We start from the raw sequence: 117,243 nt of genomic DNA, 5'->3' as shown, positions 1-117,243 counted from the left end.
AGAAAAAATTCAAAAGATATGTCCCTGGCAATATCTTGGCTGGTGAATTATGGAAAGAACAATTGTGCCGCAAAAGTTAAAAATCCCTCAAACAGTGTTTACCTTAAATGATTTGCAGAAATTGCTGGGAGCTACCAACTGGGTACGCCTGGCTCTAGGCCTCTCTACTGAATTCCTTTCTCCACTATTTCGTATACTTAAAGGAGACTCAGATTTAACCTCTCCTAGGAGACTAACTCCAGAAGCACAAACGGCATTACAAATAGTTTTGCTACAGATCTCCATTGATTGGCCCAAACAACCAATGCTGCAATTTCTAGGAGAATTAATGTTGCGTCCAGCAACTCGTCTAAGTTACACTCCCATAGAAAATGCCTTAACAATATTTACAGATGGATCAGGAAAAACACACAAATCTCTAATTGTTTGGAAACAAAACGATGAGTGGCATCATGACGTACAATTGGTAGAAGGTTCAACCCAAACTGTAGAACTTGTGGTGGTGGTATGAGCTTTGTATCAGTGGAAAGATGAATCCCTCAATATTGTCTCTGATTCTGCCTATGTGGTCAATGTAATACAACGTGGTGAACGGGCAGTGTTAAAAGAAATTAATAATCCTTTGTTATATGATCAGTTTCAACAGCTATTATTGATATTGCATGCGCAGGATCATCCTCACTTTATTGTACATCTGAGAGCTCACACCTCGCTTCCAGGACCTGTCACAGAAGGTAACACAAGAGCAGATGGTCTCACTAATGCGGCCTTCGTTCCAAACGCACTCATGCAGGCCAAGCTGTCCCATGAATTTTATCACCAAAACTCTACAGCCCTTCAATGACAATTTAAGCTGACACGGGAACAAGCTCAGGCAACTGTGCGTTCCTGTAGCAGTTGCCAGAACACAATTATGCCACCTTTATATGGGGTTAATCCGCGCGGTTTGTGCTTTCAAGAATTACGGCAATCTGATACAACTCACGTCCCGTCATTTGGCTGACACAAATATGTACATGTAACTATTGATACCCATTGCCTCTTACAATGTGGGGAAAGGATATGCTTATGTCTCTACAGGAGCAGTGAGAAGGTGGATCCCTGCACAATGGGTACGACCAGCACTCCAAGCTGCCTTGCATCCGTCGGAGTGCTAACAAACTGTGTGGCAGGGATACCCTCCCATATAAAAGGGGGCCCCTGCACCATAGGAACCCTAGGAGTGTTTATACCAAATCATACGATTATTTTACAGCATAAAAGACCTAAACAAAGTACACATAGCTTTGAATCTGACTGCCAAGACAATATAGAGTTTTGGAACCCAAATGAAATTATTGCCACTTCAATCTTTGCACTTGCTGTGGCAAGTGCCCAGGTGTTAGCTACGCTAAATAAATTGGGCTGTTGGCTTGCTAAGCAAACAAATGCAACTGCATCAGCACTATCAACGCTGCTAACTGATGTAGATTCTATACGCTACGCTACTTTACAAAAGAGAACCGCTGTTAGCCTGCAGAGTACATATTTGACAGGTCTGGTTGCCTGCATTGGCCACGCGTGCAGCAACATCTAGTCAGTACTCTCCCACTGAATCTGCTGAGGGTGTAGACAGAGGCCGCTTGGAGCGGAGGAGAAAGAAAGGACCCAGAGCACCCTCTACAAATAACAGGGGATGCCCTGAAGGTGCTGTGCCTGCCTGCCTCCCTTCTCCTGCTCGGTGGTGTCTCCGGTGTAGTCGGGTTGGTAACAGAACAGAGCAGCAATAGATTATTGGGGAAGGGATACAATCATGCTCATTGGAAGAAAGCCATGGAGTGAGAAGGGAAACTTTAAGATATAAGGCATTGTTAGCAGAATTTATGGCTTGTTTCAACAGAGGCTTGCAAAAAACTAGTCACTGGCTTTGTAGATAAGGAATTTGCTGGAGTTGTTATATCTATAATGGTAGAAGAATGCTGTAGTAGAAAATTACTAGAAAGTAGTGAAACTTAGTTTTGCTTAGCAATCATAAATATGTATAGCGTGATCAGTAATTTTATTGGCTAAGCTTGTGTGTGGCATAACTGTTGATCGGACAAGAATGAAATAAGGATGGATTATGTTACTCTTGAAAGAAGCCATTATTATAGTTATAGTATTGTTGACCATGGCAAGTGTTCTCCCTTGTATTTTATGATGTCTACATTCCCACACATAACTTGACATGAGTTGCTGCGAGCAGCCTGCTTGAGACGCAGTTGTTTTTCCCAGGAACAGAACAGAACTGTTGTGGGCAAGGCTGACTCTCACCCAACACCAAATGTACCACAGCCTTGAGAGGGTGGACAGAGTGTTTTCTTTATGGTACTTGCCTCCTTGCAGGGAATCTCTTTTCTTCCATTGCCATTTTTTGTACATTTCCATTTAGCTCTACTTCTCCCTTTGCAATTGTTTTGCTCCCTGTCTTCCTGGCGTCCTACTCCTTTTATAAATACAACTTCTCTCAGTAGGACCAACTGCCTAGTGAGTATTGAACCTTCAGCATAGCCTTCACTTTCTGAAAAAAAATAATAAATAGATCCATAGAGCCTGAGAGAGTCTCAGGTAGCTACAGGAGATAGAAACCTAGAGGTCCTTACCCAACAGTAATAAGAATACTTTTTTTTTTGCTCTTAACCTCCTTTTTAGACTCTATTTGCCTTCATCTTCCTCATTCTCCTCTATTTGCTTGTTATGCTTTGTAGACTTTGCTTGTGTTCGTTTTAGCTGTAATACCATGACTTTTTTTTTTTCTTGCATTTCTGTGTTTCAAGAAACATTCTTCTACTGCATGTGGTACTCCTGGTACTCTACAGAATCTTTTTAGTATCAAAAACTTAGAGCCAAGTACTTACTACAGCTACAAGAAAGCAAGCTAATAGACAGGCAAGGAAGGAATTTGGAAGGGAGAGACCATGAGATTTGAACTTATGCTCTCATACACCCAGAGACAGCAGAATAACCACTGAGCTAGAGGGGAGCACAGAAACAGTAGAGAAAGGGAAAGGTCTGTGTGGAAGGAGACTGGAAGAGATGCATTTAAGTAGTTCCAGGCTTTTAAAAGTGCAAACATTCAGCCCAAATGTAAATTCTTCATAGTCACTCTAAAACTGAGGTGCATCAATCCAAAAGTTAATTAAAAAAAAAAAACAAAAAAACCCTTTTGTTCATAGAGGACTTAAACCACCAATTCTTTGTTTGCCTTACATCTTAAACATCCAGAACTGCTCAGTATAACAAGCCCTCTGCAAGAAGGCTCTGATTCGGTAGGGAGGCTGTGATCACATTTGACATACGCATTCAGAGCTGGGGTCCCCTAGGAAATACAGAAGGAGCAATAACATTTTTACAGTATTATTATTACTTAATCATACAGTATATAAAGCAGTATTAATACCACCCAGTTAAACCACTGGGCATGTTAACTGACATATCCAATAAACCATAGCACTGTGATCAGTTCTGTCCTCTGTAGCTCTTTCTGCATCTTCTGCTCAAAATAAATTAAGAGTAAACATCAAGCAGGAATAAGAAAAAGCCTTGGAGAAGGCATTGTTAAACACCTTATAAAATAAAATATATAATATATATTTAATGAAGTGAAAGATCACTAAGACTAGTTAATAGCAAAATAAAAATATGCTCAGTAATAATTGAATCTCAACTGTTTGTTCATCATGCCTGCAGATAAAAAAACTTAGTGTTAAACTCATAGCCCTATAGACCACAGCTGTTGCTTTTCATACTTGGCTGTGGTTTTTGTTCTTGGTGAGACATTAGAAAGGACAGGCTCTTCACACTAGGGAAGCACTGCTTGGCCCCAAGTCTATAATCAGCTGTGTAATTACATCCAAATCTGGTATTTTATAGCTAGAGTTCAGTGGCAACCGGATAAAAGCAGGACAGTGATGATTCAAGCACCTTCAGAACAAACATTGCAAACCAGATGTGTTGGTTAAAATCAAATTATTAAAGAATCCAAATGTCTTTCTCTAAACATTCAAGCAAAACTACTGCATCACCAACTCTACCACTGATGTAAACGTACAGTAAATGCCAAATGTTGGCATAATTTGAATAACATAATTTAACCTTCTAGATGAGATTTTAGTTGCCACAGAACCATTGCATTACTGGTTTTGAGAAACCAAGAGAGAAGGTGTCAGCTACTGGGAGTCCTCATTTCTCACTCAGGACAGGCCAGTTACAGAAAACAAGAGCAATAACCAACTCTTATAACTCTAATTTAAATGCAGTCTCTGATATTATATTATTCTAACCACTTTAAAGTTCCTTTTCTACAATTTCTGAGGCCATTTGCAACAAAGTCAGAACTGCGCTAAATGTCATAAATAGCTGATATTTACTTAAGGCTACTTTAAATTAATCAAACTTTTGAAAATTATCAGTTCATTCAGAATGCTTAAATAGGGAAAGAAATGCAATATACACGTATGCTACAAACAGAGTCAGTCAAGAGAAGAAAAACACATGTCCAACCACTTGCATTACAAAGATTCCTCTGTTTGCTTCAGTAAATCTCCAGCGATGTTTTTACAAAATATTACCTTAGAGTGCTTCCTAGTTAAAGCTCAAGGTGCCCGGTTAAGGAAATGCTGCATGCTTCATATGGCAATAGAGAAGCAAAGAGACTTGAAAAGAAAAGAAAAAATCATCCTTTATAATGAAATACTCATCACTTCAACAGCTTCACAAAACATTTATACTAATAATGGATTATAATAATCTGTTGATGAAAATCAGAGATAAAAAACAAACAAACAAACAAAAAAACCCAAAAAAAAACCCCTTTCAAACATACATCTATACTCCAACTGTTCTTTATTTTGTGCATCTGGCTAAGTGTCCTGGAGAGACATCTACCTTTGCATGAATGTGCTGGAGCGAGCCATTACACCTCAGATTATTCAGTTAACATGATCTGAAACTTCTCAAGGATCCAATATGATAAGCTAAATCCCAAGTCATTTCACTCTCATAAAAAAGAAATAACGGAGCTCCTGCTTGGGTAATAAAAGCAAACAGAAAACATCAGTGTGAACTGGCTAACCTTCCTGTTCCCAGTCTCTGCTTACCCTGTACGAACATGCACATGGACAACCGGAAAGCTCCAAAGCTCCTATCCTTCCAGGAGGAGGAAAGCAATGTAAAGTCTTGCTACAATGCAACTTCATAGCTTGTCCAGAAACAGTCTCCTGTGACCAACAGCTTACATCGGCAGTGGGAATTGGTTAAGTCAGAATTCATTCACTCTCAAAAATTATTTTTTTCTACGGGTCTCAGACAACACTAGTAGACAGCTTTACTAGGACAGCTGGCAATTACTTCATACAAATGGACAACCAACTTGTTAAAACTGGCACAAAGAGGACATTAGTCAACATCTTTATATTCCTACGTGTACAACACTTCAGGAGAATGCACTGCACCAAATATCAACAGAACAAAAGTTAAATACTTCTACTTTTAATTTAATTTCCTGGAAATGACTGATATGGAACACACTGGAAGGAATTCTACAAAAAGGAAACCACTTACATAGCAAGAAGCATGTATTTAATTAAATGCTTTGCAAAGATACATGAATAAAGCTATGTGCATGACTTTCTTTAGGGATGGCCCCAGCTGTTTATTTTTTTTTTTAAAGGAACAAACAAAAAACTTGGAGAGCACAGATGCAATAAAGAAACAAAAAAAAAAACTAAGTATGTTTGTACCCACATACTTTACAAAATAAAGCATGTTAATGGTACGAAACATTCTATATACTGTATGACCAACAAATAAATGCACTGTAACATTGTTCTCTCAAACACCATACGCCTAACAGCTAAGCTCTGAAAATGACATTGACAGTAGGCATCTTTATTTCATCAGCCTTCTACAGAGTCATTTAGCACCATCACTTTTTTTTTTGTTGTTTTTGCCCTGCCTATCTCCTTTCTTGAAATAACAACAGAAGCATAGCACCTTTTAAATCTAAAATAAAAACAGGAATATTAAATGCATCCCAACTTCCAGAGATGAGGTAGCTCATGCTAAGAAATGATGGAACTTTCTTGCCTTGACAACTCAAGGCCAATAAGTCAAATTACTGGTGATGCATGTCTGGATGTCAGCTAAAACTAATGAATTTCTAAACTTTTATTTCTCTTTATTAGCAATTGGTCTGGTATACATGTGAATGATTTGCAACATACATAAATTGGCACTGTATATAAGACATCTGTATAATTTGATATGTAATGGCTTCTTAGATGGGTAAGTATTGGAAAATCAACAAGTATTTGGTTTAAGATGTGCTTTGAAGGTTAAGGGTAATTTAATAGAATTACACAGATACATTTGTGAAAAGTGAAGTCTGGCCTTAAAATTTAAGATATGGGACACCCCTACCCAAAACTCATATTTACCCCAGTAGTATTTTTAACTCATAAATTAATCATGGCTATGAAATACTCTTCTGAGCAGACTATTACATAGGAAAGTGCAGGAAAGACAATGCCAAATTAAGATTATCTTGTCTGAAGATATTTTCTTCTACAAAAGACATGGATTTCTCTTAATGACTATCATACTGGCAACCACAGGAAGACAAACTGGGCTTGAGGGAGTAGCTATGATTGAAATATAGCCAACAGTTTACAAAAGCGCTCTACTTTTCTGTTATTCAGTATGCATCCAAGCAAAAGAGATAATCCTTAGAGCTTTACATAGTCCCAAATTACAAGTATCTATTTTGGATATCTGTAAATTTCAAAATAATTTGAAACAAAAGCAAGGAAAAAGATTCATATTACTTTTAAAAGGTGGTCATCAATCCTCTTAAAATCATACTGTTGTACTAAAAAGTTGGTTTCAATCATTTAAAACAAAAGGTTTGTAAGTAAAATAAATATTCAAAAGGAGGCCGGGCATTTAAAAAGAACCATATATACAATGCTGATCCAATATCAGCCATTACTTCAAGAGTCTCAGGATTAACTTCAATCAGTCTAAGTCCATGTGTTTAATTGCTGCTGTTGCTGGGTAGTGTGTTAATTTCCCCCCTTCCTCTTACACAAAGCAAACCGGCCCAATTTCAATTCCAAATTCCTGGTCGGTACTGCCAATGTCCACCGGTGCAATATCTATGATAGGTAAGCGTGCCACATTCTGTGTTCTGTACTCAAAGACAGTCTTGCCAATGTTCCCATTACGTTTCTGGAGGGAAAAAAAAAAAAAAAAGGAAAAGAAAAGAAAAACTTAGGCCAGAGCTCATGTCAGAAACAGCCTGAATTCCAGCTGGTGAGTCAGTTTTCTGATAGTTCAGAAGGATCTCATTGTATCTTCACTGAGCAACAGACCCCTGCCTGTACTGCACCTTGGTTGTTTTAAAACGTATATACCTTGCTTTCACACTGATGAACAGACCCATCAGATTGACACAGAAGGATTTGCCCCTTGAACTGGACTGAGTTGCCTTTATGTTACGAAATTCTTCTCTATGTGTAAATACATGCCTGGGCTCACACTCATATTCTTGGGCTATATGAGAGTACTCTAATTATGTCAAGTGCAATACTAATTTTAGAAATATTTTGCCAGTATCTTGGACTTGGCTTAGAATGCCAATGAACATGAAAAAAAATGACTACTTGCTGGTTTTTACGGCCACTAAGAATTTTTGGGGGGAACATTTTCCTTTCCAACCCAGTCAGTCACAGCACCAATGAGTTTTCACCAGTGTATTGCTGTAATAATCTTACCCATCTGGCAGATAAATGCTTGAGGTTACCTGACTTCTTTGTGTGATTCCACACAGAGGTACACTGATACTGGAAAACGCAAAATGGCAAGATACCTATCTCAGTATGCTCACTACTAACTAGGAATTTGTAAATATCCTCTAAATAGTGTAGACTTCTACTATATGAAGCTAGAACTGTAGTAAAATAACTATTTGATCAGTTACTTCTAAAATTCATGGTCAAATTCTGCAGCATTTTAATTTCCCCATTCTATGGATTTTTTTCTAAATCAAGGAAGAACTGAATCTGTTAGAAGACACAAGTCCTTCTTCTCCATAAAAGATGACAAAAAACCCAAACTTACAGAACAGCTGTCATGCAGAACGGTGTATCTGAATCGGCTGTTTCCCTCTGCTTTGATCTCCAGGTCATTGGCCCCTTTCAGAATTACAGCTTTTTTCAGGTTCTTAGTCTGGTCATCCATGTACCCAACGCTGTTTTTACAAAGGTATGTGATATTCTGGGAAGCTTCTTTTGATAGGAGGCGCAGGAATGTCATCTGAGTGACAGCTGTATCCCCGTACACAAACTGTGAAGATATACAAACCAATCAACATGTATTATATGAAAATTCATTAGGAGTTAATGAATCTTAGAAACATTGTCACTACCATAACTCTTTCCAGACATGACTAGCAGAACGCCTAATTACACAAAATCTAAGAATGTTTTTTTTTTGTAATTTGCTGCCAGTTGAGGTTAAAAAGGTAGACATCTTGTAACAGGGATCATTTTAGAGAATTTCGACCGTAAAGCTCTGCAGTTGAAGAACTGAAAGGCTCCACAGATACACCAAGTTTTGGAATGCATTCTGCCTTCTTCATAAAGGGATTCAGTAGGAGCTAAACTTATTTACGAAATAATGCGTTAGAGCAACCACAAGCTAGATAAGAAATGTTAAGCACAGAAAACCCTGTTATAGAGTGCCTGCTATATTGCAGCTTTAGCAGCTTGTTTTCTACTGGCTCTGTACTGTATTTAGAAGCATCACAAGCAGTCAGAAAATTTGACTGTATAAAAATATAGATAGATTTGCATATGGACTTTATCAAATAATTAACTTAGACAGCACTTTGAAAAATATTTCACATGTGCCACTGTTTTTATAAAAAAATAGAGGCAATTTTTCTATCAATAACAAAAAAAGTAAAATCCCTGAGATATTTTCCCTATCTGTGTAGGTTTCATTTTGTTGGTGAATCACCGGGGGAGGGGGGAGGGGGGAGGGAAAAAAAAAAAAAAAAAAAGTATTCACTACTTTCTATCTCTCTATACTGGTGAATGACTAAAAACATATAGATTTCTTTGAAACTGGTGAAGAATAAAGAAAATACTATGCACTCACATTGTCATTTTTTACAAAATTTATTATCTCTGTTTAGCAATCTTGGAAATATTTATTATTTAAAATCTGCAAGGAGTGCATATGACTCTTACACAGATCATATTGTTAGTTATCAAATCTGAGAGTGTTTTCCAAAAATGAAATATTCTTCTATAGTATTCCCGAAGATAATTTCTTCTTCCAAAGGGCATCTGACTTACAAAAACCCTAGGTGTAGCTCTGTAGGCAGCTAAATGTCAACTGGGACATCTTGGGTAATAGCAAATTCTCCTGAATTTAGTAATAAGTGAAAGCATCTCAATAAAAGCAATCAATATTACATCTGTTCTCAATTGTTGAACTTCTGAACTGTCATCAGGAATCCAACTGATAACAGCACTATTATTTTTACAAAACAACACTTATTTTCAAGATATTTACTTCCTATGAAACAACTGAAAATATTTTATGTGCTTTTGGATTTAATGAACTAGGAATAAAAATGGCTTTTTTTTCTTAATTAATTACATACTTTGCATAGCATAAGTAGCATTTAATTGTTAATGGCATTTAAAATTGCATGCAATTGTTAAATAATTATATACTCTGCATAGGATAAACTTCTGTTATTTGTCAGGATCATTAAGCCTACTTTTAGATGTTACCACAGAGGGAAAACCCGACAGAAAGCTATGAGTGGAATTTTTGTCTGTACGGAACCTTCTGACAGATAGGATAACAATCATACTCTTTTAAAAAAATTGATTACCTGAGAGGTTTTATAAAGTAAGGTTTGTATTTTTTAGCAGTAAAGAGCTTTCTAAAGAAAACGGTATAATACGATTAAAACAGTAGCGATTTAAATCATATATTAGGGTAAAAGTACACTTTTTAAGGACAAGGATAGTGAGTTACTCAAGTTGACTGCTAGAGAAGTTGAAGTTTTGGGGATGAAGAGGAAAAAAAAAAAAATCTCTTCTACCAATATGCTACACTTATAGCCAATCCTGCTTTAGATGCACTTGCATTGTTTCTCCCAGCTCCTTCCTATAATTACTATACGACAACGACCAATTGAACATCATAAGCCAGTCAATCAATAGTTATAATGTTCCAACTGTAGCAGAATCTGCTCAGAACAGCAGATGAAGTTCTAAAACAGAAGGAAACAAATTTCATAGACGCTGATCCTTGGCATTAAATATATTTAGTTACCTGTGATCCTCTGTTCATATCAAGGCCATACCAAACAGGCTTTACATCAGATGACCTGCTGGCCCACCACGTTTTACGTGGTATAGTAGACGGGTTTGCAGAAATACAGGTCTCTCCGGTTTCCATGTTGCAATATACTTTTATAGCATCTTCAACACATCCCTGGTTAGGATCAATCCAATATTCACCTGCAAAGAACATAAAACGTCATTCTGTTACATTATTAAGATTCTTGATATAGCCAGGGAGATATAAGCAAAAGTATGTCACGACAGAACAAAACACAAGGAAAATAGGCATGTGTTTCACATAATCCTACGCATGTTTTGATGTGAGCATCAGGTATACACACTATAAAGTCACTGCAAGATACAAGCTGATCAGTATTTCAAATTTTTCAAACTAGGGAATGCAGACTTGAAGGTTGTTTAAGGTTAAGGTTGCTTAAATCCACTGCAAAGCTTCTGGACACTCCAAGAAGATAAAGCACACGCAATAGCTAGAAGATAGCTTTCCCTACAGATGAGAAACCAATGGCAGCCTCTCCTAATGTTGATGTTGGAGGCAAAGTTTCAGAAAACAGGGGAAAAAAGTTGGTAAAGGCCTGCTGCAAATTATCTCTACCTTACAGTCTGTTCTGATGTATCACTGGTAATCCATATAAATTAGGGAAAGTCCTACATGACACATTAATGCATTACTGCCTACAAATTGCCACTATGGAGCAGCAGCAGATAATTCTGGATGCACAGTACTCACATGTAATGCTTTGAGCTAATAGCAATCAAGCAACTATTCACAACTGATGTACCAACCTAGCTGTCATCATGTAAGTGGTACTCCACGGCTAAAACTCTTTCAGAAGTAGTGTTCCATGGAGGTATAAAATAGCTCAGATTTTAAAAGACATTTGAATAAATACTGAATAAATGAATACAGGATATATTAGAATAGATACGTAATTGGCAAGAAGACGTTTTCAAGCTCCTAGTGTGAATGTCAATTTTTATATCAATATCAATTTCTATATCTATATTACACATTTTTTCCAATGACCAAGTATCCACTGTAAATAAGACAGAATCACACAACATATATAGGAGATAGAGCGTGTTTATACACACCACTCTTTTTAGATGGGTGGCACAGCTTCAGGTCATCACAAGTCCGTGCTGGGTGTTTCTTTGAACCATCCGGGCTGCGCATAGTTTCAATCTGGCTGCTCAGTGACTTCAGTGTGGCATGGACTCCTGGGTCTGTTTTATTATGGTCATCTGGGGCTGCTTCGTCTTCAGTAAACTCCGGTAGCGGATCTGCCATAGCATCATCATAGTGTCCCATAATGTCACCAATGGCAGCAGTGAGATGGCCTGGAGGTCCTGGAGGGCCAGGAGGGCCAGGATCACCTGGTGGACCCTAAGGTTAAAAAAAAATTAAAATAAAATAAAATTTTTAAAAAGGCAATAAGAGGCACAGCAGAGTAAATACTATGCAAAATGATAGCAAAGTCAGCCATTAAAAAAACAATTTCACGGTCAGTCACCCTAATACATAGGGAAAATATAAAAAATTCACATCTTCAGGAATGGGGTAAGAGATTAGAATTACATGCGAGGTATTCTCTCTGCTTAATGCCCTCTCTGCCTCTCTTTTCCTACTCCTAATTTCAGACTTAACAGCTGGAAAAAGGCATCAAGGAATGGCTGCCTCATTCTATTTTTTAATGCCATATGTCCCTCTGTTCAAATCCCTGCCTAATAACTTTATTACTTAAATTTTCCAACAGCTGTAAGTGATTTTTAGAGCTATCTAAAATTTCTGCTTCCCCTGAGCCACCTGAGGCACTTTTTCAATTAGTAAAGCCTGGATGGAAAATTTGGCGCTAGAAATATCTTTACATTTACCCTGCACAGTGCTGAGCTTTCTGGCCACAGGTATGCGAGACAGAAATCTACATCATCCTCACTTGGCAGAGCAGGTGTTTCCCTAAGTCTGTTTTCCTAAATCATGGGTTGTGAGGTCCTTCTGCCAACCTGAATTGTGACACCTGGGAGGTAACTGAGTCTTGAGACAGGATGTATCCGTTAATAACCACATCTCCACCTCCAGACTCTGCCAGCTCTTCTTTGGCAGCAGAAAGTCTGTAACATAACTTCATTGTAACTTTGGTTCATCAGATGGTACATCAGAATGTGGTATTTCCTTTGAGAGTACTTACTTCAGAATTCACAATTACTGCTCCAAATATTGACTACAGAGCACAAACTCAAACTAATACATGCTGCATCTGACAAATGAAATCTTAACTTTTATTTCTTGCTTTGTGGTTCCTATTTATAGTTGCAGCAAGCCACCATGGAAAGTAAAACTGAAGTTACTGGCATGCAACATTTCTTGTACTGTTTCATGACACAGATGAAGTATCTGGATATACATTATATTCTTATGCCCTACCACAGACTATTCATTCAAGTTTTGGTGCCTTTGCAGAAACTGCCTTCAGTGTCTTGCTCTTTTATTCCACCTTTTCCACTTCCCCAAAGTATGCAATACCAGTCTTTTAATTCTTCACGTGATCATCTGGATCACCCTTTTCTCAAATTCCACTAATTTTCTAACTTCTCTTACTTGGGATAGCATGACTCATGCTTGGGGCATTTAGCAAAGGTTCAGGACCTTTTCCAAAATGATCAAACTATTTTTCATTAGTTGCAAATCAGCTCATGGTTGATGTCTGCAAACCTGACATCAAGCTGAAGGTCAGCTGAGCTGAATGTTAGAGTTTGGCCGATTCGTTTGGACAGAAGGATTTTCTTAACACAAGGCATGACAGAGAATACTGCTGGCAGTCAGTCACATGGCTGTTCTAATTCAGTGCCACCTTTGTCATCTACTGACTTTGAACTACTGCTGGTTCCAGATACACCAACTGACCAATACTTAGGCCTGAGGTTTTAGGACTCAACTTGCCAAATAACCACGCTGAACTGCAGATCCAGAAGGATCCAGTGAGCTAACTGCAGAAGTAACCCCTGGTTGGCCTATGGTGAGCATAGGTGGATGAGACTGGGATCGTCACAAGTCCAGAAGATGAAAATTAGTAAGAAATGAGCCCTTTCAATACACAGTTACCCTTACCATTTGTCTTGAGCTCATGAATGTTTGAGAAAGTGATGTAACGGACCGCAAAAAATCTCATTATTTGAATCCTTTTCCTTCATCAACTTACCTCAGGTCCAGCTTCTCCGACACTTCCTCTAACACCAGGAGGCCCAATTGGCCCAAGTGGACCAGGACTTCCATCTTTGCCAGAAGGACCAACTGGACCTGGAGGACCCTAGAAAATACAAGAGAAAGAAGGAATGCATTTTAGCATCTAACAATAGTTACACAAAACAGCCCTTTACAAGTAATATTTTTTTCAGGAAGCAATCCATTTATTTGTGTCTATTACCACACTTTTAAACATAACCCTTTTTCCTTCTTCTCTAGAAGAAATAATGCAGTTTCAATCCTGCTGTTCTGAAGTCAGTCACCTCAACCAATATACTTTGAATCAGCTGTATATTTTTTTCCTAAACCATTTAAGCAGGTTCAGCTCCAGGTGCTACGCAGGCTGGAGCAGCTACTGTATGCCTACACGTATAGGGTCTTGGGAACATCCAAGGGAGTCATACTTCTCCGTTACTTTTGGGTGAATGACATTCACGGGGGTATGAAAAGCAGAGCAGCAATTAGCAGAGCCACCACATATATGGCTTATAGCTGCAGTTGTTCTGAACGGACCTTTTTATCTAGCTATAAACTACACTTATGTCAAAGCTTTACTATATTAAACAAGGTAACGCCTCTCAGCAAAAAGTAGTAGGGTAATCAGAGTGAAGCAGAAATAAAAATCTGATTATGAAAAAAAAAAAAAAAAAGCAAGAAAAACCTAAAACCTGAAACATTATACTCACCCGAGGACCAAACGGGCCTGGAATGCCAGGACTTCCCTGTTCACCAATAGGACCCTAAACAGAAGAAATTATCATGTCACTGTGCCATTTAAAGCATATTCTTTTACTTTTAAAGAACTGGTGTGTGATATATACAATTCTGTATGAATAGGATTATAATATACATAAACAACGGGTAGTACCTTTCCCTCTTATGATTAATTTTCATTCTGTTGCTCTCTTTTTCTCACAAATAGAGTAACAACTGTAATCACAGTTTAGATTAATAGAATTTACTGGTCCTTAGATATATATATATAAAGTTGTTTCTGCAGAAAAGCCTTGCTTTCATGACATTTAGAATCAGATTGACTTACAAAAGAGTAACTGCCAGCGCTGTTATAAAGTGCAAAAATGCTTTGGATGTTGGGCTTTTTTTGCTGACACTTCCTGCATGTTGAAACTTCCAGCTCTTGCACAGGATCAGTGAACAAATGTAAAGAAATTAAGTTTTCCATGGCATTTCCATTTAATTGCCACTGAACTCACAAAGTTTTTGCAAATATTAGCAAGAGATGCTATCACAGTCCTCACAGGATTTTGCATTTGATTGCTCAACTGTAAAGAGCTCAAACACTGGCAAAAAGCAGTTTACACGCTAATGTGCTTATCTGAAACTATCAACTTTTGTTATCATCTTGTGCTGACAGATCATAGACTGTCAGTGATCGGTCACTGCAGGACTGGCACAGATGGAACAAGAGTAGGAGAAACACATATCTTGCAAAGCACAGGCTTATCTCATCATGCAACAGCAACGTAAAATTGCTTTACAAATATTAGCAAGTATAGATGGCCAGGCTGCTCAAAAACACCATGTGGGAAAAAAAAAATACTCATATTTGCTTTTTTTTCCATTTTAAACAACTATGTTCCCAATACATTATTGAACTATGAAGGAAATAAAATCATAGTAAAACCAGAACAACTTACAGGAGGACCAGGCAGACCTTGAAGCCCAGTGAAACCTCTGTGTCCTTTCTGGCCCCTATCCCCTCGATCTCCATTGTCACCTTTGTCACCACGAGGTCCTTGGGGGCCCTGTAAATATCAATGACAAATGTAAAATTCTAAACTGGAAAAAAAAAAAAAAAAAAAACCAACAACCTCAAAAGCCCCTCATCTGCTTTTAGACACTGCATTCAGACCTTCTTCACTGGCTAGAAAAATGGTGATGCTGGGGCAGCTCCAAGAATCTTAATTTTTTTTACCAAAGAATAAGTAAATAATTACAGAGAAATGTGTTGTGCTTAATTATACTTGTGGTAAATTTAGTCTATTTAGCTTCATAATACAGTCAAAGAAATCTTGTAATAATGATACTAAATAACTCACATACAATTTTTTAAGGTTGAGAAATTTGCCTTACTGGATATGGCAAATGATTTTCAGAGATGAGATTGAAATATTGTGGATCTCTCAGACTCATAATGGTAAAACATATTTTCAGTATGAAATCCTCCATGTTGCATCTTTACTTCTCACAGCTCCTTTCACCTTCACTACGATTAAAGTACAACCGGAGTTACATTCCCTAACTACAGACAACAACATTCTGGCTCCCCAGTACAAATAGCTTGATTCTATTACTGTCACAATTTAAGTCAGGGTACTTTTGATAGTTTCTAACTTTTCATACTAATTCAACAATCACTGGAAAAAAATGGCTTCTGCTTTCAATTCTATATTTCTCAGCCCAAATTGCACGCTAAATTTCTCATAGCCAGGTTCCAAATAGTTTATCAATGGCATCATTATCACTAACTACTCAATAAACTTTTCCTGTCTCTCATATGACATCTGCTTAGGGACATGACAACATTCTTTTCAATTTCCCAAGTTTGCTATTAATTTTTTTTCCAAGCTTGGACTGTAAAAGAGTTATGTAACACAAAAATATGGGGTTTGTTTGTTTTTCCATTTGGACTGAAGTCAGAATCTCGTGAGTTGAATTAAGGCAATTTCTTGGGAACAGGTAATTTTGTTATATTTCTGCCGTTTTTATTTATAAATGTGCCTTTTTGTTTAGTATTCATTTCTTTTCCCCTTGTTTGAATTGTCAAACACATACTCCAGCCATTTGCTAACTCAAGTCCTACCACCATCCGGACAGCAACACACTCCAAATAAAGAGGCTTCCAAGGTATTTGTTATTTCTCTGCAAAGTATTTTTAAAGAAAGTGTAGAAATACTAGTGTATCCAATAGATTTATACAGCTTTGCAGATCAGAAGACTAACTGCATCCGCTTGCAGTCAGAACACTAAAAGTTGAAGAGCCCTGTTTAGCATTCTATTTTGGGCTCTGGTTCTCCTACACTTTCCTGTAAAAATATCTCAGATAAAACTACAGTGACCATGGAGAACTTACAGGCAAACCTCTTTTTCCTGCACGACCTGGGGGACCCATTGGACCTCGAGAACCCTACAAAGATTGCATACAGAAGATAAGTGAAGCAATGCACAAAAGTATGCACAACAGTTTTTTGATAAACAAAGTATTAAAAAAAAAAAAAAAAAAAAAAAAAGTGTGTCACTTACAGTTTCTCCTCTTTGACCTGCATCTCCTGGAGGGCCAACAGGACCTGGAGTTCCTGGACCCCCTGGGGAACCTGGTAAGCCTGCAGGGCCAGGTTCACCACGATCACCCTGCAAAACGTAATTTCAACATTATTTATCTAAAGAGGACTGGACTAGACCAAAGCAACAGGACAGGACTCTAGCATTTCTAATCTATTTTCTAGCAATTACAAAGATATTCCTTCTTTGGGAACTCAAGCCTGAGTTTGCAGAGGCAGGTGTTCTTAGGACACTTTCAGAACAAGTTCTCCATTCAAGTTAACTGAACGAAGAGAAGATCTACAATAATTCAATAATAAAATTGAGATTTCCAGAAGTGACTTAAGAAAACAATATATTCTTACACGTTCCCCAACAGCTCCATCTCGTCCAGGAGTACCATCATTACCAGCAGGTCCCTAGAATTACGGAACAAAAACAGAGCTATTGATTAGCTCTTAATCTTGCATTTTTATAATAAGAGCTAGAAAGTTGTTCTCTACCTCTAATTTCAAATCAAGGAGAACAACCACTAGATTGCCTTTTCTTGCATGTTATGAGGCTCTAATACTTACTTCAGGACCCGCTTCACCTACAGGTCCAGTGGCACCTGACTGACCAATAGGTCCTGGAGGACCTTTATCACCAGGTGGCCCCGTAGGGCCTTGTTTTCCTGGTGTACCCTAAAAAAGACAAGAAATATATTAAAATTTTAACCACAAAACAAAGCAGCACCAAATCTGCTCCCTGCAAAACACTACTTCTTAATCCAGTCTCGAGTACCATCAACATTTGTTACTTCAAAAAGCTAACAATTAAAGACAATGTTCTTACAGATTTTGAATATATATTTAATATACTGCATATTTTAAGCAGTTTAATTGTGTTAGTTGCTTTTGAATAGACTTTTATTGACTAAAAGCTGCACTTGAGGTTAGACTACCTAGTAGCACTGCCTTAAGCATGCACTCCCTTGACAGCCAATATATCTGATGGTATTATCTGCAATAGGTAAGGTCTTTTTGATTCTGGAAAAATGTACTGCACTGAAATCAGTAACACAACTTCCACACCCCCCCCCCCCCCCATCTCAACATCAACAAGTCTTGTTAGTCTGGAATAATTTCTGGACAACTTTAACTATAAATTGACTTTATGGATCCAGTGGTAACAGTAGATCCTCCATATCATCCCTTTTACTAATAGTCTATTCAATGAATTGATCTCCCCGATCATATTAGGCTTGCCAATAAATATCTATAAATCCCATATGAAAGCAAAGAGAGCATAACTGGCAATTTTGAAGGCTGTAGTTCACAATTTATCAAATAGCAGTTACAGAGTATTTACTCCACATTCAGGTGACCTCTGGCACCTAAATGAAGAGTCAAGTTCTTTTTCTCAAGGATCTAGTTTTAAGTTTAAATAGGAACATTTTAGCCAGAACTCTTAATGCTGTTACTCACTTATGCTTAATTCAGGTTCAGACCTTCCATTATAGCAGAAACTAAATCTCCTACCGTCTGCATTTGCATGAGATTTAGTTATTTACTGTTCTCTCCATATTCACTTCTGCAATTGGAGTTTTTCAACTTTCTCCTCATGCTATGGGGCACTATGCTCAGAATCCCACAAAGATAATGAGAACGTCCAAGCTGGCGGGTATTAACTCGGTTGTTACTTACCGCAGGACCTGGCAGCCCTGGCATACCTCTTTCCCCTCGCTGTCCTGGCATACCAACAATACCTCTTTGGCCAGTAGTTCCGGCTGGGCCAGGGGGGCCATCCGGGCCCTGAAATCCACAAAGGATAAAACAACATTACTTTCATTTCAGTGGCAATAAGTGTAAGTAACAACGAGACCAAGCTTAGAGTTGGTCTAGGGAGAATTAATAACATCAACCAAGGACGTACTGGCTGCCCATCTTCCCCTGCATCACCCTTGTCTCCAGGACCGCCAGGAGGCCCAGCTGGCCCTCGATCTCCCACACGGCCATGAGAACCAGGATCACCACGAAGACCTGGGGGACCTTCTTTTCCTGGCTCACCAATAGGACCAGCAGGCCCTGGAGCTCCCTGAGAAGATTAAAACACCTTGTTAAATTGGACCCTTTTCTGATCAGGACAATTAAATTCTAAGGACTGTGTTTTGATTAACTATAAATCTGCATACTCTAAGGAATGCCCAAAGTGTAAATGAGCTAAGAGCTATTATTCATTTGATCACAAATGAGATGACACAAACATCTAATCAAATTATGTCCAAGCTTCACTCCCTCTCCCCATACAATTTGCAATTCTAAAGTCCTTCCTTTAAATTACACACTTTTTTTTGTTTCTCTTTTTTTTCCCCTTTTTTTTTTTTTAAACCTCAGGTGTACAAACACTGCTAGTAAACTTGCTTTTCCTTATTCTTTCCAATATCACCAAGCTAAACTCCATATTTAAACTTTTCTTTTATATGGTACAAATTAGTGTTTTATTGCACCTTTGCTTATTTCTCAAATACTCATTAGACTTCACATTTATATAATGTTTTCCATTATATTCATCTTTTGCTAAACTCACAACGACTGCAAGTTATTTTTCTCATCAAAACATTAAAAGGCATATGAAGAGTGTCAGTTCTCTGCACGGAGTTGAATTTTCACTTGTTGATCCACAGCTAATTTTTCTTTTTTTTAGTGTTTCTGAAAATGTTTAGACATGAAAGATTCTGTAGTTTCGTTTTGTTTTATTAATTTATTTTTAATGGATCTTATGAGTAACTCCACCGATGACATAACCTGGCAGAGGACTCTTCCTTTTCCAGAAACTCTCCTAATTTCAGTCACTACTGAAGAGATAAAAAAAAGTAAAAAGTACAGGAAGAGATAGGTTGTTATTTTGTTCCCGTAAGCAATTAAGTCATTAGAGCAGCTTGAACAGCTCAAAGCCTGCTTAAATCAGTGACAAGTCTTGCAGTAATTTGGACACACTGACACTGGATCAAGCCCAAGGCTAATAAGTTTTACTTAATGAGGTCAGATGTAAGCATACAGTCACAGAAATCAGTGTTGACAAACTATTCTCTTCTATAGCATCAGGTCATGAACACTGCTCCACTTTTCCTTCTTTATTTGGTCTTCAGGTTTTCAACAACCAATATTTAAGACACACCTATTAGGAACACAACAATTGACTTACAGTAGGTCCTGGAGGCCCAACTCTTCCAGCAGATCCTGGGAATCCAGTAGCACCCTAAAAAAAAAAACACAACATTTTAATGAAAACTGTATTGAAAGAAATACAGCACTGGTTACCTCAAATGTTACAATTACAGACTGTGGAAAAAACAAGCTGAGATGAAGAACAATACACACATTACATAAAATTTCAGTATTAGATTATCTGCAGTCAGGCCTCAAAAAATAAAAACTACTTACAGGTGGACCCTGAGTTCCTCTACCACCTTTCAGACCAGGAACACCTGAAGGGCCCTAAGAGGAAAGAGAAAGAGAGCAGTGACAGTGAATATCCAATCAAGATCAGCCTATGCCACTGGTTCTCTGATGATGTTTTTTATACTTACTGGTGGACCAGGAGAGCCAGCAAGACCCTGTGGTCCCGGAGATCCAGCATCTCCTTTCTGTCCAGGTTCTCCAGGTTCACCTTTCACACCTGGCTGACCATCAGGGCCCTATAAGAAATAATATTTAGAAGAGATTGCAGGTCAGAGAATATAAAATCTTCCTAGCCTAACAAAGTAATTTAGTAGGCAAGTTCTAGAAGGCAAAAAAGAACAGGAGAACAAACTAGCCCAGAAAAACAGTGCATTTGCCCAGTGGTTCTGTTCAAGATAACTGTAACAGTTCAGGACAGTCTTAAGAAGGTCACAGATAGGATTTTTCTGAAGTCTGTGAAGTCAGAATTTCCATTTAAAATACTTTCTTATCTAACTCACATTTTTCTTTCCTTAAGATTTTCTGTTTTCCTGAGTAGCTATTACATACCTAAAAGCAAAAGGAACTGAACAAACATTGTCTTTTCTAGTCTTTTTTCCCCACCAAGGGAAGTATGTGCCTGACTCTTTGCAAAAGGTCTGAAACACAATATTTAGGCTGTGAGAAAGTTTGGGATATTCACTGGAGAACTCACAAACTTTCCATTTGGTCCATCAATCCATTCCAGCCTTCACCAGTCATACAGCAAATCTTCAGTAGATGACACTTTATAACTTGCCTCAGTTTAATCTCAAAGGAGCAACATAGCATATTAATGAAAATATGAATCTGGTGAGCAATTACATAATCCTATCAACAAAACCACTTTTCAAGTGTCTAGAGCATTTACTGGCCGTTTTCTTTACTTGATACATTGATGGGAAAAAGAAACAGCTCTTTTTGCAACAAAAACGTGACTCATGTTCCAGAACACTGCAGTACTATTCATAATGAAGGAAACAAAGTCTGTCAAAGCATGACTAAAGGAAACTCACACAAAACACTACAAAAAAAAATTACAGAATACATACCGGAGGACCAGCAAAACCAACAGCACCAGTTGGGCCATTTTCTCCTCGGGAACCCTGGTCAAAAAATTTAGAACAGCTGTATTTAACATAAAAGTCTTTCTATATACAGTGTAATTTGCAGTTAAGCATACAAGAAAGGATGCTAACTATTTACTGTCATAACTGTGATTATACTTCTGCTTTATTAATCAGAATCAAATGGTTTTTAATAAAAATTAAATACCTATGATGTAAAAATCTGCCATGTGTTCAAGACTATACGTTAACTGTCAGAATTTAGAGATGGAAGGCATGTGCAAGCACTAAAACCACAACAGGAGAAATTCCGCTCACAACTATTTCCAGTGACAGCAGGATTAGCCAAAGTGCACACACTTTATGCTACCCACCATTCCAATCAGATAGACTGAGGGGGAAAAAAAAAAAAAAAAGAAAGAAAGAAAAAAAAAAAGAATAGTTCAAAGATGTATTCTTCTACAAGGTCAGAATGGGCTACAAGCTGCTTCAACTGAGCTTTCCACACAACATTTGTTTGGAAAAGAAGGAGCTGAAAGCTGCCAAGTTCCAGCACTCCCCAGAGGAGTGGAAGCTATTCCAATATACACTGGAAATGAGGCTGTTCTGATTTATGACAGACACATAATCAATCCCAAGCAGTATGAAAGATCTAGAAGAGCTGAGCCTCTAACTCCCTAATCAAAGTCAACCCTTGAAATCCTTAAAATCCAAAATAGATCAAAGATTACAAGAGTTAGCATAATTAGATGAAAACGAAGACATATTTCTCTTCTTTGTCCATCTACCTATTTGTATGTGTACAGTAGCATCTGGTATGCGCATGCTTTTAAAAAGATCTAAATAATTAAAAATGGCGGCATACTTTCAGGAGTGGGGTAAAGGAGGGTCAATCCATGTAAAGATTGCCCTAAAACAAGTATAGGACAGAGGAACAAGATCTCCCAATAGTTTTGCAAGTGCACAGCATCAAGACAGAACTATAGATTTTGGCTACAAAGAAAGCAGAAGAAAAAGATGAAAATACATCAGCGAATGAGATAAAACCTGGAGCTTGAATCAATGTTAGATATTGTTAACTTACGTCAGGCAAAAAACAAACATGTTTACTCACAGGGTTTCCACGGGAGCCAGGAGGACCAACTAGACCTCGAGGACCTGGTTCACCCTTAAAATAAAATTAAATTTACTAGAGAAGTAGCAAAATGCCAATAAAGTATGATAATATTAAGAAACTTCAGTACGGAATGGTATAAAAATCTGTTTACCTTTTCACCAGTGGGACCTGCTGGACCCATTGGGCCTATTGGACCAGGGAGACCCTTTTGAACAAATTAAGATAAAAGGAAGTTAAAAAAGTAATGCTTCAAAATTGTTAGTTTAAAACTTCTCCTATGTTACTATTTCCATATGCTTTTTAATTGCTTTAAATTCTCCTCCTTTATTTCTGAAATCTTGTCGGGTGTTTTTTACCTAAAATTTACTTCTGTTTCCTCTCCCAGTTACCAAAATCTCACATCTTGAAAGCTCAGCTTTCATTCCTTCTCTCTTTCTTCACTAACTTCATCTTCTACTTTATGCAAGCGCTTATGAATAAGGCCAATGATAATAAAAGCCCTGTTTTTATTTTGCTCTCTCAGGAAATGTCCTTTTTTCCTCACCTGCACAGAAGCTATTTGTTTTATGCTAGTATTTTATTGCTTAAGTTAATTTTCATGTGTCTATTGTTACTTTTGAAGATAATTTATGTCTTGAAAACTCCTCAAAAGTGTCCTTTTCCTCTTCATAGGGCAGTTAGACAAATAGGTTCCAATTTCTCCATCCAAATCCACCAACTGCATATTATTATCCTGCAGCACTATTCATATTACCTTTTTTAATATTTAGATATTGCAATTATGATTCTTGCACTGGAAGCACAGTACCACAAACTTGCACAAAGTTTAGCTCGAACAAAATTCTCCCTCCCCAAAACCAGGCACTGTAACTTAGTTTAAACTGAAGAGAAATACAAAAAAAAAAAAAAAAAAAAAAAAAGACAGCATTAACAAAGGATACTGCATCATCATCAATGCTCCAGTGATCAGGAGCAGAGATATCTGCAGATATTTAGCTTTGGAAGAGGGATGTACATTTAGTTCACCATTACTTTATCTGTTCATTAGTTACTGTAAACTCTGTTGCCCTACACTGACTAAGAACTGCTCTGTATCTTTGGATACTAGCTGACTTACAATGAAATTCCAGCTCACAGCTGCTAATTGTGAGTTAGTGCTTCTGTATGCTAGGGGTTCTCCAAAAACTTCTCCTCTTTAACTAGAAACTTAGTTCAGTCAGAATCCTCTGGATCTCAGATTTCCAAACGCCTAGCAGTTAATACTCTAACTGGTTTGCAAAACCCAAGAATCTCAGATAGACACGACTCATGTAAAAACTAACTCTAACAGCTTCTGGGAAGAAAATACAGCCAGTGCTTATACAGCAAACCCTGTATATCTGGGATTATTGGAGAGCCAGTCTATGCAGAAGTGCGCGTGCAACAGGTCTTGAACAGATTGGATTCACTGCACGTAGGAGAGTAGCCATGTTATTTATGCACAGGAGGTACAAAGCTTTCCAGAACCGTCAGCAACCTACTGCCCATATGGGGCTCAGTACACTCACGGGAATTTTTTGCCAATGAAACTCGGGACAGACCATGGGCAACTCAATCCAAACAATAAGGAGGCATCTGCCTTAGTTCAAGAGTCAGAATTGGTGGGCTTGCTTTCTGGCTATTGATCTCTGCCTGTCCCTTTCTTTCCCTATTTTCACTATAGTCAGCTTAGCTGAATCCCAAATGAACGTGCTACTTCTGGGAATCCTTTCCACTGACATCTTAACTCCCATTATTGATTACACAAAACACGGGCTTGGAACACAGATGTCCCAAAACATCGTGTACAGCAGTCGAAAAACCTGAAGACCAAATTTGGAGGGCAGGGTGAACGAGAACAACTGTCAACCCACAATACTGCCAAGTTGAGTAATGTTTAACTCTATGAGCCGAGTACCTCTAGCACAGTAAATCTGCTGTGTGGAGAGTAGGTGTAAAAAGAGCGACAGATTTACTTACTCTTGCCCCATCGTTACCAGCTGTACCTTCAGCACCTTTCTCACCTATGCCGCCCTATGGAAAAGACCCAGAAAGTCTCAATCACGACATTGAGCAGTTCATACCCTGGAACAACTACAGTACTAAGAGACAGGTGACTCTGCTCAGCACAACAGAAATAACCAGACTTACTCTATCACCCTTGGGGCCAGGTGTTCCAGCAATCCCTCTTTCTCCAGGCATACCTTGAAGACCCGGTGGGCCTGGATCACCGGGCATCCCAGTAGGGCCTGGGCTTCCCTGAAACAAATAAGGAACAAGTTGTTGTCCATTCATCTGAGAACTATCTTTGTCTCTAGGCTGCAGAACATGCTGTGCCTGTGTTGAAGTCTCTGGGGTACAGTTTTAAGTAATAATTTTCTCTTAAATTTGGACATTATGCATGTCCAAATACCTTTCTTTTCTCATTGTGTCACTCAAGAAGTTCAGTTGTAATACTGTAGTCCTTCCAAACACATTACTATTTACTCAGTGCATACTGGGGATGAGAACAGGTGAAAAAAGAAGCTTGAGCATCTTTCTAACTTGACCTTGATGCCACTGGGTCTATCACACAAACTAGCTACAGGTAGAAGTTGTCAGTGGCAGAGATGCTTTATTTATGCTTTGCTTCTCACAGTTCACATCCATTACGGTCCTGCATTACAAGGGACACTCCCTCCCTCAGGTAACCTTTCTAAGCCCAATTATACCAATTGTAGGTGAAAAAAAGGCATGCAGTTTTCAGTACTGTCTTTTAAACACTCAACCCTGCCAAGTTTCTTCACATAAACTGACATTATTGTTAAAATGCAGCCATTGCCAGAGGGTTTTCTGCAGTTCAGAAATGGCTTTGCCCTGTTCTTCTGAGAAACACAACCACCATTTTACATTTCAGACCTATATAAATTAATACAAAATGTGATTTCTCAACACTTTAGTATCTTGCAAGTTGTTAGTATTGTTGTACTGGAATAACTTGTAAGTCCTCCTAGAACCCTTATATAAACAAGATACCTTTCATTAAAAGATATCCCTTTTATATTATAACAAAAACGCTGTCTCTCTTAGCGTTCATGCAAATTAGCAGAATTGTACATTACATCACTGTAGAAATCTTCACTGAGCTTACCTTTGGACCATCAGGACCATGACCTCCAGCCATACCCTTTTCACCCTGGAGTCCTGATGCACCTGGTTCTCCCCTTTCCCCTGGATTGCCACGTTCTCCCTACAAAATGGAAAATTATTACTTATTTAGAAGTCAGGATACAGTTCTGGTAGACAAAATTGTACATACACCGTAAGTGCAGCACTGCTATTCAAACAAAGAGCCTGTGAACAAATTCTAGGAGAACCAACCAAATAAAAAACAGTTTTATGCTTTTATTGTTAAATGTAAGGGAAATACCATGTTGCTCAGCAAACTAAAAACTGCTATTTCACAGCTGCAAACCAAAGCACTTAGCAGCAAGTACTCAACACCACTTCATGAGCTATGAAACCATTAAAGGTGGTAGGTTTTACAGAAACCATTTTAAAACGTATCCGTGTTTACAACCATTTTATTAGTGAGGAAAAAAAAGTCAAATATTCGCTTTAGCTGTTAAAGGACATTTTATGTATCAACTTTCAACCTCAGAGAACTGTTATGAATGTTTAAACTCTGAAAGACAATACTTACCCTAGGGCCCAACGGACCAACAGCTCCAGGATCTCCAGGAACACCCTAAGCAGAATAGAACTCACCATTAGAATGGAAGCATTATTCATAGCCTTATACTTACAGAAACTAGAGATACAACATTTTCATTTCCAAAGTACTGTGAATGTAGATGGCTAGTTCTGAATATTATCTGTCCACGATAAGAGGAGATAGTCCAACTCAGTCCAAGAAGATGATCAGATTCTAGTAATTATTTTCTCCAAAAGCAGTTCTTGGACAGTTTGCAGACTACATCAGTACAGATTTTCAAATAGAGGGGGAAACTAAATTACAAAGAGAATAAAAGGTAATACTACTTTATGACGTGAATTCTTGTTAAATTACACAGAAATTACCTGATCACCTGGCTTTCCTCCCTCACCTGGAGGACCCGGTGGCCCAGGCAAGCCCTATTAAAAAAAAGTAAAAATGGTCACTAACATGATAGAAAGTTATGTAAATCCAGATTTAATTAAGACACCAAGAATATTAATGTAGTATTACACCCTGTACAAGAGTACACCCTCAGAGATCCCCAAGCAAAATAACTACATTAATATTTCACCCAAGTGTTTTCTCCCCTCTAAATGAGATGGCAACCCTTAATATTCGTAGGACATATGCGCATCAGCCCTAAAAATAAAGTTCTCTATAACCAAAGACTGACTTAATTAATACTTGATTATCAAAACAATACTTTTGCTCCATACTTAGAACATTGGAAAATGTCCAAATTAAAACTGAAAACCAACAAAGGTTTTCTCAAGGGATAGAGAGCTGATATGGTAAGACTTCGCCAGTTCAGTTTAGCACACAGCTGATGTGAAAGCTAAGTATCACTAATTATTCTGAGCCTTAGCTCTGACATTGTGTTTTGTTAAACATCTTGATTGAATTTCTCCAATTTAAGTTGATAAAGACATGGCTGGGTTTTTTTCTTTAAAAAAAATGAATGCACACACCTGAAACCCTGTAGGACCTGGAGGGCCTTGTTCTCCTCTTTCTCCTGCCAGACCCTACACAAAGGAAAGTAATAAGTAAACAGTACAGGAATGTAGGCAGGCTTCACAATTTTTTTAATCTATGCATATGTATATTTTTAATTACATATTTATCATACATTTTTACTTACCCCAGGCCAAGATATACCCTATCTAAAAGACATAATAACATGTATTCTTTAAGACCTCCCCCCTCAAAATTTTGTGCTGACAGGAAAACACTCAGTTCCATTGAAATCAAAGAAGCTAGGGAAATTAACTATGAGAACATTTTGCTCCTTGCACTACTTTTTGTAATGATTAGTAAAAGGTATTAGACTACTTATATATATTCTTTTTTTTCTAGCAATTTTTTTTCTTTAAATGTTCTGGAGATTTTTTCTTTGAAATAAACAACTGGCATAAAGATAGATAAAAACAGAAGTAGAAAGAGTAATAAATGGATGGAGCAATGGGCAGGCAGCGTGGTAAAAGCTGACTTACTGATGGGCCAACAGGACCAGAAGGACCAACTTCACCATCTTTACCAGGGGCTCCCTAAATTAAAACGACATAGGAAGAAGTTTCGTACAGTGAACACATATAACAGAAAAGCATAATTTTCTGTAATCAGTGCAAATAACAGTCACACTCACTCTCTGTCCTGGGACACCTGCATTGCCTGCTTCTCCAGGTTTTCCAGGATCACCCTAATTTGCAGAAATAAAAATTACTATTTTGCGATACCATTTCCATCCGTTAAAATACATGCAAATGGTTAAAGTTAGACAGATCTTGGGTACAAGGTGCCATACTCACACTACTACCCTTTGGCCCAGGAAGGCCCATACTGCCTGGCTGACCTCTGATTCCTATTGAACCTGCTGGACCAGGACGTCCATCTTCTCCAGGAGCACCCTACAGAAAAAAAAAAAAAAAAAAAAAAATTTTCAACATTAAATTGGAAAATCTTTGTATATATAAAAAATAACATTAATCTGGTTTGATGCTACGGTTGTCAGTCAAAATGTCTTTAAAGGAGACTTATCTTTAGCCATACTGATAGACTTAACCAAATACTACACAATTATCATCACTGAGCTATTATGTAAAAATACTTTATTGTTTCCTTAAAGAGACATTTAGAAAAGATATTTAGTTCCAAGTAGTTTAAAAATATTGCAGCAGCTGCTAAACAACAGACACTGCTACACAAACAAAACTAAAGAGAAGATGAACCTTCAGAAATCAAGAAAATTCAATTTAATAAAAGTAATTTTAATGAGTTAGTATCTTCAAATTACTGTTTCTTTACTGAAAGTACTGATTTGTTGTTGCTTACCAAGGGGCCAAGTTTTCCTTCAGGGCCTTGAACACCTGGATTTCCTGTCAAACCCTAAAAGCCAGAATAATATTTGTGTTAAATTGTGTATATAATTCTAGAACAGTAGAGAAATGTAAATAAATGCAGAACACATGCTCAGTGGCTACTATGGTACAAACACTAAGATACTCTTTGCAAAGAGTATCTTCTCTGTATCAAAGCTCCTTATCCTCATCTTCACTTTACAGCTTCACCCCCTCATTGTCTTTGATCTTCCCTTCTCCTATTCTTCATTTTCTTGCTTTTACACCTCTTGAGCTTCTCACAGGCTCATCTTTATTTCTGACAACACTACCTAGTGATCTATATCACATCTTACACTTGCTGTTCCCTTCCTCTCCTTTTGTGATATTCCAAAATTCTCCCCATGCATTTTTCCTGGAAAAAATCTCTAGATGACATGCACCACTCAGCTATGCAAGTCAGTCACCAATGTAACGAATGTCTCGCCTTCAATTCACGTTAACTGCGGCAACTATGTACTTTACAAGCACACTTCCTTCAGTTGCCTTAGCCAGCCTCAATCAGGGCTATTCCTCCTTTTTCAAAGACAAATGGAAGCTGCGCTTCCCAACATCAGCAGGTAAAAAGACAGGTATTTTGGCCTTTACTCTTTAAGTAGCCCCACTGAAACAAGTCTGTCCTTGTATAACAGCTTCCTAGTTCTGCAGAGTTCATTGTTGCCTTTGGAAAATTAAAAATGCCATGCTTTATAGTGTACTGCTAATAGTTCCTTACCCTTGCACCAGGTAGGCCAGGTTCACCAGGGCGCCCAGGATCTCCCTGACCCCCTTTAGGACCAGAAGAACCTGCTGGACCACGCTCTCCTTGGGCACCCTAGAAAGATACCAATGGGCTACCAGTTAAACAGGTAGAACAACAACAGTAAGTGAAGGTTCAACAAAACAGGTTTCTTCTATTAAGGATCTATTTTTGCAAACAGAGTTCCAAATCAATTGTACTTTTATTATTATCATTGTTTTTTCCCAAATTATTACTTGAACGTTACCTCATAAAGCAACTTTATATAAGAATTTTAGAACCCCTGTTATTTTTGCCAAGACGTTAGGAATTTACAGAAACACTAAATTTCATATATGTGAGACACTTCCCTGGAAGTGTTAGAGCAGTTAGGAAAGCCAAAGACAGGTAAGCCCACCTGTTCAACGGACAAGTCCAGAAAAACTATACGACACACAAAGAAAAGGCAATTTTTCAAATTGTTGCCTACTCCAGAGCCACACATAAAGCAATATAGCAGTAGAACAGATCAATGTCTCTTATCTAGTCACATTTTAGCATGATGGAATATTAAGTCAGGGACAAGCAAGTAAAGCTGAACAACACAGGAATTGAAAGTGACCTTTCTCCAAAACAATTGTAGTCTCAAAACATTCAGGCCCTTTTTCGGCATTTGTCAACTCCTTTTGATCCTGCTTCCAGTGATCTTGAGGATCTGCCTATTTGCCCAGAAGCAGACGTATTTAATGGTACACTTTCTTTCTATACATCTATATGTATGAAAATTTTAAAAATGACCGGTAAAAGATGGACGCTTTAATTTCATTTACCTTTGGTCCAGGCAAGCCATCAGAACCTGGAAAACCACGGTTACCAGGAGCACCCTAGGAAAAGCCACAGACACAGGATTATTATCTTAATTTTTACTGAACTTACTGCAAATAAAGTACTAGAGTTATGGTTCGAGGGTTCAGTTTATTTCCTTACAACCTTCTTACTTCAATACTTTAAACTTGACTTTTTTTTTTTTTTTACCACTTGGAGTGGTAAAAATTCCAGTGTTTCATTCACGCATGCTGAACAGCTCCTTCTATGTGAACAGCCTCAATGAAAGCAAGATGGTCATTTGTACAGGGTTAGGCAAAAGATCTGCAGATTAGCTCATCATATCTCCATCATTTCTCCTACCATACTAGCCTGTGCACTGAATCCACAAATGCAAATACCCAGGGTAAAAAATAATGCACAGCATTAACTACTGTTAGGAAAATAAAGTTTGACTCGACCACAACGAAGCTGTAAGAAAATTCATGGTTAGGTTAAGAGGTTTTTCAGCTTAGCAGTGCATGTCTCAAGACACATTATTCCTTTGGATTGCTTACCCTTTCTCCAACAGGACCTGGTGGACCTACTGACCCTGGATCACCTCGAGGACCTCTTTTCCCTTCTTCACCTACAGGGCCAATGGGACCCTGGGGACCTTGTGGGCCCTAGTCAATGTGAAATATTTTTTTAAAAGTCATTGTTAGGTTCATCACTTCTCAGGTATATTGATACAGACTGTATTCTAAACATCATAAACGTTTTTCAAATCAAGGAAAACATTAGTTATGTTTTAAATCAGTTAAAAATGCAGCTTTTCAGCATCAGCTTTTCTCTTTCACAATGTTTATAAGCTAATATTTCGGTAAGTAGCACACTACGAATAAACTGTGATTTGCACTTCAGCTGTACAGTACTTATAATCACCTATTTGCTCAGACACAATGATTTGTATTTACTATTATCAATTGGACAAGGAAACCACTACTTCATCTCTACATTTTTGTCAGTTATTACATGATCATTTAACTAGTGAGAAAGAAAAACTAAAGATTGGTTGACAAGACAAACTGACTCCAACTCTGTAGAAACACTTCTCTTCCAAAATTCACATTGGGTACAGCATTGAATTAGCCATGTTTTCAAATAAACTTTCACAAATGTTAGCTGCGGGCTAAACAGCTATTCATACCATAAATGTAAAAGTATTTGTATTATTTTCATGTAGAAATAAAAAGATAGTTAATATATACATAACTGCATAAGTATAAAATGTATTACACGCAAGTTTAAAATAAAAAGGACTTTTTAATTATAATAATCACACAGACAGACCTGTGTGCTCTTATATGTCCAGAACCATATGGATCCATGCCATATGAGATTAAGAAATTGGAATACACTCATTCTGTGTGCTACAGAAACCTCAGCAGACGCACTAATTGTTTTTTTCTGTCCTTGAGTCCCGCAAGGCCTATATTGTGTAGGTGATGTATAACGTCAAAGGTCCTACTTCGCCATTCATTGCTAGTACTGTCTAGCCAGGTTCACTGCAGTTTATCTTCCACAATAATTACTCTCGTGATTATCAGCATAAGAAGTATCTTGAAAATTATAAGAACCTAGGCAAAATACTTATACAGGCCTTCGTGATTCCTTTTCATCTTACAAAGGATATGGAGACTTACAGGTTCACCTTTGGGTCCTGCTTCTCCCTTGAAACCTGGGACGCCAGGGTCTCCCTGGAAAAAAACACATGAATAACACCCACAAGGTGTTATGCATAAATTTATGCATAAACTCTGCATAAATAATTTGATCGTTTTGTATTATGCTATGAAACAGAAAAACACTTCCTAGATGAGTAACTAGTTGAAGGCAATACAATAGGATGCCTATAATGGTTTGCCTTTCCCCTTAGTGTGCTTTTTATTATGTTGTTATCAATACAAAAACTTAAATAAGACTATTTCAGGACACAACTGTTACTGTTTGTCCAAGTTTATATAGACACTCTTTTTTCTTAGACCTTTAGGGAAGCAAAAGCAGTATATTTTGGACACACAGAAGATTCACGAGATCTGAGTGTCAGCACACTCACTAGCATGCTATTAATTTAATTAAAGGAACCCCACTGCTAATTACTGTTTCATTCTCACAGAGTGACATATCTGCAAGGCATTACAGTTTAAACAGAGACAAATATGTCATTACCGGCTGGCCTCGAATACCAGGTGGACCGGTACTGCCTTGTGGTCCTGGGGAACCAGGTGGACCCGACAAACCAGGGGGGCCTCCAGTGCCTGGAGATCCCTACAAGTAGAAAGGACAGTAAGCACAGTAAGAAGAGAAAAAAAAAAAAAAAAAAAAAAAAAAATTCACTTACACAATCTTTTCAACAGGTTATACGATTACTTACAGTAGGGCCCTTAGCACCTGGGGAACCATCTGTCCCTTCGGTACCCTAAAGATAACGTACCAATCATTAAAATTAATTGTGCAAATACTAATATGGGTAACAAAGCATGCAAGTTAATGTGATTTTTAATCTTTAAGATCTTATGTTTAAGTTAAGCTTTACAGTACTTCTAGGGCTGAGACTCTATCAAGCTGTGTAACTTCCATTTTTCCAAGTGGTTTTAATTAAATAATGAAAAGCTCTTTTCAACAAAATAAGCACAAAACAAATAAGTGAGACTTCTCCTTTCCTGGTGGGGGGGTGGGGGGGGGGTGCAGGGAAGTAACCTAAGCAAAACTCCATGTCCATCAAGTGGGGTATTAAAATTCCCTACAAACAGGCAACATGCACAAGCTGAGCACTGAGGAACTCAATTTAATGTACTTACAGGAAGACCTTGTGATCCAGCTGGACCCTGTGGACCTGTTTCACCTCTTTGTCCTTGAGGACCTTCAGGACCACGAGGACCCGTTGGACCTGCTTCACCCTAAGATTTCACGTGAGAAAACAACTGGAGATTACTTTGCTCTAAAAAGTAGCACTACAAAGCAACTAAGGAGGAATACTGAGTTTGTAAGAGAAAGACAATTCAGGTTTTGAAGTAGTTTATTATCCTTGACATATATTTTTGCTTACATAATTCTGCTTCTACTATTTATATATGAACATAAACTTAAAAAGTACAGAGTTTTTCCTCACTGTATACAAGGAAACTTTCTACAGAGAAGCGGCACTATATTCAGCGGTTCACATCAGACCAAATATTTTAGACAGACACCTCTAAAATTCCAGTGTATATCTAATTTGACAATTTTTATTTAGCTTCATTAACATGAAGGCTTTAGATTTAGAAATGATAACACATCTGGAGGGTTTTTTTGCACAGGACATATTAACTCACTGTTGCAGCACTATATTAAATATAAAACCCCTGTAAGATTGGAATGGATGCTCAAAAAAAAAAAAAATTCCTCCTGGCATCTCCTTTGAATTTTCTCCATATAGGAAATATGCCTTTGGAACCGACGGTTGTTAATATCATGCCTTCATAACCAAAGTCCACATCTTCACTGTACGGTCTGCTTAGCTTTGAGGAGTTCAAAGCAGCTATTCCAATTTTACATCATCTGATGCTCAAACTTGAAGGTAGTTCCCTCCTTTTCAAAAGCTTTAATTGATTTATCATGTGACAGCTTCTCCAAACATTTATTTAGGTATTAAGCAGTGCCAAAACATTTTATGACGTGCACTAAAATGTCTCATTTAATTGTATACTTTAGGTTAATACTCTTATTAAGACTTGTTTCCAAAAAACCACATTTTGTGAATGTTGCCAGCTTCACAACAACAGAAAACATCTGCTGAACTTGACTATCTGACTAATTAAGAGTTTATTCTTGTATCATTTTTTCCTATAATGTTTTAGGAGTGTAAAGGAACAAGGAGGAGCAACCGGGTGGAGGGCAAGCATAAAAAGTATAAGGAAGCTGTATGAGTTGTCTTTTCTATCTTTGCAGACATATTGTCAAGGCTAGAAAAAAAAAAAAATTACCACTTTACTGAAAAACAAGACAGGAAAGCGCCACAAAGGCAGTGCTGCAGCCAATGAAGTTTTCCATTTCAGCCCAATCACACAGAGCCACAAATGGTGGTAACCACCATCTTCTGTATTGCAACAAACTGCAGTACATCTCTGTTGGGGTTCAGGCATTTTCCTTACCAGTCTAGGTCATCTCAAAAAGTGTTCTCAACCAAAACCGTAAGTTTCAGCACTAGAAGGGTACTGCACCCATGCTGTCTTAGACTAGTCCTCACAACTTAATTTGTCATAATTCACCTTGTATTCTTTGAATATAATGGACAAGATTCCTCAGGCACATCACAACAGTCATTTTATAATCATGCCTTAGCTCAAGCAAAAGTGAAAGAAAAGAAAGTATCCTAACTGTGGTGAATTGCAATTACTTCATTTGGCTTCTGATTGCTACCTTCTGTCTCAAAGTCTTGTCTAAGACTGATTTCACAGCAACTCTTAGTGACCTGTATACATGTCAGTCTAAAATCTGTGTAGTCCAGCACACTTTTTTTTAATTCTGTGTTGTGAGACATATTAAAAAACATACATATTTTTTGTTACCTTTACACCAGGAGCACCTGGAAAGCCTGGAGAGCCAGTTATGCCAAGTGGGCCCTATAAAAGACAGACACACAAAGCTGTAATTCAGTAGTTTACATCACACAGATCAGTATCTAATCACTGAGTAAATACAGTTCTGGGATTAAATGTATTTTTTTTAGTGACAAAACATTTGTTCGTATCAAAACCAAAATAAGTGTAAATGTCATTTTTTTTTCTAAGTGATACACATACATTTTATGGTATCGTAGTGCAGTACTTATTTTAATAATACATTTACTGACTGGAGTTAAGTTACAGCTCTTCATTCAGCTACTAATGCACAAATTGCAACATACACAGTTGAAAATTATTATAGCAAATGTTTTTCGATTTTAGTCTTTAACAAAATACTATCTTTCACATTTATACTACTCTGGTATGGTAACGAAAAGATCAGGTATTTGTTAAGCAATCACAATTTGTCCTACAGAATGTAGCAAAGGAGAGTTTCAATTCTTTTGCATTTAAAATAGTAATCTAGAAAAAAAGATAAATACAAGCCATGTCTACACTGAAACAATTGGTTGCTAGACGAGATTTTTGAGGTAAGTGACATGACAAGTGAAATTATAGTTAAAGGTTATGCAACTACGTGCCCTGCTTCCTACTCTTCTGCCCCACTGAGATTCTCAAATTCAAAGCCAAATTCATTTGCAAGCTTTAAAACACAGGTTTTGTATCCAATTCTCAAGGCTGTAGAGACAAAGACATACAGCAGAGACGGGTTACTGCTTGGATCTTTGCTCAGAGAAAGGCAGGTATTTCTGGAAAAGGAAGTGGAGGAAAGGTGGGGCTACCAGGAAACACAATGCCGTGCAGAGGTACACCATCAGCTCCCCAAACCAGTATAGCTCTCCCCAAATAGCATTATATCTTGAAACAGGCGAAGCTGTATCTAAGAAAGGCTGACAGCTCGAGCAGACCGTAGAATTGGTGTGGCTATGCTATTTCTGGTTCTAGAGCCAAATTCTTGCTGCACAGCACTGCAGCAGGTAGGCACACCTCATGTGGCTGCAAGTACGTGAAGCTTGGGCAGTGATGCAAACAGCTGGGGCTGCATTACATGTCAGACTGTCCAAACTGGCTAGAAAACAAACTTCAAGTGTATACCCCTGAATACACCTGTATGAGACCTTGTTTTGCTAAACAGAAAAAGACTTCCAGTTAAGGGCTTTAGAGTAAATTTGTAAATTGTTTCCATTTTCATAATGCCTCTTGTGCTGAACAAGACATTCAACAGAAGACTTTTCTACTGTAGTATAAACCCTGGATGGCGGCACACAGTGGTTATAGATATTCACTACAACGCTGTTCCAGATGAGTCCTTTCTATCTCTTCCTGATTTTCTCTCTTTTTGTAAAATATGATGCATACTGTGAAAAAATGTTCTATGTAACAAAGCTCTGCTGACAAACTTAATAAGAACAATCTGTCCCACTGAGCACTGATTACAGACGTTTCTGCCATGACCTTGCACTGGATTTCTGCAGAGCTGATATAACTGCTCACTAAGTATATTTTTGAAAACCTGTGTCCTGGTTTACTGGATCACAAATACACGTGTGCCAAATCTCTCTCTTGTTGCAGGACGAATTCCAGAATTGCAGTATACCACTGCACTGACCCAAATAACAATGCATTTCATTAACACTTCCTCCAACGAGAAACATATGCATTACCAGCACCTCCCTTGTGACACTACATGGGATTTTTCCAAAAATGTTAGCCAACCAATTATCATGTGTAGCTGATCTCATATGAAATATGCCAAATAAAAACTTGAAGCTCCATGTAAAATTTCATAGTTCAGGACCCAGCTTTTTTTAAACTTTATAATTTGTTTTCAATACTGAAAAATCTTTTGTTTCAAAGTTTCTTCTAGCAACTTGCCCTTCTTTCATAATACACTAAATAATTGAGATTCGCAGCTTTTAGGCACTTACACTCATTTTTTGAGCTTCTATTACAGTTAATCTTTTCTTACTGAACTTTGTAATAAAACAGTCTGTTCATTAAGATGACACAGGTAAACAAATGTTTCTCAAGACTTACTGTTAAACAAAGAGCATGCACAGAATTAAATTTTACTTGTAGGCAGGTGTGGTTTGGGTTGAGTCCAATGTGTGACTGGCCATAATTAAATTACCTTTTACACCTTTTGTAATGGATCAGTTGCAGGTAGCAAGGGCTGCTACCGGTGAGTGGCATTTCCTCTTGCTGGGAATGGGTGCAACTTGTCAACTTTGTATGTGAAGGAAGATAATATGCAATTATAAACTGTTTTATATGACAGTGCTTATCTTTAGGATGCTTATCTCCCTACAATATGGATCCCACTTCATAAAAGCAGCAAAGCATCATCCCTTCAGGGAGGATGCTCTAGCCTGCTCCTCTACAAGTTGAAACCTTCAGACAAAGCAAACTACAGAGAATAATTTTTCAGATGACAGCATTAAAGCCATGATCACTTACAGATAATTCCAGGTGCATTTACTGCTACAAGCAACTGGCAATATTTTTTGTGCTTTTGGCAGTGTCAAAAGGCAAGTGGCAAATACAAGGTGAAAAAAATAGGTGATTAAGAAAGAAACTTACCATTGGTCCTGGTTTCCCAGGCATACCATGCTGGCCACGTCCACCCTAGATATAAAAACGACAAGACAGAATACTCATAAGAACTCAAACTGATGTTTTTTTATTATTATTTATTGTTAGCAGTTGTGATAACAGCCATACATACTAAAGCAATTAATGAAATGCTGGATTGAACAGCCCTCCGAACACTGGCATGGAAAACTTCTGGAAGAAATTATGCTCACTCTCACGTAAATGCACTTTCCTATTTTCAGAGAGGCCAATAGTTTGACAGTGCAATTGTATAGAGCACAGAACATACATGGAGCACGTAAAAGTCACATGGAGAAATGCCAGAAAAAACAACACTTGACGCTGGACATAAAGCAACAGAAAGAAATTTCTACTCAAATGTGATCTCATGTTAAGGCTAATTCTTTTTTTTTTTTTTTTCTGAAAAGCAAAATAATTCTTAAGATGACCGTTTTATTACCTGAAATTAAATTATAAGACTTAATTTAAACTAAAGTTTAAATTTTAAACTTCTTTCTAGACAAAATCAATACACATTATTTCTAGTTTAGCAATTTATGGTGAAAATAGGCTCTCAAGAGAAATTTCACAGAAACAAAGAACAAATTTTTCTATCACAGAAAAAAAAAAAAAAAAAGTGTTGTCAGGGCATTTAGCCTCCTGGGCAGCTCTGGTGTGAGCAATTACCACACAGTCAGTATTCTCCTTTTAAAACTGTTTTTGACTTTTGAAATCTACAGTAAAGGTCTCAGCCCACAAAACTCTGCTCAGATCCTAACTTCCTTAAGCTACAGCAGAACTCTCAAAGGAAGTGACTAGCAGTCACATGAATAAACACTTTCAGGCTCAGGAATTTAAATTTAAGTAAAACAAGAGAAGAATTACAAGGAGAGAGAAGGAAGATCCTACTTACAGGGGCACCCTGTGGTCCAATTCGACCTCTTTCTCCTGGCATTCCTCTAGGTCCCTTGAAGAGAGAACAAAAAGTGCATTATTGAGGAGCTTATCGTGGCAGAATAACAGAAAGGGTTACATCGTTCACTTGACTTTTACCCCCATAGTGGAGAGAACACACACAACCCCATCTTTTTTTTTTTTTTTCTTTTTTTTTCTACTCTTTCTTTGCTTTTTACTTTTGGAAAAATAAAATTATTGACTTTTCCTTTGCTTCAAATAAGTTTTGCACTGCATCGCTCTTCAGTGATTTTCTGCTCAGTCATTTGCCTTTAACAAGACCCTGGTTAGGTTCACTGAGACTGCAAGCACGATAAGGACAGATGATAGCAACAGTTACAGAACTAAGCCATTTTTTTTTCTCCTGCAGGTATAGCTTATCTTCTCCCATGGCAGGAAAGAAGTAAGAGCTTACATAAATTCTTGCAGCCTCACAGGCTTGCCCAGTGGAATTTTAATAGACTGTAATTTCTCTTTTCCTGTTTCAACAGTATTTCTAGTTTTAAACACATTAGAATAAATTCTGTATATACTCACCAGGGTCAATAATGCAATCTCATTTACTACAGCTCATTCACAAACTAGGTTCCACTTCAGGGATATTATATTCTGCGTGACACAAAGTAGTGCTTTGCAGAGAGATGTCATTATCTGATATCAGAAAGGTGCTTTACTTCCAGAAGCACTGCTGAGAGTTGATTTTTGGCATGTTACACTGCTAACAAGTATTCAGGTGTTGAAAACCACATCTGAATGAAAACTACTCTGAGAAAAAGTTTCTCAGTTTCTTTTCCATGTCATGCATGCTTATCGTCAGCAAAACCTCCAAAATCCATGGTTTTCTTATCCAGTACATTTCTGACCAACATTATTCCATTTCTATCTCAGAACAACCTAATCCCATTTTTCTCATATTGAAATCACTCCATATGAAGCGTTAACACACACAAAAAAAAAAATCACCCTACACTTACATGGGTAGGTAAACAATCACAAAACCTACATTCAAGTTTCTGTTGAGCCTTCCAACTTATCGTTATCTCTGACTGTGAATTGCAAAGAATAACAGCTCACAATGACCAACTTTACTGTTAGTGTAATAGAAAACAAAGCCTTAATTAAGAGAAAGTTCTGCTTCATGACATCAAGTACAGATACCAAAACCTTAACATTCCTATTGGCAATAGCATTTACAATCTTAAAGTCACTTCTGTAATATCCAATGCACACGACACTTACTAGAGGACCTGTTGCACCCATGGCACCTGTTGGTCCAGATTCTCCCTAGAAATGGAAATTAAATGACACAATTAGATGAAACGGGTTAGAGGAAAATGGAATTACATGTTTCCTCCCCGTCTTCTATGTTTACATTAGACCTAAGAGGCAGATCAGCACCGTTACCTGTGCGCATCAAAGGTACTGCTCCCCATGCTGATGGAAAATGCTATGTTTATGTATTCTCAGTGAAGCAGATCTAATTCCGAGCTGTTCTAGCCAACAGCCCACACCACCTACTGCACTGTTGCTACCAAGTCTCCTACTCTTGGTGCCTCCACAGAAAATGGAAAGAAATATTTTCTGACACAAACTCTCCTTAATTATTGATTTCACATTTTAGTTTATATTTTGGAAGATTCACTTCATTTACTATGTTTACTATGTTTTTAATCTAAAAAACAGTTCTGTCTTACCTGTGATAACAGCCTACACTAGGTCAAAAATGTTTCAGCATTGATCAGCAATGCTCAATGTGGAAAAGCCTGCAAAAAAAAGTCTGAAAACTCTTAAAATAACTTTCAATCCATCTTTAAATTATTGTCTCCAGCCAGCTATGGTATATTACCACTGCTTTCAGCTGAAGTTGTAAAGGGTGCTGCAGTACCAGTAAAGGTCAAAAATTCTAAGAGAATGAAATTGTTAGCTGAGAAAGAGTCAGTTTGGTAATACATATTATCTCTCCTCTCCAACGTCAGTTTCTTTTAAGTCAATCTCTAGTAAGGTAATCCAAAAGAGGAGAGGCAGGATCTAGCTATGCATTGCTTTATTTATTATATTATACAAAAAAAAAAAAAAAGGTAGAAAACTGGGGTTTTTTTCCTCTCAATTTGGTGACATAAAGCCAACAAGAACCACAAACGGGCCAAGTGGAAAACTGCAAGATGTGCATGTGTTATTTGTTAACAGACTTTGTTATCTTCAGCGTTACACAGGTGTCACAGACCACAGTTAAGTCACCTTGTGATACCTTACAGTCCTAAAACTGAGCCCCAGCTGCAATTGTGACTGACATTATTAAACTCTCACATAAAAGTCCAGACATGTCATTATATAGCAGTTTATATATGGATCAAACACATTAAAAATGGACAATCCCACTCCATACAAGTAGCACTGACAGCAGAGGGTACAAAGCTGCATTCAAAAGATTTACTATCTTTTATTATTTTGGCATTATAAAAAACATACTTAACAATTTAGTTCTTTGGGCTTTGAAAATACCTTTGCTCCAGCTGCTCCAATTTCACCTTTTGGTCCGTCAAGTCCTTTCAATCCCTGAAAGAGTTATAAAAATATGGAGAAATTATATTCATATATGTACGGACACAGAGGTTTCCTACTACTATTGTTGAAATAACTCAATACTAAAGTGTTAAGAATAGATCCAAGGTGGCAAGAGCAAGAAAGGAAAAAAAATAAAGAAGAAAAAAAGTAGATGGAATAAAGTTTTAAACATTTCCTAAATGGAAACCATTTGTACAAGGTACATTTCCTTGGACTTGGTTTCCTTTTTAAAACAAGAACATTTTTTAAAAAATCCTAAAACAACAAGGAGGAGGCTCTGAGCCATCGGGAACCTATTTAGTCCTCCCCAAAGTACAATTCTGGCCAGAAAACGTGGTAATTTGTAATCACTCCATGCTGCAAACATGTCCACCTCTCAAGCTCCCCACCCTAACGCCAGACTTGCCAACAAAGCGAGCGAACTGTCAGGTTTGTGCCTCCTGAAGCTTGGCAGGGCTCATGCAAGCTCCGTCCAGATTCCCAGATCATTTGAAAACAGAGTGAAGAAAGCACTAGAGAATACAATACAGAGGTCAGCTTCAACGGGAAGAGCATTGGTTTTCTCCAAGGCCGCCTCTCTCTAGAACGCAAGTGATTCTCCTGCAATTAGCAGGACTGAGAGTGAAGTCAAATTTGCCAGTAATACGAAAGAAGTTGAGTATTTTTGTACCGAAACTGCCTGGAAATATCATCTATAAGGAAAGGGAAAAGCCTGTTTCTTACCCTGTGACCCTTGAGACCTGGGAGACCAGGAGCACCAGGAAAGCCTCGAGGCCCCTAAGTAGGAAAAAGAACAAACAATTATTTCTGCAGATAAACCTAGTGATAACGCTGCTAACGGGGAAGAGGGTAGCAGCATTAATGCTAATACTCACACTCCTTCACCTTGGTGACGTAATACAGTGAGGCACAGCATTTGAGCAGGTCACAGATGATACAGATACGCTATGACGTTAGACAGTCTCAGCATTACGTACATTTTCACTGATATTAAAAGCTTTATTGTTTACACCAGTGTAATGACTACTGGTAGATCAAGTTTTGAAGCTTCATAAGAGGAAACCTTAAATAAACAGAGTTCAAAACTCAGAGCTGTAATTTAAAATAAAGCATAAACTGAGACCAAACTGCAAACTGTACATATTGTGAAAGAACATGTCTGTCAAGTAGCATGATAAACTACTATTAAAACACCTTTAACAATTAAACCAAAATTCCCTTGCACTTAGTTTACTACCAAGTTTCCCAGTTTCTCTTTCAGGAAAGACTAACTAATGGAAGGGAGCCAGGTGCCTCTTCGAATATTGGTCACAGGAATTTATAATGGAAATCACATTAACACGTTCATCTTCTCAGATAACAACAATTCAGCAAATTGTTTAAACATATCATTTCTTCCTGTATGGTACCTCTGAACCAAAGTTCTTAAAAATATTTCAGTTCATACCTTTCAGCAAAGCAAAAAATAATGCAGGTGTATCATAGAAAACGAAGCATCATGAAGCAACACTGATATTCAGAGGCATGAAAAAACATCTGAGATCTCAGCATTAGAGAGTAGAACTTCACATACAGACAAGTTGTTTCCTTGCTAGCATCAAGGAATGTAAGAGAGGTCTTTGTCTTCCCATAATCAATTATATGAATAATGTTTGATCATAAAGTTCAGTGGGAAATTACTCCAGAGCTTGTGGACTCCTAAAGGGAAAATTACTTTATAAAAGTATGAAATCTCTGAAATGAAAATATTAGATTGCTTGACATTATTTATGCTCAATGAGTTTCTCAGTGTAGGATGATCTCTGTTGTCATACAAGGTCTTACATATAGATTTGAAATTGTACAAATTACACAAGTTTAGACTGAATGTAGCCCATAAAAACTATTTATTTGGCCTGTGCTCAGTGGTATATGTTTATTAGCTTCTACAACCAGGATAATCAAATGATGTAGCACTCAGATGGGACAAGTCACATGGCAAGGAGGCAAATCATGCAGAAGGGCAAACAGCCATTGGGTATCTCAGTAGCACTCCACGGGCCTTGTCATGGATCAAGACATAGCACATTTCTCTGATAAACTACCAGGGTACTCAGTGGTGTATTCTACCATGCTATACAATTGCAGCAAACTTCTTTCCTTCATTAGAAAGTCTTCTAAAAGATTATTTTATTAAGCAGAAGAGCTTGATCTGAACAGAACAACACCCATAGGCTACATACGCCTCAAGCAGCTTACAAAACATTATCTTTGGTCCATAGAACTTACAAGGAAAGTTTAGAAAACAACACTGCCTTGTTAAAAAAAAAAAAAAAAAATTCTCTCTCCAAGAGATAGTATCTCTAGTTGCTAACAAAACTGCCAGATGATAACTGGGCACTTAAAAAGAAAAGCAGACAGCTTAAGACATGATGTGTATCAGGTGACTTCAGTTCTGGAATTTGTTTCTCCCCTTTTCAGCCACAATCCTCTCTTCCCCTGCCCTGAGATTGCCTGTTATAAAAGTAAACAGTGCCAATCCAGTCTGACATCACTTTACAGTCTCTGAGCACTTCCTGCACATGATTGTGCATGACCATGTGAAATATTGGAAAATGGAGTACAACTTGTATGTACTGTCATTTGTTTTATCCATATTTCACCTATGAAACACTTCCAACGTGCACCCGTGAAATGACTTGCAGGATTAACTCAAGGACTTTTGGTTTGGTTCTGAGCTATCACACTGACCTGGATCATTAGAGCAAGCTAAGGCAAGTACTTCAGAAACTGAATGGCAGAACTTTGCAGTTGTTATTAAAAGGGACAATGATGGCACAAGTATGATTTTTTTGCTAAAACATAAATAATCATGGTCTTACTGGAGATCCTGGAAATCCAGGCTCACCGGCTTGTCCTGGTCTACCAGGTTCACCCTAAGGAAAGAGGAAAAAAAAAGGAACACATGAAACATGAAAATAACAACTGGTAAAATGAAGTTCTCTTACCACACCAGTATTATATATGTTCTCCTAACTGCAACAATTTCAGTGATTTAAATCAACTGCACACATGACTAGCAATGTGCATTAGACATATTTACTTAAAAAAGGTTTTTAATGTAGAATTGTGGGACCTGAAGACCAAATCCAAAATGCATCTTAGCATCATAAGATGATGATACAATGTAGTTTTCCTGTGAACTAAGGAGGCAACCTTTTGTAATTGTCATGTAGACAGTAAAATCATTTTAATTTTCCATAGGAAAAAATTAATTAGGCATCTAAAACTGCCTGCATTGTAGCTTGTTAGTTCTCCTTCTATTCAAGTGTTTTAAAATATGTATAATTTCATTCTAGGTTGGTAACTATTTTCTGTATAATGCAATAGGAAAGAAAATACAGTAGAACCAAATAAGCATATTTTGAAGATTATTCAAAGTCCTCCGAAGTCACAACCAAACGTTCCTTTATACACACCAATCAATTAAAATATATCTAGGATTCTGGGCTGCAGGAATATGAAAAGGCTTCAGAAACACAGTTTCTGGACAAAGGGAAGGTAAAGTGCTTCACAAATGCAATTAAAGAAACCCATACATACACTGGAAAGTTCTTAGAGTAGTATCAAGATTAGGTTTCGCTTCACTGAGAGTAAACTGTTTCCAAAGATGTCTATAACTCTTCATACAGTTTAATGGGAAAGCAGTTGTTATACAAGCTATGGTAATTTCTATACTAAAATATCCAGCATTTGCAGCTTGCAACTCATTTCCAAGTTATAAATTACAATTCAGATGGATTTACTGTGCTTTGCAAACAAATAATATACATCTACCTGTAGATTCTTAGCCTCTTGTTGTGCAGTATATATATACTTCTGCAACACGTATAATACATATATCTTACATATATGTGTACATACATGGATAGAGCCATAAAATCAGTTACAAATATAATCAATTATTTTAAAGCTGTTTAAAATTTAAATACTAAAATTTTCTTGTCCAGATCCTGGTGAATGTTATCATTATAATTCTTCTACTTCATCATGCGAACCCAAAGAGAGAGGAGATGCTTCCAATTGCCCCCTCCTAACTGTAGTATACCATTACACATCTCAGTTGAAGAACTGTCTGAGGCAAGAAATAATAAAAAGCCAGTTCTTAAACCTTAGGTATGATGGTGACATGTAAGGAAAAGTTAAGAGGGTTTTGAAAAGGGTTGCTAAGATGTATTGTTATGACACTGCACTTAATGAGGAATATGATTACAAAGAAAAGTAAATAGATAAAAGTTACCACAGGCACATCTGCTGGTTAGTCACTGTCTCAAATATGCCAATATTTGTTTTATTAAAAATAAAACAAGATACAAAAAATATAAAACTTACATCTTCACCAGGTTTGCCTGGAGGTCCCTCCGGTCCACGAGAACCAACTGGACCCTGAGAAATAAATATATTTGTTGAGAAGTCAATTTAGCCATCACTAAAATATCTACTTGTTCCACTTCAAAGTCTGGTATTATAAAAACAGATACAGAAAAAGGAATATTTTATGCCTAATCACACCTGCTTAATTTTGTAGAGCTCTTTCTAACCACCCTGCCGTAAGAAAATTGCCTTATGTTATACAAAAATACAGGATGGATTCTTTAGGGGAAATAAATACATTAAAAATCAGAGTTGTGCCAGATCTCTAGCTCTTGCTTTTACTTTCAAATAATTTTATTGCCTCCAAAAAATAAATATTCTCATCATCCTTTGTGTAAGTTACACTACAAGGTATGGTTTTATCAGTGCGTAATCATTCTCAGGTCTGTGGCTGGAAAAGTAATAATGATTGTTTATACTATAATTACTATTACGCATGTTCAAAACTATTCAAATTCACTGATTGCAGACAACATGCTTTGAACACAACTCTTGATCGAACAGGTTCAGCTTTGCTTAATAGCTTCGGCTGAGACAACAGAAAATAAATCTGTTCTGAAGTAAGGAGGTATAACATATTGTTTGCAATTTTATTGTAGAAATTTTTGTATTTATTGATCTTACCATAGGTCCTGGATCCCCAGGTTCACCAGGTGGGCCTGTGGGGCCAGCACCACCCTAAAATCAACCAAACATGAATACCGTTACAAATTCCAAAAAGTAAAAATATAAGGATACAAATTAAAATCCATTAGCGGGAAAATCACAGCCCATGGGACAGTCTAGATTTGAAATCAGAACCAGTTCACATTGCAAAATGAGTGAAAGGTGGATCATAAAATCTCTCAAGCTTTAGATAAGTCCTGTGCCATACACAAATCTCACTGGAAACTTAACACCATGCCAATATTGAAACCACAAGAGTCACCATTTTCATTGCTGTTCCCTCATTAAAAAATGTGTTGAGTTAAAACCTTGTTAAAGACCTAATAAACTGCGAGTTAGTTTCTGGGTATAGAGTACATCTGGAGAAGAGCTCTTGAGAGTAGCATGTTTAGATTCACCTCTAGATGAAGATGCATTCATCCACGCATCATTGAAGATGGACATTGCCTCACACTGCCTGAGAGGTGTGCATGTACACCACTTACTATTGCTTTGTCTTCATCTCTGGCCTTTCTTAAATGCTCCGATGTTAAGTACTTACTTGTTTTCCTTGGAGACCTTGAGGACCTCTTGGACCCACTGGACCCTACCAAAAACATAACTTGTTACAGACTGGAAAATACACTTCCCCAAGTAACAGTCATCCTACAAACACAGCAAAATGGCCTGATAGTGACCTCCAAGATAACATTTATATGGTCGCTCTCTGAAAGTATTTTACTCGGGAGATGGATGTTATGAAATACAAAAGTCCATAGAAAGTAAATCTTCAAACTCAAAAGGCCACAGTCATGTAAATTCATTAGCAGCTGAAAATACGACGTCACTTGCATTCTGGAACCTCACAGCCTCTGGAATCAGAATAACTGGGTTGCTTGCATAGCTCCACTGGAAAAAAAATGTAAGAACAGAACAGATTTGGGGTGAATAGTCTCCCCTTGAAGGAAATCTCATTACCCAGATTCATGTCAAAATGGAATCAATGAAAAAAATAAATGAATGCTGCTGTTCTCAGCCGTGAGCAGCGACAAGTGGCAACGGAAGGATATATTTTCATGATCCATACAAATCACTAAAACAGCTTCCCAATGGTTGTGGTTTGTTACAGAAAACTCAGATTTTCCCTTTAAAATTTTCATGGAATTTTTAAGAAAAATCTCATGCTTAATAGCAACTTATACCATGAAGTAAAGATAATCTTGTCTGAAAGAAATTCTCTCACTTCTAGCAATACAAAAATACAGTAGACAATAATTTGCATTTTGACAGAGGCTCAAGACTTATGTCTTTTACACACAATTCATTAACTTTTACACAGCTAATGTAGAAGAGTTAGTAACAGTCTATTTTAAAATTCTAATCAACATTAAAAACAAAACCAAAAGCAATGGTTCTGCTGAATGACTGTCAGTTACTCAGCTTACAAGGAAAGGAAAAAAGGATATCACAGAATGTGTTGAATCAATCCAAAGACAGTGAGTGACAACTGACTTCAGCAAACTTTGTGTAAGGCCTTAGACAGACCTAGATATTGAAAAATACCTTAATATATGTTAATATTAAAATGAATCATATTTGAGAATGACAAAAGAAAAGGCAGAACAAGAGATGCAGTATTTCGAGACGAGTGAGAGGATTAAGCAAAATGATGGACGGCAACAAAGTAGGTAGGATAGACTTGTGGAACAAATCATTATATGTGTGCACAACAAATTCCCTGAAGAGACATGTTCATAATAAAGGGTAGTTCTTTGAAGAAATCACTGCAAAAGTAATTCCTATGGCAAAACATCTGATTACCTTTAGAACCTTTCAAACTGTATCAAAACTGAGTTTGAAGATTACTAGAAGGGACTTGAAGGGATACGATTCAGGCAAACTCAGACAGTGCTGTCACTAAAGAATGGTTTCTTTAAGAATGAATGTTAAAAATAACAGCAAAGAGGGTAACATTATCTTAAATACATGACAACGTGATAAATACAGGTAGTGAAAAGAGATAACATTCAAAAACAACCTCCAGAGTTCTAGCAGAGACAGCTTAGGGTGGTGAAATAGCTTTCACAGATAGTAAAAAGCGTCAGTGTTGCTATCAAGTCCCCAGTGCACTAAAAGTGAAGGGTATATCTAAACAGTGAGAGATGCCAATGATAAAACTGGACCCACTGGAGAAATAGAACATCTGTCTTAAAATAATACAGCACAGCTTTCAGTTAACAGCTGGCTTCAGAAATATTTTTAAATTACTACCAAAAATAACTATCTTTGATGTTAGAATGTGAAAAGAAGCCTTAAAAGTTACATATTTGTTTATTCTGCTTTGTGTTATACCTGACACTTTTCAGTTACTCTGCAGTGACTCAAGATACAAGAAAATCAGGAGCCATTTTTTCCTGTACATTACTGTTAATAGTGTCTATATTTTAAAAGGAGGAAAGGAAGACAATAAGAAGGCTAGAGGTTGAGGCGGGGGGGAAAGAGCTTTCACTTTAATGGAATAGTATTTTTCTGGGGTTTTTTTTCCAGGTACTGTGCAAGACTGCACTAGAACATACTGTACATCCAGGTTCTAGAGGCATAGGAATTTGAAGAGAATTAATTCTCCTTTGGGTTTTTGCACATGCACTCCACTTCCACCCTGTTCTACAGCACAGGGCTAATTTGGTCTTACCACTGCACCAGGCATCAGTCCCATCTGACTACCAAGTCCAGATTTCTCATCCAGTCCTGCCATCTGAGCTGAAAATGGCTGAAAAAAAAAAAATAAGATGGGTCATTTTAGCTGTCAGTCATTTTGTGGTTCATAAGGCAAAAATCCATGTAACTGCATCTTCATTAGTTACATTGGCTTTGCAGCACTAACAACTAAATTCCTGGTTTAATCATTAAAATAAAAGTTGTCTTTCCTGTAAATTTGAGGTGGTTTACGGCTTCAAAGACCAGTCGAATGCACCATATTGTCTGCTTATCATTCTGATTCTACCTCCACTTTAATATTAAACAAATGGGGAAATTACCTAAAAAGAACAAAGTCTCCTGTAAAATTAATTAGATTTCTTTCACCACCTTCAAATTTAAATTACACCATAACTTCATCTGCAATATTCATTCATGTCTTCTAAGGCATTCTTTTGTTTTCACTTACTGTGCTTCAAAAGTTCAGAAATATCGTAAGGTAAATGGAAATATAGCCAATTTTATGATTGCAAATTTGATTTTTTAAGCCTGTTGCCCTTAACCAGTCAGACTGAAGGCCACTGCTGTTCATGTCAATTCACAGAGACAAATGAGTTAGAGCAGAGAGAACCTTCAGTGCCCTTCTTCTGCAAGTACAGAGTTGAAATCAACACTTATTTCGCTTCATTCAGAGACAGATCCTCACTTGTGGCAGGCCAGAGCTTACAGTGGATGAGAGGGAGCAACAGCACAAGCGTGCACTCAAGTCTTCTAAGATTTCGTTTGTTCTACATCAGATTGGTCCCCAAACACATTTTCTGCAAGGCTGCAGATTGCCTAACTTCAGAGACAGGAATACAAACCAAAAATGTCTTAGATCTCTGGCCACACCTATTCTTTCATATTTTCTGTGGAAATCTATGAAGGATGGTGGTCTAACATCCATCTTGGTGCTTCTGTGATTCTAAGAGATACCTCTGTACTGAAGATATCTACTTGGGCTGAATCTGCTGGATTCAGGACCATTTGGAAAAGTCTTTAAGTCAAGAAATGCTGCCCAAACTTGCAAGCTTTTGGCTTAACATGAACATTTCATTTTATTGTCAGTATAACTCTATTGTTTTCAGTAACATTGCAGGAACAATGGAGTGAGAAATCAAACCAGATATCTTCCAAACAGCACTGCATGTCTAACTGAATATACTTGAGAAATTCAAATATGTATTTCATTAACAATCATAATTAGTGTTCCATAGATTTTGTGGGGAGGATAAAAAAAAGGTCTTGCAGAACACCTGGTCTGTATCTATAGCTGGTTAGCGCTGCTTTTCACAAACAATTCCTTTCTTGATCTTCTCAGTGCTGGTCTGAACAATTACAGCAAGAAGTAGACTTAGCCACATTTTAATTTCTCTTATTAGTTATTCTGTTATTTTTAATTCATCTTATTTTTTCTTTCCTAATTCAGTACACCAATTTTCTTTTAGTATTGCCCAGACACCTTGGGTTTAAGTCAGGTGGAAGTAACAGAATGCTACTGAGGGTTTTAAATTTGGGCATTTTGGCTTTTCTAGATGCTAAAACCCACTGCAGAAGGCATGTCCTGTTGGAGGTTTCTCACATTCAACTTGCCCCAGTTTTTGGCAGAACTTCCACTGCCATTAGCTGCTGTCCCTCATGGCTGGGAGCCAAGAACCGTGGGCAGAGCATTCCATGTTCACTGAAGCAAAGAAAAGTTAGTCTTTGTATTAATGTGGATCTGGCCCAACACTCACTTCACTTTCTACTAAAGGAAGTGTAAAACTTACCCTGCTTAGTCCATCTGGTCCTTGGTGGGTAGGATGCCCTGGAGGGCCAGGGTCACCAGGCTGGCCAGGGATACCAGGTTCACCATCAATCCCTTGAGGACCACGAGGACCCTAGAAAGAAAATCAGAAATGTCAACAGTGTCCAAAGGTATTTGTTAAAATTATCATAACCGGCAAACAACTGCCTTGTTTGTGATAAATCTGTATTTCTACAGAAAGATCTTTAAAAAATAACATCCTTCGAGACCTGTTCCTACCTTCAGATCAGAAGCACTGCCTAAAATTAATCAAGAATCCAACGCATTGTAAACTGCAGTAATTTCTCTCACAGGCTTTTTTAGAAACTCAGGCTTCCTAGTATTCCATACTAAAGTATACTGTTCTTGAAAAGCTATTTGACTATGCACACAACACCTAATATCAAAGATTTATTCTAAAATACAGATAGTGCAGATCAGTGTACACACATACACATGCTTAGGAAACTCCAGCGTAAAGCTGGGTTTTTACAGCCTCCTGACATCATGAACGGTTTAGACAGCTCATTGTATTGCTGAATTCTCAACATAGTTATGCTGCCAAAAATGCAGAGTAAGTCCCTTGGTGTCAATGTTATTTCTAGCTAGTATTTGCAGAATAGGCTGGGAGGCCAGCCCATTGCTCCCGCTTTGATCACCCATTTTTGATTCTTAAACTGGATTCATCTTATCTTGTGTCAGAATCAAAATTAAATATGGAAGCAGCTAATAAAACATTAGTAGAACAAAATCAGTAGCAACAGAGCCAATAAAGATATACTTCAATCATAAATACAGACTTTAAAGTGCCTGTCACTACTGCTTCCTTCATTAGAATAAAATGCTTGACTACAGCGAGGAACAAAATTTATACTGTATAATGAACCCTTCTATTTTAAGCATCCTTAAACATAAAACTTTGGAAGCCTGGCTCAGTGAGTCATCTTTACAAATACAATTATAATCAGACAGATTGCTTGTGTTTCCATGAGATGAGGACCATGTTTCCTTGCAGTCTGCGACACATTTCAGTGGAATTTATGTCTGAATAAGTATGGTTTGGTCTATGTTGGTTCTCGTGTTAAAGAAAGCATTCCCTTGGGAAAGGGCTACACTGGGATAGCACTGACAACAGGATTCCTGAAAGCTCCCAGTGAACAAGCTAGTTCTCTAAATTCTCGATCTATCTTTATGGCCTGAGATTCCTACAAGCCTAGCAATCAGGGAAAAAATCTTTTTCTTCTCAGACATGCACGTACACACACCCCTACTCGCAGAACGAGTTGTGAACAGATTGTACTCTGAAACAAATGAGAAGATTTGTGCACGTTGGACAGCAGCAGAAAGTTCTAGCAAAAAAACATTAATATTTAGTATTTCTACTCTAAACAAAAGTACACACTGCCAAATCTAAAAGTGCATACTGTCCAAAGGATGAAAAGAATGAGTTATCTTCTTTCCTTTGTTCTCAAAATGAAAAGAAAACAAAGCTAAGCATTAGAGAAAAAAAACACAGTTGCCTATAAAGAATTAAGCAAGCTTAATTCTTACTGATTTCAGTATCCAAACCAAGACAGCTTAACAAAATCTGGTAGAGAAAAAGGTCTTTTTTTCGTTTCTTTTAAGAAAAGGATCTACTTTTCAGGTACCAAAAAAATCAACCTGCTCCAAGAACAACACTACATTTCCCTATCCTGAAACCCAAAAAGTGCCCGAAAGGCATGTTTGTATTTGTAGGTGGCAGCTAACCAGGGGTACATAACCAATTTTGGGGGTGGTTCATAAAATCTTGATTAAGCATTTAATTTTAAATTATTTATCTATTTATATGTATATTAGAAGAGCCCTTTCATTTTCTTGCACTAGTTCAAGGTTTGAAAAACCAGGAAAAAATTTCTCGCAAAGGCCACGCGGTGGCAGCGGTTAGCCACGCGTGGACCCCCTCCGGCCCATTGCTGCTGCTCGGGAGACTGTCACAGGGTTTGCCTCTCATGGAATAAAAGGAAACACAGATGATGGTAGAATACCTCAAACTACTACCTATTCTGTCTACTTTAACTGCTGCTGCAATTACAACCGAGTGTAAATGCATATTGGAACAAAACATACCAATGCCTCTGAGCTTATCTCCTGTCTTCAAACATCATTTGTAAGCACCTGAACTCGTATCGAGCTCCAAAACTCCCACTCCCCAGATGCATTTTACAAATACAAATGTGCTATTCCCTTGCTGCTTCTCTCTGCTTTTTACTAACAAAGGATCTGAAGTAAAAAACAGGCTAATACTCCTGAATTCACTTTATATCCAAAGGTCTTGCCTTCGTAAAAGGCAGAGATCCATAGCAAGGTTGAGTTCCTGCTCACTAGTCAGTAGCAGCCCATTTAAAGAAAAAAAAAAACCACCAAAAAAAAAAAAAACAACTCCCAAAAAAAGAAACAGGCTTGGAAATGTGCTTAGTAGTTTTGTAATATTACCAGTTGGTAATGTATTTACCTAGACTAATTTTATAAAGGGTGTCTGCACAAGGTTACCTGCCCCATGAGGTATTTTAAACCAACTGCATACAACGTGCAGAGATGTTTTCATCACATAAACTGCAGGTGTGAGCTAACATTTGTTTTTGTAGAATCATTTAGGCTGGAAAAGACCTTTAAGATCAGAGTCCAACCATAAACCTGACACTGCCCAGTCCACCACTAAACCATGTCCCTAAGTGCCACATCTACACGACTTTTAAATACCTCCAGGGGTGGTGACTCAATCACTTCCCTGGGCAGCCTGTTCCAGTGCCTGACGACTCTTTCTGGAAAGAAAGTCTAAAAAAAAAAAACCCTGCACTAGCACTCACTCTGTCACTGAAGCAGCCCTTTTTGGTCTCAGACCTACACTCCAACATACACACAGCTCACCACAACCTATGGCGTAACGTTTTCAAAGGAGCCGACTGGTTCCTAATCCTTTTATATTCCTCAAAACCAGTATAACAACCCGTGTCAAAGGAACTCAGAACTATTCACAGCCTATTGGTATTTTAGGTGCTTCCAGCCACCACGATGTAGAGACACAGAAGGGATGCATGGCACTGAATCAGAAATTATTTAGCGACTCATTGACAATACTGCCCATTAGGAAAGCGCTTCAGACGTCTCTATAAACACAGTCAAGATTCCTCTGTGCACCACAAGATTTCACAATTACTCCCAGCATTCTTCCAAGCATCTTAATCCTCATTCAACCGACAAACGTCTAACGGTGATCTAGAGAGCAGCAGTGGCTTGGCACCCATCTCAAAGAGGCTACACGCTTACTGCACCGCTTTTAAAGTGGTGTCATTACCATCTATGGACAACAAGCACACACTGGAGGAACGGCACAAAGGAGTCAGTTTTAGGCCTATGCCTACACTCAGTGTTGGCTCGCTCTCTCCTGAGGGATGGGAAAATATTCACATAGAAATTGCAATGATACAACTCTAAAATCTGCCTTTAGCAGCTTCTACTCTTTGACCTAGCTTTTTCAACAGGAACATGTCATCTTTGGTATTCTCAGCACTCCCTTTTGGCCTTTCTGTGGTTCTCCACATGCAGACACTGAAATTCCCTTATGAAGTCTTCATTTCCACTGAGCAATCTTGATCATATTATTCACCAGCATACCAACATATGTAGTCACATATTAACTCCTGCTAACTTCCTGAGCTTCGTCTTTTCTGAAATACTCTGAGCCACACAGTTCACGCTGCTTCTGATGCACAGTAGTAACCAGCAAAGAGTCAGCAAGTTGTTAAAAAGGGGAACGTGATGTTCCAGTTTTGTTCTGTTTTTTTTTTTCTTTAGTTTTTTTTTGGTTGGTTGGTTGGTTGGGTTTTTTGTTTTTGGGTTTTTTTTTTGTTTTTGTTTTTTTTTTGTTTTTTTTTTTTTTTTTTTTTAAATCCTAGGGAAAGCTGTACTCTCAGATACTACTTTGGGTAACAGTTAAGAAAGTATGGCTTTTAGTGGAAATACTGCTAAACCTCTGTCAATTATCTCAAAACATTCAGGTTTCAATCTGTGTAGAGAACAGTGAGATATAAACATTTTCCTGTTTGTTACCTGATTCTTGGAAAACATGAGGAAAGTTCTGGTAACTCTAGAAGACACAGAGACAGTTTAAAGCCATCTAACCTTTCAAGGTTAGTCCAGTACTTAATTTCTGAGATATTTAATAACTTACAGGTCTTCCCTTTGGTCCTCGTTCTCCTCGTGGTCCTTGTGAGCCTGGGGGTCCCTAAAAGAAAGATTAGAAATATTAAGTACCTTTTAAACTAGCTAACAATTAATAAAGCTCTGAAAACACCAAATGCAATGCTTATTTGAAAATTAATTTGTGAGGGTTTTTTTACTTTATCATAAAGAAAACAGCTATAATCATCAAGTATTCAGTATTTCTTCTCAATTGTACATTGCCTGAAGGGAGCAGAACCAGGATGCAGGGATCTACAAAATGGTTTCATCTCTCATGTGCTCCACAGGTTAACTTAGCAAAGGTTTTCTGACTGCTAGAGGCTCTTAACTCAGAGATATAGAGGTTTGAGACACCCTTCCTGCTAGTCTGGAACTGCTCTCTGCTTAACCGCAGCTGGGGAGCATACTGCATCTCCTACTCCTGCATCTATAGATCCCTGCTAAAAAAGCATTTCCCCAGCATCAACCTCACACAAAGGTCCTCAGACATGCACGTGCTACAAGTACACATCCTTTCACTTAAGGCATTGGCTGGCGTGAGACTAGTAAAAAATCCCATAATCTTGCTGCCTCGTCAAACCCAGTGGCTTTGCAGAAAATACCCACCACAGGCACAGGAGATTCCTCCTTCGCATCATCCTCACAATATAAAACAGAAATGACAGAAAGTGGGAAAAGCGATCATCAGAGGAACAGAAGACCAAAAAAATACTCACGGCTGGTCCCGGGCGGCCTCGTATTCCTGAAACCTAAACAAAGTAATATAAATTAAAGTTACCACACACATTATGGCTAGATTTGTCATGACTATCCTACAGAAAATTAGTTATTGAAAAGTAAATAGCAAGAGAGAAAATTAAGTACCAGGCAAGTCATAAGGTTTTGGGGGAAAAAAAGTTATCTCTGTCCAGTTTGGAGTCTTTTTATAAGCTATATGAGCAAAATCTTGGAAGTATCATTGCTATTACAAAAAAAAAAAAAAAAGATTAAATAAATAAGTGAATTACAATTATTTAGTCTCAACTTATCGATTCTTTTGATTTGTCTTCATGCTAGAAAGGGATAACAAAAATAGAAAATGACAATTTATTTCACCGGTTTTCTCAAGTGTCTCTACACTTTCCAAATACTACTTTACCATTATATCTCCACAAAATTCCAATTATAAAAATAAAGATTATGACACTTTTAACTCAGTAAGATTTTTTCCCAAAATGCAATTGACAGGAGATTCTAATGTAACATATGTGAAACAGTGTGATTAATTCCATTCCTTTCATTCCCAGGCTGTACTTTTTATTGTACTTCCTTAATTACTGCAATTCTGATTAAAGCACTGAAATGTACACTTTTAGGGTGTGCTGCTAAATTAAGAAAAAATAAATTGACTTACTGGTGGCACTACTCCAGGTTCTCCTTTTTGTCCCTGTAGGAAAAAGATACAAAAACATCAGATGGCAGATAACAAGTGACAGTACAATTAACAGTACCAGTTTCACCAGTACCATTCCTGTGACTGTGACAAATGCTAAGACTTCCCTAAGGATACGACTGAGGCTAAAGTACCTGTGATAGCTAATCCATACTATTTTTAATTACTATAGACACTGATTAAATGAAGACTGTAAGTTAACAGACTCTCTCGAACTGCATAACATACTGGCTGAAAGAACAGACAAACTGAAAAATTACCGTGATACTTAAGTACAAGAAAACATGTTGTAACTCTGCTGTTGGGTTATTTTATTCATGTGAAATGCAGAGCCCAGAGCAGCATTCAGATTCCATTTCTTCAAGGTATTATATTAAAATTCATATCATTAAACCTATGGACATAAAAAAAACTTGCATGTCCATCTGCAGCATAGGGACAGAATACAAAACGATATCTCATAGCTTCAGAGCAGAGGACACAGCATTTGCCGTTTGGCTTTTCTTCGAGCTGAATGTGTTGAGAACAATTACACATTACATAAAATAACTAGGTTTAGACCTATGAGTGGTAGCCATATTAGCAAGGAAAAAAAAAAAAGAGGACTTTGTAAAGATAAAAAATGTTTATCTGCCTTGTTTATCAAATAATAATAAGCTGGTTACAATTCATTTATTTCCATAAACTACCTCTGCATAGAGAGCTACTTGGTTTTAGTGAGTGTATATACTTGATCACCTAAAAATTATTTCAATTATTTCTCATTGCTGCTTACCATCTTAGAAGCTTATTTATCAGAAAGCATTTTAATTCCATTTGTACGAATAGATCTTCTCTCTGTTTAATTGCCCACTATGAGAGATGTTGCCTCTGTGCAAAAACACATCATCCCCGTCCTTCATCAGTGCCCGGACCAAGTGTCCCTGCTGAGCACTCAGGCTCCAGCAGACCCAACTCCTGCTGTAGGAGACCATCACAAGGACATGGGTCATGGGTCCCAGCATTTTACTTGGCGCTGACTGGAACATCGCCATGATATGTTATGCAAGTTGCCTTGGGCAGCCTGAGTTATTATGACAGTGAAAGAAAAAAAGGATGCCAAAAAAAAAAAACATTTTCAGCATTGTTTTATACATTTAAATATGGCTGAGGAGTATTTTTCTATTTCTGCAATCCTCTGGTGATTTATACAAAACACCAGTTATTCACGATCAAGTATATGAATACAACAGCAAATGTAAGAAAACCAACATTCTTATTAAAAACATTATTTAGATCAGAGAGCAGTGTAAAGTATTTTCAAAAACTTGAATTTATAGACATACCAGCTGTGTGTCGTACTTCAGTGGCTGCTCCAGCCTGTGTGCACAAGGTTAACACAAGGAGAGCTAGACAAGATGCAGTAACACCTTGCAGCATAATACAGACGTGCCTCCTGCAGAAACTTTTAATAATTCCAGCAGGAATGGCTAAAGAGAGGTTGTGCTACCTATTGCACACTGGGCAGCTAAGTCTCAGCAAAAAAAAAAAAAAAAAAAAAAAAAACAAAAAAAAACAAACAAGAAAAAGTTTTAATAGTTTGGCTTCTAATGACCTGGAGGGTCCCTTCTCTCATTTTGAGGCACTGCTAGAGATGAGACAACCAAACTACTCAAACTGGAATTCCTTTGATGTAGGCAGCGGGGATTTTCAGCCAGAGGATTCTCTATATTAAGACCAGGATTTTTGCCTGCATCCCAGCATTTTTTCCAGGTGGACTGCAATCTCCCTAGCCACTGAGGAAGACCAAATGGAAAGAATTAAGTGTTTTTAAACAGAGCTTATATTTAATTTCTATGAAGTACTTCAAGGAGATGCAAGAGATTCTTTTAACAGTTGTAATACATATTAAAAAAAAAAAAAGATAATCTTACCTTTCTTCCTCTACCTATTAAAAAGGACAAAAGAAGAAGAGAGAGGAAATTAATGTTTTTACTCTGAGAGACAGAACGTGGTAAGAGTTGAGTGAAGGCGTTGCAGCTAGAGGCATCCCCGATCCTGGATGGTGTATCGCCTGCAGGGAGCTGGGGAAGCTCCAGGGACACGCATGCTCCCTTGTTCAGGTGTGAGGAACCAGAAAGGTTTGCAATTATGTCCCCCAATCCTCAGCCTTTTCCAGCATTGTGCAGACTGAAAAAAAAGCACTTTAGGAAAGCAGAGTATCTTGTGGGGATTGTCAGAATTAATGATTGACAGCGAAGTCAAAGGAAGTTTTATTACTGACTTCGATACAAGCAATGTTGATGGATCCACAACACATTACCTGGTATTTTTCAAAAGACAGAACTGACTGAGGGATTTCTGACCCTTTTCTTGTTTGAAAAGCACGTGCAATATCACATGCCTGAATTCAGAGCTGTCTAGCCACTCTCAACATCCACAAAAATCCTTCAGAGGAATATTTTATTAATACCTTGAATAACAGTAAGGAATTCTGGAACGTATTCATACTGCATTGATATTTGTAGGGTGTACCTTCTTGGCATTGGCCTAGTGCCTCAGAAAACACAGCAGGATGCACCATCTATTTATTAATGCTTGCCACATCTTGCTCCGTTGCTCAATTACACAAGTCTTTACTATGTGCTTTTGTCAACACTTTGTTCTACGTTAAGCTAATCAACAACAATTACATCTCCTGAAGAAATTGCTTTAATTATTATACGCAGAATGTAGTTCTAATAATGCAATAAACAGTATTAATGAGTGTTAATTGCAAGTCAAGAGATTTTCTCTTAGGAAAATTGAGGGAGGATTGCTTCATTGAAGACTGTCCAGGAAATGGAGTTGAGAAGGCAATCTTTAAGGCACATCACAAAGTATAAAAACAGGGAGTTAATAATAGTTCATGCTATTTTTTTTTCCTTATGTCTCAGAAAAGGATCACATGTCCATGTTTCCATTTTAGGGAAACACTTTATACTGTTCACATTTTACTGTTTACATTTATTCAGCTATTGGAGAGGCCTCAAATTGAGCATTTTATTAAACCATGCACTTGTTCTATTATATGTATTAATAAATATATATTTATCTTTATATGTTTATTATATATGTTTATTTTAATATATTTATCTTTCAATTCCAGATGAACCACAAAAAGAGGCCAGAATTCAACCTCCTTGAAATACGGAATTCAGATCAACCTTTTAGTTACAAAGCCATTTCGGCTTGTATCAGATTCATAGTCAGAAGAAAACTGTTTCCAGAGCCAGCTCAGGTGCAACCCAAGATGGAAGATAACTGGCAAGTATCTACTGTTTTCAGATTTAAGCTTTCACCATGGCAACACTATTAGAAATTTCAATATCATTAGGTTCTTAATTCTTTGGGCTGTCTCTCCTTTCAGAAAAGCAAACTGGAAAGTCGTCTTACCAATGGTGGTGTCAAACTCGCGTGTTGTATGGGGACACACAGGACAGCACTCTCCTGGGGGCACCTGTGGGTTCTCACACTCCAGCACATCTTGACACTGGATTTCATCACAAAGAATAGCTCCGTTGTCACAGACGCAAATTTGGCATGGTGAGGGCTTCCAAATATCCCTATTCAGGTACATCTGGCCATTCTGAGTGCAGGCTATTTCTTCAACGTCTTCTCCTGGGATAAGAGAGAGAATACAAAACACATTTTCCAATCGTGGCATCAAAGGAAGAGTAGGTCTGGACAAGGGACAAGGGTCTGGACAAAGGGTTCTCATTTGGAGAGGAGAACCAGCAACGCATACATGAAGAAAATACTCCACCAGCGTAGCTGAAGCTGATGTTAAGGACTTTTAAATATCAGTCATCTTAAAACTCTTTGTTATTTTACCACCTTATTTGTTCATCAGAAAGAAGTAAAACAGAGTCATCTTCGAGCGCACAAACTCACCAAAGTATCAAATGAACACTGACTCATGAGTCTTTGGATGTTGTTCTGCTCACCAGGGTTCTAACTCTGCATTGAGAAGCTCCTGCCATGTGCCAGCTCTACCTCTTGTGCACAGCACACAGCGTTAGAGACGCCTGACTGGGGGGAAGAACCTGTGAGACTTCTGTACGGAATGGCATACACTAGCTGCTGCCAGCTGCAGGTACCTCACACAGCCAGACTTATGACAGTGGTGAACAGACATGGAGTGATTGTTGAAAAGAAAAAAAACCTCATTTACTGGGGTCTTGGTGTAAGGTAATACCAACATGGAGAGTCAAACCTTCCAAACAAGAGAGTCAGTCACTGTCCAGTGGCAACAGCAGTCTCCACTGCAAGGCTGCTCGCAGCTGCGTCTCCAGTTGAGTGAAGAGAGGCTCCTCAGACTCCCCATTTCGCTTTGTCCTTATAACCCAGCTGGTCACGGCTCTACATGAGTCCCCCACCACATGCAAAATTATTGCTATGGTTATATATTAACTACATACAAAAACCTCTTTAATATTTTAACTGTATATGAAGGACTATCCTATGTGGCCATTTACATAGGAACAGCATTGACTGACTATGTGTATGCTCTCTCTACTTATTCACACATTTGTATGGAGGTCATTCTATTTTATTGAAGTTGCTCACGTAATTTTTAACCTAATCCACTCTATTTACAACAGGTTTACTTTCCTTCTTAATACAATTACTTTTTCTTCTTTTCCTTGAATTCCAATTTAAATTAATTTCATACTAATTATTTAGAAATCCATTCAATATAGTTTTTTTTCTCTCTCCTCTCCAATCAATCCACTGTCACCTAGGTGGAACTCTGGGTTGAATTTATAACTTAGAAATTTCAAAAGTTTTCCCATTTGACTGATGGCAGCATTTAAGGGGACATAACCACCTGTTTAGGTACTGTTCTATCCATATTTAAGTCTGTGTCTTTGCTTTCTTCCTACTCTGTAGGCAAACAATCCAAATGTCTGGATTTTTTTACTTAATCATGAAGTAAGTATATCTCAGTATCTCCTCCTAAAAATAAAATATGTCTGATAAAGAATTCAAAAATCAAGTAAAGTGGAAACTTTTCTTTGGGTATCCAACATCTTAAAGAATGACCTATCAGGAAAAAAAAAAATCCAAGAACCCCAGTGCCAAGTTGCCCTCCTCTGAGCGGTACAGAGCAAGGATCTCACACACAGTTCAAAATTATTATCCTGAGCCCTGGGATGCTGTAGAGAGGATTCATCTTACCTGGATGGGAGCTCCCTTTGACCACAGAAACCTTCCTATCACAAATGTCCTTGAAACTGGGCAATCCAGGTAAAAAAACATTATCTGAAAACTCCCAAATACCCTACTTTCTAACTGATACAAGACTCTGAATCGGTGTAATTTTATACACACGCACACATATTTATTTATTTATTTATTTTACACATCCCACTAGTCAAATATCAGGACCATTATTTTTTAAGAAAGCCTTTTATTAGCGTAAAAATTAACAGCTCTAAGCACATGGAGTTCTATGCGTTTCTGTCCTAATTTAAACCAGAAGTAAACAGAAAATCACAAAGTAATAAATATGGACAGAATTGCAATTTCAGCTTCATGCCTTAACTCAAGTCCAGTTACTCCATCAATGTCAAAGCTTGGAGAAATGGAGCAGATGTGTCATTAACTATTGCCTGCCGTCACTAACTTCTGCAGCTTTCTAACAAGCTGAAATCCAAATTTATACCAGGTCAGTTCCTCTCTTCAACTGGTTTATCACACCGACTGACAAAATGACTGGAAGGGGTGCTGCAGAAGCTCAGGAGGAAATGTTTTCGGTGTGAAGTAAAGACATCAACCAAGTGCACTGTACAGTCCATTTATGACACTGTGAGAATCGTTTTCCAAACTGCAGATCGTATTTTGGAAAGCACTCGTCTGTCTTCTCCCTTGTGTGCATGACATAACGCGCTGTCTGACATATTTAGCCTTTTCCCCCAGATGTCTGGCATATGGTCTGTGTCTTCCTTAATGTATCACCCACGGAACTCGCCGTGCTGTTCAGAAGAGCAGCAGTTTGCATAAATGAAATTTCTAGGTTAAGGAACCCAAAGTCAGCATTCTGTCATAACTTCAAATAAATCACATAGCAACTGCTTTGGCAAATCAGAGCTGCGCCAGATGGTGACTAGCTTCTGCCTGGGCCCGCTCCGCAGCTGAGACAGAGGCAGACAAAGGCAGGGGGAAAAAAATGCACATACCAATTTCTGGAAGTGTACTGAGAAGTCTGTTTTGCTATCAGATTGCAGATATGCTGACAATTAAAAATGACACAAAACCCACCACCCCACACTACTGCCAGATTTTAAATTTTAAATGTTTTTATTACGTTTGGTGTTTCTAGCTTTCATTTCTGCTGTGACTGCATTATGCTGAGAGAGTAACCTGCAAAGAGTAGCTATTTCAAGGCCAACTCATCCCACAAGTACATTTTTCTCTCATAGCCTGAACTGCAGGCACGTTATCCATCTACAGCCAGACAGAGAAGGGCAGCACAGGAAATTGCTCTAGCATTGCCTCCCGGTTTGGAAATCTGCATGTTTTCTTAATTACAGAGACCAAGTCACAAACTCCTTATGTCGCATCTTCTTTATACCTCTGCAGTTGTAACACGAGGTGCTGAAGCGCTTGAGAAGCAGCTTTGGAAATTCTTTATGTGGCAAAACGATTTGCTAGCCCATTAACCGATTCCTTTCTTACCAGCAAAAAGTGCAACTCTAATTGGTATTGGACCTGACTAGAGAAGCTACAGGGCTGTGAAGTCAGTGAAAATTAGTTTCAAAGCTGATTGCAAATAGAAAAGGCAAGGTAGAATAAATGCCCTATGATATATTTAAGGACTTACTTATTCATGAGCTTGCACAAAGGACCTTTGTGAAAGAGGATTTCACAGTGAGTAAAATGCAATTATTTCTCTGCCATATATTGATCTCTTGTAGAATCAGTTTTGCTTTGAAGAACTACGTGATCAGAAGTCAAACAGTCAATTATAGCCTAATGTACTAAACCATAGTACTCGGAGACTACGCATCAACAGTTTGGAAGCAAAAATCCCATCATGCCCTGACATACCTGGCCCAGTTTTGTGACAAGACTGAAATGGCACTAATTAACGGGGGGTGGGAGAAAGCCCCATCCCATCCACTAGCTGGCTGTCAGAGCCCATCACTCATCCCCAGCCAGCGTCAGAGAGGTCTACCCACAGCAAAGGCATGCAAGGCACACCCTGCTTTGGGCATTTTATGCTGAGCTGCTTTTCCTTTCAAGTAAATTTCTCTCAAGGTTAATTCCACTCCTCAACAAGCCAACAACAGGACAAGTGTTTTAAAAGACAACATATGAAACCATTTCAATCCTGCACCACCAGATACACATCCTTTTGAAAGGAACACCTGGAAATTCACTGCTGCTTGGTTTGCTGTTTAAAGTTACTCTGCACTACTGTACCCTTACTGCTTTCATTGACTTCATTGCATTCATCATGCATGTCAACAAGGGAAGTAAGGCCTGGGCATGGAACCAGGTAGAATAAAAAGAAAGAAAGGAGGAAAATGACCCCATAAAAAGAAAAAAAAAAAAAAAACCTGGGGTGGGGTAGGAGAGAACACAGTATCCTGAGCAAAAATATTTTAAAAGAAAAGGGTTAGAAGGGGGAGAAAAGAAATATCACTCCACACGTACAAACAGGGAGGCTTGCTGAAGCTGTGACCCTAAGGTCTCATTTTTCCTTACAGAAACATTCCCAAAGCCACAAACTACACTCCTCTCTTCCTCATCTCTGCCTATAGACAACCTAACATGGGAATAGTCAACCACCATTCCCTCTGCTGCAGAGATGCCGGTACACGATGGAAGGGAATACATCTCTCAGTGCCTTACCTGGGAAAAACATGGCCTGAGCTAAACTTGCAGATCTACATGTTTTCTGCAGGCATTAACAACTCTGGTCCATAGACAAACTGGTAAGGGAAAGAAAAGGATTTGACAGCAAAGCAGCTCCATTTCATTGCATTTTTACTAGTCCTACCAATGTGCTAACTAAAGGAGCCTGAAGGCTGACAAACCTACAGCAGTAGAGAGCACAGTCTAACAAAAGCAGAAAAGATTATGACTGGTATTGAAAGCATAGTCTGCCAGTTTTATGCTTTCTTCTGTCAAGAGGGACTTCTTGATGCGTGCTGTAACCAAACCCCAATGCTTTTACATTGCTTAACATAAAAAGGCTGGAACAGAAGAGGTATGGTTATTTAATGAAAAAGGGTTGGGAACAAAACAGCTTGTGCAGGTATCTTCTCATCCTCCTTTTGTCATCCTGATGCCGGTTTGTGAAAACTGTAAGGAAATATAAGATTACAAAGATACAGTGGTTTTTAAGTTAAAAAAAAAATCTAGAATATGAAAAGCTGAGTTTCAAGTTATGAATTACAAAACTTAATCCTGCTGATTCACAAAGCAGAGGTGCAGAAGTAAATCAAAGTGAAAGATGATACGTGCTAACAACCATTTTGCAGATGTACTCTTCTGCATGCGTACAGACTGCCAAGAGAGGGACAAGAGGAGCTTGGTGTTAACAATCTTCGATTGTCAGCCTGTTTCAACAGTAATGTAGGGCTTGATCCAGTTCCCATCAAATCAATGGAAAAAAATCTCTCATTTATTCCAATAAGAATCAGACTGCCTGTTTTGTTTATCTTTTGATAACCTTTTTTTGAGTGGTAATAAAGAAAGTATTATCCAAATTACTGTGCCATGCAAATTATAATGCAATCGCCAATTATTTTGAAAATCAGATACTTTTCAGGAGTGCTGATAAATACAAAACCCATTTTGCATTTGTTGCACAGAAACAATTCTTGTTAATAACGATTAACACACACAGTTTACATAAGTCCTTTGCAGTCACATACATGAGGATGAACCTGGAACCCCTTACCAATAAAAGAGTGAACTGATTCACAATGCACTTAATAGGAAATATTTGACTGTCAAAATGAAATCAAATTTGCATTCAGACATTTCCATTCAGGCCAGATCATACATCTCAGTGAACTTTAGATAGCAGCTACAGTACAACAATGCACTTATCCAAATAACTCTGCATTCTCTTGGGAACACTGACCACTAGTAAGGTAAATGAACACATTGCTAATTCACTAAGCAGATGAGTGTTCTCTTGGTGGCTTCAAATTCTATTTAAGTCTCCCTGTGTAGCCAAGAGAGTAAGTAACAAATGACATGCCTAGATTAATCAAGAGCATCATGCAGAGGATTTCTTCGTTACAGAACTGTCTAAAAGAATTACTAGCACAGGCAGGCATTGGTCTAAAATAGGATGATTTTTCTCAAAGTCTGTGTTGGTTTATGCCAGCTGAAAGTCTGGATGAACATTCCATTTTGCATTTTCCCCAGGGTTTACTAAGGAAATTAGGTTTATGTGGTCCTACTGGCTGCACTGTGACATCTGTGTCCCCAAGCCAAATTGATTCCAGTGACTGACAAGTTGGACAGAAACCTTGTGAGACATCAGGTCACTAAGACAATTGTGCCTCTGCAAATTTTGTGAACGTACACAGTTAGGAAGAGAAGAGAGTTCCAAGTTAGCACCCCACCAAAGTTCCCTTAAAAACCAAGCAGATAATAACAAATCTCTTTCACTATACTTTGGGGAATGTGCACAGGCATACAGTTTAAAACACAAACCTGTAGGAAAGCAGGTTTCATCAGAATTGTTTCTTAGGGAAAAAGGTGGTGTTTTTTTTTTTTTCTTTAATCCATCCTGCAGAGCTCCTGCTTAAAAAAAAAAACAACCTAGAGGATAATTTGTGAAGTTGACAAGAAATAAGTATTTTTAAAATCATTCCACAGATTAGAAGACATTGAATTGACTTAATTCCAAATGAGTTTTCAATGTGATTGGCTGCTCAATCATCTAGACAAGGAGCTGAAACCCTTTGTGCCTTGTTTCAGAAGTATAAAAGTCCCAGGGTGTTCTCCTAAATGGTGTAGATAATTTTAAAACATGTGTTTTAGGACTGGAAAATTACAGACTCAACTGTTTTTCCTGCAGACTCCACAAATAACATTTAAGTATGAATAAATACTGCTAAGTATCAAGGTGTAAGTCAGGTCCCAAGCAGAGACTTAATTAACAGTTCAAATTGCCACAGCAGTTAACCAAAGCCTTACTAAAGCCATACACTTTGTGGCTGGGCAGTCACTTCTGGCTGGCACTAAGAGGAGGGAGTTCACAATCTGAGATTCATCAACTGAGTAAATCCAACCTCCAAGCTCTAAACAACAGTCCAGAGGCAGAAAGCAACAGCAAAGCAATATACCCTAACTGGAGAGAAGAGGGAATCTCCCAGGTAAAGGGCTCTCTGAGTGTGACTTGGCAACTGGGTTTTGCCTCTTCCAGAAAATTATGCCAAAATAATTCTGTTTTCCACTCAGCATTGTGATTCCAGATTTGGTTGAATAGGGAAAACTGAAAAGGAAAAACTATGCTTAGGATACCATTAGACTCCTCTGAATAAATTTTAAGTTACCATCCAAATTATACAACTGCTTCTCCACTGTTTCCTTACCTGGATGGAACAATACTGCCCTACGCTTGGTTTGGCAGTCCCTATCTCCCCACCTCACAGGTCCATCTATTTATGTCTCCATCAGTGCAAACAGAAGTCTAGCTTGCTTTTTTTACAGATAGACTCCAACACAGAACAATCAAGAACAATGGTCTTATTAAAATGTTCAATACATGCTAGATACAAAGGCAGAATATACTAGGATCCCTTCCGGTAAAAAAAAAAAAGATTTATCTTGCTGGTCCCACAGCACTATCCACTGTCTACCACACTGTTCAGTTCCCTAAGAGCATCTGATGATGTTGCATCTGCATATTGACCTCACTGTTCCTGAGCTACTGAACAAGACTCAGCCCTTCTGATCACCCCATCTTGTGCTACGGAGAGGGCAGGGAACTCTGCAGCAGCGACACTTTGCTGAAAGAGTGGTCAGGCTGCTCCTTTTCTGCTGGTTACTCCACAGTCTTGGATCTGCCTACTTCAGAAGCACTCAGTTAAACCAGCTCACTACAGTCATCCCATGAATAAAGTTGGATGTAAACACGGTTTTGACTTTGTTTTTCTCTGTTTTTACTTTGGTTCACAAGGAGGATGGCTGGGCACATTGCTTGGTGCCTGTAGGAGAACGGGGTGAAGGAGGGAGTTTGAAGAGCCTGATCTGCCAGCAGCGCTTACACAAACACTCTCAGATGACAGCAATCAAGCCTTAAAGATAGAGTGGGAAATGAAATGACTTCCAAACGTCTAAGGCTGTGCACAGATTGCAATAGGGAGGCATTCAGGGCATGCCTGAGAAAACACTGTCACATATTTCAGCTGCTGGAGCAAATCAGTCACAAGCCGCAGGCTGTAGCGGGGTGCCTGGTCTTTGCTGGAGCCCATGCAGCCATGAACGCCCTGCTTGGACTTTGTCATTCAAGGTAGTTAGAGTGAAGGCAGTTCAGCTACAGCCACCTGTACCACAGTTTTCCTCCTGACTCAGGGCAGATAAAGCTTAAAAATTGTGCTTATCACGGCCAATTATTACGTTTTATTATTTCAAAACAGGCTTGAGGCAATCATTTGTTTTTCTAAGCAAAGTGCTGGAGCACATTCTTCACTCTGGGATGACATTTTTAAGTGGAATCGCTTTCATTTGCGTGAAGAAACACATGTCCCACAGAAGCAGCAGATTTTTCTGGTGGGGACATTACAAAGAGAACGTGCTGCAGGAGCGGTTCAGTCAGCGGAGGCAGAACAGGGCCAGGGCTCTGCACTGCTGAGCGCTCACAAGTTGGGCAATACAGGCATTGTCTTTATAATTAAAACAGAACTGAAACTGCAACTGGCATATTTCTTAAAATGTAAGAGGCTTCATTCTGGAAGCAAACATCCCCTGACGGTGGGAATTCTGCCTAACCTGCTGCTACTACAAATTAAAGTAAATCTTATCAGGACGTAAGAAACTGTGCCTAATGTATTTAAACCTAAGTCTAAAATAGCAAGATTACAAAGAAAGTGTAATATTCTTCTACTGTCTATTTTGGCTCACTGTTCTGGAATCCATGAATGTTTGATTTTGGTCTTTCCAAAGTCTAGTCTTGGACAGCTGTGCATCAGTAAAAAATAATGCATTTTGGCTGTGAAGAAAATTCTCTCAGCTGCTTCCTTTGCCAGTATCAGCGAGACATGGTTTCCACTCACAGTACATTTGGATTCCTGTCATAAATCTATCAGTGATTCACAAGAAGCCATCTTGGTTGCCCAGCCAGCCAGAAACTGATTGCCCAAGCGACAAGCTGTGCAGGGTGAGATTACACTGCGTCAGCCAGGTTCTGACAACCATCCCAGCATTGACCCTTAAGGAATGCCACAATTAACTAGCCACAGCTGAACTTTGAACTGCCAGCCATTACTCTTCAAACTCGATAGCCCCACCAGGTTTTCATTCACCACCCATTCAGTCCACACTTCCCCAGTTTGCCCATGGATGCGATGGGAGGTGGCATCAAAAGCATTGCTAAACTAGAGGTAAATAGCATCCACTGCTCTTCCCTTGTGCACCAAGCCAATTGTCTCCTTGTAGAAGTCAGTTAGATTTAACCAACGGCAAAGGGAAAATTCACTAAACAGCTAGACCGTAACTGCAGTCTGAGCTTTTCTTCTCTGTAATAATCTATCCAAACTTTCACAAGTTCCACTGCTCTAGTTTCACATAGGCTATAATACTCAGTCTAACTGATAAAATAACCATGCACTGCAACAGAACTGGTTTGCCTTCCTTGTTTTGTAGGAATTAGCTCCTTTGAAGTCAGAAAAAAATGCACATGGATGTCTTTTCTTACTACATCTGAGAGAAACACACTTGTTGCTGCCCAAACATCCTGATTCTTTGAAGCTATACACATCAAAGTTCAACAGAAACCTATAATTACACATTGCCTTTTCCAGAGAGCTTTTCTACATTGCGGTTTGCAAAGTGGACTCATGTAACCCCCTAAATGCATCCTTGCTGGCTAATATCACCCTCTTTTCCATCTAAAAATAAAGATTTGTAATTAGTAGGAAAATTCTATTCCATAATTAAAAATCCTTGCATTCCAACAGACTCAGCATTTCAAACTTAAGCAAAAACTACCCAGTGTTTGGGTGGAGTAGGAAGGTATTGCTGGAAAGCTACACTATGTTGTTTGTACAGCAAAGCTATTCATTTGCTGAAAATCCGAGCCTCTGAGAAATTAAAAAAAAAAAAAAAAAAAAAAAAAAAAGAAGAATGGTAAGCAAGAAAGTCTGCAAAAATTCCAGGAACAAAGCCTCTGTTTCATTTCTGCCACTATTACCTTTACCACATACTTCAGACAGCTCAGTCAGCAATTTCTGGTTTCAAGATGACACGGAACAGGCTTTGTCAGCCCTCAGGGCATCCTAGCTGCTTTCTGCACAGCATCAGGGATGAAGGTTATGAAGGAGCAGACTAGTTTTACATGTAATCTAAACTCAATCACACACATGTGCGTGAGGAAAAGACAGTGATTTAGGTGCAACTCATACCCAAGAGCGAGTTTAACTTGTACACAATTTAAACTTCTTTACTACTTACAGATATAGAAGCAATACATAGTTTCTTTCTTTCAGTGCCTAAAAATAATGTCAGTAACAAGTGAGCAGAGCTCAGTTCATTTCAATGAAAGAAAAATGTTTTAATTGACCTGACCCAATTCTATCTTTTTCATCATTACTGAGCCAGGAGACCTCTTCAAAGTTGCCTCAATTCATCCTGACTGGCTAGGGAAAACCTAGATACTGATAAGCGGCTTTGTCTCTGGCATAGGCTGTACACTGCAACTCCCAAGACATCTTCAAGCAGACTCTCACATTTGCAGACCAACACACTTGAATTTAATTCCTAGGCCAGGGGAAAAATATCCTTCCTCCATTTTCAGTGTTGCATAACTTCATTAAATTTAAGAAGGTAGTTTAAGCAAAACCCAGTTTCTTATTTTGTATTTATGCAACAGTGGGAAATAGTAACATTAACCTTGTTGATGTTAATAAGACACTGTAAGAAAAATCCAGTGTATAAGAAGAATTAGAGGTGTTTTTGCCTGTCTGGAGACTCTCTGTTGCTGCATTCTACATTTGAATAAAGCTAAATAGTTTTATTTCAATTTCATTTTTAACTTGGCTTTGATATTGTCCCATTTCTTGGTCCATACATATTTTAAATGAGCATAAAAAAAAGGACATTGAATGTAAAAAAAAAAAAAAAAGTCAAAGAAGAAATTCTATCCACCCTGTCATTTAAATGCATAACATTGATACATGTTCTTTAAAAAGATACATACCATCCATTACTTTGCTCTCCTGCAGGATTATGGTTTCTGGGACAGAGGAAATGAAAGGCTTTTCTGCAGGCTCTCCTGCTCTTATTCATTGGATATCCCTCCATACTTCAGGGATGAAGCATTATGAACTTTTGTCAGGCAAAAAGTCCATACTAAAAATGTTTTGGATGAATTAAAATTCAAGCAGGGATGCGTAGTTTAAAACAAACCAGCCGTCATCACCTCCAGCTACTGTTTGCTTTGAACTTAATCTACTTTCTATTTCCCTTAGTTCCTCCTTTCAAAACTACTTTATCATTTTTCAGATCTTTTTAATTTTAGCCTACTATTGTTTCTTTGATATGAGCCTTTAAAAGCCCAAGAAGGCAGCATTCAAGTTACAAGAACTTTTTTTTTTTCCCAAAGCAAAGCTCTACAAATACTGACATCTTTTTGCAGCAGTTAACTCTCGCAGCAGAGTTAGGAGCTGCAATCAAGTGCACGTAAATGCACAGAATAGAGAAATCCTGCTTCTTTTCCCTTTTGTAAAAGAATGAAAATCTGTATGGGTTTGAAAGAAGCACCCATACTTAAGGGATGCAACTTAGATATTAGCCTTGAGTTAACTTCTAGGCAATAATTCAGGGTACGTGGGCACTCTAGTGTGGGGTATGCCCCATCGCTGTTGTAAATACTCAGTGTTCCATTGCACTCAGAAATCTGTATGAACAACATAGGGAACTCTGACTTACAATTGGACTCTTACGTGACCAAACTTAGTTTGGTCTTTGAAATGGAAATCACCAACTGGAAGCCAGGAATCCTGCACATCACCTTCAACTCAGTTTAACAGTGAAAATATGCGTCCTAGTTTACCTGTCTCCAAAATTGCATGATAGTAGTAAATATCCATCTGAAAAAAAAACAGGACTGCCTTTTTAAATTATTACTTAGTTTTCAGTGCTATTAAATGATAAGCCTTTGGGAACAGAGCTACTGGCATCAAAAGACAGCCATTAATGTCAGTAGGCTTTAATCCCATGCAAAGGCATTGTTGTGTTACCTTTAGTGGCACTGAAATTTCATGATACATCACATCCCTTCAGCTCCTTATAAACACCTTTCTGTATTTTTTTTTTTCTCTCTAATGCAGTAGATTGTTAGAAGTGACTATTTGTGGTACCTGAAATGCATCACCCGTCACATCTTTCACACAGTGTTTAAGACTGCAATACAAGCAACAAATAAGAATAGCCCAAATAGTTCTTTCAATCTTACAGTTTAGGACTTTTCATAAAGGGCTTAAGAGTCCTCTTTAGGGCCCTGTGGGCCCTACTTGAACTGGGAATTATTGCAGGTTTTGCATTTAAACAATATTCTATGACTGAAGAAGTAGCTTGGGATACAAACATGATACAAGTCCGTTCACACCTCTCTTCAGTATTTTTCACATGACTCCCTGGAGAAGCACAAATAACATTTTGCTTGGTTCAGATAAACTCCAGCTTAGCACAAGCTCACCTGAGCTCTTCAAGGCCTTACTTTTCCTCAAAGAGCACCCTCATTTCCTATATTTTTATGTTCCTACATAATTTCATTTTCTGAACCACAAACCTCTTCCACTTCATCTTCTTCCTCCAAACCCAAAATTCCTTAAAGATTAGTGTTACATCAAGAAGATACCTTAACATTACAATTTCCCATTCAAGAACTGCTCAATAAAATTTTGTAAGTATCAGTAGCTCCGTAGCAAGAAGTAATCCACAATATCTCATCCTATCAGGAAAAAAAAAAAAATACTACTGCCACTCAACAATTTAGGAATAGATAACCATTTGCCTTTTTTTAACCATCAGTTTATAAATAGGAATCCAGTTCAGCAAAGTACTAAATATGTTGGAACATGCTCTTGGTAACAACAGTAAAGCCCGATGCTTGTTATGATAAAGAGGACAGGAGTGAGATCACTATCTTGGCTCTTCAAAGCCCGTAAGATATTTATGTTCAAGTCCTTTAAGAGGTGGCTTTATTGCTCAGGACACTACTCCCATTTCTTTGTTAAAAAAGACTGGAATGTCTACATGCAAATTAACATGTTTTGTTCTACCCGCCTACTGAAATTCAGTTAATGAGTTTGGGATGTTATCCTTCATATTAGATTACCAAGAGCATCACCAAAGGTACTCATATTTCTTACACTTGAAGAAAAAGGCTGGAAGTATGATGTTGCATTCTCAGCTGATTCAAAGAGTCACAGCTCTGAAAAATCAGGAGCTGTCAGTAAACTGGATCTTCTCCAGTTAACCCTAGCTAAAGATTTTGACTTTCAGTCCCTCAATCAGCATCTGTTTTTTACATAGTTATCTATCATTCTGTTCTAAGTTCCCAGAGGATTAGAAATAGCTGCATCTATCCACAGAGTCCACCAGAGGTTTGTGATAATTTCCAGAACACAGTGTCCTATTCCTAAATTTATTCACACTAGTGAAGAAATGTAATACTGCCAGTGCCCTTCCCCTTCCTCACTAACTCCTTCTCCACCGGTAGTCTGTGCTAATGTAGCCACTCCCAGCCACCTTTTGTGCAAATAAGGCCAAATATGTCATCACTATATTATTGAAATCATTAATCCCACCAGGCTGGTAGGCTCATACCTAGAATCAAATTAATGGCTAGTTAACATGATATAATTTTTATAAAATGAAATGCACTACAGGAAATAGAGTGATTACTTCAGACGCCAAAGATGCACACGAGTGTTTTTTTCAGACAGAGAGCACCCTCAGGGATGAGTGCCCAACAATGGACCTGCAACGCACGAGCCACACGACTGAGCCTCACATGACAGAGGCAAGACATGAACAAGAAGCCAGACTCCGTATCGTAGTGCAGTGAGAGCAAAGCTCTGTATTCTCATGCCAGGCAGAATTGTCATGCATGTGTGCTGTGGCCACACCTTCCAAATACTCTATGAGCAGCTTCCAAGTACTCAAGAGCAGCTGTCTAACTGTCTTCAAGTCTAACGTAACTTCTGTCTTAATGAAAACGGTGATCTAAAACTGAGCTGCTAACACACCAACGCATATCTCCTTGGTAGAGTGCTTCACTGCCTGGCTGTTTTCAAAATTTCATGTGACAGTTCAGACTTTCATTAATGTTGCAAAGTATACCAGCTGCATGTAATACAGCAAATTTATTTTATACTCCTAGACCACTCACAAGACTTTCTTCATACCTTCAGCACTGAGTTGGCAACACTATGAATTAACTCTTCACTTCTATTCACCAGGGCCTTATTGAAAGTTTAAATCAAAACCCTTCAAGGCTCACAGTCTCCTAATATCTACCTGTTGTCACAAATCTGACTATTATATTGTGACAAAGACAACAGACAGAATTGCATTAAACGAGCAGAAGAGAAAAATAGACAAATTTTCACAGGCTAAATATACAGAACCTCGCCCTTAGTTTGTGTGAACAGCACCAGGTGTCCTGAAGTTAATGGATCAGCATCACCCCGGACAGACCCTCCTGCTGTTTACAGTAGCTCTTCAGCAGTCATCTCTTGCACCATTTTTTAAACAAGTGGATGTGTAGCAATTTTAAGAGCTGCAGAATGAGATGCCTGTCTAAGTGTGGTCCTCTATGTTGTGTCCCTGAAGAATTGCCAAAATTGATGAACTGGAAGAATACAAAGGGGATTATAACTTTTTGCCTTTGGCAACTAAATATGCATAAATTGATAGATTAACTGCATGGTATCAAAAGGGAAAACTATCTCTCATAAAGCTCCTTCTTATCATGTCAGTAACCACACTCCTGTGTCTTACAGACACTGAAGAAGAGAGCAAAATATTTACACGGCGATAAGTTTGACAAGAAAAGATAGTAACCACTTTATTGGAAACAGATGGTTTACATTGCTATGCTATAGATAAAGTTGAGTCAGCATTTCCATTGAAGGCTTCACTGTTTCCAACAATTTTCAAGCTGCCAGGCAACATTTCTACATCAACTAATAAGACACAATGCCAGGAGTAACCTGGAAAAGTTAGGGAAAAAGTCATTCTTGAGCTGACACTGGAAAAGAGAGAAGGGAGCTGTTTGTGGGGGTAGATTGACAGAGAAAGTGATAATATCCCCGTAGTTCACTGATTTCTCCCAGAAATGAGTCCTGCAAGCTCACATCTCAGTCTGCTTCTGTGGGTATTCATGGCACAATTGCAGTGACTTCACCGATATAGGATCATAATGCACATCATCTCTGTCATATACGTACAAATACAGTGTTATATACATACAATTATGCAGATGCAACACATTGTTATGAATACTTGTAAGCCAAGGATAAGACCAGTTAGAAACTGAAAATAACACAAATAAAATAGCCATTTGTGATAGACGGAAAAGGTTAGGTCCTAAAAAAAAGAAAAAAAAAAAAAAAACCAACAAAAAAACAGTCTCCAATAGATGAGTCATCACAAATTTAATTACTGCTGAAACAAACCCTAAATTAACAAACAACATTCAGATACATTTCAGAAAACATTAGTTCAGCTTTGTCCTTCCCAAAAGCTACTTTGATCTAGAACTGATGATCATCTAGGATAATTTACTGCATGTATGCTAACTGGATCTATTGAAAATGAATGGATTTTTTAACGACTGATGTAAAAAGTAAATATAGCAATGCTTCTCTTACTACTTAGTCCTGGATCCAACCCAGAATTTAACATTATAGTTTAGACCTCTCTAATTTAACAATCACAAAAACATTTTTTTAACTTCATTAAATTTGAATCAGGCTCTCCTTTGTACTCTTGCAGAACTCACTTCACTTTGACTGGCTCTCTGTTCTTCCTGTGCTAGAAATTTTGGGATATTCAAATTTCCTCCTATATTTGGACCACAAATCCTTTCTTGGCAAGGGATTTGCTCACTGCTTGACAGGGGACTTTTTGACAGGGTTTGTTTGTGGTTGGTGGGGCATTTTGGTTTTTTTTTTTTTTTACTGTTGTGGAAGGCACTGAAAATTAGTAATAAATGAAACACTGTCAATGTGACACATTAAATTTGTACCAGATGCTGTGAGCTACTGCAGTTACTCTCCTACATAAAACATGAGAATGTACAAAGTGCAACAAAGGTTCTACCCACCTAAAGCTAGGTAATAGCTTTATACATATTAGATATATTATATAAATATTTAATATATATAAAATCAGATCCACTAAGCATCTGGGAAATCCCCCAAAGAAGCAATTTTTAGAAACTGGAAGACTGTTGCTTTGGTTTTCAGTGAATGAGTGATCAAGCTGAGCATTGAGCTCTGTGGTATTTTGGCAGAAGTGTGGCCTCCTGTACAACTCCGTACCAGTAAGCGTGAACACAAGAAACTGATACTAATTGGTGTTCGCTTTGGGGCACAGGGTGAATCTTCCCTGGTGCTATCCCGTAGGACAAATAGGGAGAAATTTACTTCCAAGATGAGATGCACCACACTATGCACAGCTGATAAAATGCTATATAACATAGAAATTGCTATGATTTTCTTACTTTTTAAAATTATCTAGTCGTATTTCAGAAGACAGTGATTTGATAGACCTGCATCAACAAAGTCTGGGGATGCAAAACATCCTTTCAACATATTAGAAGATCTACGTAAGTTAAATAGTTTCAAAACTGACCCACATAATACAGTTCTGCATGTTTGGCGACAACATTTTAAGAAAGAGTATAGCTTTCTCTTGTGTTTGAAGCTGTGTTCAGAAGCAAACCTGACTTTGAGGCATTCTTTGGATATCACCATTTGAATAATATAAACAGGCTTGTTGTTTCAGGGCCCCTTACCCTCTTGATATTAAGCAGAGCAGTGTAGTTTGCACTGAATACAGTCTACAATTCAAATATTACAGCTTACAAAAGCACATAGCTCAGATGTTGCTTGTTGTATAGAAAAGTCAACTCTAAAAAATAATATTGTGTAGCTGCTGAGTATCTGGCCATTGAAACTAGTTAAAAATCTTAATATTCTTCAGTTTTTAATACAAAACCCAGAAATATTTTCACTCTTTAGTTTCTATTTGTTCAGCAGTAAAATACGCAAACTTTAAATATAAAAAGGATATTATTTCCTGGGGATGGTTGTGAATGATCAAACTGAAATTATTACACTGTAAAATCATTCTTAGACACTAGCATTTATCGATTCCACTAAACAACGTGCCGCATGGATTAAAAGCTTTGGTTTGGTATATATCAGCTCTGTACATTACTAGAAATATCTGTAGAAATCACGTTCTCCACAATGACTATGTGGCTTTTTGTAATTACATTTCAAGATCTGATTCAAATGATATTTTAGTTAATGGTGTTTACCTATTCTTTTAATTATTATGTTAGTAGGTCATACATTCCTAATTTTTAAAGAAACAATATTAAATATCTAATTAAAACTAAGCATACTGATTGGATTCTAAACATATTAAATTATTTGTCTCAAAAATCACTTCAATCCTCTATCATTTATTTGCTGCTTTGCTTATTAAACTTCAGTAAATACTTTTGTGTACTGCATGTACAATTTAATGTAATTTACTTGAGACTTGGAACTCTTCTACAAATCTGCCTGAGGACTTTTTTGCCCCATTGGAAGTTATCTTCATTATAGGCAATTAAAGTGAAGAAACAAAAATGACAGAAGGTAGGGGCAGAGGTAGATCACTGGAGGTAGATCTCTTGTGCAAGATCTGCACACTCGTGCCCCATGGCACAAGTGCAAGACTCTTACACAGGCAAAGGCAGTAAACTTTAAAAAGAAAACAACCCAGTCTGACCACAATTACAGATACAGCCCTTTTCCCAGACCTGGCTAAATATCACTAAAGAACATCCACTAAATCTCACTGGAATTAATCAGAATCCTCTCATCTTCTGGAAGAGGCATCGCAGGCTGCTAAGTTGTAATGGGCTCAGCTCCAGGTCCCTGGCCAACATTATGAAATAACCACATGATAGTCAGCCTTCAAAAAAAAAAAAAAAAAAAACAACCTAAAAAACAACCAACCTACACTAGGACAAGATTTCTAGCACATATGAGTATCAATAGAACGTAACAATTTTCAAATTCTAAGTAACAAAAATCACTGCTGAGCTTTATTATTCTTTCGTGCCTCAATAAAAGTATTAAAGATTATGTCATGGTAGGAGTGGACCAGTAGATAACACAGATAATATATTTCGATATACAATTTTTTAAATACTAAGCAAATGCTGAGGTTCCAAGACTCCCAACAACATGCAAACAGACAAGACGTTAGACCCCACAGGACACACCAGACCCCACTGACATTATCAAGAAGCACAGATGAAAACCAAATGTCCACAAGAACATCACCTGTGTCTAGGAGACTGCATTTTCCAATTACATAAATGAGGAACCATCAAAAAACTAAAAGGTACCTTAACAGTTCTTGACAAACTAGAAGAATGAGGCACACTGTGTTTTTTAATAATGATGTAATCAATAAAAACATAGGTTGGTCAAACACAGAACACTGGGCTCAAGGGTGAAGTGGTGAGAATGAATGAAATGTGAAATACAGAGGGCCAGAGAATAAATGGTCAAACAGTCACTTTCACCTCCAAATAAGAGTCCAGTGAATAATCTTTCACAAACTTAACAAGGTGCTACAGAAATTATTATTTTATATATATCCATATTTACATTTGGACAACATGATTTATTTATTTTTATTCCAAACTGTATAATTTTATAGGAACCTGTATTGGTGCTATGGAATAAGTAGTTCCCTTAAATACTTTGGAAGAATTATTCTTTAAATACTGGAGAAAAGTTCTAGGGTGAAATCCATGCCTTGCAGATGAACACCATATTGCCCTCTTCATAGTGGTGAAATTCCCTCTTCAAGACAGACTGACCAGTTAGGATTAAAAGAGGCAAATCACAAGGACTCCCAATTCTTTGCATTCAGTGTGTAAGCCTTATATATTTATTACTATATGTAGAACAAGCAAGGTTTATTCTGTGTTTGCCTTCTGAAACCCCTGCTTCATCCTGAACTCAATCTATAAATATAGCACAGTCTTCAATATTAAGCTGTCACTCAAATAGCATGAGATTCAGCCTTACACATCTATGTTACAATGCTGCTTTCAACATGTGGGAACTTTCCAGTCCCCACAAAGGGAGAAATTATCTTAACTCAACACCAGAGATTACACTTCAGATAATAACAGACGGAAGCAAAACCTCACTAAATCACAACAGACTGTGAGGACACATCCTCCAAGATTTGAAATTGAGCTAAGGTTTGGGGATGTTGCAGAATGTTGGGAGAAAATAAAAAACCAACCAAAAAACACATCAATGACACTCCTATACATTTTCATAAGTTGTGACATCTATGAATTTCTTTGTACACATGACACCATGGTTCACTAACTTGAATCCAATTCCCAGTGCCTAGCAAAGCAGCCCTATACGATAAATCCTCATCTCCTGAAAACTCCGCAGAGAACAGCAGGGGAGGATATCTTTGGTACTGTAGAAGGTTGTTCTGCTTCACCAAGCAGATGGAGTTTTTCCATGGACATCTTCAAACACACTTGCGCTATGCTCGTAGGGAGAGCTCTTGAACCTGGGGGCAATTCAAGTGTGGATCCTACACGAAGGTCAGAGTGGCCCAGAGCCAGCAGGATGCTGAGTCCCACACTACGGGACCACCCGGACAGCAATCATCCAGGAGCTGCTGAAGCCAGCAGTCACTCTGGGAACTGCTTGGGTGCCTGCACCAATGGAGCAGAGTTTGAAGAGACAGCTCATTAAGCTTTATGAATTAACTAGTATTTAATGACTAAATTAGACTCACTACATTTTTTTTTTCCCCTACTACAGACACTTATTGCCACTTTGGTATGTAAAAGCTCCCTTATATACAAACTGATTATTGTCAAGAAAAGTTACATTTATTAAACTATTTGTCACAATAGGCTTTGCAGGAATCTCAAAAGCATGAGTTAATGAAACTATGAAACACAGGAGGTACACAGAGATCCATTAAAAAAAAAATAAAATCCAGAAACCAAAACATTGTCCAGTGATTACCAAGACCCATCGGAAACTTCAGATCTCACAAAGGAATCAGAAAGAAACTTGACAAGAATGAGACACAGATAACTAATGACTTTTCCACTACAAAACAAAGCAATGTATTGTCCTCTAAACTGCTCTGCTGCTGCCCATGCTGAAATAACAGACAAGTCAGTTTCCAAACCAAACCCTAAGATTTGGCTTAATTATTCTTCAATGATTCTCTCACGCTTCATGAAGATTCTGTTCTGAAAGCTTTAAACCTAAAACTGAATCCTCTAAGTATTTCTGAGAAGTAACTAAGCTTTGTTTAAAATAGCATAATTCTGTTTGTTTAAGGTAAGATTTGCTCAATTTACAGCATGATTAGACTTCTATCCAATGACTGCAGATTTATTTTTTGGCTCCCAAATCCCCACTGGTTCAAAAGCCACCGTACAGTTATTGTTTCATTTTCCTTCACTGAATGGCTAATAAACCTCTGATCAATACCTCCAATAAGCACTTTCACATGAATTTCCACCCTCACAGAAAGCCTGCCAATCTCAAGAGACAAAAGAGCTTCTGTGCCACGTTTTATATCTATTTTTATATCATAGAAGCTCATTTTTCTGGGCTATAAGTGGTAGTTTCCTGCCAGATCCACCCACTCATACTGCAGCTTCTCATGGTGAACACTTCAAAACACTCAGAGGAGGAATTATGATTTAACAAATATCAAAGTTCTCTACCTAAAAAAAAAAAAACAACTATTGATCTAAGTTTTGCAACCTAAAGTTCTAGCACATGATTCATTTTCTGCTTCTGCATCAGCTTTTCATATCAACACACATGAAAGTATGCAGACCATTACCACTGCTCAGCCTTGGATCTTCTCTTTAAAATAAAATAATAATAATTCCTTGTAATAGCATATTGCCAGGACCTGATGGCTAAGAAACCAAACTATTAACACCATTTTTATCCTCCAATTTCCTTGCTCTGCCTATAGGTTTAGATTGCTTCAGTTAGCTCATCACTAAGTGTAACAAATATATCTAGCAAAACTCTCTTCTCCATTACCAAAATATTTAGACCACAATTTAAGAAGTGGACTATCACAAGTGACACTTAGCTTTTTTAGTACAAAGGAGCTTGAAATATCCCTTTGAAAACCACTTACCCTGAGACATAAGCAACTTCCCTGTTAGAGGAATGCTCCCTCTGGAGTAACGCATGACTTCGTGTCAGAAAGGAAGGAGCGTCTATCAGCTTTTTTTGTACTGCAAACAGGTGGCAAGTGCTTAAAACTTTCACGTGTTCTTCTAATTCCCACTACACTAATTCCCACACTATGACTACAACACATAGCATATTTTCAAACTGTTTATTTCAATTTATTTGCAATCTTCATGTCTGTTGGAAAGCAGAATTATTACATGCTGAGATATCTAACAACAACAAACCAAAATATCACTTGCCAGAACAACTTCAAAGCTCTTAGACACATAGCAAAAAAACAAAAAGATGCTGCAGAAATTTCTCTTCCAGCCTCTTCTATTTACAGCTTACTAGCAGCACTGCCTTTTAAGTGTTATCTCTCATATGGTGAGTGGAAATACATCCTGCTGCTATTTACTATCTCTGGCACTAGCTGCTGGTCACAGCCGGGCTGTGGATTCTGTCATTCCATCCCCAGGGCTCCAGTCAGACCCCAGGGGATGGTGACAACTCCTCTTCAGGGAACCCGAGACTTGACCCTACAGCACTTCTTTCCATCGCTCAACGGTTTCGGAACCTGCAGCAGTTCAATGAGACAAACACTTGCACTTCACAAGCGCATAGCTCCAGATCTATTATCTTGTTAGGAAGTTTTCTCTCAACAGCTTTTTGGAAGCCATTTTAGTACTTTAGACATCTGTCTTTAATGGCAAAGAGCATAAAGTAACACAAGATTTCTTCTTCTCTTCCCATCTTAAACTAAACCAAGTATCACTTCACATTTACAAAGAAATTCTGAAAAACTGGATCTGAGCCTAAACCAGAATTTTTTAATAACCCAAAATATTAACTTCTGTTGGCAAGACAAACACTGATAAATCTGAATTACTGACATAGTACATTATTTAACCATTTACCAAAAGATATAAACAAGGACAGGGTATAAAAAGCTGCAAAATTTCTTCTGGGAACTTACTTGGAGCAGCACTTTACCACCACATCACAAAAAACACTGCTGTTCCAATTGTCCTCAGATGACAATTCAGTTTCTTTGCATGTTCGGGAGTCCATGACTTCAAGACACGTGAGCCACAGTCTGAAACACTACTTTCCCTTTTTATTTTCGTTAACTAAAATCTCCCACAAAATTTTAGCTTATGACTTACATGTTACATTATTTTATACTATCCTGCTCTGTGCTGGGTACCATATATAATAAATGGAAAACAGACACAATCACTCTGGGATTTCATTCATTCTGAATTTTTGATGGCTTTATATGTGTGGAATTTTCTTCTGTCTTTCAAAGAATCCAGTCTGGAAAAGTACCAGGTTCAATGTACTATACCTAACAGACATTTCCTATATGTTCTTACCAGTTTAAAAAAACTGACATCGTACCAAAATAGCAGGCCAGTACCAGCTTAGAAAGGTAGGTTTTACATTTAAAAAAAAATTCAAACTCATTCGAGAGTAGGCATCAAAATGCTTGTACTGGATCTATTTTTTATTAATTTTTTTTTTAATTTTACTTTTATTGCTAAAGTGTAGCAATATAAAGAGGTATTAAAGACAAAAACAATCATTCAGCTGTGTGAAGTCAGCTGTATGTATGTCGTAAGGATAAGACATACTTAGGACTGCTCTACAAGGAAAAAAATCTGGGACACATTGTCATCAATGCATAGCAGACTGGAAACTTCCCTTCAAGAAAGAGAAAAATAAGCAAGTTGGGGGAATTCTTGGAAATTATTATTTTTTTTTTTTCCCCTGCGTTTGGATAGTGTTGCTATCATGGCCACTAATTTCCAGCAATACTCAATTCAAGCACGTTTCTTAATTTAATCATGCCAATCCCATTCCAATCAGTTTTCCATTGTAACGTTTGGAGCCATTACAAATGTGTTTACCACACTGGAATTCACAAAATCATCCATATAGCACTGCAAGGTATAAGCAAATAAATGAATTGCAAATCAACCACAGTGCATATTAAATATATACAATAAAATATGAAGATATTTAAACCCAAATTGTTTACACAGTTCCTTAACTATATCTCCAAATGGATTTCAGGTAATCAATGTTAATGTCTAGAGCACAGAAATAATATAGAGCCGCTCATGGTAACGTTCCTGAATTGCACAGTAACCACAGAGTATCTCTATACAAGTAGTAAGTGTGCATATTCTCTTTTTAAAGTCTCCGTTTCCACTATGACTCAGTATCAATTTTCTCAGCTAGGTAGCTTCTACTTATAAGAACCAGATACATTTTCAACTACGACCTTCATGCCAGGAGGTATTCATCCATATGTCTGAAACAAAGGCTCTACTTTCTCAATTAGGCAAGAGCTGTAAGGGTCTAATGCTCGCAATACGGTGTTCCCTGCAGTTAACCAGGCACCTACGTAAGAGCTCAGCAATGAACAGCTTGTGAGGATGCAAGTAGTACTAGAAAAACTGTATTCTACATAGAAGGCTAAGCACCTTGACCAAACTCAGATTTTAGTAGTTCAGTATAGCTTCAGCCTCCTCCAGTATTTGTCTTTCTCTGTGTATTAATCTCTTTTAATGATGAACAGGTTATAGGCTTTCTCTCAGTTTATTTGGTAGAGATGCAGGCAATTCTCTCAAAACAGCATCCCTTGTGCAGTCCAGTAAAGTGGTTTTGAAGTTGTGGTCTCACAAACACACCAACGCCCAGGAAGATAACTACAGCTATGGATAAAGTGCATAAAATGCAGATGCACCATCAGGGTGCCCTAGATGCTCTGATATTCCAAACCCGAGCCCTGACCAGAGGGGATCAGAGCCCCCTTCTAAGACATCCCCCAACATTTCCTCCTGATAAAACCTGGGGCACACAAAAAAAACCCAAAACAGGCAAGTCAGGATTCTGGGAACTGGCCTTTTGCTCCCAGCAAGGAACTGGGATGTAGTTAGGACATGCACCTCAGCTCCATGGTTTAAAGAAAGCCAGAGGAAAAGCAAGTATGTTGTTAATAGATTTATATTGCTCTACAGTACTCCGCACCACCAACATCCTTAAGGGCCCCCATATTAAAAACATGCTGAAAAACCATTATTTCAGGGATCAGCTGCTCTTAGCAGATCTCTCAGGGTTTCCTTTCCTGCAGTCACTGCACCCCTGCTCCTCTGCAGTTCCCATATATTTTGTACCCAGAGAACTAGATAAATACAATGATTTTGCCTGATAAGGCAACCTTTCCTGACAGTGATAGTTACTAACTCAAGCATGAAAAAAATAAAAAAAAATTAAAATCTACATTTCATGTGTCTTTATAATTGATTACACCCCACCATAGTACAAAAGAACAAAAGCACATTTTCCACTATTTTAATACATTCGAGAACCTGAGACATAACCAGGAAGGCTATTTCATACAGAAATAGCTTCAGTCTTCCAGAGTTCAGAAAACTATTCAATTTCTTTAAAAATATCTCCCAAATCCCAAGGCAGATTAAATCCAAAAAATGTGGAATAAAAATCAGTCTGAAGGCCCAGGTTAGCGTAAAGCTTGACGAGATTCATTTTCAGTCCTTGGCCAGGGTTTATTTTCCTTCCCATTTACACTCAACAAATCACTGCCTGCACATTCATTTTCTTTCTATTTCATGTTATTACCTGGACTTACTCAAAATAAAGAAAAAGTCCTGACCAAGGCTATGGCATCTGAAACGGTGCCAGTCATCACAAGAGAAATGCATAATCCAGCAGAGATCCATCATTCCGCTCAGCGATACTTCAGCTGCTTGCTTGGCACTGTTCTTTTTTAATCTCAAATACGTTGCAAGGTGGAGTTTATGGGGATCAGAGTTTATGGCTAGCAAGCACTACCAAACAGGTGGTGAGAGGACACCATTTTCATAGGCACATAGGGCATTAACTGACACCTAATTTACAAAGCTAATTAAATGTGCATCAGAGGAAAATGCGCAGAAATGCCAGATATCTGTGGAAACTCATGCTGGAGTATGAAGAGCCCACCAGCTGGTTCTGTGGCAGGGAGCCTCAAAAAGCCACTAATCAAGTCTACTCCAGTCTTTCCTAAACGCGGTGTTGGCATGCTCACCATGCGGCGTGTTTGGAAAGCGAAAAGCGGGCACATGTGGAGCATTTATTTTCAGTAAAGCAATGCCTCTCCTGTTCAACTGTTTCAGGTTTTGAATTTTTAAAAATGTTTAGGATTTGATCTTCACACATTGAGTCTTCCAGTGTCACTAATCGCTATAGACCATAGGTAAAATGCACACAAGTTTGACACACGTGGCGCCTACTGACACAGAAGTGCCCACGTTACCAGTCACAGAGCTTGCTGAAGTCAGTGGCAAAATTCCCAAAGGTCCCTTGCAAAGGGACTCGTTCTTTCTGAAGAGCATTTTTATTTGCAAGTAAATCTTTCCACTTAGACAAATATCCATTAGACCATTTCTTTCTCCTTCTCTCTCATACACACACACACACACAAAATAATTTACTCCTTAACTTTATTTCTTAGCTGTAATTTACCTCTGAAGTCAGGTCAATATCATCTTTCCTTACAGAAACAGTATAACTGAACAGATTTGCAGATTTCTGAGAGTAATAGTACAAAAAGGCATTTAGAAAATGTATTACATCATTCTGTATTTAGTTTTAGTCTGGTTGGACCTTTCCAGGCATATCAAATACAGGCATTACATGTTCTAAATCCTTCCTATTTTGAGAAAATATGCATGCTGGGTAATTCAAAACATCAACTAAAGTGTGTACATTACCAATAAAAGGTAAAAGTTAAAATCTTCATTCAAAATTTAAGTTTAATTTATATAGAGTTAATAAGTGACTATATATTGACTAGTCAAACATTTATGGCTTTCACTATGATTCAGAAAATCATCTATTTCTCCTGCTATTCATGAGTAGAACACATTTATCATAACTATAATAATAAAACCCCTTCCAAATACTATTAAGCATAACTATTATTCCATTATTGAATGAAATATTAATATGAAGTATAATTCTAGCTATTTCTACCTTACAAAGGATCCAAACATAATCACATCTATCAGTACTAAGCAGTAATTTAATTTAAGGGATGTGTTACCCTATCTATTCCCTTGGTTTCATGATGGGTCTGTAGATGCATGGTATCTTTCTTAAAATTATAGATTAAGGATCATATAATTTATGAGGATTTAAGCTGTCACCAAAAGAAAGATAATTTTAGCCCGAAGCTTGCAGAAGAAAGCTTTAAAATAGAAACTAACTTTTAAGAAGATAAGGGGGAGGGGCAGCCTAAAAACCTAAACAAATGCAGAAGACAACTAAAAAACTAAGCTTATAATTATTTTAATTTTTTTTTTTTTACATCACTCATGATTTTAAAAGGTTTTGGATTGGAAAATACTGATACATTTCTGTTCCAGTAATTCCTTCAGAAGCGTGTATTCAGGACTGCATATCCTTTCTTACCAAATCTCAGCACATTCTTCTGTCTCTTGAATTTCAGTCCTGTTTATTCTCTAAAATATTCCTTCACCGCTCCCTAAAATTCCCTATTGTCATTTCAGAAAGGGAAGAAATCGCTTCAAGCCCAGCCACTCTCCCTCTCTAAGCTGCTAGGTTTCAACCTAGTCCTAGCCTATTCATGTTCCTTACCCGATACAATTGTGGTTGATTGGGGAAGAATAAAAATAGATTAAGAGATAATTCTTACTAAAAACCCCATATAACCGTATAAATAGCAACTTGGTTTCTTTGATTGGGAGTAGGACAGTTATTTTTAGTTTTTGTTTTGGTGAGGTTTTCTGTTTGTTTTTTTTTACAGTGGAGAACTAGTATTAGAAAGCACACTGTAAAATCCCAATAGAGACAGGATCAATCATCACTGTAGTAACACCATCTCACACAGTTACTTTATAGTACAATCTTGGCTGGTTTTCTGCACTGGCATGAGTAAATGCATATTAATTATCTCGTGGAGGAAACAACCTTTTGGCACTGAGGACAAAGCTTTTTGTTCACTTTGGCACAAAATCAGTTTCCAAATTGATTTCATCTCACATTATTGAAACAGTTAATAGATTCATTTAGAGTATGTGAACTCTCATTTTGGTGCCTGATAATAATCCAAAAGTACCTTTGGTGTTCATTACTTAATTGATTCATAATTATTTAATTATCAATACACCTGCTAACCATTAGAGCACTGCAGTTTTAAGCAACTGAAACTAAACAGACAAAGGACATCTGTAAAAATAGCCTCACTACCATTATACACAGGTTTATTCACAAATTTCATGCTGTAGAACTTAATTTTATGCCAAAGACTAAATCAGAGAAGAATATCAATCTAAAAATCTAGAAGTTAAAAAAAGATAAGAGCACAATTGTTCATAGACGAGCATACATTTGTCTTTTCCCATAAGCCCAATGGGGTTTCACCCAAATCTGAAATCTAAAAAAAGATCATCTCAATTTTAAAAGTTTCAGGCTAATTTCTAGAAAAGTTCTGCTTAAAGTGAAATAATCTATCAAGGTGTTCCCGAATTATATATTGTCTCTTGCTAGAAGTGTGTCCTTAACTCTGTATTTCCTCATTTCCCAGCATTCAGGAAGACTCTGCTTTAGTTTATTGTCTCGACCTTCTGAAAGAGGCCTCTGTTACGTTCCCACCACTGCAGCCCAACTCATTGACACTTTTTGTGCAAGAGAAAAAAAAAAGCATGAGGAAAACCAATACATTCCATACCTTATTACTGCAGGAAAAGACACCCAGTACCAAGAACTCGCACACTAACGCTGCAGTTAGCTGACCGCGAGTGCTAACAAGCCGTAAGGAAGACCAAATACGCCGGCCTGCTGCCATCACAGTGGCAGCAGCATGGAGTAGAAGAATAAAGCATGGGGTGAAATTTTCAAACCCCTGAATTGCTCCTCCTTACTTTCATGAGCCGTCCCTGTGTGAGAGGCTTTTTTTTTTACTCTACCTACCTTGGATCTTCCCTGCTTTGTTTTAAGTCCTGCAGCATTTAAGGCTGTGGTGGCTGTATCACACCTCCCAGCAAGGTCTAAGCCATACAGAGTATGAGACTTACGTCTGAAAGAGGCATGATGTGGCTGGATACCCAGGCTCAGTAGATCCAGGCCACCTCCACAGTTCCCAGGGGAGGAAAAGTCAGATCACTAAGGCTCCAGTGAGCTCCCATTGAGTTTCCGCTGCTGAGAGGTATGATGAGACTGCTGCAATGCCATTCATTTGTGGGTCTAGTGAGTACAGAATGGCTTTACTTCAGTGACAGGGTTTCACAGTCTTTACAGAAATGACAGCTGCCATAGCCTTTCTGCAAGTATTTCACACAGAGCTTCCAGTAAATCTTAAGTGTTCCTCTAAATCTTTAAAAAAAAAACAGTAAAAAGCAAGTGGAGGCATCACAAGCTATTGTAGCTTCTTACTTCAAATATAACTGGTACAGCTAAATTATCACGGATTTGAGTATTATGCCATTTTCAGCATAGTGGGAAATCCCTGTTAATCAGCTCCACACGTGTAAATGAAAGTTGCAGAACAGTTTTTCATACGGGCTTGTATATTTTTCCCCTGTAAAGCTGCACACACATCCCCTCTGAGCAGGCACACTGGGTCATTCAAACGGCACCGAATATGTATAAACCGTGGAGCAGAGGGAAGGTCTCAGATGTGTGCTCAAATGCAGATTTCACACAGAGAAGTGAGCGGTCTATGCAGTAATGGCACACATGTTTATAAGCCAGTCTGCTCATCTCCCCTGCACATAAACAGAAAACATCCTCCCCACATTTTGGCTGGATTTAATCTCTTGCTTCTGAGAGGTCACGGTCTTCTACATATAAAATATCGGCTTAATAGCAGTCATCTCTGGCAACAAGAGTCCTATCCAGTCGTGTTTTAGATTTGTAACAGCTAACTTTTCATAAAATTAAGAGATCTTCATAAGCAACATAGCATTAACTGTATTTCAGTTTCATGACATTAACCACATCTACTATTATCAGCATCAGATTGTTCCTTCTTTTTGTTTAGTTTTAGTTTTCCATTTCAAAACACTTGATTAGTCACCAAGCTCTAATTAATTGCATATGCATTTCCCCAGTTTCCAAGAAAAGCCTAACATCAGCATTATATGCATCAGAAGCATGTAAACATTTTCCAAACCCTATCTTTGCTCCTACATCGTCCTTCCACAAAACACCTACATACCCACACAAAGCAACATAGAAGCATCTCGCGGGTAATAAATTCCTATTTACTCAACTTCGGGAGTATCAAGCATTCACTGTATTCATTGATTCAAAAACATCAAAGAGGACACTCCTTTCTGCATTATCAAGCAGTTTGAACTTAATTTACCTTCCCAGCTTGTAGGAAACAACTCAATTATAAATAAAAGCAAGCACAGGTATTTTGCTGTTAAATCCTTTCCAGGTCAGAAGAACAGAAGCAGCTCAGTGATGAGTCCTGGCCTGCCACCGGTCACATGTTTACTGTCAGGTTCTGGCAGGGCTGCACTACTCACAGGCAATTTTCCTCAAACTGAAATCCTGACATGTCAGGTACACTATTTATGTAAGAGAAGGCTATTGGTAAGGCTATTTTGTAAGATTCAAAATACTGTACTAAATGCATTAGTAATTTAGTCTATGAATTATCCTTCAAAAAACAATTGCAGGATTGCACATGACAAAAATAAAGTCTGAATACTATGTCAAGTGCAAGGCAGCCACAAAAACATAGACAGTGCAAAAGAAAGAGCACAAGCACACGTGCATCAATACATTGGGCTTGATTCAGTTGTTTAAATATAGGTCGTCTAGTGATATTTTACATGCCAAGTGTGGAAGACCTCTAAATCAGGCTCACAGATACAACACAGGACATACAGGAGGAGCCATCCTCTTCTGGACTAGCAGTGGAAAGGCAAAGCAGGACATCTTACAGCTCCTCAAATGGCCCTAGATGCCTTTAAGCCCCAGATCCAGCACAGCATGTCAATATGACCCTGAAGTAAATTATATACTTGAATATTTTGCTGAACAGAATAAAAATAAGTAGGCTGTACTGACTGGGAAAACCAACCCAGTGCTCCTGTGACCGACTCCATACAGCAATTTATCTCAGTGTCCATAATCCCAGTCTTTCGAAAGTGGGTAACGGCCCCATTTAATTTTACATACTCATGTTACTTAATTGCGCCAGCTTCCCAGCTCATATTTGTTTTCTGCATCCACAAAGTAATAAGCTGGTGAGAATTAAACTTCTTTGCCATTTATGCTGAATCTACTGAATGGCTATAAAAGTCAAAATAACTAAAATTATATAAATCCACTACAAATAGATAAACATAACCAATTTGACGAAGGTCTGTCTTGGATTCAGTCTTGCCTTACAGAAAATGTGTTTTCTAACGCCTGCCTGCATCCAACAGTCACACGGATTCACCAGCAGGTTCGGTCATGCTCTTACATTCAGGATCACAGTTGGCACCAGTCTGCAAGCTTCATGCTACTTTTGAATAACCTACGCACAGGGCTGCAAGTTTTTTAATATTTGTAGAATAACTCCAGTTTCAACTTGCACATGTTTGGCTTTGCAAAAATCCAATGTCTAAATTCAAAACAAATTATTAAGCAATCTTCTAGTTGTAAAATTATTTAGAGCCTTAAGCCATGCTTCGTCTTTTATTGTATTAGGAACATGAAAATCATTTACTAGGTATTTAGTTTGCATAATTAACATAAACCATTTGCTGCAAATTTTAATGAAGTTGGAAATATTTTGCTGATATGTAGTGCCTTCAGGAGAAAGGGCAGAGTTTGTTAGCTAAGTCTGAAGTGCTTAAAACCTCTGATTTTGCACCACACATAATGAAAACAGGGACACAATTTGCAGATACTATGCCTAAAAATTACTAATACTAATAATACTCATATCTCTTGAAATTTTTTTTCCTGCTGATTTCTATTTCTGTTCATGGAATGAATTCAGAAAGACAGACTCTGCTAAGTTTCCTGTACAACCGCTTTTTAAGGAGATCAGAATGCTTACCTTTACATTACAGAAATTCTATATTATACATACATAACCTATTTCAGATGTGTAAATATAGTTCGAGCATGCTATCTTTTAGTTACAATTAATATTCTGACAGAAACTTATCTGTAAAATTCATAATTTAAGGAGTTCTTTTTCCATTGTACCATGAAACAGCAATATTGTAAGATGGCATTTATTTTACATGAAATATTTTAAAGACATAATTAATTCCATGAAAGGATATTAAGTGCTTGGAATTTAAAAAAAAAAAAAACAAACCCTAGGTTATATAATAATACTTTGCTCCTATTTTACAGTTGAGGAATATGTAATATTTGAAAGTTGTCTCTTGTTTCTGGCTGCTCAGCTGGAAAGATTTCTTTTATTGTTGTTTTCTAATGAAATGATGTACAACTACCACTCAACCTGAAGTAAAAAGGGCAAATAAATTGCTCCTTTCAAATTCAGGCCTAGAAGTCTCCCAATTTAGAACACTGAAATCTTTACCTCTCTGAAATAGTAGGCCTATTCATCTTGAGATACTTTGAGGACAGCTACTCACCAAGTACATTCCTGCCTTTTTCTTTTTAGCTGGTCAACTAGAGGTCACTTTTCAGAACTTTGACCTTAGTCTGCACTAAGTTGGAAAGATAAAATAACTTTTTTTTTTTAGTTAGATTCCATTTAACATCTAATTTGTTTAAATTAATAGCTTTTCTAAAGTTGGAAAGCATTTTCAATGCTTGAAATCTATTGCTTTCCTCAGCTAACTTGCTTCTCAACAGCAATACTGATTTTGGTGTTAACATTAAAATGTTAACATGAGAGTCGGATTTGACAATCCTTGTGGGTTCCTTCCAACTCAAGATGTTCTATGATTCTATGATTATTTCAACATTGCCTGCCTAATTACATATTGTGAGAAGTCATGCTGTTCTGTTCCACTAAGATAAATTCGTTCCCAGAGTGTGCCAAAGGTGATACTGTATTTCATCTGCCTCTCTGTCCATGTCTTAAAAACATATGAGGGAACTGGGCTTGCTTTCCTCTGATTTTGAAGCAATGTGAATCCATCTGAGATAGCAAGCTGAATAGAACCCACTCCTATGTGTCTCAGAAGAGTCTTCCCTACTCCATTATAGAGCCAAAAAGCAAAGCAAGGGCACTGCAAATAATATTACCAGAACACCAAGTTTACTTGTTAGGTTTACATCATCTGGTCATTTTACAGTCACCCATTTTAGTTCCAGTTTATATCTCACATAAATGTGATGTCATGTTACTTTTACTAAAAAAAAAAAATAAATAAATTAAAAATTATGAAATAAATGAAATGGACTATAAAAAAAAGATTAATTATATTGCAAGAATGAATGACAGCATGTTAAATTTTCTAAGTACATTTTGCTAATCATTTTTTAAAGCATTTTAGAGATTTTCAAGTGAGATCCCTATTACTTACAAATACAGCTACATCCCATGCAGCATTAACACCACCAGTACTGAAATAATGCGCTCAACCACCTACTTTTCATCCATTGGAAAAAATCCATCAGTTCTTTTCTGAAACACTCCACAAATATCTGGGGTTTTTTTTTTCAGTTTTACTAGAAGGGAACCAATCCATGCTCTTCTCAAACAGAAGTCTCTGTAATAGACTGCATGTCATATTTGGTCATGCTCAATGAACTAAAGCTGAAACTGCCAGAAGACAACAGCTAAGCAAAGGTGCTACTTCAGTCTGATTTCTTCTCATGAGATGGCAATGCCATTAGCAAGTACAAATAAAGATGTCCCATACCCATATTTTGGTACCTTGCCTTTTCTTTAAAGATCTATGAACAGATTTTACTCCTAAACACTACATAGTAAGTTTTGCTTATTTATTCTACTCTATAAATTTCTGTCTGATTATCATTAGTCCCCTCTATATCTCTCAGAGAAATGTGATTTCTCCGCATTAAGCCTTTGTCACCATAGTTACACAAAGGGAATTAATTGCTACAAAAATAGTCACTTACACTGCCCTGATCACAACAAAAGACAACCACTTACAATGGGAAAGCACAACTTTTTTAATTAAGCATTTATCTTGACTCTCCAACAACACAAGCCAAAAGCTGCAGTCTTTTTCCTTACATCATAGTGACAAATATACTTAAACTCAGAAACATTTCTACATGAAGAGCTACCATCCTTATATTCAGATTTAGAACTCACCCTTCTAGCACTGGAAGGGTGATGTTGCAGTTAGCTATAACAATAAACAAATAAGTGAAAATTTGTACTTTGAATTAATTTATAAATGTATAGAAAGTCAACTTTTTTTTTTTTTTTTGAAAGGGACTTGCCACCATTACACTCACCATAGACACACTCATTAGCACAGTGCGACAGTCCCATACCCTCAGGTAACTGGTCGCGTGCTGTCTGGTTCAGTATAAAAGAAAAAGCTGCAACAGAATATATGAAAAGGCAATTATGGAAACTGATGTGAGGCCAAGCTACTAAGTGTTATCAAATAGATGTCTTCTCAGCTTCCACATACCAACTATATGAGACTGCTTTAATCCATAGCTATAAAAATTAAACACCACAGACCACTAAGATTAACACTGTTTCCTGCCTCTCCATACTGGCTACAAAAATATTTTGATTGCACTTGTGTCCAGTTCTAATGCAACTAAAGAAAATGCTCATCAGAAAGGAATTTTAGAAAGCTGAAGTCAGTGTCATACTTCGTACTTCCATTTTCCCAAACGTTATGCTTATCAACTGGGGAGGAGGGAAACAACCCAGACATTAAGAGAATTATTTGGGGGGGGGGGGGGGGGGGGGGGGGGGGAATCTCCATTAACTGCAAAAGGCAGCCATGCCATTAATTGACTTTGCTTATGTACATTTCCTTGGTTATTGTTGGTTTAGAATACAAGGTGTATTATTAACTAATACATAATATTAAAAAATAACCAATTACTTAGCTTTGAGCCAATTCTAGAGAACACTAAATAGCAGAGAAATTGAAAAAATAGTTTACTGAAATGAAAAGCTTAATTTTTCAAAACAAGTTAAATTCGTTTTATACTATTTTGTGCCTCTTGTTTGGAAATACAGCAGTTTGCCCACGAGAGAAAGAATTTTTAAAGCATAAATTATTCCTGAATGCTCCCATAAAAGTTGGGAAAGAAAAGAAATAACATCTCACTATGCCAACATTCACAAATGTCTTGGTTTTCTTTTTAAATGATACACCCTAATATTCATTCATCAACATAATAAACATTTGTTACTTGTCTCACATATGCATACACAGATTCCTTTATATGTGACTTATCATTTCCCCCACTCTACTCTATTAAGAAGTGCCACATAGCAATCAGGGAATTTCTATACTTCCAGGGGATGACATGATCTCATGCAGTTCACATAAGTACAATTAGCTTATCTGGATGTTAATCTTATCAGCTGCTTTTCTGCCTGACATAAAATATGGGAAAGAACATAGTTATTTGTGGACATAAATTATTTGCTTAATTTTATTCATTTTGCTGGACCACAAGCTCGATGATGTCTCAATGTTTAATTTAAATAATAAAACATTTCAGTCAGGAGGAGACAAACCAGCTTGCTATGGCTACTTTTACGTAGTATTATTAGAAGCTTTATTAGTACCAGCAGAATCTATTTTATAGCAACACCTGGAGCCCTGCCAAGGACTTAGCCAATTCCTGAGGGATCAGGCAAAAAGATCTCATCCTCTCTCAAAAAGTTTACAGTGGTGTCAGAGGAAATACTAAGTAATCTGCTATAGATTGGGAATTAATGCACTGAAACCTGCTTGTTTCATTGCTCATAGTCTTAATGTCTGACACAGGCTTCCTAGGGCTCTAAACCCAGCTGTTTTCAGGCGTAACATTAAATGATATCTGAAACAGCATCAACCAACCACTCATATAAGGTCAAAACTGGGCCCAGCTTCTCACCCAAGAGGAGAGAAAAGGTCTCTTTCACATTCTTCAACTAGGATGTAGAGAACTATGAAACCACTGAGTGACCACAGCCCAACGACTGAATGGGGCCCTAATCCAAGCCTCAATTCAGACATTTTGGGCTACATTGGATGAGGGCCCAAAAAGTAGCAAACAATGAATTGTTACATTTTTATTTGTTGTTTTTCCAGTTTAAAAGTGCGTGCATTACGGGAGTTTCTCCTATCCCAAATTACAGCCTGGAGCTTAGGGAATATTTCCAAATTTATAGATGTGCTTTATATGCAAGGTAAGCATTAGTCAGAATAATATTTTCATTGCACGATTGCTGACTACAATTAGTATTGGCTACACACACACAAACAGATCAGCATCCCACCAGAAACCCTCCCATTGTTAATACATACATTATAATTTTACAGACAATGCAGAAAAACAACCCCATGTGGCACACCTGGTCTCTGGATAATGTTGCAGACCTTTGGCTCGTCTAGGTTATTCCACTGAAGTAATGGAACCACTGTAATTTACACCAGATGAAGATTGTTCCAAGATCTGCCTCTTCCAAACAGAAATATCATGACAGTAAGTCAAATGATCTGACTTGACAGTGCATTTTTCATGTATTAGTTACCCAAATGCGACATTACAAAGGAAAAATATGCTGCAAAACTATGCGGTGTTGAAAAAATAACCCCAAAGGATTCACTATAGATGTGACCAGTTTCACTACTCGACTAAGCCTTTCAGAAAAGTTTGGGTGGGAGCTGGCTTCAGACGCAGCATTTAGAAAATCAGAAAACCTAGCTTGGTGTTGGTTTTTTCTAGGTGGAGGTGGAGAGATAAGGATGTTGGGTTTTCAGCGTGGGAGTTGGGATTTAGAGTTTTATTTAAGGCAATAAGGTGAGGAGACAACTCCTCTCCACTGGAAGCATCTTGTTCCAATCTCCCTGATCTTGTGCACGAAGAGTCCCATTTTTATACCTCCATCTACCCTAGCATGTCAGTAGCCAACAATCCTCAGGTTAATCTGGCGCCAAGAATAACGTTACTGCATTTTCTCTTAGCAAAGTCAGAATAATAGTAGTCTAGAAAGAACCAAGGAGACAGAACGAGGACTGAAATGGGATATCACACCATTCTCTCCTCTGAATTAATAACCTACCTATCATGCCAATTACATTATAATTGTATATTATCACAATACAAATATGGCCTTTGACAGAAATTTACTGAAAAACTTATTCCAAGGGACAGTGGTTGAGAACATAAGTTTTAAACAAATTTCTCTAAGCAAACCGAGCTTAATCATAAACTGCCAGTTCAACCCTGATCTCAACAAGTTAAACATTGCCTGTTCCCTTGTGTGTTGCATAGATTAATGAAAGCAGGCCCCTCCATTTATTGGGTTTTTAATCCTAGCTGTGCTGGGAGAAGGTTTTGCACTTGAGGTCTGAGACTCAGAGCACACAGGGAAATGTCTGCAGTGCACATCAATGACCTTTTGCAACCGAGTTCTGGTTTAGAAACAGGACTTTTCAAATGTCCCAGCATGTTCAGTTCTGGGGGTTTGGTCCTGATCCAAAACTCCAGGCTTGTTTAATAAGAAGATTCCAGGCAGTCCACAGCTGACCCTGGCCAGTTGCACTTGAGCTTGCTGACGTGGAGGAGAAATACTGCGCTGGGGACTGAGTAGGTCCAGATGCTTCTCCTCTCTTTAGAAAGGAAATTATAGTCTATAGAAGAGGAGCTTGGCACAGGCAGCTTTCTAAGCTAGGAAATTTCATGATCTGTTGGAATACATTAGTATGTACATTTTTAACCCCAGCAGAGACATAGCTTGTTTCTGGAACAAACATTTGATAGGGGCTGAGTTGCAGGGCCTAAGGGAATGCAAGGGGCTGAATGACTTCATTTCCCCTAAGCTAAGGCACTTGGCAAATGTGGGTATGGTTTGCTGCTTTTTTGCTTTTATTGTTATGAATTGTGTGGATAATTGATGGCAGGTTGCCTAGAGCCTGGGATAGGCCTCCTTCATGAAGGCTGAAGTAAATAAACCGTGGTTTGCCTTTAGTTCACTAGTTCTGCCCTGATTTCAGAAACAACAAAGAGCCACTTGGCCTTTAAAGGCACCAGCCTAAAAGAAGGGAGCAGGCTCATTACACACAACAGAGCCTGGATAGCACCCTTGGATCACTACTTGCTCCTGGGTCTCATCACTGAAACTCCTCAGGTGAAAGGGATTTTGATTTCCAATCAATTTTCCCAAGACCTTTCCCAAACTGTGAGCTTATATTACATACTGCAGACTAGAGAAAAAATAAAACATAAGAACCTCCTGAGAGATGCACTTAAAAAAAATAAAAATAATAAAATAAAGCATGTTTTAGTCTTCATTTTCTCAAAATCTTTGTTGTGCAATCAAATGTGTTAATATCATGTTCAAATGAAGAGTTTATCATCTCAGTTATATACAAAATAAGCTATTGCAATGCCTACTGCATGAAAACTATTTCTACTACATGTGAAATATTTAAGGTTGCTAGTTCAGTCCAGAGTCGTACACAAACCCAATATAGTTACATTTCCACTTCACAATCAGCTTAGTTGTGAGAATGAAATTCCACTGTTTGAAACATTCATTTGGAATTAATCACTTTGTTCACTTTCATACTAATCTATCAAGGATTACAAGAGAAATGGACATGTTTATTCAACTTTTCCTATGTAGAAATCAACTCTGAATCATAATTAGGACTGTCCATCAATCATCGGTTTTCTAATTGTTTGTTTCACAAATGGGAATCAGTATGTATTACATAAACCAATTCTCTCTTTTTACCCTCAAGGTAATTCACCTACAATGAAAATAATTTTTGAGTGAATGAGAAATTAAGAATTCAGGAGTTCCCAGTTTGAACCAGTGCTGAAAGACGACCACCAGAGACAGAGCTGAGGCCAGGCAGGCTGTGAGGGAGGAGCGGGAACACAATGGTTGCTGTTTGTCTTGCTCAGAGCAAGGAAAATTGGCATGCGAAATGAAGAAATTAAATGTCTTAGTCAAATAAAAGTGAATTCCCTGCTGAAAATATGAGTCTCCCCCTAAGAAGGAGGTAGCTCAGCAGCCAGTCAAATACAAGTCCAAATCCTGCTCCACTGCCTTACGTAAATGGCCAGAGTGATGTTCCCTCCAGCATCCTACACATACTTGGAGATAAACTGCAACTTGTGAAGTCTCCTAATGCCCTGCGCTTACCTGAGGGCTGAGTAACAGGCTCACAATCAACCCTGCAGCAGGCAAATGTTTATAAATACAGAGCAGTTAATTTATTGATTGACTGTACTAAAAATATGAAAGAGGAAATTCATGTTGTGTTAAAATTCCTATAACTGGGAAATGAACATTATTGTAGAGGTATTAAAGAGTGACATAAGGCCATTCCTATTGTTCAATAATATTGTTTCTAGCCAAAATATGGAAACAGCCAACTTCACAGTAGTGCTGATACAGACGATTTGTTTCTTTTGTGGCAGAGAAGTGAGGGAGGACGTAGAGGAGGGCATAACTAACCATACATTTCCCATAAATAGCTATGTAATTTCAACTTAATTGCACTGTAAGCCCTACAAAATCCCTCTATGAAGTGTATTTTCTATATGCACCTCATTGTTATGGTTGGCTGAATTTACGTAATTATGTACAGTTTGAGGTCAATATGGAAAGCAGGCCTCATTCATTACTGGCAAGCTCTCTCCAAAAACAGTACACCCTTAGGAGCCCAGGGATCAGGCAACACAGGCAGAAGAGCCAGCTAGTAAGGTACAAAAGCCTGTGATTGCTTCATTCAGAACATGATTACTCTTGAGAATATATCAAGGGAAATAAATTGAATCCCGATGAACATCTGGTGATTAAAAAAATGAAAGATTGGAATAGCATCCATGTAAATCATCTCTCCAGTAAAAGAAGCATCTTCTTCCAAATAGGACAGCACAAAAAAGTGCATCTTTTGCAAGACATCCTCCTGCAACGGAGCTACACAATTAAACATTCCTGACATAAAACAGCTGTCTAGAGCTCACTGTGAAACACCCTTGTCCCAGAAGGTGGTCACTGTGTGAATGAGTCTGTAGGGAGGGCCTTCCCTAGTGTGTGTTCCACATCAGTATCCAAAGGGAACATTCAGAATCAGCAGGCAGCTGGAAATAGATGTCTCATCACTCTGTGTTTCTATTCCCTTACTTGTGAGCAACGCAACATGGTTAACACATGAAGAACTTAGGCATGACACACAGGTATGTGGACTGTTTTGGAAGGGATTGCCATTTTACAATGATGTAGCAATATGACACTTTCAAAATAATCCAGAAATAAAATCCATTTCAAAGTCCATCTAAAACAGGAATATTAAAAAATTATTAACGAGGCACTTTAATAGATCTTGAGAAAAATTTCTCTTCAGCTTTCTATTTCCTGTTTTAAATCTCTATCAGTACTTGAAGAACAAAAACGTTATTGCTGTCTTAAAATTTTAGTGGCAAGTTGCACAGATCTCGTACTACTGACTCAGAGGTGCATTGCACAGGAGCTAGACCATGCTTCACATAGGCTCCCAAACTGGCTTTAGAAAAGTCTTCCCTTTGAATCAGACCTCAAGCATCTGAAGTCCTGGTATTATCTTTTTTAATATTAGTTTCCTGTAGATGTAGGCAACACCTTAAACTGAGTGGAAAACTTTCCTGTACAACCAACAACTGATTAATTTCAGGTTATTGCTGGACAATTCATATGTTATAAAAACAGAGAATTCAAATGCACAAGTCAATGTACTCATTAATCAAAAATGCAAAAAAAACCCACTTGGATCAAAGGGAGTTGTAATATCTTTATGTCATTTCTACTCTCTATTCTGTTCTTCTTAATACCCTTATGCAGCCTGAGCAATATATATACCAGCCTGTTCAAGGCTTCACCAAATCTTCCCTTTTTACTAGATAAGGGATGGTCATGCCCAGACCAAACAGTACACATTAGCATAGACACTAGTGACATTTCTTTCTGCAGAAAGTTTCTCTGAGTACACACTGTCAAAAGCACTGGTGCAACATATGACTTTACCTTTAATCATATATGAGACACCAGAAATTTCACAGGCTATGAAAACTTGAATTCTGCAAGCATGTCAGAATACAGCAGTGAGTGTATTAACACAGGTGCTGGAAAACTCATTATGCATTTAGTTGGACTGAGAGAAAAACATTGCCCTTCAGACACTTTGTGTGAAGACAATTCCATTTCCAAAACCAGAGCTGTCTGCTAGCAGGCTCCTACATGTTTCCCACAGGATGAAAAGGAAAGAAAAAAAAAAAAAAGACAAAAAAAAGGCAAGAAAACTAGTGTAAGCTAGAACAGAACACAAAAAATATTAATGTAATTGCTATAATTGTATACCATCTGTAATGACCTACAGGTTACACAGCAGTCTCTTTTTCTTTTTAATATCTGTATTCCTGAAAAATTGACTTTGCTATCCCTAATCAAACTGAAGATATTAGCTAAGTTTTCCAGTTGACAGAGGCTACTGTCAGCCAGAACCATATGCAATTTATTTTATTAAAATTGCCTTAACAAGAGTTGTGTGATACCACTTCTTGTCTTCTCAGAGCAAGGCTAGCAGTACAGAAGCATTGCTTTCGTGGGATACACAAAGGGGTAAGAGAAGCTTCTCCTGCATCAGCTCTGAAATCATTTGCCAAATTTCCATCTTATTTATAATAGACAACTGCAGGGTAAAAAAAAAAAAAAAAACAAAACAAACAAAAAAAAAAACCCCAAAACTCCACCAACAAAACTACACCACCACCACCCCTCAAAAAAACCTCACCTTCTACCTACTGAGACAAGTATTAAGAGAGCCAGGCCTAAGCACGATCCAGCCTCAAATGTCACAGTTTGTTGGATATCAAAAGGGCTCATAATAATTAGCTATGTGTCTTGCCTGACTATGACAAAATGTCCTAAAGCTCGCTCTGTCATTTTAATAAACAGTTATAAGTCAATGCTATCTGCAAAAGCAGGAGCTTCAGAGTCCTGGTATTTACATTTCATTGTGAACTGCATTACATTATATAAACAAATGACTTAGAAAATTCTAAGTCTTGCAAACTTCAAGGAGGAATTTCAGTCTTTCAGCCTCCACAAGGGAGCAGATTTAAAAAAAAGAGTGCACACACACACAAGAATAAGATAGAAGGTTAATTTAGCCATCTTATTAAGAAATAAAATCCAATGCAGGAGAAAAATAAATCATTCTGATTCTAATAAACAATCACTGGAAACTAGTTTTAGTAAAAGTATACTCTTTCACTAAACCAGCCCCGAACTTATGGTTTCAAAGTAGGCAGCTAGAAGTCAGAAGATGAGCCACTCCATTAATCCTAACCAGATGGAGTTTTATAAGATTATACTGGGAGATAATAGGGATCCATTAAAACCAGACCTCTTTTTTTTTCTTTTTGTGTGAGGGTGGAAACAAAAGGACAAACTGGAGAATGGCTTTTACACATGGGCTGAAGACAACCTATACTTACACTGCAATGCATTACAATAACTACTGCACAATGCCTCACAACTCTTGCAAGAGCAAAGCCCCTAAGTAACTATTTGATCAAGCTGTACATCCCTGGACCCTAAGACTGTCCCAACTAATTTGGGTATCAGCTGGGGGCTCGTAAGTCTGGATAACACTACTATCCAACAGCACATGCCTTCACTTCAACTCCTCATCTTTCAGCCCACAGGCCAGTTTTATCTCAAAAGCAGTGATCTATTTTATCTGTTTTTTCAGACTCACTTTTACAGAAGTTTGAACATTTAACCTATGGGATAAGTAGACTTAAAAAAAAAAAAAAAAAAGCAGCACAAGGAAAACATCTTGGTCCTTTTCTCAAGAGAACTCCACTCGCCAAGTAGTACCAATGAAGTAACTGGGGCTTTGAAAGCAGCAAAGTTTGATGGACACATGAAGAGGAGCAGAGGATCTTGCTCTTTTGTGTGGCATTTTGAAATTTTACGCATGTCACGAATTGCTCAGTTGCAATTCCCATTCCAGTAAGAGAAAGGCAGGGGACTATCACACCAGAAAGTTTCTTCTCATGGCATTGAGGCAGCCCTGACTGACATTTACAGGACTTGCACTAAGCCACAGCTATGTCCTGTTAGAAAACAGGATGATAGGAGCCTTCCCTTTCCAGGCGCAGTCCCATTCCCTTCTACCACCATCGCATCAGCCCACGGTTCCTGAAGCATTCTTCCAGGCAGAGCTACAGACTAGGATGTTGGACACACCAAACGTCAAGTCACTGTCCTGACTAGCCATGCTTCATTCTGTCCCAAACTTAAGTCTTTACTGAACATTTTGTAGCTTTATGTAAAATTTACCAGGAGTTCCTCTATCATACTAAACACCCAGATCATCTTTAAAACCCTGAACGCCTTAACATGCTTGTTCTTCTGTACCGAGATGATGTTTTCTGTGTCAGGTTTGAGCACAGAGCAAACTCAAACCAAAGCCACTGAGATTCCCTTGGTTCCCCCTGAAACCAGAAACCGGGCTGTGTATGTGTGCTGATGTTTACTCACAACTGGAAGCAGCCTTCAGTCAAAGTGACATGAATTTGTGCAAAAAGATTGCAAAACTCTGCGTGGCTTAATCCAGGGGATGACTACAAAAAGTTTGCATAGCTCTAATACTCCAGTGGTAACAGATTTTAAAAACACTGCTCATATGAAAATAATCTTTATGTGCACTTAACATTTTTCAGAAGTCTTTTCTCAGTTATACTAAGATAACTACTCTTTTATTACAAGTAAGTCACTGCTGTGTCATTTTTCCTAATTAAATCTTACTTCAGATGAATAGATCCTGATTCTGTTGTCTTCTTTTATATGTAAAACTGAAATAATTAAAGTTTTCATTCATTAAGGGGCAAACGAACTGGGTATAAGTTATCTCATTACAAGAAATAACGCTATTCATGTGCTTCAAGTTAGGTTCTGAAGTACTCTCCTGAATGGGAGATTTAAATCACCAAATATTTACTCTGTGTTCATTACATTCAAATACAAACAAAATAAACTGCCTATCTTGCACAGCGCCTGTAAAATACAGAAATTCCATTTTGCAGAGGTTTCCTAGGAAACCAGAGAAGGCTCAAAGAAACAGAGAACAGCTGGAGAGAAGGAAAAAAAACCCACACACCACAAAAAAAAAATCTCTCTAAAGAACTAAGTACTCCATATATCCTTAATTTTAAAACCATTGGAAATATATTACTAATAAACTAATAAAAATTAGAGCAGCGCAATTCACACAGCTCGGCCCCAGCACTCTTCATAAGGGCACACATGCACATCCTGAAGAGATCAAGATTTAAGTCTTCCCTCCCCATCATCCCATCCCGCCCCCCCAAAAAAAAACTAACAAAAAAAAAATACAAACCCCAGAGAAGTGTGAACATTTTCATATAATGTGGTAAAGTCGCAAAGTTTTGGTCTGTGCAGTAAAAGAAGGCCAGCCCCATAGAGAAGTGCGCTTACTGAAACCTTACAGCAAGCAACCGTTTGTGATTCACTGTGTAGAGATTTCTTTGCTGAGGAGCCAGCTTCCACTTCTGAAACTAGTCAGCTATTCACCATGAAAATCCATGCAATTCAATAAATATATTATTAGCGCGATGACTCAGTATGTATATTACAGCAGTACCCTAAGGCTTCATTTGAGATCAAGGATGCTTTGTGCTCAGCACTGCACAAATTCATAGGGAGGTCCCACACTTCACAGCAATAACATCAAACCACGCCCAAGCTACTCCATCTCGGTATCCAGGTTTAGCTAAAATTTTCTATCACCACAGCAAACATTGCAACCAGGAAAAAAAAATGAAAAACAGGTAAAGTACAATTTGTCTAACCTCAGTCCTGGTTTCTGAAGTAGGCTTGCGGCACTCTGCCAGTCGGTAGTGTAATTCAATATTCAGCGCTGTCGCAGCAGCCATACTGTCGTGTTGGCTCTTCCTTCCCCACATGGCTCCATTTTCCATGTTCTGCTGTGCTTGTTGCCAGGCTTGATGTCTCTTACATCAGGTTCTTCCCTTTCTTTGTTGCCAAAGCATGTTCCAGTATTTTCTGACTCTTGCCAAAGCAAACATTTAAACATCTGGAAATCATCCTCCATTACTTTCACCAGTGAGATGTGTCTGCCTTGCAATGCAGTTCCCGTACAGTGGGGATGTCTGATATCTTAAGGCATCACACATCACACACACACACATATATATATAAAGCACTACATGTATTTAACACACTATATGTTACACTATTACAAAATTTAACATGCAGTAAGTTGCAAACACACATTAATCCCTTAAAAATTTGAGCATATATACTGGTAGATATACTGCCCAAACCATTCCTGATTTAAGAAAGTTCTAAATTACAAATATTTAAAATAAATATGGAGCAATACATTGCATTCAGAATTTTGTTCTTTTTCTAGTGCACACAATTTGAAATTGAAATATTTTATTTTTTTCACTAAGATTTCCTGGGGAAAAAAAAGCGCCTTAATGGACAAAATCATATTTCAGATCTAAAACTGGGAGTCTCTTGTATGATCTGTCTACAATTACGACATCAAAGTGCTATGATTGGAATACTGGGTCTATGAAAGTCTTAACTGTGTCTTCAGAAGTTGTTGCTACATACCTTCCCCTTTATTACTCAAATAATTCAAGCTGTTTTTAAAGGTTCAGTTTTATAAAATATAGGATGTCTGAAAAATCAGATGCTGTCATAAGATACAAAGTATGCATAATGCAACAATTCTGTCTTGTAAGCTCTTTGTCAGAAATATTGTTTTAATGCCTCATGTGCCTAAAGAAACACTGCCAAGGCTGATATATAGCATGTGAAAAGCTCTTCCACGTTCTGCATGAGTTAAAGAAAATACACCTTCAACACCAGAGGTTCTTTGGCTGCATCATGAAGCCAAGAAGCTAATTACTTTTTCTTTAAAAAGCCAATAGATTTTCAATGCATGGTTTGTTGGGTTTTTCTTTAATGATAAAGGAAGTCACTCCTTCAAAGGAAAATTAATACAGAGGAAAAGAAATATTACTTTCTGCATATGCCTCTGAAGGAGTGAAAAATGCAAACTACTTCCACTCCTTTTCCATGGCCTGAAGTCACAACAGGGCAATAATTCCTCAGTTTCCCAGGGCCAAGGGCTCCTCAAGCAGTACGAGCCCCAGCTCACACCGACGTCTCTCTAGAAGTTCCCGTCTCTTTTTCTTCCCTCCGCCTTCCTTTCTCAGAGCTTTGGACACACTGAGGATTATTCAGTCTGGCAAGTGTGCACATAGCAAAATCCTTGAATAAATGAGATTCAGTCCTCAGAATATCTGTCCTATTCAAGTCTGGATCGCCTAAATTTCCATTTTATCTTTTTTTTTTTTTTTTCCCATAAATTACCAATCAGGTCGATGTTGGTCTTGATCACTGAAAAATGAACAAAAGCCTCTCATTCTTTTCCTCATGCTTTTCTGCCTAATAGATCATAAGAACTATATTTTTCTTCACCAAATCCTACTACGTGACAAAGAACAGCATCCTTGGTTTTAGCCTCCTCTCATAACAGAGCACACCACAAGCTGTTGTTGTTATCATCACTCCAGCCTACACTTTTCTAAAATAATTCTCTTCTTTGTATTTCTTACCCATATTTTTGCACAGATGGCAAGTATTTCGTTCTTCATTATCACCTGTGGATTTCATTAACATCCTGCTTCTTTCCTGATCTAGAAGACTACAGAAGACTGTCTGTGAAACCATGAGATTCCATCCACGACAAAGATACGCTACACAAACAAGTATCTATTTAATTTTCCCACCACTCACAACAGCAACATTCAAGCCAACTCTAAGTTTAAAATTTCATAAGACAGTGAACCAAATACTTTACTAGCAGTCAAATGCTTTTGCATCAACACAGCCTAAAGCCATCAAGCAATAGCCTTTTAAAATTACTGGCAGGGAAACTCTGCAACATCTTTCCCCTGTAGCAACAGCCATGTAAATTATAATTCAACAGTACACACAATGAATGAGGTGAAAGTTCTCCCCTAAGGGACATAGAGAGGCTACAGTACCATCTGCAACTCTGATCCCTCAAATATTTTGGAATAATCTGTTCACATCTCTGAAGACCTGAGGTCTAATAGATTTTCAAACTTCCTGACGAATAAAAGACAAATTTTCCAAAACTATAATAAATGATCTTTCCTTGTAGAAATAATACCTATCAGCTTAAGAAGCCTTCAGCCAGATAGATACCAGCAGCCACGCTGTAAAGCAACATCAAGCCAGGACAACCCCAGAACCACAGTGCTTTGCTAGCCGGAGCCCTTCGTGGTTAATCTCCATTTTGGTTTATTTAATCGGCAGGTTTCTATGGGTCTGGTCACTGCTACCATGGAGAATGCTCTCCTTTCTTGACCTTAACTTCCTGTGCAAAGCATCACTACCATTGGGACTAGGACACATGTGAAGATCAGTGACATTGAAATATATTCTCATTTTCTGATGGGAAGAGGAGTTTCAGGAAACTTCCAGGAGCCTTAGAGAAAGGGTGAGACAACCTAGCTACTCAATGGTATCTTTCCTACCAGGAGGCTCATCATTAATGTAATAAGAAAGCCAAAGATAGGTCATACTTTATTAATAAAGGAATACATGTGTATTGATTGTGTTATCGATCATTGTAATTAATATAACAACAATAATCTAACTGAATATTCATAATTCAGGGTAATTTGATTTCCCTAAAATAGCACTGATGGCTTAAAGATAGGTAAATTGTTCCTACGCCTAATAAACCTAATCACATCTCCTAGTCTCAAGGAAGTTCCTCTTGCCAGGGAGATTTCAGTTATTTATCTCAACAATCTGCCATGGGATGCTGTTACCCAGCCAGCGAACATGTGAGGTTCAGTATTTGGAAAACTTAGGGCACTGCAGCTAAGGGAAAGACTTTAAGACAGACAGAAAATGAGACAAAAATAATTATCATAGGACAGCAATCACGATGGTATTACACCCCACTTTCATAACATCAAAAGATTTGGTAGAACCTTGAAAAGAAAATATTTATGAAAAATCGAATGGAAAAGAGGCTATCAAGCAAGCACAGCTTCCATTCACTGTTTCTGCTTTATTTTTTTTCTTTAATATTTTTCTCTTGGCCTATTGGGATATTTAACAAAATAGGAGATATGAGACCTCAGATTAGGAACTAAACTTAAAGAATAAAAACTAAATCAATCAAGGTGTCCTGTCACCTCTGGGAGAGAGAGAGAACTGCTTTAAACAAAACCCTCAGCCTAACCTCTGAGGTTACCTGTAGGAATATAGCTATCCAGGGACAGGTGACAGAAGTTCTCTGCAAATGAACAGTTTCTTCCAGACTTTTAGCCTTTATTTTCATTACTATTTTAACGTATTAATTTTGGAGCAATTGGACCAGGTCAGCTTTCTGAAGGATGCTGGGAAGCATTTCATGACCAAAGAGTATTTGGAGAAGATATTGTGTGGACCTTCTCAGTCAGACATCTACTGCACAGCAGGGAACAGGCCTCAGTGAGACAGTTTACTCTTCTGTTCCTACTCTAAATGAGTTCATGTCCAAAACTCTGAATTCCTGCCAGCAGTATCAGAGTCGCTGTTTTGTGTTTCTGTTCAGTCACATTATCCAAAGAACAAGGGCACAGAGATTCAAATTAATTCTTTAGTCCTCCCATGCTACCGTTACATAGTCCAAAGGCTATAAATGAAAACTAGTGAAGACAAAACACTATGGAAGTTTTTCAGTATAAAAACAACTCCATTATATCATTCTCCCAACTGTACTATTTACACAAAGCTGCAGAAGAATACAAATTCTCCAAAACTCCAATCAAGCTTCAGCTGGCAGCAGCATGGCCAAGGAACAACTTTCAACTAGCTCTCCAAAGACAAGACCTGTCTTCAGCAGCTAATAAAAACAGAATCCCAAAGGTCTGCATGAATAGAGGTTCCCTGTAAAGAGAGCATCCCACCGCTGGCCCGCTGACAATCGTACTTAGTCTTCATGCTTATGTAACACATGACCTTTCTGCAGCAAACGCGGGTGGGATAGTGGAATGATGGAATTGTTTCTCACTACAAGAATAAAAGACAGCACAGCAGGCTATGAAAAATGTATGTTGCTTACTAAGAAAAGATAATTGTAAGTACAGTTTGGCTATTTTAATTACCACAGCACTGCGGGCTTATCAGCATCCAAAGCTTTCTGCATGCTGTTGTTTTCATAGCCATAAATCAACCTATAAAACAACAATTTATATGAACAAAATTGTTGTGTCATTTCCTGTAGACAAGTACCACTGTTTTAGCCTTTCTGGTAGTTCAACAAACAGTACTAACTATTCAAATTTCTCTGAATTTAAGTCAGGAAACGGATAAATCATAGAACAGAATCTGTGACAAAAGCTGTGGAGAAAAAAGGAATAATTTGTACACGCAAAAGGTATTGATTACATTAGAGAAGTAAACAGTACACTGTCACCTCTGATGCACCTCTCATCTTCAGTGTTATGTGACTTACAGGCCATTTTTCTCCAGCTTAACAGTACCTGATTCCCTAAATAACTGAAGAACAATTATTTTATACCACTGAAAAACACATTTTCCTAATTCCCTTCTCATTATGCTTTGAATTAACGCATCAAACATACCAGTTCAAAATATACCTGACCTTCTGCACGTGACAGTTGCAGCAGGGCTTTCGAAGGGCAGTTTGACAAGGTGGCTCTGTTGTAGTTTGAGATTTCAGGCAGCGAGTGCAACAGTCTTTCCTCCGAAAGACTCGAGCTCCGAAAGCTCGAACTCCAAGAAGCCTTTGTCAGAAACTGAAATTCCAAGTTAATCTGATTAATTTATTCATTTTACACTAAGGGATACTTGGTTTTGCCTTGTGCATTAGATTAATAATAGGTTATTTGTCTATTAAACAAGTTGAAGTGCAAGTCTGGTCTCTGTTCCCTGATCCAACTGAGAATCCATTGGATTAGACTTTGATTTATTCTTTTTAAGACGAATTTTTGAGAAAAAAAAAAAAAGTTTATATCATCAGGATCTTACCCACAAAAAAATGTGCAGGGTCACAAAGACAAACATGGGTGAAACAATCAGCATATAAGGATAGATCACATGCCTCCAGTGACTATTGACTATTTTTTATTATTACTTTTTTTTTTGGCACTGAGTTCATTGCCTTTCTCTGTATATGGAAAAATAGTTGCACACAGCCATGAACATCTGCTTTTTTTTTGTAAGAATCATAATGTTGCATGAAGGTTTGCCTTCAGAGTTTCTGCTTCCCTACACATACACACAAGAATCCCTGTCTTTTCTCACAAAACACCAAAAACCAAGCAATGTGGCAAGTTGACCAGTTTTAATTCTAATCACAAAAAAAAAAAAAAAAAAAAAAAATCATATAACTTCTAGTTACCTCAGACAGAAATGGTAAATACTACTTAAACATCAGGTGCTGTTCCTAAGCAGGGTTTTCCTAGGTAACTTTATAATAAATTGAGGGTTTTGGTGGATATTTATTTTTTCTGAGAACTTCTAAAGAGTCGACAAATTGAAAAAGGCTTATTTTTATGTAAATATACATTATTGTTAAACAGGTCCAATCCTGCAATGTTTTACATGGGCAAATCAACCCAATAGAACGTTATCATATTGAAAAAAAACAGCAAAGATTAAAGGATTTCACCAAGAAATGAAGAATGAGCGTGCCAAAAGATGAATGAGAGCATGAAATGACCATTTGGTTTCTACGGCAATAATCCATATTTGTAAACATTGCAGCAGAAGAACGCCCGCACTAACAACCACAGCATGCAACTATTCTTCAATCAAAAAGCATTTTCTATTAAAAAAAAAAAAAAAAAAAACAGGCTAATATGGATAGCTTAATGTGACCCTCAATTTTATGTATTCCCTAACTCTGAGGAAAAGTTTGCTCCATCTGAGCGGGAGGATTCTTCTTCAGGATCCTTCTTGGGGAAATTTCTGTGCAGGGTCTCCTTCCCACACTTTTGCAGGCAGGGGAGGCAACCACATGTAATGAGTCAGTCCCCAAAGAAGTGTGACATTTTTTCTATAAATAATAAATCCTCATTCTCTGATTGTTTACAGCTATAATCACGTCCATTTTCAAGTTATTTGCTATAATTAGACCCACAAATATAAATACCTATGCACGCACATACACATGCGTGCTTTGTCACTAAGAAAGTAGAAGTGCACATGTAAATGAATGATCCTGGAATCTGGAGCTTTAGGGGAAAAAAAAAAAAAAAAAAATGAATCAAGAATCATAATACCCTCACTAAAACTGTAAGAATTAGCAAGACAGATTTTTTTTTTTTTGCTTTTATATCATTCTCCTTAGGAGCTTTGAGGACTCTTTACAAAGATGGAAGACCAATTAAAAAGACCAAAGCAGCATCTGGCATGAACGCTCAATAATTCTTTTACCTCCTCATAACTACAGCAGACTTTCCCTTGCCATCATATTCCCAACACCTGTCCCAGTGAGGAGACTGTGAAACATAGTAACCTCTTTTCTCGCTAAAGATAATGTCTCTCATATCAGTGAGTGGATAACAGACATATTTAATAGCCCCCCATTCAACCAGCTCAGTGGTTCCTACTCCATTAAGGCCAGCCCATTCTCCTCTCTCCTTTGCGTGGTTTCCAAAAAAAGGAACGACCTCGAGAATTCAAAGACAGCAAAGAGGATTGTGAATTTAAATGGAACAACCATTGTTTGGTTTTTCTTGCTCGCATTGTGGAACAAGGCAAATTAGACACTTTAAAAACAATACCAGGGCTCACGCTGATCTGAGCTCAAGTAGGGCTACACCACAGGAGTGGGACAGAGAACGATACATCATCACAAAATTCACAGACAAGGGCATGTTGCAGAAACTGCTGAGAACCTAAAGGCAAGCATAGGATTGCAGCGAGAAGTATGGGAGATGGTGGCAATAGACCATCACTGCTGCGTCCACGCAGAATTTGCAGAGACAAATCCTCTTGAAGGAGGTGATCCCTACAATTTCAGCTCCAATTCAAGCTTACCAAGAGATTTTCCACTAAAGGTATGTTTCCAAGTTTTCATTCTTCAAAAAAGTTATTTAAGAAATCACAGTTACACTCGGAAGTGGATGGAAAAGGATCCCAGAAGCATGCACTGCTTCTGCTAGTAGTTCCCTCCACCTCGAGCCCTAAGGAAAGAGGGAAGATCGTACACCGTGCAGAAAGCCTTACACCACAGGTTTAGGGCTTTCAAGTGTTCAGTGCTTAAACAGCACAAAATTTTAGCCATCTTCTGGGCACTTTTTGACCCTACTGCATTTCTGAACAAGTGCGGGCCCCTACACAGAAATTAAAACCAGTATCTTTCAGTCTTTCTAGGATTTTGCAATGCTGACTTTATTCCTAAATAACTTTTATACAGGCATATTTAAAACAACTAGTCTCAAAATGACCAATTTAGCTGTACTAGGTTTGAAAACATCTGTTTTTCCTGTTGTTACATGCATCTTACATGCGTGTACTATACAGTACTACCAGCCAAGTGCTCTTGAGCAAAACAGATCAATCTGCAACGGTTCCAACAGGAAGAAAAAAAAAAAAAAAAAAAAAAAAAAAAAAGAATATAGAAACTGGCATTACTTAAGAGCACAGCCATGATAAGTGCCAAAAAAAAAAAAAAAAAACACAAAAACCAAAAAAAACAACAAACACACCACCACTGTTAAGCAGTATGTGTGGTTTAAAGAGGTATTACTCTTCCTCTATTAAAATTTCTTAAACCATTTTACCTGCTTTGTTATAGTCAACTTACCTATCAATATCTCTCACACTTATCATGATAAATTCTGCAACATGCTTCTGCAAAACCTATTTCTTTATTCCACTGTGGTTGAGGTTGACAATCAGTATTTAATCCCTCTCATTTTTTTTTCTAGTAATGGCATGAAAAATGGCTAGTAAAAGACTGGTTTACATACTTTCTGAAAGTCTGACAGTTTTTTGTAATCTAAGCTTCCTGAAGTGCGTTCCTTGCTTCCTCAGATACCTGCAATATTTGTTCACCTATATTCAAGTGACACATTTAACCAACTGCATGGGGAGAAGTGAAGCAGCTGTATAGACAAAGTCACCTGCAGTACAATACCATGTACACTGATCTCAGACCTCTGCACAAGTACATACTAAAACCAAGACAAACTAAGGGTAAAAACCTCCCCCATTCTGCAGCATTTGTGGGCTTCAGTCAGGAATCAAATCAAAACTTAAAGCCCCTTGTTTATGCAATTAAACCAGACCAACGTGTAGGATGTACCTCGCTTCCTCTTCACTCTGCACCATCCCTCACAACACTCTCAAATAGCTTGGGGGGCGGGGGGGGTGGTGGTTTTATTTTTAATCTAATGAACACTGGAGAAGCAGCTTCCTTGTATGCATGGCAGACAACAGCTATTACATTTCTGAAACAGGAAAATGAATAAGCGAAGTAAGTGCAAACAGATGTCATTAATTTATTACAATGTATTTTACTCTGACTTACCACATACCTCTGGGTTTCCTCAGCCATCACCATATGGAAAATACATCCCAGAAGGTGTTGCTACAGTTCTGGCTCATCCCATAATTTCCATAATAGCAACAAACTAGTAAATGACACATAATAACTTAATCCCACAGAAATCTCACATAAAATTCAATTTTTTAGGCAGGTTTTTTGTTTGGTCGGTTGGGATTTTTTAGAACAGGCAAAAAAAAAAAGCTATCATTTTTACTAAATGGATACCAAAAAATGAAGTCAATATTTCCACAATTGTTTTCTTTGTTACTATATGTATCCGAAAAATTTATAATATGTCTCCCTTTATGGCAAGCATACAAATTACACTCCCAAGATTATAAAAAGTGCCCCCTCTATGGGACTTCCTACAGAGATGTGCGTAGTTAGGAGAGTCTCATTTTTCTTTGCAGAACAAAAGTTTTGTAATTGTGATGTTTTATTCATCAGGCTTTGACTCCTCCTTACTTGTGCAATGCAGCATATTACCAGAGAAGCTCAGTTATAAGAAAAATTAAACTCGTGAAAATACGTGATAAAATAATTGCCAAGTGTATTGCATGGTCGCGTCCTAGTCCCTTTGTTGAATATTTGTTGGAAGAGAAGCCAGTGTTACATATGAGAAGCCTAGGAAGTATGTCCAGGAGCACAATAGCTCCGGACTGTCCCACAACCAGCCTTCTCACATTTCAGGAAGCCAACGGAGGGCACCACATCCATCCGGATCGATGAAAGAGCACAGGCACCGCGCATTCTCCTGACCATCAGTCTCTCCCTCTTGCGCCCATTGAAATGATATCGAGTAAAAATGGATATAAAGCAGCCTAAGAAAGTTCAGGTTACATGGGTCAGGTATGGAGCCTGCCAGCCCTCCTGCCTTCACAGAGCTTGCTACAAACTGCTGCTGTTCCAAGCAAGCCCCCGGGGCAGAGGGAAGGCTGCGTGCCATCGCAGCTGGCCCTGGGGTGCAGACAGCCCCACCAGCAAGAGCTGGGGGGCATGGAGATGGAAAGAAAGGAGGAGGAAAAGAAAAGAAAGAAAGAAAAAGGAAAAACGGAAATCCACGCTTCTGCAGTTCTCTAAAACAAAGAATGTGAGAGAAAGCAGATGTAGTTCAGCGCAAACGCCTCCGCCCTGCGAGGCTTCTGTGTTTACTTCTCCCAGCTCCGCTCGTCTGGCCGCTCTCCCTTCAGTCCCGTCCCAAGCGCGCTCTTTTGTTGCAACCTTCCTGGCCCCGGGGCTCAGCCCCCCAGTACGATGCCTGCAGCAAGCACCCCCAAAACCCCGGCTTTCAAAGTCTCTGTCTCCTGGTCACAAGCCCAAAGCACAAACCTTGCTGCCCCCTGCTCAGCATATAAAAGCAAAAGTCTTGTTACTCTTGTTCCCGAGAGGTTTTCCATTCCACTTATTAACCCAACTCGTACAATAAGCACACTGCACAGAGAGGATTGTGATTGGGTTGGTTTTTTTCAGAGGGAGAAAGAGAAACTCACCACCATCATATTCATCCTCTTCTTGCGCTTTTATGGTTACAAATCTTCCTAACAAAGCAGCAAGGATGAAAAAAGTTCTTGTTTGTACCCAGATTGCCATCATGCCTAGCTATTAGACATGTATCCTCCTGGGCAGCAAAAAGTGCAGAAGCGTAAGGTTATTTTAGCACCATGAAGCCAGCTGGGGAGTCTTTCTGCCTTTCAGCATCAGTTCCAGGACAAAGTCTGCAAGCCCTTTTTTTCAGCACCAGCTCCAGCGCAGTCTGCAAACGCTCCTTTCAGGGGATGCAGCTTTAAATAGGAAGAATGCTGCCTCCACTTCTTTTCCTGCCCCTTTTCAGCTCCTTCAGGCTCCTAATCATCCACTCCCTGCCAAGCAACAGTCTGATTGATGGTAAATAACCGAATCAGAGCCAGCTTCGCTCTTCCTTGAACTTTTCTCTTTACAAGTAGACTCGCAGGGTATTTTCCTGCTGCTGTTCAGTGCATGTGCTGTGTCAGGAGCGTTTATAAAGAAAGCAAAGCGTAGTTCCGTAAGAAGCTGTCAGGAAGAGAAAGCTCTGCTTTTAACACACCCAGCCCATGCTTCCTGGGAATGGAGGGTATAGCCCCATTTGGAGCAGATTCCCTTATTAGGAACTTGATCCCTTCCAGCTTGCAGAGAGGAGGAGGATTTCCTCCTCTCCCTTGATAACTGCCCCTTGCCTTGCTGTAGCTGCATTATCAAACCCGGCTCCAGTCCCTTGAGAGAGGGGCCACAGAGCTACCAACACAGCTATTTCAGGAGCCTGTAAACAACTGCCTTTTCCCCCCCCAAAAAAGTGCTCTGGATAATCTTTCCTCAAATGCTTAGTGAGCTCTATATTTACTGTGCTACCAGTTGGGAAGACTACTGCAAATCTCTAGATGAAGTTCTACATTTCTAACATCAGAATGCCGATCCAAAATATCCAATTTCCTGCTTTTCTCGGAGGCTCTCCACCTCTGTTCCCTGACAACTGGAAACCTACCTAAGCCCTAGCCTACTATTTAGCCCTTAACAATGCACCACAATTAGCATTCTAGCATGGGCACTAAGTAAATCTCTCTTTTGTGAATCACTTGCAACTGGGAGTAGGATGCTAGGGTTTTTTTATTCCCACAGTGTTTACACTCTGTGGATCTCCATCACTAATCCCCTCATTTGCTAAGAACTGGGGTCACCTATACCTGCTGGAGAGAAATGCAGATCCATCTCCAGCCATTTCAGCTGGAGAACAAGCCCATTTGAAGTGGATGCAGTGAGAATTAAAGCTCTTCACCTGGATTCCTGCAGGTTGGCAACACTCTGGTTATCACAGCATGCTTTAGCACTTCTCAGTGATGCAGAATCCTAAAGCCTGTGAAGTTTTCTCTCTCTTCAAAAGAGCAGCATGCCCAGAAGAGGAGAGTTAACCCAGAAAGTGGTATAGCACTGCAATGCTACATCAAACCTACTCTAGTAGCAAACCTAGACATTAATGTAAAAATATGCTGAAAGAGAACAAAGCCAAAATTCCTGCTGTCCTGCACCCATCTCGACACAGTGGTCTTAAACCTATACAGGGTTTCACTGTAGGAGCACAGTATCTGAGCAGTCATAAGTGAAATTCCATTTTGACAGGTTTCTGAGTACTTGCACTGGTTTGCTAGTCTCAAGAAGTCATCTGTTTTAGATGTCATACCTCAGCAGAACTCCAGGAACTCTCCCTTAGAAAGTCGATGTTATGTGATGCTGGCTAGAAACACCAGGTGCTTTAGATGAAACATCTATTTAGAACCAGATCCAGCCTTTGCCATTTGTACTGTTCTGTAAGCTTGTTAGTAATGAGAAAGCAACAAACAAGAAAGCTTACAGCCAAAAATCAGCATTTAACTTGTTAAATCATCACATGAAATTACACATGATGTAAAATCTCTATGTACATTAGAAAAGGAAAAGAACACACGTTTAAAAGCACACTACACAAGGTTTCCTGCAGTTGGAGGTAACCTGTCACAGTATTAAGTACTGAAATATTAATATTCTAATTTAAGATAAGAAGGGTTGAGAATATGGACAGTGTTTTGAAAAGTCTGCCGTGCTCGTTGATGAAAACCCATTACAACAGGTAGGTTGTTTCTAAACTATATGCTACTAACTGGAGAGGATTCATGTGAAATTTCTTATAATAAAGCTGACAACTGCTCAGAGAGCTCACAGCTGAAAGTCCTTCATGCAGCCTGGGGAAAGCTACAATGAAACCACAGCAAATTCAGACTCTACCACAGAATCATAGAAATGACCACACGCTGGTGAAACTTGCCTTTACAGTTGCTAACTTTGTCCTCAAAATTAGATAACGATAACAAGTTCTCACGCTTATTTTCCCAGGTCTTCAGTCTACAACAGGTTGGCAAATTCTTAGTGTATTCACAGCAAGAATGAGTCTTACCATCGTTATCTCTTACAGCCTCCAAGACAAACACCAGAAGAACAGCACAGAATTATGGTGACTCCCCCCCTGCCCCACAGCTCACTGAGAAAAAAAAAAAATCAGAAGGACCTCGTTTAAACCATTTTCAATGGAACATTTTCCTGAGGACTCAAAGATTTTTCAAAGGTACTTTCTGCCGTATTTCAAGTCTAGACTGTCCTTCGCAGAGATTCCTACAGCAATATCTAAAAGTTCCTTTTCAAATCTAGTTCTCCCTTGGTCTCACCAACAAATTATGCCACATAACCAAAACAGATGAACAACAGAGAACAGAAAAGGATTTAAGTTGCTTAGCAAATCAATCTTACTGCCTCCTTATAAATACTTCCTTTCACCACAGATGTGCATTTAAAGAGGTTTCATTACATGCATCGTAACTAGTTATTAAGTCTATAATTTTTCATTTTAAAAAATTCATTTCTGGGCCTAAACTATTTGATAGTATCACATTGGATACAAGTGAGAGAAATCCTTCAGTTAGCACCACTGTAAACAGAGTCAGACTAA

General features: G+C 38.1%; 1 protein-coding gene across 1 annotated transcript; it reads right to left on the bottom strand.

Moving 5' to 3' along the window:
- Positions 1 to 5,488: 5,488 nt before the first annotated feature.
- On the bottom strand, positions 5,489 to 114,732 carry COL5A2 (collagen type V alpha 2 chain). Its single transcript, XM_086750847.1, has 54 exons — positions 114,242 to 114,732; positions 59,633 to 59,857; positions 58,132 to 58,145; positions 56,180 to 56,212; positions 55,503 to 55,535; positions 54,776 to 54,829; positions 50,546 to 50,656; positions 48,733 to 48,810; positions 46,603 to 46,647; positions 46,020 to 46,073; positions 45,354 to 45,407; positions 43,844 to 43,897; positions 41,706 to 41,759; positions 40,920 to 40,973; positions 39,657 to 39,701; positions 38,377 to 38,430; positions 37,452 to 37,496; positions 34,815 to 34,868; positions 33,066 to 33,164; positions 32,639 to 32,683; positions 32,434 to 32,532; positions 31,908 to 31,961; positions 30,780 to 30,887; positions 30,228 to 30,281; positions 29,395 to 29,493; positions 28,615 to 28,668; positions 28,092 to 28,190; positions 27,929 to 27,982; positions 27,777 to 27,830; positions 27,255 to 27,308; positions 26,649 to 26,702; positions 26,272 to 26,316; positions 25,720 to 25,818; positions 24,741 to 24,848; positions 24,570 to 24,623; positions 22,723 to 22,776; positions 22,569 to 22,622; positions 21,440 to 21,493; positions 20,498 to 20,605; positions 20,352 to 20,405; positions 20,113 to 20,166; positions 18,841 to 19,002; positions 18,612 to 18,719; positions 17,502 to 17,609; positions 17,292 to 17,345; positions 16,909 to 17,016; positions 16,739 to 16,792; positions 15,303 to 15,410; positions 14,331 to 14,384; positions 13,601 to 13,708; positions 11,496 to 11,787; positions 10,372 to 10,559; positions 8,137 to 8,361; positions 5,489 to 7,245 (listed from the first exon to the last, which is right to left on the bottom strand). The coding sequence occupies exons 1-54, from the start codon at positions 114,342 to 114,344 to the stop codon at positions 7,099 to 7,101; spliced, it is 4,491 nt and encodes a 1,496-aa protein (XP_086606973.1). The 5' UTR covers positions 114,345 to 114,732; the 3' UTR covers positions 5,489 to 7,098.
- Between the last annotated feature and the right edge of the window lie 2,511 nt (positions 114,733 to 117,243).

The sequence above is a fragment of the Chlamydotis macqueenii genome, chromosome 6, assembly GCF_036417535.1.
Source record: "Chlamydotis macqueenii isolate bChlMac1 chromosome 6, bChlMac1.mat, whole genome shotgun sequence".
Taxonomy (NCBI): domain Eukaryota; kingdom Metazoa; phylum Chordata; class Aves; order Otidiformes; family Otididae; genus Chlamydotis; species Chlamydotis macqueenii.
The sequence above is the reverse complement of the archived record's forward strand: the minus strand, read 5'-3'. Positions and strand labels throughout refer to the sequence as shown.

Bases quoted from the DNA above. Each gene is read 5' to 3' on its own strand.
- COL5A2 (XM_086750847.1), bottom strand. From the start codon at position 114,344: ATGATGGCAATCTGGGTACAAACAAGAACTTTTTTCATCCTTGCTGCT. The intron at 25,819-26,271 runs GTAAGTATTGTC...TCCATTTTGTAG, and splicing joins TTGGTCCGTTGGGCCCTAGG to GGAGAACGTGGCAATCCAGG. The intron at 22,777-24,569 runs GTAAGTAAATCT...TTTGTTCAAAAG, and splicing joins CTGGTAACGATGGGGCAAGA to GGTCTCCCTGGTCCAATAGG.